General features: G+C 41.5%; 5 protein-coding genes, 1 long non-coding RNA gene and 4 other non-coding genes across 14 annotated transcripts in view; 8 read left to right on the forward strand and 2 right to left on the reverse strand.

Annotated features, from left to right (window-relative positions):
- The first annotated feature begins 4318 nt into the window (after positions 1-4318).
- Positions 4319-10480, forward strand: LOC149321168 (L-amino-acid oxidase-like). Its single transcript, XM_089509099.1, has 6 exons — positions 4319-4510; positions 5285-5391; positions 5776-5977; positions 6875-6928; positions 8019-8152; positions 9718-10480. The coding sequence occupies exons 1-6, from the start codon at positions 4319-4321 to the stop codon at positions 10478-10480; spliced, it is 1452 nt and encodes a 483-aa protein (XP_089365225.1).
- A 10005-nt stretch (positions 10481-20485) lies between these two features.
- TRNAL-CAA (transfer RNA leucine (anticodon CAA)) lies at positions 20486-20597 on the forward strand. The gene is made up of 2 exons: positions 20486-20523; positions 20552-20597. It is a non-coding gene; the product is annotated as a tRNA-Leu (tRNA).
- A 2320-nt stretch (positions 20598-22917) lies between these two features.
- LOC149321170 (L-amino-acid oxidase-like) lies at positions 22918-43904 on the forward strand. Its single transcript, XM_089509234.1, has 7 exons — positions 22918-22930; positions 30174-30388; positions 32814-32926; positions 33943-34144; positions 35418-35486; positions 38384-38520; positions 43097-43904. The coding sequence occupies exons 1-7, from the start codon at positions 22918-22920 to the stop codon at positions 43902-43904; spliced, it is 1557 nt and encodes a 518-aa protein (XP_089365360.1).
- A 6267-nt stretch (positions 43905-50171) lies between these two features.
- On the reverse strand, positions 50172-50243 carry TRNAE-CUC (transfer RNA glutamic acid (anticodon CUC)). The gene has a single exon. It is a non-coding gene; the product is annotated as a tRNA-Glu (tRNA).
- A 739-nt stretch (positions 50244-50982) lies between these two features.
- On the forward strand, positions 50983-51054 carry TRNAE-CUC (transfer RNA glutamic acid (anticodon CUC)). Its single transcript has one exon. It is a non-coding gene; the product is annotated as a tRNA-Glu (tRNA).
- A 10525-nt stretch (positions 51055-61579) lies between these two features.
- LOC149321173 (uncharacterized) lies at positions 61580-85332 on the reverse strand. The gene is made up of 3 exons (XR_016277450.1): positions 85140-85332; positions 83648-83729; positions 61580-62276 (listed from the first exon to the last, which is right to left on the reverse strand). It is a non-coding gene; the product is annotated as an uncharacterized LOC149321173 (long non-coding RNA).
- A 1713-nt stretch (positions 85333-87045) lies between these two features.
- Positions 87046-87157, forward strand: TRNAL-CAA (transfer RNA leucine (anticodon CAA)). The gene is made up of 2 exons: positions 87046-87083; positions 87112-87157. It is a non-coding gene; the product is annotated as a tRNA-Leu (tRNA).
- A 6476-nt stretch (positions 87158-93633) lies between these two features.
- Positions 93634-114357, forward strand: LOC149321175 (zinc finger protein 692-like). Its single transcript, XM_089516784.1, has 12 exons — positions 93634-93816; positions 95240-95445; positions 97317-97348; positions 98239-98769; positions 101228-101282; positions 102360-102527; positions 104445-104570; positions 107561-107623; positions 108475-108553; positions 110369-110483; positions 111448-111547; positions 112771-114357. The coding sequence occupies exons 2-12, from the start codon at positions 95255-95257 to the stop codon at positions 113072-113074; spliced, it is 1764 nt and encodes a 587-aa protein (XP_089372910.1). The 5' UTR covers positions 93634-93816; positions 95240-95254; the 3' UTR covers positions 113075-114357.
- A 6463-nt stretch (positions 114358-120820) lies between these two features.
- Positions 120821-130085, forward strand: LOC149321176 (uncharacterized). Of its 2 annotated transcripts, none has more exons than XM_089516610.1 (3): positions 120821-122347; positions 124121-124247; positions 125467-130085. In XM_089516610.1, exons 1-3 carry the CDS (start codon positions 121502-121504, stop codon positions 127272-127274), a joined length of 2781 nt encoding a protein of 926 aa, XP_089372736.1. In that variant the 5' UTR covers positions 120821-121501; the 3' UTR covers positions 127275-130085. The 2 variants fall into 2 exon arrangements, with proteins under 2 accessions (XP_089372736.1, XP_089372744.1); XM_089516618.1 differs by having other exon boundaries at positions 125470-130085.
- Positions 130086-136304: 6219 nt separating this feature from the next.
- The window catches only part of LOC149321177 (uncharacterized), a 14839-nt gene continuing 7257 nt past the window's right edge, over positions 136305-143886 (forward strand). The window contains exons 1-3 of one of the 4 annotated variants that reach the window (XM_089516742.1): positions 136305-136608; positions 137494-137554; positions 140696-140819. In XM_089516742.1, the coding sequence (XP_089372868.1) occupies positions 140732-140819 (88 nt within the window). In that variant the 5' untranslated portion in view covers positions 136305-136608; positions 137494-137554; positions 140696-140731. Of the gene's footprint in view, positions 136609-136630; positions 137555-140465; positions 140820-143886 lie in introns of those variants that run through there. The other 3 variants (XM_089516771.1, XM_089516762.1, XM_089516751.1) reach the window with 3 other exon arrangements.

Here is a 143886-nt window from a genome sequence, read left to right on the forward strand (position 1 = left end):
ATTCACGGTCATGGGTTGTTATAATTTGAAGTACAAACTTTCTTGAGACTTCTGCGCAAAAATTGCATGTACAAAAATGGCACATGCCATTCTTGCACAAAAAACAGAATTATCTACAGAGAAAATAATACAGAAAGATGTATACAGAACGATGATGTTTTATGTTGTATCCACAAAATGACTATATTTAGATTTTATGTTGAATAAATTCTAAACTGCAGCTGTACATTGTTTGTTCAGAGATGTAGCATGCACCTTTATTTTGTGCGCTTTTTGCAGACAGTTGTGCATTTTCCTGTGACTACATCACTAGCGTAGGTTTTTACTGCAAAGCTGAGCAGTCTCTCAAACCCCTGCACAGTTCTGGAAAAATATTTAGTATATGTTGTACTGGGAACAGAAAGAAGTTCCCCCAAACTTTCAACATTCTGTTTTTCTTGAGGAGTCATGAATTTGGAAATTCACCTTCAGTTGGGAAACCTGAATTTCCATTCCCTCCATAACAGGGGCTCCCTGAGTGATTCCCAAAGAGAAGCTAGGTTGATAGCATTGTAATGAGTCCAACAGATGGAAGCAACTGAAGGGCATTGAAATACAAATTCTTACTTGTAGAATGTTAGATTGAGGATATGAGGGCACAACAGTCTCTTCCCAGCAAAGCAGAAGCAGATGGAGAGTATTGCAATAACTCCAACCAACAGATGACAGCAGAAGGACTTCTGGAGCTCCTTTCAGTTTCCATTCTACAGACCAATAGGACAGACAGAAATAATGCAGTTTGACATGGTTTTAGCTGCCATGACTCTATCTTACGCAATCCTTGGGTTTTGTAGTTTGTTGTGGCATCAGAGCTCTCTGAAAGAGGTGGCTGGATATCCCACAGAACTACAAGTTCCAGAATTCCATAGCATTGAGCACTGGCATCACAAGGGGGGTGCAAAGGGTGCAGACCACACCAGGTGACACCCTAAGGGTAGTGACACTGCTGACCCTCAAGTATCTGTCTCTTGGCAGAAATGGGCCGTGGCATTTGCCTGTATCTGTTTTAAATGCTGAACATATGGTGTGAGTGGGGTGAGGCTAAGTGGGATGAGAAAAGAGAGGCCCCAGTTTTTTTTCTTAAAAATCAAATTTCAAAATTTCAATTTTTTAATTTAAAAATATTTTTAAATTACTATTTTTAAATGTCACATTTTACCAGATTTTCACATGAACCTCATGAAATTATGGATACTGTATATACTCATGTATAACTCTAGAAATTTAGGTCAAGAAATTGACCCCAAAAACCTGAGTCAACTTATCCATGGGTCAATGTAAGTACTGTATCTTAACTCTTATATAAAAGAAGGAACCATCCCCTGGTGAAAAGCAAGAGTATAATCTGTCCTAGAAGCACCGTCCCCCTCTACTTTCTCATCCATCCAGCCTTAAGAGTAAGCCCAGAGAGTTATGTCTGCTGGAATTTTGTAAGTTCTTTGACATTGTTTTGCTTTGCTTCATCTTTTAAAATCCTTTGTTAGATGCCCCTAAATTTTATCTTCGACTTATCCATGGGTCATAGCAAAATCCATAATTTTGGCCCCAAAACTTGCCCTCGATTTATACATGAGATTGACTTATAGTCGAGTATATTTAAACTCTTTTCTTCTGTGCATATGATATTGTAATTTAAAGTAATAATTTTAATTTTGCTAGTTGTTTCTGTCACAACTATTACCATTACGTTCAAGAATACATGGGAATTACCATTTATGGGTAATGCTGATGGGTAATGTTGATACAAAAAACATGACTAAGGATTCAGTATGGTGTGGTTTGGGAGGAGGTCAAAGGGGAGGTGACATCTTGAGTTACTGCACTGTGTGACGCCAACCCTAGTGATGCCACTGATGAGTGCAATATTTCGCCAGGGCAGGTTAGCCCTCAGACACAACCCAGTAGTGATTTCATTCTAAGAAGATGTCCTAATTTATCTGTCATCCATTACTGGAAGGGAAAGTATTAAGGTGACAAAACCAGTTTGCTTGGATTCTGCGTGTCATTTCTTTGGCTCTCAGGAGCATTGGCTCTCTATAAAAAGTGAGGGCTCATCTGCACCCTTTAACAGCCCTGTAAACATGGACCGCTTCAGTAAGTGTTTTCTTTTCCTCTGAGATTTAAGTGATATGGCTTAGAATGCAGAACTGTTTGTCACTTGGCAGCGTGATGGTTGGCTTCCATGCTAGTGGAGTGATGAATCTCCACTAGATGTTGGTCTCAGCTATAAAGCAGTTTATCAATGTGTCAAACCTATTCTGGGGATGAGGCTTAGCACTTTGGATAGTGCTTTTAAAGTTCAGGCAAAAGGTGTAGCCACACTGCTGAATTAAAGCAGTTTGATAGCACTTTAACTGCTGTGGCTGTATCCTACAGAATCCTGGAGTTTGTAATTTGATGATGCACCAGACATCTTTGACAGACCTGGCTGAATATGTTACCAAACTACAAGTCCCAGGATTCTGTAGGATAGAGTCAAGGCACTTAAAGTGGTGCCAAACTGCTTTAATTCTGCAGTGTGCAAACACCCATAAACTTGGGGAGATTCAGCTCCCCACAAACAAGAAAGCCACAAGCTGCCTCTTGAAAGACTAGAACTGAAGTCAAGGATTCAGCTGTATCACAAGGTGTCTAAGGTGTTTTGGACTTAGAAACCCTTGTGCTATTCATGAAACTGTTTCTAAAAGCATTCTGAAAAAAATGTTTTAATGGCCTTTATTTTTAAACTAGTTTTTGCTGTTTTAACTTATGTTTTAATATTAATATGATTACAGTGGGCCCTTGGTATCCACTGGGGTTTGGTTCCAAGACCATCCATCCGTGGATACCAAAATCCGTGGGTGCAATGGCATAGTAAAATAGTGTTCTTTAAATAAAATGACAAAATCAAGGCTTGCTTTTGGGGATTTAGATATTTTTAAATTATTATCAAGCCAAGGAGCCCTGGTGGGCAGTGGTTAAATGCCTGTATTGCAGCCACTCATTCAAAACCATAAGGTTGTGAGTTTAAGACCAGCAAAAAGGCTCAAGGTTGACTGAGGCTTGCATTCTTCTGAGGTAGCTAAAATGAGTATCCAGATTGTTGGGGGCAAATTAGCTTATAGTTGCGGTATATAAATGAAGCTTGTTTGTTTGTTTGTATGGATGTGTGAATCTGTGGATAAAAAAATCCATGGATATGGAGGGCTGGTTATAATTATATATTAACTTTTGTAATTAAAGCTTTACTTTTATCTTTTAAAATTATTGTAAGACACCATGAATTCCATTATGGGAGAAAGGTGGGATGGAAACCCCATAAACAAAACAAACAAACAAATAAATAAAGCAGATTGGAAGTAGTACCTGTTGGTTCAGAATGGAGCTCATAGAATTTTAACTTGTGAACATGACTGGAATCCTCCTGGTGATATACACACGTGTAACTCGGGATTATGCACACACATGTTTTGGATGCTGTGCAAGGTGTAATTCACAAGCCACTTGCACAGCATCCAAAACATTTTCCCCACAGTAGCTATCTAACACTTTGGGGTGCTGCTAGAGCTATTTCAACTGCATCTGTACTGTAAAAATAATGCAGTTTGATACCACTTAAACTGCCATGGCTCAATGCTATGGAATTCTGGGGTGTATAGTTTTGTGAGCTATTTAACCTTCTCTGTCAGGGAGCTCTGGTGCCACAACAAACTATACTGTAAATCTCAGGATTCCATAGCGTAGCAGTAAAAGTGGTGCCACACTGCATTATTTCTGCAGTGCAGATGCAGCCTTAGAGGCCAAGGGAGAGAAGAGGTGGCCAAGGAGTGTGGACTGCCCTCCCAGATGGAAAGTGACCTCATTTTATTCCTCTGGAAATTCTGCCTTTCTGGAGGGGAGAAGATACAGAGACATGCTTGTAGAGCATTATACATCTGAAGAAGGAATCTGGTCCATATTGCATCAGGTCCAAATGCCTGCAAGTCTGATTTTGTGTCCTGTGTAAAGTGCTGCTGCATTTACTCATTCAAAATACCAATAAGGAATGAGAAAACTGAACAGAGAATGGGACAAAATAACTGGAATTATGAATTGAAGCACTCATATTGCAAATTTTTGTTGCAGTGGCCACTTATATTCTGTTATCAACATTTTGAAACTTTTGGAAGTTTCTGATATAGGAAGGCAAGGAGAACAGCACACAAGGGATGCTGAAATGGCTGGAAAATCATGGAGCTGGGAAAACCCATTCATCCCTATTTTTCTTGTATTTCTAGTATTACTTTCGCTTTTACTGGTCATGGCTGAACTGATCTCTGGAAATGGCATTGATGACCTGGAAAAGTGTTTCGAAGATCCTGAATACGAAAAATGGCTGGGTATTGCTAAACATGGACTAGGAAAGACCCTGAAGATGAAGACAGTCGTGATTGTTGGGGCAGGAATAAGTGGACTCACTGCTGCCAGATTGCTAAAAGATGCGGGATATCAGGTAATGGCTGCTTCAGGGAAGCAACTGGCCTTTATTCAGACTGAGCAATGACCCTAACTACTGGAGATCTGATCCAAGTCCCACTGGTTACTTAACAAGAGGTTTCTCTGGCATAAGGACCTTTTCCAATTTTGCCCAAGAAAGTACCTAATAGGAAATATTTCACATTCCTTGTGTAATAGCTTTTCCCTGGCCATACAACAGCAGAGACTTATGAGACTTGAGCCAGAATCCCACTGGTGCACTGTGATGACGTTAAAATAGTACATTTAAAAGTCAGACGGGGTGAACTTCTTTGCTAATAAATTCCCCACCAAAACCTGCATTTCAAGGAATGCACCCCCTGCAACATGACCATCGCCATGTTTCTGGAGAATGGGATGATTGGTGGAGATACAGTCAGCTATTTTCCTGCCACATGTACATCTCCCAATGCAGGATTCCAGCACTACAAAACATCTGGAATCTGCCAGAGGCTCGTTCAAACTATGCGATTATAGCACCATGATTCCACTTTAACTGCGATGGCAACATCCTCTGGAATCCTGGGGTTTGTAGTTCAATGAGTCACTTGACCTCTCTGGCTGAGAATTCCATCTTTCATCTATACTGCTATAAGATGGAATCCTGGCAGTTAAAGTGGAATCATAATGTCATAATTCTGTAGTGTGAAAGGGCCTAGGTTGATTTCCCTTGATATAGATCATAGAACATTAGAGGGAAAGAGAAACTGAATGGACTAAGCAATCATTCATCCATGTGGTTTTTTTCTAGGTTGTGATTCTGGAAGCCAGTCACCGTGTGGGAGGGAGAATAATGACACACCGAGAAGAGGATTGGTATATGGATATGGGGCCTATGCGTTTACCCAAAGCCCACAGGTAGGAATGCCATAAAGAACCCTTCAGTCCCAGTTATCTGCCACACTGTACCTCTTGCACAGAATTTGAGTAAGTTTGCACTGCACCAAATCTTTTAGAATAAAACCCCTATTTCTTTAAGAAGTCATGGCTATGCTGGCTTGGGAGGCCAGGAGTTATAATCTTAAAAGGTAATTTTTACTGCTCCAGGTCTTTGAGTACCAGTTGCTGGGAACCAGAGTAGGAGTGAGCTGCTGCGTCTTGCTCTTCCGTTTCCCAGAAGCATCTCTTTGGCCACCATGGGAAACAGAATACTGGATTTTGGTTGGATCCAGCATGGCTCCTCTTATATTCTTCCTAATGAGTAAATTAAGAAACAATTTGTTGTTATTTTCCCCATTTTAGAATTGTCCGTGAATACATAAGCAAATTCAATCTCAGTCTAAATCGCTTCAGTCAAGTTGATGAGAACGCCTGGTATTTAATTAGAAATGCCAGGCAAAGAGTGGCAGATGTCCATGAAAACCCTGGAATCTTTGGGTACCAAGTTAATTCCAATGAACAAAGGAAATCTGCTGACCAACTTTTTCAGGAGACACTAGACAAGGTATGTGTGGGTGTATGTACACAAACATGTAATGTGAGGAAACTAAACAAGTCTTGAAAATCAGTATGCAAAGGGACCTTGTAGCACCTGAGCAAAAGAAGTTGGTAGTAGCATAAGCTCTACTAAAAACCCACGCAACGAGGTGCTACAAGATCCCTTTGTATGCTGATTGTGATAATGTGCATGTTTCATTTTGAAATCACCACTTAAGAGAAAAAGAGCTAAAGTCAACCTTTCGCATTTGTGGCTCTTTTGCAGATTTGATTATTCACGGATTTCATTAAATGTTCTCTCTGGGATTCTCTAGGTCCTGCAGCATGACCCTGTTGGAGGTTGACCATAGAGTCACACTAGAAGATCTAGAGATTCCTGGAGAAAACACTTCTCTAGGCATTCGCAGGTCCTCCAGCATAATTTTCTGCTCAGCTTCTGGCAGATGTGTGCTGGAGGACCTAGAGATACCTAGAGAGGTGTTTTCTCAGGTTAAAAATAATAGTGTTTTTTAAATTACAATTTGTCCACTTTCGCACCCCTAACCCCAGCAAATGTGAAAATGTACATATAATTCAGTGTCCCAAATACTAAAAGCAGCATCCCTTTCCCCTCTTCCCCATTATAACATGTTGCAATGGAAGCACCTCAAGCTGGATGGGGTGGTTGCCTTCAGCTACCAGCCACATTATTTCATTTAGCTTCATTCATTCTTTTTTGCTTTTCCAATTCCCATTTTATTCTATCAATCACCTTCTTTAGAATGAGCAACATCCTTGGCAAATATTGTGATATTTAGTGTAATTATCTAGGCTTTTCAGCAGTCTTTCTAATTTTTTTCCCCCTGATTCAATTTTTGTGAGGATTGTGTCCTTCTTACCCATCTTTCTGGTTCTTTCTGCACAGGTTACAAAAAACTGTACACTTCTGAAAGAGAAATATGACTCATTTTCTACTAAGGTAAAGCATATGTCTTCACTCATTCTTCAGTCACAGAAACTGTGGTAATTAAGGGAAAATCCTGTATTTCAGCTCTTATTTAAAAAATGGTTCTCAACTCCTCAAGCAATAGCAAAAACAATAAAATATAAATAGTATATATAATAATTAGTATATTCATATCACTAAAAAAAGCAATACTAAAAGCATGTTTAAAAATCCCCATCATCATTTAAAATATATAAATCCTTTAAAATATTACTAACCTGGACAAATAGAAAGGTCTGAGGCCCAAACTAGATATCATGTTAAATGTGACTTTAACTCTTATTCATAATTGTTAAAAATACAAAATGCATCTACTTGAGTGGGCATGACCATCAACAGAACCAGAGAAATCTTGGAGAGGCAGGATCTGGTGAAGACATTTTGCTATCTGGATGCAAAGGACAAGATAATATCCACCTCAGTCCATCTAGAAAAGCTGATTGGACTGGGGTCTGAACCTTACATCAACACTGGCAATAGAGAAGGCAGCAGCAGGCAATCTAGGGGCACAGCTCCACTGTAGAAATAACGCTTTAAGTGCTATAGCAATTTGCCTTGCTGTCCCATCATCTGCTGCCTAAAGAGACCACTTTTCATTGCCTAATGGTAGACTTGGTCCTCTGGAAAGAGAAGCTAACCCTTTATTACCCTTTATTCCTTAGTCCCAAGGGAAACTAGTCTGAAGCTTCCAAATTTGCATTTGGAAGACACATTCTCCCATTAGATCAATGTAAAGTTTGTTGTTGTTATTGTTGTTGTTATTGTTATTGTTGTTGTTGTTTTGTGTGCCTTCAAGTCATTTCTGACTTTTGGCAACCTGAAGGAGCCCCTATCCTGGTGTATTCTTGGCAAGATTTGTTCAGAGGAGGTTTTCCATTGCCTTCCCCTGAGGCTGAGAGCATGGTCACTCAGTGGGTTTCATAGCCGAGCAGAGAATTGAACCCTGGTCTCCAGAATCGTAGTCCAATACTTTATAATGAACTAAATTGTTTTCCTTTTTAAAGAAAGACTTGTACAATTCTTTTCCAACCCACTCCCCATTTTCTCTTTTCTCATACATTAGGAATACTTAATTAAGGAAGGAAATTTGAGCAAAGAAGCAGTTGACATGATTGGTGACCTCCTGAATGAAGACTCTGGGTTTCACCTGTCATTTCTTAACACCATCATGGATTATCTTGCCTACTCTAAAGACAGGTAAAGGTGGTCTGGATGACAGTATGTGAGAAAGAAATGAACGTTTCATTATGAATTTGACTTTTAAAATTCTGTCCACTGGCCATGCTAGTTGGGGGATTTAAAGAGTAGTAGCCCACCAAAGAAACTATTTTCAAGTTCTGGTTCTTTCTAACAAAAAGCTGGTTATAAAATAATTAAAATACGGTGTCTTGGATTCCGAGGTGGTCTCCCATTAACAGAAAGGTGCCTCTTGGAGAAGGCCATAGCAGAGAAAGTATAGGAAGATAATTGTTGCCCCTGGAGATCCCCAGCACCACCAATGCTTAGCCTATTTCATGGGGTCATCTAACTATGCATAACAGGGTCAGATCATACAAAGGGCTAGAAGGGGGAAATGGAGTGAAGTTGCTATGCCCCGCTTCCTCCAGGAGGAAAATTCTGTGCTGAGTTCTAAACCAGTAAAATTTATGAAACTTCAGGCTTGCAGGGCCAAAAAATTACCCCCAAGGGGCCTCCTGTGGTCCAAGGGCTGCACAGATCAGATAAAGGGGGCCCATTCTGGGGACAATTGGGGTGTAAGGAGAGTGACATTTCCACCTGCCAACTTGTGATGTTGTGGCAACCAGAAGCAGAATTCCATCACAACTCCTCATTGCAGTGAGCAGATTGATTGTGTATTCTTTGACAACAGCCACCACTTGTCTGAAGGTGTTGAAAAGACCACCCTTTCCCACCCACTTAGAATTTATAGTTTCTCATATTTTGTATGGTGTGGATAACTGAATTAGGATCATTTCCCTCCCATGAATCTGCAGTATGATAAGCTATATCATTTTTGACTGGAAATGAATTCATGTCTGGTCATCACTTTCAGGATTGTTGGGGTGAATTCTGGAAATTTATTTTTAAAGGAAATCCATTGTGCCTAAAGCCTTCATGATAATTGACTTTTCTCTGATGTTTTTTCTCTTGTAAAATAGGTATCGGAAAGATTGGGGGGGGGGGGGGGCACAGATTCTCTAGCCCATTTTATATACATTATATACGTGACTATAAGTCAACTTCATGAATAAGTCAAGGGCAGGTTTTGGGACCAAAATTATGGATTTTGATATGACCTATGGATAAGTCAAGGATAAAACTTAGGGGCATCTAACAAACAACGTAAAGGACAAAGCAAAGGAAAGCAATGCCAAAGAACTTACAAAATTACAACAGGCATAACTGTTTGTGCTCATACTAAAGGCTGGCTGGATGACAAAATAGAGGGGGTTCAGTGACTCCAGGGCACTCTTGCCTTTCACCAGAGGATGGTTCCTTTTTTAAAAAAAATGAGAGTTAAAGTACAGTACCTGCATTGACCCACGGATAAGTCAACTCAGGGTTTTTTGGATCAATTTTTGACCTAAATTTCTAGACTTATACATGAGTATAAACAGTAGCCTCATTTACAGGTTGGTTGGCTAAATAGCTGTAAGCATTCCCCAAACATTGACCAGCACTTCTCAAACACTGTTGTGTTAATGTATCCTTTTATATTTGTGTGAAATCACACTTTCCTTTCTTCTACTTCCAACTTTCAGTTTTGAAGAAATTTCAGGTGGATTTGATCAGCTTCCTCAACGATTCTTTGACGAAATGCCTGGGATTGTCCATTTTAATTCTACAGTGGAGAAGATACATCGCCTAGGCGAGAAACTGAGAGTGTTTTACAGCTGGCCACCCAAATCTGTACCTTCATCCATAATTGCTGACTATGTTCTCATCACAGCTACCGCCAAAGCCACACAGCGCATCAAATTTGTGCCACCTCTTTCAGTTTCCAAGGCTCGAGCTCTTCGGTCCTTGAATTATGCAAGTGCTACAAAAATTGCCCTGGTTTGCAGGGAGAAATTTTGGGAGGAAGATGGGATTCGAGGTGGTAAAACAATCACAGATCGTCCAACTCGAACAATTTACTACCCAAATCATGACTTCCCCAGTGGGATAGGGATACTTCTGGCTTCCTACACTTGGAATGGTGATGCTGATTTGTATATTCCACTCAGTGAGCAAAAATGTATTGAGATAGTGATGGATGACCTAGCAGAAATCCACCAGGTATCCAAACAATACCTCCAGTCTGTCTGTGACAAACACATAATACAGAGGTGGGCCCTGGACCAATATTCGGGAGGAGCATTCACTGCCCTCACACCATACCAGTTTGCCCACTATGCTAATGCATTGTCCCAGAATGAAGGGAGGATCTACTTTGCAGGAGAACACACAGCTCATCCTCATGCTTGGATAGATGGTGCGATGAAATCAGCTATAAAGGCCGTCAGTGATATCCACCACAGGTGAAGTTTTGCTTCAGAGAGCAGAGATTCAGAGCAGGGAAAGATAATCTGGCTCTGAAAAGAGTCCGGTGACTAGTTAGGAAGCACATAATGCTGCAGCTTTCTTGAAGGTGGAGGTGAAGATCTACTCAGTAGGCTGGAAGAAAAAATTGCCAGAGGTTACCTGCAAACAAATGAACAAAAGTAAAGAAGGAGCTCCTTCAGACAGGACAAATGTCTCAGGTTGCGGTACTTGCTGCTGCCATTCTTGGGTTTGTTTGTTTTTTATGTATCCAAGCAATATTTCTGTTGTCCCAGACTATTTTCTGGCAGTCCCCAGCATGAGCTGCAATATTGTAAGCCTATCCTCAAGTGGGGGTCATTTTAATTCCGAGACATATAGAAACAATATGTTCCCTTCTCTTCCCCTCCTTTCCTCAAAAATAAGTTTTAAGATAGATAGTGCTATAGTGCATCAGCACAAAGGCCCTTTTGCATTGTAACTCTAATTCATTTTTTCTAAGATTAAGAGAGGGGAAAACTCCTAGGACCACCATAGCAAATTACACTCCGGCTTTTAAAAAATATATATTTGGAAGAGTCTTAGTGCAGATCCAAAAAATCATTACTAACAGCCCCTGTAAAGAGTGGGCTCTGGAGGATCCAGTCCTTCCCTCCCTCTGATCCTCCTCCCTCTCCATCCACTCCAGTCTCTTTGCTACTTCTGGCTCTTCTTTTAATCTCCACAGCCTCCACATCTTTTAACAGTTTTATCAACCAATTCCAACAATCCACTGGCCTAAATGAATACTGACTGACTCAATCACAGAGGTTGTGATTTCCAGTGATGTATTCAAGTCTTTTAGTCCAAGTCTCAAGTCAAGTGTCATGTCTGGGAACCAACTTTTAATTTTAAATAAGGAGGTGGTGTGCGGTTTTGGAGGGAACAACAATTGTGTTAAGCAATGGACTTGACGCAGGGGTTGAGGTCTGGCAGCCTGTCCCTGCTACATATCAGAGGAGCCATCTAAAGCTTTTCAAAAGATTTAGGAGGATCCTTCTGCCTCAAGCCCATTGCCTAACGCATTTGCGCCCCACATTTTAAGAACAGGTCTTGCCTGCCCTTCAAAGTGAATGACACCAGCAAGTCAGTAGCTCAAAATATAGAAGTCTCAAGTCAAGTTGAGTCAGTGTGTCATTTTTGCCAATTCAAGACACTGAAGCAACTTGAGTCCAGCTTTAGTCCAAGTCAACTGACTCGAGTCTACATCACTGATGATTTCCAGTCTACTGGTTAATCTTGTGAGAAGTGGAAGGACAAAGCAAAATATATGGCCGCTTTGGACCCTGCATAGGAAGAAAAGGATATAAATCAAATAAAAATAATAAATAAATAAATATGACTTCAGCGAATATCACTGCAATCGTAATTACATTTTGTTTTTTTAAAAAATACAAATGCTTCCAGTCTACTCTTCCTTCCCATGGATCAGTGAGTGCTATGATGTCACAGTCTCTTTTATTTGTAAATGGGAGGCAGGAACAGTTCACAGAAACACATTATGAAGTCCTGTTGACTGTCCAGGTACTATTATTGTATCCCAAGAAGATGTAATTTGAGTGCCTGGCCATTATCCTTCCCAACCAATCAAAGGGCAGAGGGCTGGTCCTTCATTTGAATACCAGACAGTATATGGGGCTGTTTCCACTTGTGATTTACAACGATTTAAAATACACCGTTTTAAATAAAACCGATTCAAAATAACCCTGGTCTTATCCCACTTTTTTTTCCTTCGTTCTCATTTACCAACTAATTCGCTTTAAGTGATCCGCTTGCGTTCCTATTCAAATAAACCAGTGTATATATAAACCGGTTTTAGCCTTATTTCGTTCCCACTCACCATTTTGGGGCTGTCAATCAAAGCAACGTCATCAAAACGTCACTTTTAAATTTCACAGTTTTTTTTATAAAAGAGCCAATGAGGAGGCACTTAAAGTGCGGCGGGAAAGGGAAGGAGGATTAGATGTGAGGAAAGGGAGAATAGCCTTCCTTCTCAAACAAAGAGCAGGCTTGCATTTTTTTTCCCTTCTGTCTCCTGGGGGGAGGACAGGACAGAAGGTTTCGGGTTACTCCTCTGCTCTGCGAGGCTGTGTGTGTTTAGGAGGGAAAGGAGGGGTAGCTTTGCCCACAGCTGGGAGCCTGCGATTGCAGGGTGAATTCTGAAGACAGATTTTTTTCCTTCCTTTTCCTCCCTCTCTGGTCTCTCCCTTCGAAGGAAGGGGAGTCCTGCAATTATCCGTGGGGAAGGATGGTTGAGGGGAGAGAGAAACTGCCTCCCCAAAGCACTTCTGCTTGGCTGCTGCCTTTGAAAAAAGACCCCAGAGAGGCTGGCGGAGGCTGCTTGCTTAGGGAACGCTCCTTCCAGAGGAACTATGATGGGTTTTGCAGGACGGATCCCCGCTTCATGGCTCTATAGACAGCCCAGGGAGGGAGCACTCTTCCCCTCCATTACAAATGGTGTTCATTGATACACACACACACACACACACACAGGGTTTCCTTATCTCCCCCGAGATTGCTGTGCAGCAACCCTCTCCTTGAGTGGCACGGATGCTGAAAAGATTAAGCGCCTGTAAACCATTAAAATAAAATAAAAATCCTTATCTCTTATTGAAAGACCGCAGCAGAAAAAAGGGGTGAGGGAAGCAAAGATGCCGATGGCCACGACGGATGGGGACAGAAAGGGCAACTCCCCCAAGCCGGCCCATCGCGCTCGCTCCTCCCATCCATCTAACCCGATTTCAGAGGCTGATCGTTCCCATTTAAATAACTAGATTCCTATCCCGAATCAAGGAAAAAATAGAAGGTTCAACCCTTCTATTTTTTTAACGCGGGTTATATGCCTTTAACGCGGTTTATAAAAAGAACCAAGATATGAATCGATTTCAAATGGGGACGCATGCGGGGTGATCTAGAACCGTTCTAGGTTTAAATCGGGTTCAAATGGGCACGCTACTTTCTGAATTCGCTTTGTAACCCGCGTTATACCCCAGTGGAAACGGCCTCTATGAGAAGAGAGCAAGTGAGGCTACAGAGGCATTCATCACAAAGTAATTCAGGTGAGCATAGGCACAGAAGATAGAAACCATGGCTGGTGCTCCCAGGCAGAGGAAAAGGCAGACTCAGAAAATAAAGAAACAGAAATGGACGAAGCAACAGCAGCAACGCAAAAAGCAGCAACAGAGGAATGAATCAACAAGGCAGGAGAAATATCCTTCCAAAGAATTTGTGCGTAAGATGCTACAAAACCTATGCGATGTGAAAAGGCCACGCAAAGCCTATGAAAAGGCCATCTTTATACAACGCCGTGTTCTCACAACTCAAGGCAGTCAGCAACAATGCTTCCTCAGTAAATATATGTCCTCAGAAGCCACAGTGGACACCAGCAGTGTGCTTCCAGCCACTGTATGGCCTTACAAGCCACCCATGACAACATGGCCAGTGATGATGCATCCCCAGCAGCAAAGTAGTCTTGCCAACCAACAGTGGCAAGATGGACAACAACGTTGCATCATCAGCAATGCAGTGCCCTCTCCAAGCATTAGTGGCACTATCCATGGCACTACCTCCACCAAGGATGTTCAGCATGAAGTGAACGAGATGGTGCCCAGGTGGATACCATGCTTCTTTACTGGAGACCCAAGTACACCGCCCTTTTAGAAGAACAGCTCTCCTTTTCTCCCCAAGCTGGCTGAAAGTGGTCTCTCAAGGGGAGAAGGAAAAAGAAGAAATGGCCAGTTTGAGAAAAATCCCATCTTTCACCTGACAGAAAACCTTTTGTTGCAATCTGAAAATCCAAGCAACCCAACATTTTTTAAGTAAATGAACTCACCAGCTCATAATAGCCAAGGAATAGAATAGATGTTGGGAAGAGTTTTCAGAAGAAAGTCCATGCAAAAGAAGTTCCTAGTTTTCATTGAGAAGAAAGGTTCCTTTTGCTTCACCAGATGTTGGGTTTTCAAGCATCCCAGATTGCACATGGGAGATTTTTTCTTCAGGGGAAGGCAAATCATCTAGTTATTATCAAACCAATAAAGTGGGATTTTACAATCAGTATGTTTGTTTTAGTGTTATTGTGCTTTACTGTTGATTTGGTATTTAGCCTGTTGTGTACTAAGGCATATCCCCCAACTGTTCAGATTTGGCATGGATAGTTCTGATTGATCTTCTGTTATTCTGCTTTTTCAACTGCTTTTAAAATGTCCCAGTTTTTCTCTTCTCCTTCCACTTTCCCAAAGAACAATGAAATCTGAAATCCATTACAGCAAATTTCACTGTCCACTGTCTAAGTCCTCACATGACCAAACTGAGATTCCTCCAACTGAACTACAGCAGATACACGATCTGTATAAAATGTAGACCTGTGATTCCAATATTGTCATTTGTCTTCCTCCTGTATTATTTTTTAACATTTTCCCCTGAGGAAGCCAGTGGAGCTTCTGCTTTCTACTGAAGAAGCCAGTGGAGCTCTGAAAGCTTCCGCTATGTGTTTTGTGCATTTTGGCTGGCCAACAAAAGTATCACTCCTTTGTGGAGTTCATATTTTGTTTTGTTTTGTTCTCAACACTTTGTCATGGCAGATAACATGGCTGTAGTGTGTGAAAATGTAATCAACCAGAACTTCAGGTTGTTTGCTTCAATTAATACTGAATATACTCATGTATAAGCCTAGAAATTTTAGTCCAAGAATTGACCCAAAAAGCTTCAGTCAACTTATTCACAGTCAATGTTAAGTACTATACCTTATCTCTTATTTTAAAAGGAACTATCCCTGCTGGAAGGCAAGAGTATAATCTGTCTTGCATTGACCCTCCTGCCTACTCTTATCCATCCAGCCTTTATGGTGAACAAAAACAGTTAGGCCTGCAGAAATTTTGTAAGTTCTTTGGCATTGTTTTCCTTTGTTTTATTCTTTAGATCCTTTGTTACACGTCCCTAAGTTTTACCCTTGACTTATCCACGGTTTTGATTCATATCAAAATCAATAGCTCATTTTCTCACCTGTGTGTTAAATCACAGAATGGAGTCAGTGGGTCTAGGGTAGACATGGGTCAGTGGGTCTAGGGTAGGCATGGGTCAGTGGGTCTAGGGTAGACATGGGTAACTGTGACGTTTTTGCTTACCAGGGTTGAAGTTTTAGGTTTCTGAATTCAGTATGAGAACAAGGAATTTCCAAATTAGAGTGGGGCTTTCTCTATTTTTTTTTTAATCACAACACCCGTCTTTGGTCATAGGTAATGGACCATTATCAAGGACCACTCAATATAACTCTGTGATGTATCATACTGAGAGGAATTGGGTTTCCTGTTCTAAAGCCCTTCAATGTGAGAGTTTGGAACAAACCACAAAGACTTTTTTTGGTGGGTTTTTCGGGCTATGTGGCCATGTTCTAGAAGATTTTCTTCTTGACGTTTCACCAGCATCTGTGGCTGGCATCTTCAGAGAAGAAAATCTTCTAGAACATGGCCACCTAGCCCAAAAAAACCCCACAAAAAACTATGAATGCCAGCCATGAAAGCATTCGACTTCACAAACCACAAAGATATTGACCACAGCACAACGAACACATGATTACAACAGCAATCGACAGCAGACTAATAACTAAATTTCTAATCTAACCTACCCTGGGAGCCAAGACAAAGGATCAAAAAATGCATTATGTTGTCATCCTTGAGATAATGCTTCACTGGTGTATATGGCTTTTATGCTTTTATTTACTAAGCTAGTCTGATCAGGAATGTAGACACAGTATTTGTGTGATGTCAACACGTCTAAGGCCATTCAGTGCTGGAGAACTACCTTTCTCCTGGAAGGCACTTCCAGATTCAGAGCTCCCACAGCCAAAGCTGTGATGTTCATCATGGTTTCCATCACCAAACCAAAACAGTTTATTCTTTGCATTTTGGTAGAAATTCCTCCCATCAGCAAGAGTCCCCAAGCCATCTCATTCTCTGAAAAAAACTGCTCACTTTGGTCCCCAATCACTTACTGTAGTTCAAAATTGCAAACTATTTCAGTGCTTGGTATAGCTAACTCCTGGAACCTCCTCGGCCAGGTAGCACCTCCTGAATTCCCCAGGGAGAGCCATGGGAAACTGTGCCTTGCCACAAGCCCATATAGCCCTATTTGGAGTCACCCAATAAATATTGAGGTGCATTTCCTCATCTGTACAGATCCAAGGATTTGAGGAGCAGTTATAGGTTATTTTACAGTTGTGAGTAAAGCTAACAAGTCTACTGAATTGTTTAAAGTGACTCTTGCCATGTGAGTTTTGTTCCCAACAAATACTGATCCAATGGGAAAGCTTTGGTCCTGTTTGGGCCAAATCATCTGATCAAGCATTTGTTCAGTGGTTCCCTGGAACCACGTACAGTAGTTTCATTGGTCTGACATACTACTTTAACCCTTATTAGTTCTAATGTCTTAACATAGTAAAAGGAAATGTCAGCATTTACGTCTTTACAAGGAGCAGGTATCCCTATATTGATTAAAGAATCTTGTAGCCTAACTCCAACCTGTAAGTATTCATAACAGAGAAGAGGTAGGTGGAAGTCAACCAGAAACAGTATGAGAATAGCAAATACAAAGGATAAATCCAGAGGCGTCATTATGGGGGTGTGGACTGCACCGGGTCTCACCCCAGAGGGGTGTGTACACCTGGTGGCACTGGTGCAGCTTCTCTGCTTCTGGGCAGGTGAGAAAGGGTGTCACCTCCCTTTCTTGCTCGCTCAGAAGCCACGCCATGCCCTGAACAGGTGCCCTGGAGGCCTCAGTGCCTCCCTGCTCAGTGACTGCTGCTGTGGGGTGCAGTGCCATCTGTTCAGAGTCCAACGTGACTGTTTAGCAAGCAGCCACACCAGACTATGAATGGGCACTCCAAAGGCTGCAGCACCATCCCCCTCAGAAGTGGTCTCGCTGGGTGGTGAGTGGGAGGATGCAGAATCATAGAATCATAGAGTTGGAAGAGACAAGGGCCATCCAATCTAACCCCATTCTGCCACGCAGGAATTCACAATCCAAGCACCCCCAACAGATGGCCTCACAGTCTCTGTCTAAAGACCTCCATAGAAGGAGACTCCACCACTCTTACAGTCAGGAAATTCCTACTAATGTTTCGGTGGAATCTCTTTTCCTGTAGCTAGCATTCATTGCTTCGGGTCCTGTTCTCTAGAGCAGCAGAAAACAAGCTTGCTCCATCCTCAATGTGACATCCCTTCAAATATTTAAACAATGCTATCATATCACCTCTTAACCTTCTCTTCTGCAGGCTAAACATACTCAGCTCCCGAAGTCTCTCCTCATAAGGCATGGTTTCCAGATCCTTCACCATTTTGGTTGCCCTCCTCTGGAAATGCTCCAGCTTTTCAACATCCTTTTTGAATTGTGATGCCCAGAAATAAAAAGCATAAGCTGTCATAGACATATTCTACTTCCTCAGATAGATAGCATTAACTTTATCACTATGGATGGCACTATTCCACTTTAATGGCTACAGCTCCTCCTGTGGTGTCCTGGGATTTGCAGTTTAGGGATAGGCATTGAGAATTCTCACCCAGAGATCTCTTAGGCCTCACTAAACTACAAAGCCCAAAATTCCATAGGAGGCACCCATAGTCATTAAAGCAGAATAAGAGCACTATAACAGCGTAGTGTGATACTGTCCTTAGACTCAAAACTGCTACAAGATTGTTTTTGCATGCTACTGAAGCAAGCAACAAGAAACTAGTGAAGAGTGTTTTCATCAGTTTTATTTCAAATGTTGCGTGTTGCTTTTGACTTTCCCAATACATGGTTGCAAAGCTACCACTTATGTTCTTAGGATTTTCATGAAGTTTTGCTGGGCAATTGATTTTATTAATTGCATTTCTCCCAAAAACAGAGCTTGGGAATGTTACATTTTGGACTGCTGCTCCCTGCCACCTGCCACTAGCATGACCAGTGGCTGCAGGAAGGGAAGATGTGATCTTCCCTATGTGTCAGCGCCATCATTCACTGGCATAAAGTTCTCCTGTTACCAGGCCTTACTTGAGATCAGCAAGAAGTTGCTGTATAACAATTCTATATACCAATTTTAGTCTTCCTTAGCCAAGGGTGTATCTATACAAGGGCTTGATTGTATAACTGCCCTGCAAGGCAAGGAGACTTTCACTTTTAACCCTCTAGTTTTCCTGTTTCTACTTCCTTTTTTCTTACCACACATAAAAATTCAGAGCCTGGTGGACTGTCTGTCTTTGGAGGTCTTTCAAAAGAGTTTAGGGTATCTTTTAGGATTGCTTTAGTGCTGTATTCCTGCATGGCAGGGGGTTGGAATAGATAGTCCTTGTGGTCCCTTCCAACTTTAAGATGCTACGAAATGCTATAACAAAGATGTTAAACAAGCAAATAGTCATACAGTATCTGTTTTTCAACTTGTGGCGCTTACTACCAATCATCTGGGAACAACTCTGGACTGTCAAGTGAAAATTTTAAAAGGAGAGTTAAGATGTTTTTAAAAGGAACTATTTCATTGCTTGTTATTTTATCCCAATCTGTTCCTATGCAAACTGAAAGTCTTATACTCCTTTCCCAGACTTGGGTCCTTGGAGGGTTTTGGACAACACCTCCATAATCTCCAGCCAACATGAACCATGCTGAAAGTTGTAGTTCCACTCACATCTAGCAACTCAAGATTGAGAAAGCTTTTGACAAAACTCAAATACAGGGATGGAGATAGATAGATAGATAGATAGATAGATAGATAGATAGGTGGGGTTGATAGATATTGTTTATTATAGTTACAGACCAGTAAAGGTTGCTCACGGATGGAGATCTTTTGGCACTCCCCAATTTTTTAGACTACAAACCCCACAATCCCTTATCATTGGCTTTGTAGGCTGGGGACAATAGGAGTTGCGATGCAAAGTATCCAAACATTCCCCATTTTTGCTGCTCTGTTATAATTGAGGTTGGAATCCTATGCCAGCTTAATTTGAGTTAAGAGTACGTTTGAATGAATTCAACATGCTTATTCCAATTAAACATGTACAGGTTAATATTAAACTTTATCTCTCTAAATCCACTATCTGACAAGCACCCGAAACAGTTTTAAAAACCTCAAATAGTGGTGTTTTTCAAATTGCTTTCAGAACATTCACCAAAACCCTGATCAAGTACAGAGCAGTGTGATAAAGACTGCATCTACATTGTAGAAATAATGCAGTTTGACACGACGTTTACGGTAAGTGCTGTAGGTCCATCCTATGGAATCCTGGGATTCGTAGTTTTACAAGGTCTTTTGCCTCCTCTGCCAAAGAGTACTGGTGCCTCACCAAACTACAAATCCCAGGATTCTGTAGGATGGAGCCATAGCCGTTCAGGTAGAGACAAACTGCATTATTTCTACAGTGTAGAGTGGCTTTGAGTGTTGGACTATGATTCCAGAGACCTGGGTTCAAATTCTTACTCTGCTATGTAAACCCACTGGATGACCTTGGACAAGTCACATTCTCTCAGCCTCAAAGGATGGTCATGGCAAACCCCCTTGGAAGGAATTTGCCAAGAAAAGCCCATGAAAGGCTTGCCTTAAAGTTTCCAACAACAACAACAGATGCACCCGTAATGATCCTTCACAAGCCATAGGTTTGAGTGTTAGTCTATGGAGACAAGAGTCAATATTCATTTTGAGGCTCTTCAGTATGCTGTTGGTTTTTTTACCAATGATTGCCTGTGTGGTTTAAAGTGATGCAGCTCCTTTACTTGTCTCAATCGCCATCTAGCGGCAGCAGACAGAAGAACAGCCAGGCCTGGGGGGCGGATACAATTTTTGTGGGCGTGGCTTGTCCACTTTGGAGAAAGCTGGTGGCCCTCATACGCAAAGAGCCCGGCCGCGTTCTGTAAAACGAAAGGGAAATACAAAATGGAAGAGGGCGCGCATGCGTCTATTAGCCTATGCTTAATAAGGTAACTAGCGGGAAGGCCCTTCCCGGCAGTGTCAGGATGGCCGAGTGGTCTAAGGCGCCAGACTCAAGGCTTATCTCCTTCCCAGCCAATTGGGTGTTCTGGTCTCCGAATGGAGGCGTGGGTTCAAATCCCACTTCTGACACATCCCTTTTTAAAAGTGGTTTAAGTGCTAACTCTCTCTAGTAATTAAGGAAAGGAAACTTTGTAAGCCATTAACCTTTCCAGACAGCCCTGAACTCAGAAATTAACCCGCGATGAAAGCATAGGAGGTGTTTCAGTGTGGAAGAGCTCTTTTTCCTCCTTTTCTGGAAGTGGCTGCAAAGGCTTAAGGCTTGAAAGTTTCCTTTCCCAACAACTAGAGAGAGAACTAGTAATTCGTAGATTTCCCCCCTGCTTTCTATTGTATTTCACTTATTATTACTTTTTGGGGGGGATTTATTTGCTTTTTTGGATTTTTTTTATCTGGTGTCTGGTGATGAATAATAAAATAAAATCAGAATTTCATTTCATTTCATTTCATTTAAAAAAATCGTATTTTATTTTTATTTTATTATTCATCACCAGATAAAGAAAATCCAAAAAAGAGCAAATAATTTTTTTTAAAAAATCCCTTTTCATATCAAAAAAGAAATAAAATAAAATTCTGATTGGATTGAACAAATCAATAAAATCAGCATTTTATTTTATTTCAGTTTTTAAAAATTCAACACCAGACAATACAACGCAATAAAGTAGGCCCTTGATATGAAAAAGGGGCTTGCTTTTTTGGAATTTATTTGGATTTCTTTTTTTAATCTGTCCAGAAGGAAGGACAACAGGACTTTGAATTTTACTGACGATAGGGATATTCTCCCCCCCCCCCCAATTGTTGTGAATTAAGCTCATGTTCAAGTGGGAGTCCCGCCTCAAGATACCAGCCTATGCCTATCATATTGGAAGGAAGGTGTTGGCCCCTGGGAACTTCTTAGGTGGGAGTTATTGGGCTAGAAAACTAAAGAACAGCCCTAGATAATTTGGAAGAGGAAGTTGACCAAATTAAGGACAAGTCAGGAACTGCGACACAACAGTTTTCTTGTTGGGTTTAATGTCAGAGAATTAAAGTTGTGCAGTTTTTTGTTGGACAAAGTTATGGAACCCGGTAAGGAAGCAGCAGCTGCGGGTGGACCTTGCGGCCCTGCTATAGTGGCTTACCATACAAATTAAAACATCTGGTTATCCTGGGGAAGGTATGGTAACCAAGCCTTAGGAGAGGCATTTCAACATTTTAGCATTGTGAGGAAGCATACAAAAACTGGGAAGCCATATCACAATGGCATCATGGGTAAGAGGGCATAGTCATCTAGAGGAGCCCCAAAGTCTAGCCTGGGACTGCAGATGGACAAAATTTGGTCCTAGTTTTCCTCCCACCATGATATACATGTTTGCTCAACCATTGGCATAAATCCTATTTTAGCCCTGACTAGAGGTGATCCATTGAATCAATTGGATTTACCTATGAAAGATGCATCTTTCAGCAATTGGTTCAATAGGTCTACTCTCCAACAGTGTCTCAGTTATTAGAGAGGTTTGAGTGCTGGACTATAACTCTGGAGAGCAGGGTTTGATTCCCAGCTATGTTGTGAACCCATTGGGTGATGTTGGGCAAGCCACACACCCTCCGCCTCAGAGGATGTCCATGGCAAATCTCTGAACAAATCTTGCCAAGAAAACCTCTGATAGGTTCACCTTAGAGTCACCATAAGTCGGAAAACACTTGAAGGCACACAACAACAACCACATGCTGAAAAACTGAAGTATGGTTCTTCTCCAAAATCCCTGTGGCTGAAGCAGGACTGGTTCAAGAGTCAAGGCCACGGCCATGGTCTCTTGCATTCTAAGGGAGAATCATATTTCTAGAGAAGATTTTCTGAAACTGGTTCGCCTTAAGGTCACCATAAGTCAGAAACAACTTGAAGGAACACAACAACAACAATAACAACAATTCCAGTTACACGACTCATGAAAGCTTACTCCCAGGTAAGTGACTTTTCTGCCTCAACATATAATGGCAGTCAGTGGCTTTTGTGATTTTTTTAAAGCAAAATTTGGTAGTCTTTTCAAATGTGGTTTATAACCAAATGCATTAAGAAATAGTGGACCTGTGAGTGGCAGGTGCTGAGGAAGAACATCTGGGCAGCAGTGTAACCTTCACGCCTTCATTATGGGCTTCTAAGAAGAGGATGTGCCAGCAGTAGAGACAAGTCTTGGGCAAATTCCATTTCCTTCTTTCTTACTTAATGTGTAATTAGCATGGGAGGAGAAGATGAAAGAGTAGGAGAGAAGATTATGAATTTAAAGGATTCTTCATTGCCTTTCCTGTTTTATTTGTACATGGATTCTTTTTAAAGCATTCTGTTTCCAACACATGGTTGAAAGTAAAGCTTCTTCCAAACGGTAGCATCCACGCTTCTAAGGGAAACACTATGGACATCTTCCGTAAGTAATACTCTGCCTGGCAAAGCATCCATGAGTTTGCTGCTTGATTATTATTATTATTATTATTATTATTATTATTATTATTTCTTAAATGCTATTGTTCAGTCTTCAAAAATAGTTAGATCTTTTTCACAATAAATAAATGAATAAATCCCAGAGGGCATCATTGTTAGTTTGTTGCAATAAAACTAATATAGTCATGGAGTATCTCAAAAACTTTAGTTGTTCAACCCAACTAAACCTGACCCATTGAATCAATGGAAGACACATAAGTGTTGACTTACCTTTTTCTTATTGATTCAATAGGCCAACTCTAGCTGGGAAGGCCATCGTTTTTGAGGCGCTCCAGCACTTTGTTCCTTTTTGCTAGCTGTTTTATTTTAATTAGAACTAACACTTGGATTTTAGGCCTACAAATGTATTATAGCATGTTCTTTCATGAGCCATAACCTATATATAGCCTTTGATGAAACTGGCCATGCTATAATTAATTTGCTATTCTTTATGGTGCCATAGGACTGTTCATACTTTCAAACTTAGGTTGTTGTTGTTATATTTATTTATATCCCACCCTTTCCCCACAACTAGGATACAAAGCAGCTTACAAAATTAAAACAGTACAAATAAAAACATAGGACTTTATCACATGGGGAAAATCAGGGGTTTAAACAGTCATTTTCCTGGAAAAATCACGTGATCATGGTGAAGATTATCACACAACATCGCGATTAAAGAGGATTTATCCTGGGAATAACCAGGGAATAACCAGCAACAAATCCTGTTCAAAGGCAAGTTCTAACCACAAGGATATGAATTCTAGAGAAGCTGAAGGGAAAAAAAGGGATCCACAGAAAAACTGGCAGTAAAGTAATAAGAGAGAACAAACAAAGTTTCAAATGTGCACACACCACTGCACATAGTTTGGGAAACAAACAAGATGAGCTTGAATCGCTAGTGCAGGAAGGTAAATATAGTGATAAATGCAGCCCAGATTTCAGATCTTCAGTATTCTAGAGAAGAATGGCCTCCTTGCCAAAGAAAACCCTATGAAATTCATGGAATCACCATAAGTCAACAGGCGGCTTAAAGACACATATACATGTACATGCACAATCCATAAGAAGAAAGGTTTCCAAGATCTGATATTCTGAACAGTTTGTGTTTTGCTATGTTCAGATATTCTTAAGTGGCCTTTGAGCGAAGTTATAATGCACAGTGTATGCCACAAGCCCATTGTTGCTACTTTCCATTAGCTGTAAGACAATTGTTGTCTATAAGACAACACTGGCTGTAAGACATAATAGTATGTCTTCTTATGTTACTGACAGTGCCTCAGTCAGTGCAGCAGAAATTAAAAGCTTCAGGATCAAGTGAAACCAAATATCATATGCTTCATGGTTATGTACCATCTAACTGACCTGAGTTTGCAGGGGCAGTCCCAATTAGTTCTCTGGGGTCCTACTTTTTCATCTGCATTTAAAATGCCCCAGTTTGTGTTCCAACACACACATACACACTTCCCCCCTCAGTTCACTTCATTTGCTGAAAACTGAGGTCAAAATGCAAAAGTAGTTTGCACATTTATTTTTTTATTTATTTAGGTATTTATATCCCGCGCTTCAGCCCTAATGGCTATCAGGGCAGCTTACATTTATTATTATTTTTAACCAGACAGTTCCCTGCCCGCAGGCTTACAATCTAAAAGACACAACACAAAAGGAGAAGGGAATGGTGAGGGGGGAGGGGATCAGGTCCAGCATTCTTCTCTCCCTCTGAGGCCTGGACCAAGGCAGATGGACCGGAGGGAGGGCTCTGCTTCTTTCAGGCAGGCCTGGTGGAGCTCACCTGCCTCTCTCCCCTTCAAGATGGTGGCTGAAGGGAGGGCTGGTCCTCATTTGCCTGAGTCTACTGGGAAGAGCAAGATTCTACCTCTTTCTGTGCTCTCTCCCATGTTGAATTAATAAACAGGGAAGCAAGGACAGCAAGGGTTAGAATCCTGCCCTTCCCAGTAGACTCAGGCAAAAGCAAACAGCTGCTGCCTCTTTTACCCTGATTTATTAATAGCTACATATGTTCCTGTTTTCATCTATGAAATATTAGGGGGTATGCAGTTGCGTCACTAGGGAGTGCAGGGGGTGTGAGTTGCACCAGGTGACACCCTAAGAGGGCTGACATCACTGGTCCCTAGACATCTGCCTTTTGGCTATGGTGTTTACCTGCATCCCTTTAAGATGCTGAAAAGATGGTGTGAATGAGGAAAGGCTCAGTGGAAAAAGAAAGAAAAAGCCTCAGTGTGTGTGTGTGTGTGTGTGTGTGTGTGTATATATATAAAATTTTACTTTAAAAAATTAAACTTATAACTTTTCTTTTAAAGTTTAAAATTATTCTTTTAAATTTTTCTTCAAAAACATCACACTTTACCACACTTTCACATTAACCACATGGAACTATGTACATGTAAATACATTTAAGCTGTGTGTATGATATTGTAATTTAAAGGTATAATTTTGATTTTGCTAGTTTATATCACAACTGTTGCCATTATTCAGTGATATATGGGAATTACAATGTATGAGTAACATTAATACAAAAAACATTCTGTATGGTGTGATATGGGAGGAGGTCAAGGTGAGGTGTGACACCATGAGGTAGCGCACCAGGTGACGCCAACCCGAGTGATGCCACTGAGGGTATGTAGTTGTCTCAAACATAGGCTTTAAGTTTCAAAGTAGAAAAAATTAACTTATAGTTAGTTACACTGTGAGTTTAGCTTCAACCAAGAAAGTAGAGTCACTTTTGTTCCTTTATAAATTTGTAAAAATCCAAAGCCATGCACTGGCATTTACCAGCAAGATGGCTGTCACTTCTACCTGCTGCTGAATGCATACTACAGTGTTGTCCTCTGTTGAGGGCATACTTTTTCAAGAAGAGAAGAAGATTATCTGAATATTGTGTGGGAAGCTTTGAAGAACACAGGTCTCTCATTCTTTACTTTGTTTTCTTTTTGCACAATCTGATGGTAATCTTTGAAGATGATGTGAAGAAACTGAAATGCAACAGTGTTGGCTTTACAGAACTCCGTGGTGCCACGGAAGACATCAATTCAAAACTGCAGAGAAGAGAAGACAAATTCTATGGAAGACCAGTCCAAAGTGATTTTGGACAACGTGTCTCCACTTCACAGCAGAACACACAGAGATGAAACCCTTGCAGAGTGTCATAGTATCTTTACATTGTTGCACCAGTCTGGAATGGTGCTGCAGCTGAGAGTGGAGTAGTCAGAAGTAGTCTGTGGATTCCCAGCACAAATCTCCTGGGAAAGGAACTAGCTGGTCACACATTCCCCAGCCTACCCAGATCCCTCCCAGAAATTGAGTTATCACAGAAGGAAGCATAATTGGAGTTCTGCAGCAAAAAAGCTACTTTTTTCATGGCACAAATAGTGGTCATAAACAGGTTATTTCCAGCATGCAAAAATGCACACTTAAAATGGTGCTATGATGGGATGATGCCAGAACACCAATGACATGGTAGGGCATGATTGCTTGCAGTGTTGCAGCATCATTCTGTGCTCATAGCACCATGGTGCTATAAGGCTCTGTGTGTGGACAAAAGGACATTGCAGCCTCACTTGCTGGCAGGACAGTCTGTCATGTCATCCTGCCACAACCTGTCACAGCACAGACATTGGTCACTCCAGGTAGCCCAGCTTTTATGGCGGATATCAGGAGTTAGATGGAGAGTTCAGACATAACTAAGATATCATGGCTGTGTGCTTTATGCAGGAGCTCAGCTATGATTTTCCAGATTTGGTTTAAACAGTAGAAGCAAACTAAAGAATTAAAATTGAGTCAGTGAATTTAAACAGGTAAAACAAGATGTAGAAATTGGCTCATTATTTGAAAACAAAAACATTTCCAGGATTTTCCAGAGTAGGCAGCCCTTGGGGATACTTAATCACTGTTGAGCTGGAGAGGAATGGGAGACCAGTGCTAACACAGATTAGATTATCACATTACTAATAAACCTGATTTACCTCTTCTGAGTTACAATTCAAATTCAGGATGCAGCTAGGTATTATCACATGGATTTTGCTGCCATTGCCTCCTGACTGCATGCAGGCAAAATTCCAACTAAAATCTACCCTCAGCTGGCCAATTTGCAAAGCCGGGAAGCTCCTGAAAGTGAAAAGTGGCCGGGTGAGGATAGATTTTAAACAGATTTTTGCCTAGATGCAGTCAGGAGGCGGCAACGGCAGCAAAATCCATGCGATAATTCCTGGCTGTAACCCGAATTCGAATGTAGCATGGAAGAGGTAAATCGGGTTTATTAGTAATGGAATAACTTCCAGAGAGATGGTAACTGAAGAAAGGGAGCTGAGTACTGGTAAAGGAAGAGGTTAGTCTGGGAGCAGGGGAGGGGGGCCCTCTTTGATGAGAAGACAAGGGAATCCAAAGCTGGTGGCTGCAGGGACCAGGAAGCAGCAAACCAAACTGTGAGACTGTGAGATTATCAAATGGTGGGAAAAGCTGGGAGTAAAAGGAGTAATACTGGCAGCATAGCCACGTGATTGTATTGAAGATTTTCAGATGCTGTCGCACTCATCCAAGTCCTATCCCGTGAAGATCCAGGAATGCTCCAGCAACAAACCATTCACAGAGAAGTCCCGGTGCAGCTTCAAGCAGGCAGCAGAACTCAAAGGTTTCAGGAAGATAGCTGAGAAGGGCTTTTTTTAAAAAAAAAAACAACATGTAGTCCTTGAAAAAGAAGCATCTTAGAAGCCAGAGGCAACAAGAAGAACTGGAGGGTGGGAGGAGGCACAATCTGTTCCTAGTTGTGAAGAACTGGTTAGGCTGATGGCATTTAAGGAAAACTGGTCTATGAAAAAAGTTATTGAGAGCTTATTAACTGTGGAAGATACCCTGCCTTATTAGAACAGAAGAACAAGCAAATATATTTAATCTGAGCAATCTCAATTTACTATTTAAGAAGCAGCATGTTCACTTTTTGTACATTATTTCCATATTAAACATATAAGTTTGTACATTTTGTTAGTGGTAGTGTATGAATTGCATGTATGTATCACAGGAACCAGGCTAATATGTTCTGCAAGGTTAGAATTTGGTTTGGTGACAACGGATAAAAGTTGTTGTTCTTTAGTTAAGAATAGACAGGTTTTGTGGTAGTGAATTCCATAGACGACCCATGTGAGGTCTTAAAGTTTCAATACAGGAAACAGACATAACAATCTTTCTCTTTCTCTCCCTCTCTCTCTGTGTGTTTTGCAAACACCCAGATACAGCAAATAGTGTCACATAGATTGGTTTGGGGAAATGATGAAGTCAAAGATGATTGCATTATATAAAAGACAGCTTACCAGGAAAAAGCCCATGAGGTGGTGTAAGAAACACTGTCACGTAGAAGCATCCCACGTTAGGTTTAGCAGTGCTGTTGGAGTGCCCTGAATAGGCTTTTAAACACTATTTCAAAAGTTTTGAAATAAAATGGGGCAGCATTCTCAGAATGCTGTCAAGAGAGGTGGAGCAGCGTTTAATTTCGTGAATTAGGGATGTGGCAGGGCTCAGGCTTTATGGCTTTATCCTGTGTAGGTTGCTCAAAAGGCATTACAGAACCATTCAGGAACATTGATAGGTAATAAATGGAATTCTATCACAGGATTACTAGTGCCAAATAAAGTGACACGCCTTATATGCTATGGAATTCTTGGATTTGTAGTTTGTTGTGGCACCAAATCTCTCTGATGGAGAAGACTAAATATCTCGCAAAGCTTCGATCTTCTGAAGAAGTGAGATGTTATTATTATTATTATTATTACTATCATCATCATCATCATCACCCTGAGACTGAAAGTATGCAACTTGTACAAGGTCACCCAGTGGGTTTCATGGCTGAGCTGAGCTTGACGCTGCTTTAACTGTCATGGCTCCATGCTATGGAATCCTTGGATTTGTAGTTTGTTGTGGCACCAAAGCTCTCTGATGGAGAAGGCTGAATATCGCGCAAAGCTATAAATCCCAGACTTCCATAGCATTGAGCCATGGCAGCTAAAACAGCGTCAAACGGCATTAATTATGTAGTGCAGATGCAGCCACAGAAACAAGGAATACCTGGAAAAAAATTAAAACAATATACTCTACAGAGACATGACTAGGCAAACAGCAGAGAACTAGGTAAACCTGACAGAAGAGTAAACTGCCACAATTCATAAAAATTAATTCAGAAGAGAGGATTCAGAAGCAATGCCAGTTGAAATATTTCCAGTAAACCTCTTGTGTCTGTCACTAAAGCCACCGCTTGTGAGAGACAGCAGTCAGAGGCCCAATGTATTCTGCTTTTTCATGAGCTGCCAAGAGTCCCAAACTGGGATATAAATAAAGGGATAGATGGATGGATCGATATGAGGAAACATTGCTCTCTAAGGCCATGCTTGTCAAAATGGTGGTCCCTGGATCAATGTTGTTCCATAAATTTTGGCTGTTGGTCTATGGATTGACAATTTTAAAGGAAAGAAAGAGCAGTAGTCAATGGACACAAATATGGTGCTAGTACCTGGCACACTGAAGGGAAAATCCACCCTGGTCCCCCACATCAAACAACTTCAGAAGCATTGCTCTAGGAAAACACTATCTGGTTGCCCTGTCAGCCATTTCCAGATCATACCGTTTTCGATGAGGTCTGCTGTGGACCAGAGGTTCACCTTCAGTTCACATTGGCACTGGTAATATCTGTGGAATGAGAGAAACATTTTTATACCTCTCTTTCCTGCCCTCCCCCATAACTACAATTTTGGACAACTGTCATTTTTACCTTCTCCTGCATACTTTTTTGTAAAAGTCTCCAAGTTTGTTCCATGTTGCATATGCAAAAACTTACAGAGACTGATAAATTCTTCAAAAAAGCAGACTTAAGAGTTCAAAGCCTGGGTGAATGAACCTATCAATTACATTTGCTCAGAGATAGATAAAATTTCATGCTATTTCTTTCCCAAATATGAAGCATTTTCCAAATTTGGGTAAATGTTTTGAATAAGAAAGAACATAAGCTAAATTTTCATGCTTGTTTATTTTATTGCATTTTAAATATTTTGTAACATCCCTCTATAGTTTGAGCAAGGATGCCAGACAAATCATCCTCCAGATATATAAATGATTAAGTGTCACACAAACATATCAAAAAGAAACAGAACTAATATATATTTTTCCTTTGTATATGTTCTGACCAGTACTCTCCTCATTGCTATTCTTTGCTACACTGCAAAGTTGTGCTGGTGAGTCTAATCCACTAGAAGAATGTTTCAGGGAGGCTGACTACGATGAATTCCTAGAGATAGCCAGAAATGGTCTAGAGAAGACATCACGTCCAAGACATGTGGTGATCGTGGGTGCAGGGGTGTCAGGTCTCAGTGCTGCCTACACACTCAAGGAGGCTGGACACCATGTAAGTTTCTCCTATCTGTCTCTAACCATTTTTCTTGCAGAAAATCATTTCCTTTTGAAATGGATTGGGTCCAAGGGGGCTGGTGGCTCCAGCGTTAGATGGGAGTGCACATCCACTCCTCATGCTTTTAAGCAGAATCTTGAAGGAACTATCCAAGTTACTGAACTCAACAACAACATCAACAACAACAACAACCCAGTAGTCTTGAACCTTAGATGATGCCTTTAAAAACCAGACTGAAATCCAGAATGGATTCACCACCCCACTGACAAACGAACCTTGGAGCACTTGAAGCATCTGAGGAAGAAGGCCCAAGTCTACAAAAGCTCAGGCTACCAGCTTCTTTCTTTCATTTTGTCTCAAAGGTGCTTCAAGATCCCTTTGCACCCACTTGATAATATATCAGTTACATTAACTGGAACTCTCAGAGTCCCCCAGCAAGTATGGCCACTTTTTGGACATTGTAGTATTTAAAAAGTAGCATTTCCAAGATCTGTGCTTAAGATGTCAGTCACATCAGCCAGAATCCTGTTTGTGATTTGTGCTGGTGCTTTGTAGGCATTGTGCAAGGAGTAATATCCAGCAGGTACCTAGCAATGCCTTTGCCCAGGTGCTCAAGAGCAACTAGAGGGTTCCAAGTCTTGATGTCCGAGTCTTGGTTGGCTGTTGGGGTGCATTTGGACATTGTCCTGTTGTCCTTTTGCATCTGAGGAGAAAGGAACAGTCTTCACCACACAAACAGCTCTTGCATAGTAACTACACTGGGAGAGGTTTATGTTCCAACAGTGGTCCAATAGGATTTTGGGCAATGTCCTCAACATTTATGAAAAGCATTGTATTCTAGATGTTCAGAAATCTGAATGCAGCTGGAAAGTGCCTAAGTCATGGAGAAAATAAGATTCAGAATATCAATCGCAATATTATTTAGAGAACCAAGCCAAAGTCGAAGTTTTGAGGAATAAACAAGCTATGGAAAGTACAGTACTACTAAGGAATCAGTCCATATAAATATATGAAACCATTTTGAGGAAAGGATTCTTGGTCATTATGTAGATAAGATTGAGAACATATAGTGAGCTATAAAGGGAACTCAGCCCAAGTGAAAGTCACACATTGTTAAGAAGAGAAAGGAAGTAATTTTAAATGAAATGATTGAAGAATGGATCTGCATGACTATTTGAAATCATTTAGCCTAAGGACATCACACCTAGGATAAGCACGTACGTACATATATTTCTTGGTTTCTCAACACTTGGATTACTGTACACCTGCTACTGGTTCACACCCATCTCATCTTCATTTGATGATGGTAACTTTAATGATGGCTTGGACAGGTTAATGAAGGGCCAACCCAGACAGAACTGTTCTTTGTGTGTTCTCAGAAAAAGCTGTGCCGCAGAATCAGTTCACACATTATGCTTCCGTGATCAAGGGTGCAACAAGGAAATGCACATAAATGAAGTAATGTAGCTGTATGTGAGAATCAGGACTGCAAGACTGACAGATGCATGCCAAGTAGTATCTTTGAAGAATATTCTGCAGAGCTGCTGTTGTTGTTGTTGTTGTTGTTGTTGTGTGCCTTCAAGTCATTTCCAACTTATGACACCCCTAAGACGAATCTATTATGTGCTTTTCTGGGGCTGAGAGTGTGTGACTTGCCCATGGTCACTCACTGGGTCTCCATGGCCAAGTGGGAACTCAAACTCTGGTCTCCATAGTCATAGCCCAAGGCTCAAATCACACACCAGGCTGGCTCTCAGAGCTGCCATAAGGCAATATAAAATATTCCACACCAATGGGCTATTAAAACTGGGCAAAAACATGATGCAAGATAGAAGAAAGCTGGAATCAAGGTTAAAAGATTAATGCAAATTTTACATCTAAAAGAAGGGGGTTAATTTGGCTTGTTCTCCCAGGCAGCAATGATGAGCCTGGATAATACCACTTCAAGTTTCAGGCTACAACTGAAGCTATGACTGAATTCATGTTTCAGTAATGCTGTTCCTTGCATGTAACAATAAGAGTGTCAGGGAGATAGCTAAGCTAGAAACCTTTCCCCGACAAGTTTTGAGGTACAAGGAATATTTTTGCCAAGATGAACATTCAATTTTGTGTGTCCCCTCCTTCAGTTTCACAATTATTTTTTATGAAAATTAGGCCTACGAAGGTGGGAAGGGTAGGCACTAAGGGCAGCAGATGCAGTACAAAAACATGAATGGTTTATAGATATGCCTTGAGGAAGGGAAGAACCTACACAGCCAAACTGCCAAACATACAGCCAGAGTATGCCAAACAAAACAGTTTCCCAAAAAAAAAGCACAACTATCCTCCCACCAGCTGTCAGGTTATGATGTTCAACTAGGAAACTGCAAGGAATTTTGGTTATCTTTCAGAATGAAGCAACAGTTGCCCTGTTTGCCTCTAGGTGACAGTTCTGGAAGCCAGCAATCGTGTGGGAGGACGAGTACAAACATATCGAGATGAGAGAGAAAGCTGGTTTGCAAATCTTGGGCCCATGCGTTTACCTGAATCACACAGGTATGATGGGTGGCAGTATCTGATCTGTTTGTATGCATAAAACATCACTAACCCATGTACTGCTGTTCCTTAACATTGCTGTAGTGTGTTAGCAGTGTGAATGACCAGAGAGTTTTGCTCTCTTGCTTATACTTTGAATTACACGTTGTTATCAACAAGAAAGTACAAGCCAAGCAGATTTTGTACATGATCTCCCACTATTCCAATTTGATAGGGACAGTCCTGGTTAATTCTCTGTCATTCCACTTTTTCTGCTGCTTTTAAAATGTCCCATTTTCTCCCTTCTTCTCTCACTAAACCCTCTTTATCCTCACTTTACTTCAGTTACTGCAAACTGAGCTCAAAGTTCAGAAGTCTTTTGCCCTCATTAACTCAACAGAGGGTTGAGAAAAGAGGGGCCAGAGTCTTGCCCTTCGGTACATTCGGGCAAAAGCAGCCCCTCCTATTTTTCCCCCTTTTTCCTCTGGCCATCCATCTTTTAAGATGTTTATGACTTTTTGTGTATTTTCATCCCTATTTATTTCCACTCTAATATGGCCAGGAACATTGTACCCTTTTTTAATGCAAAAAACACCATTCCAGGATAATTCCAGTTCTAGGAGCAGAAAAAGAGAGTACTGGGGGGATTAAAAGGGTACACCAAGGGATGAAAAAATAGCTTTGGAAGATGAACTATCTGTAGTTTGTCTGTTCCTGCTCTTCTATATGTAAAAATTATGGACTTGTACCACAGAGATGAATAGAGTAATACTCCCATCACATCTGCAGAATGGTCTTCCTCCATACACTACAATGCAAGTTTTAAGTTTTTTGGTTCAGGTCCAAAGCTTGGAAAAAGGACTGTTTTGAGCTACAACAATTTTCAGAAATACTTCATACTGGCCATATTGGCTGGGGCACTCTAGGAGCTCTGATACAAAAAAAGTATTTTTTCCAAGTTTTGTTTTAGGTTTTGCATCATTCTAATCTCTCTTTTTTATGCTTAAGCTTATGATTTCCCTTTCATTTTTCTCCAGGATTGTCCGTGAATATGTTAAAAAGTTTGGCTTGAGTCTGTCAGAATTCATTCAGGTGGATGATAATGCCTGGTATTTGCTTAACAACATCAGGAGAAGAATTTGGGAAGTCAAGAAGGACCCCAGCCTTTTGGAGTATGATGTGTATCCCTCAGAAAAAGGCAAAGATGCTGAGCAGCTGTATCGAGACGCCCTTAAAAAGGTTCATTAGCCTTCTACAGATATTTTGTTAGGAATTCTTCTGTGTCCTGTTCCTAATATGGAACTGTATTGCTGAACAGAGGCAAAAGCCAATTTAGTTTAAGCACTTACAAAAGACAAAACTCTTTATGGTTCTCTAAAAACTAGCTCCTAAAAAGATCAACCAGTAGAGTTCCCAAATCTCAGAGCTTGGCCCTTCTTCTCCAGTCTTCTGGAAGGAAAGAAGGAATCTAAAGACAAGACTATTGCCTAGAAAAGTATGTGTCTATTTATATACAGCTTTAGTCTCCCTTCTCCAAAATGCCTGGGATCTGAAGTGTCTGAGATATCAGAACTTTTTGGATTTTGGCATATTTGCATATACATAATGAGATATCTTGGAGATGAGACAAAAGTCTAAAGATGAAATTCATTTATGTTTCATATACACCTTATACACATTGACTGAAGATAATTTTAGTAATAATATTTTAATAGCTTTTTATCTGAAACAAAGTATGTGTACACTGAACCATCAGAAAGCCAATTTCTCAGTCACCCATGAGAAAGGTTTTGGATTTTGGAATAATTTGGATTTTGGAATTCCAGATCAGGGAGACTCAACCTGTATTCTCCTTCTTTAGATTTTTTTTTTTTGGGGGGGGGGGGTGTTATGGTGCCACAATAAGCTACAATTCCCAGGATTCCCTAGCACATCTTCTAAGTGGACTATGTTTGCAGTGTCATTATGCATCTTTGCAATTCACTACCAGGTTTTCATAGTGCCTCTGCTATGTAGCTAAATATGCCTAAAGTAATTTAATGTTCACTGTGACTAAGGATTCTGGCCAACAATAATAACAACTACAGTGAATAATGAAATGCAGTATTTTTGAGGCATCAAAAGCAGTTGACCAGTTGGGTCCCCAAACCTTGCTATTTTCTTCATTTTGGTTCCATTAAGTAACAGAGCATGTTTGAAGACGCTATGGTTAAACAAGTGGATTTGCATTGTGTAATTGTCTTATATTTTTCTTTTAGTGTGTTGGACAGTCTTTAGTTACTGTTTGGCATTTAAATTTTGCTTGTTTGTACTGTAACTGTATCTGCATCTGTAACATTTCTGTCTTGGTCTGTAGACTATAGTAATGAATATTCTATTAGCATCTTTTCTTTACAGTTTTTAATATTATGTATTTTATCTAAGTGTTTGCCTGTTCCTCACGACAACATACACACAAGTTAACTTTTTTGCTACTGTTGTTGTCCTGATTTCTTCTTGGTTGTCATTATAGGTTGTTGAAGAGTTGAATCAGACAAACTGTAGCTACATACTGAATAAATATGACGCTTTCTCAACTAAGGTAATAGGATATTTTTTAATCCTACAGTTTCTGAAATATTTTACTATTTAAACTTAGTGTTGACTTGCTTTTGTTACTAGTATATAATCTAATAGGTCTAAATGCCCTAAGGGCACATCATCCTATCTGATCCTGGAAAATAAACAGGGTCAGCCCTGGTTAGTACTTGGATGGGAGACCACCAAAAAACACCAGGTGATGTAAGCTATATTTCAGAGGGAGGAACTTGCAAAACCATCCCTGCGTACTCCTTGCCTAAGAAAACCCTATGAAATTATTTGGTCACTATAGGTCTACAGGTGACTTCATCTTGATAAAGAGAAGGAAAGATAAAGAAAGTGGCAAACCTTACAGATTTCCACAAAAGAAAACCCTAGGAGAGAATGGCTTTAGGCCTCAATGACCACTGTTAAAGACTTTGTTGTTGTGTGCCTTCAAGTCATTTCTGATTTATGGTGACCCTAAGGCGAATCTATTGTGGGTTTTTCTTGGCAGGATTTGTTCAGAGAGGGTTTGCCATTGCCTTCTCCTGAGGCTGAGAGAGTGTGACTTGCCCAAGGTCATCCAGTGGGTTTCATGGTTGAGCTGAGAATTGAATTCTGGTCTCAAGGAGATGTGATCCAACATTCAAACCACTTTCCCACTATGGCTCTTATCCATCTTCAATCCATACAGATAATTTCCCTGCTATTGTTATGTGCCTTCAAGTCAACTGCAATTTAACAGTGACCCTAGGGGTTGCTTGGTAAGATTTATTCAGAAGAGATTTGCTATTGCCTTGGAAAATATAACTCATTCAATGTCACTCAGTGGATTTCCATAAAGAAAAGGTGAAGCTACAGTGACCAAACAAAAGTACATAAAACTATACCCAGATGATATCAGTAGGTTCAGGGGTGGTTACAAGAAGTACTTTTTCACAGAGAACATAATACAGTTGTCAAATCAACTGGTACAATAATTGTTGACGCCCAGAGGGCTTTTCTTTAACATAGAACAGAATAGATGTACACGAATAAGGCTAGAAAATCTGGGCAGCCATTGATAAGAAGAAACTACTGAATCCAGTTAGGATGAGCAGTTAAATACTGCCAAAAAAGAGGGCCCAAGAGAGCACAGAATTGCATACAATGTGCATATTCTAATTTGCATACAGTCAGCCCTTCTTATACACAGATTTTTTAATACACGGATTCAAGCATCCACAGTTTGAAAATGTTCAAAAAAAGTATAAATTTCAAATATCAAACCTTGATTTTCCATTTTTTATAAGGGACACCATTTTGCTTTGTCATTATATTTAATGGGACTTGAGCATACACGGATTTTGTTATACATGGGGGTCCTGGAACCAAACCCCAGCATATAACAAGGGTCCACTGTATATAAATGAAAAATGAAAAATATTTCCTATAATTTAAATAGAAATATATGATACATTTACCATAGCAATGAACCATAGGCTAATGTGACCTATGCTTCTACTCAATTTACTGTCTGTTAAGGGGAAACTTTAACATCCTCTTGCCCTCCCTTGTAATAGCTCCAAAGAGAGCAAGTGTGGAGTAATATAATAGCTTGAGTGTTGGATTATAGCTCTGGAGATCAGAGTTTAAATCCCCAATTGGCCATGAAAACCCAATAGATGACTGTGAGCAAATCACATTACACTCTCTCAGCCTCGGAGGAAGGCAAAGGCAAGCTTTCTCTAAACAAATCTTGCCAAGAACCCCCTGGGATAGGTTCACCTTAAAGGTAAAAGTAAAGGTAGTCCTTTGACATGAATGTCTAGTTGTAACCGACTGTAAGGGGCGGTGCTCATCTCCATTTCTAAACCAAAGAGCCAGTGTTGTCTGAGGACTGCTCTGGTGGTCATGTGGCACGCATGACTGCACCGAATGCTGTTATCTTCCCACTGAGAAGTGGTACCTATTTATCTACTTGCATTTGCATGATTTCGAACTGCTAGGTTGGCAGAACCTGGGACTAGTAACAGGAGCTCACTCCATCATGCAGCACTCACTTAACCAATAAGCTACCGCATCCCCACCTTAGACTTACATAAATCAGAAATAACTTGAATGCACACAACAACAGCAGTGTTTAAACTGAAGAGCCCTTCAAATGGAGGAGTGACTTGTAATATTAGGATCCTGTACACCTTGCCACAAGTTCTGATTTTTTTTTTCAGAACGATAAATGAAAGAATGTTATGCCCAAGATCTATTTAAAATACATGGGACGTGAGGTTAAGTCTTGATTAACTTCTTCCATGTATTTTAGTGGTACTAATCTGGGTAGTGGCTGAGAGATTCTGGAAGCAGTAATTGAAACAAACAAACAAACAGCTTCATTTATATACCACTTCTGAGATCCTCTTCATTTACAAACCAAGAAAACCCCATGAGCCTTAGGGTTGCCATAATTTGGAAACAACTTGAAGGCGCATGCACAACACACACATACAGCATAAAAGTATGCCAGCACAGATAAGCTGGAATTCCTCCACCACATCATTGGTCAATTGATCACACAATGAGCCATATGGCTATGCTTTTTTCCTCCCCTCAATCCAAGTTCCTTTGCTTTGCTTTTCAAAACACACTGAAAACCAAGACTCTTGTAATGCTATACTGTGAACTAGATACAAAATTCTTGGCTTGCTTGGCAAAAATCACTGATGGGCTTCACTTGTATGTGCTCAAGTGTGCAGAAATGTGTGGCCCTCCAGGTACTGTTGAGCTGCAACTCCTATCAATCCCTGCCAGCATAGCAAATGCTGACAAGATGCTGAGAATTGCAGTCCAACAGCCCATCCCTGCTCTATCACCCAAATGCCATACCTACTTGCACTGCAATTGGCTCATGTGCCCTGGAATTCTTTTCCTCCCCAACAGCAATATTTAATCAAGGTGGCAAATCTGAGTCGCGGAGCTGTCCAGATGATTGGGGACATATTAAATGAAGATTCTGGGTATTACCTCTCTTTCATTGAGAGTATGAGAGGCGATAATATATTTTCGCACACTAAAAGGTAAGAAAAAATGAGAACACGAAGAAGAATTGGAATCTCCAGAGTAGCTGCCTGTTGGGTGTCTTGCTCTGATGAGCCTCTTTAGGGTGAGACATCAGGCAGTGTCTCCCAAAGTCTTTCTCTGATCACTCATCTCTCCATAGAGCAGCGAGGTTCAGATCAACTAATATGAGGAATTCAAGAAGCACTGAGGACAATGGGAATTGGGAAGGAAAGGTAGTTAATAAGGATGAAGCAGCAGCGGCAACAGCAAGTGCCTCTCATCCTGTTTCTAGGACATTTTGCACCACTCTTTGAGCAGCAACTGCTCTACAGGGGGACATTGTAGAAAAGTGGGGTCCAACATTTCCCTTACAGCTTAGAGTTACACACACACACACACACCAATCATAAAAATCTAGAAACATAAAATAAAATTAGATATCATTACATATAATGGTTACTGGTGTCATTCTTTGCATATTCACAGCTTATACCTGAGGTCAACTTGTAACTTAGTATATATGGTACTTTCCTTCTAGATTTTAACAGCTTCTATATTTAATGTAGTTTCCCCTTTTCATTGCTGAGCACTATACAATCAGACATTGCCAGATCTTATTCAAATAATTAAGTACCGGAAACCATTGTTTTTCAGCGTCAGTTAAAGATTTATTGTTTATACAAGTTAGCTTGTCTAATTCAAGCATATCTATCAGTTTGACTGATCATTCTTCAATTGAGGGTATTTTCTTTTCTTTCCAATATTTAGCAAACAGAATGCATGCAGCTGTAACCATATATAAAATTATTTTCTAACTGTAGTCTTAAAATCATATCATAAATTTTCTCAAATAGTTTTTTGGTGTCTGAAGTTAGTAAATCTCCTGATTTATTGTCTTCCAAATCAAACTCTTCTAATTTTCGATTCATCAAGAACCTTTCTTGTAATTGTTTGTAAGTGAACCAATGACAAATGAAGCCTTTTTGCTCCATTTGATCTCTTGATCTGATTCCAACAGTGGATTGATAGTCTGTGTTCAGTAGATCTTTATAGGTGACCATTTTCTCATTTTTGTTCTTCCATTGGCCCATGAATGCTTCTTCAGATGAAATCCATAATGGAATTTTCCTGTAGAATTTCAATTTATATTTTGTCCAGATTTGTAATAAAGATTTTCAGATTGTATAATCTGTGAATTCCTTATTGGCCTTCAATTTGCCACACCAAATGTAAGCATGCCAACTGAATTTATTATTAAATCCTTCCAAATTCAATAGTTTTTCATTTTTCAATTCCAGCCATTCAGGCATCCAATTTAGCCATCCTCATGGCTAGCGGCTCAGGGGGGACCGGCTGTAACCTTGTTGTTGCACCGGATTATAAATACATCACTGAGGGATGGGCAATTTCCAACCAGCTTGAAATTGGCCACCATAAAACCGCTGCTAAAAAAGCCCTCCCTCGACCCCCTGGTACATAGTAATTATCGGCCAGTCTCGCTGCTGCCATTTTTGGGGAAGGTGATCGAGAGGGCAGTTGCAATCCAGCTTCGATCGATCTTGGATGAAACGGATTATCTGGACCCATTTCAAACTGGCTTTCGGGCGGGCTATGGGGTTGAGACGGCCATGGTCGCCTTGGTCGATGATCTCCGTCTGGGCATCGACAGGGGAAGCGTGTCCCTGTTGGTGCTCTTGGACATCTCAGCGGCTTTCGATACCATAGACCATGGTATCCTTCTGGAGCGCCTGGCAGAGGTGGGAATCGGGGGCACTGCGCTCCAGTGGTTCCGCTCCTACCTCTCTGGGAGGTTCCAGATGGTGCAGCTGGGAGACGTGTGCTCCGATAAGAGGGCCCTCACAACTGGGGTCCCTCAAGGAGCCATTCTGTCTCCCATGCTATTTAACATTTACATGAAACCGCTGGGAGAGATCATCCGGAGACATGGGGCGCGGGGTTATCAGTACGCTGATGACACCCAAATAGTTTTCTCTATGTCTCCGACTGATGCAGTGACTGAGGATGGCGTCTCTCCTCTTGTGGCCTGTCTGGAGTCGGTAATGGGCTGGATGAGGGAAAACCGACTCAAGCTGAATCCAGAGAAAACGGAGGTACTTGTGATAGGTTCCCCTGGCCCAGGAATGGCGGTGGTTCCACCTGTCCTGAACGGGATTACGCTTCCTGTGAAGGACTCCGTGCGCAGTCTGGGGGTGCTTCTTGATTCGTCGCTTCACCTTACAGCTCAGGTGAATGCGACGGTCAAGAGCACCTGTTATCAGCTTCGGCTTATTCGCCAGCTGCGCCCATACCTGACCCAGAGAGACCTTGAAACGGTGGTACATGCTCTGGTAACCTCTCGATTGGATTTCTGCAATGCGCTCTACATGGGGCAACCCTTATACCATACCCGGAAGCTACAGATGGTACAGAATATGGCAGCCAGACTGGTCACTGGTACTTCCAGGGCCAGTCATATTACACCTATACTCAAAGATCTGCATTGGCTGCCCATCCGCTTCCGGGCACAGTACAAGGTGTTGGTGATAACCTATAAAGCCCTATATGGCTTGGGCCCAGGATACCTGAAGGACCGCCTCTCTCCATACATTCCGTCCCGCACCCTCAGAACTTCTGGGCAGCAACTACTGAGGGTCCCAGGGGCTAGACTAACCTCCACAACGAGGAGGTCATATTCCATCGTCGCCCCGGCCCTCTGGAATACACTGCCCATAGAGCTCCGCTCGGGCACCTCCCTGGCCCAGTTTAAGAAGGAACTAAAAACCTTCTTATTTCAATCTGCATTCCCCGAATGAAGTTCCAGCTGGTCTTCCCCCCCCCCCCCCCCGATGACAATGGTGATCGGCTGATGGTGTTTTAATTTTGTTTTTAATATGACTGTATTGTATTTTTATGGTGTTTCTGTATTGTTATTGTGTTGTTCACCGCCCTGATCAATGGAAGGGCGGTATACAAATAAAATTTTTATTTTATTTATTATTATTTATTAAACTGTTTGCTTTATAATACAATTGTAAATCAGGCAACCCTAATCCCTCTTTCTATTTCTTTTCTATTAATGCTAAGTTTTTTATTCTTGGCTTTTTGACTCCGTAATCATCTTTTTAGATGCTCTGCCTAATTTGAGATCAAAGACACCATTCCAATTGCCCAGTATTAATATCACATCATAATCATATTTCTGAATTTCTTGATGCAATGTTTTGTAGTATTTGGCTTTATTTGTTGTGTGTGCACATATACCCACTACTAGTATTTTTTTTCTCTTCTAGTTTGACTTCTGCTACAACATATATTCCTTCCTTGTCACAAAAGATTCCCTTGGCTTGAATGTTACTGCTAACATAGAGAGCTATCCCTTTTTTCTTTTTTTCACCTGCAGAGATAAAGCATTGTCCAAATTTCAGATTCCATAGATATTTTGTTTCTTCTAATTTAGTTCTTTTTTCAGTTAAATAAATGATATCTAATTTTCTTTTTCTAATAAATGAAAAAAATTGCTTCTCTTGAAATTAGAGTTTAATCCTTTCATGTCCCATGCTAATATCTTGAAATCTATAATCAAAAAGTTATATTATTAAATAATATCTGATTTGTCTTGTATTACTTCTCCTTCCTCTTTTTCTTCCTCTATTTCCTCTTCTTCTTCTCTTCCTTTTTCTGATGTTTCCTCTCCCAATTTTGGTTTTCTTTTCAAATGTAGCATTCTACATTCTGCATCCTCGGTTGAGGTATTCACCTCTTCTCTCTTTTTTTTCCTTTTTCTCTTGTAACTTGTCTCATCCCCTTTATGCTCTTGCTCTGTGTGTTCTTCTGTATCATTTTCCAGTCTTCTGCAGAAAAGCCAGTTTGCAACAGCCCTCACCTTTATTGCGCTACAGGGCTTTCAACTCCGAGTTCTGTATTCCCGACGCTTTTTTAATATTTGTTCAGGAATGTCCTTATAAATCTTCACTACTCTGTAATCTATGAAAAGATTTTCTTTATGACTTTATTGGAGCACTAGATCACACATCTGTGTTCTCATCCAACAAATAATAACATCTCTGGGTAAATTCCATTCTTTCGCAATCTTTGAATTAAGGCCACATAGGATGCGAAGAGCCACTGAACATAACATGGGCAGTACCTCTCCCCTTCTCCACCTAGTATAGGTAGAAAATATAAAAAGGGAATTCTTGGTAGCTTTATCTGATCTTTTTGGCTACTCTGTGTAAAAGGGAAAAGATAGCGCTGTTGGAACTGCAGGCTGTCTGATAGTCTTGGAGGCCTGACACTCTTGTCTCTCTTGGGAGCTGGCTCTGACAATGGGTAGTTGCCATTTTCAATTTCTTAGAATTTCCCAGATTATTACTACATCACGACACTGTGGGAAATCTAATGGCAGGCCATTCACAACCACCAACTTGCCAACACCAAACAGTAAGTCTGCTGAAGTGGCTTCCTGATAGTGATGATAGTTGTGGTGGATGAGGTGCTCGCAGTAGGTGTCAAGGATGTTCACCGTGCGCAGATGTGGACTCTGTGCATTCCAATATTTCCACCATTCATTTGAGCTTTTTTGTTGCCTTGCAGATTTGATGAAATTGTTGGAGGCTTTGATCAGCTGCCAAGAGCCATTTATAAAACCATTCCAGAAACAGTTCACTTCAATGCCAGAGTGGTCAGGATGGAACAGAGGGGCCCCACTGTCACTGTGATTTATCGGACACCAGCTAAAACACTGTCAAGTGTGACAGCTGACTATGCCATGGTCACCTCAACAGCCAGGGCCACCCGCCGCATCTATTTTGATCCACCCCTCTCACCAAATAAAACAGATGCTTTGCGATCTACTCACTACAGGAGTGCCACCAAGATCTTCCTTGCCTGCAAAAAGAAGTTCTGGGAAGATGATGGCATTCAAGGTGGGAAGTCCACAACTGACCGCCCATCTCGATTCATCTACTACCTTGCCCAAAACTTCTCTGGCGGTTCAGGGGTTGTCTTGGCTTCCTACGTCCAAGGCGATGACTCCCGTTTTTTTCTGTCCCTCAGTGATGAGGACATTATTAACATCATCATGGATGACCTCTCAGCCATCCATCAGCTGCCCAAAAGTGAGATCCAGACTCTCTGTCACTCCTCAGTGATAAAGCGATGGAGTCTGGATGGGTATTCTATGTGTGCTTATGCTTCTTTTGTCCCCTACCAGTTTGTAGATTATAGTGAGGTTCTCAAGATGCCAGAAGGTAGAATACATTTTGCAGGGGAGCATACCTCCAAGCTCCATGGCTGGCTGGACACTACAATAAAGTCAGGCCTGAGGGCAGCAAAGGAAATAAACATTGCATCTGAGAAAGAACATTCAGGAAGGAAAGCAAATGAGAAAGGAGAACTTTAAAAGGGATCTCTAAAAAAGAAGAACAGTAATTTGAAGATATACTTTTTGGTGATGGGAGATCCAACCATATGCTTTTTCAGAATCCTGCAATTGCTGCTAGAACTGGTGATCACACACACAGAGAGAGAGAGAGAGAGAGAGAGAGATAGTGGGGTTTTAAGCCTGGGCAAATAAAATCTAACACCACTGCACTGGACTGGTAGCAATATCTTTCTCTCAGAGCTGGGAGAAAGTTACACTTGTCCCTTCACGTTTGCAGCTTTGAGTTTTACAGCTTTGATTATTCACTGATTTTATTAATATGTTCTCTCAAGGAATATCTAGGTCCTCCAGAGCAACTCTATAGTCAACTTTAACCAAAAGTTGCACTGAAGAATCTAGAGATTCCTAGAGAGAACACTCCACTAGGCATTTGTAGCTCCCCCAGGACAATTCTATGGTCAATGTCTGTGTATTTTTATGGACCATAACTCACAGAAACCCCCAAAAATTCTGGGAGCGGTAGCCCAAAAAGTAGCATTTGCATTTCCAGATTCCTTTATAGCTTAAAGGTAAAGTGACAAGCATCTAGGCCACTAGGAAACTTGGGTGTTTTTCATCTACAGGTGCTGGAAGGAGGACTTTGTAATATGCAATTGCTTTATTAGAATTTGCTTTGTCACTTGTTCTTTTTCCATCATTGTCTCATGAGTTGGGATTCATTTTCCCTGATGTTTCTGTACAATTATTAAGGGCTAATTATAAATTCTCTACTGTTCCTGTATTGAGGCCTGTGCATCAATAAAAAGTTTCAGCTGTAATCTTGAATGTCTTGGTTCAGTTATTCTAGTTTCAGCTTTGCTCTCTATAGTAAAATTCATATTCAGATTAAGGATTCCGAGTTCCTTATTTCACACAGAAGCCTGAATAAAGAACATGGGCCCAATACAGACTGGCGCAAAGCACCATCCTGGAGCCAATTTTAGAACTCGGGATAGTGGTGCGTCCGCACGCTCCCAAACCCTACTGTACCATAATGACTCGCACCCATCCACATGGGGGCCGCCTTGATGACGTGTGCACAGCACCGCATCCAAATGGCATGATGCCACACGGGCATCATCATTGCATGCGAGGGTGCTAATGGCACTGGGAGCGGGTTCTTTTAGGGCTCCCGTTTGGTTGCTGTGGCCTCTGTGTGGGGCAGGAAGGAGTGGCGTCTTGGCACTCCTTTTTCCCCATTTGTATCCTCCCATGCTTTTAAAATATATATATATCAAGTTTTTTCAGCTCAGATTTATGAACCAGAAGGGGACTTCTGGACAGGGACAGCATTAGGGGGCTGCAGGAGGTTCAGACTGCACCGGATGACACCCAGAGACACCACTGCTCCCCCAAACATCTGCCTTTGGGCAGAAACAGGCTGTGAGGTTTGCTTGCATCCTTTTAAAATGCTGAAGACATTATGTGATTGAGGCAAGGCTTAGAGGGAGGAGAAAGGAGAGGCCCTAGGGTTATTTATTAAAAAAATAATCAATGTTTATTTTTAAAATATTTTTTCAATTTAAAAACATTAAAAAAATTAAAATATATATTATTTTAAATTTTCTTTAAAAACATCACATTTTACCAAATTTTCATTTTAAACACATGAAACTATGTCTATGTAAATATATTTAGATTGTGTTTGTGATATTGTAATTCAAAGGTATATTTTTAATTTTGCTAGTTGTTTATCTCACAACTATTGCCATTACATTCGTCGATATATGGGAATTACAATTTATGTGTAACATTAGTACAAAAAATATTACTAAAGATTCTATATGGTGTGGTATGGAAAAGGTCAATGGGGGAGAGTGACGCCATGAGTTACCACAGTCGGCGATGTCAACCTTAGCAATGTCATTGCTTCTGGCCATTTCTGGAGGGGGGGGTGGTTTTCACGTTTTGACAGTTAGCATACTCTTTGGCAGGAACAGTCTCAATTAATCCTCTGTCATCCCATTTATTCAGCTGCATTTAAAATGGCCCAATTACTCTCTCCTCCTCTCACTTTTCCCCTTTGCCCTCATTTTACTTCAGTTGCTGCAAAAAAGTACAAAACTAGTTTGCAGTCATCTCACCAAGAAGAGGAGAAAATGAGAAGCAGAAACTTGTCTTTCCCAGCAGGCTCAGGTAAAAGCAAACTGCTGCAGCATCTCCCAGCTTGTCTTTTCTTCCTTATTCATAACTTTTACCCTCCTGACCACATTCTAAGGTTGCTTGGCCACATATTATTTGAATTATTTAGATTATTTTTACCCCACTCTTCAACCTCAAGGCTGTCAGAGTGATTTACAGATTGTTAATTTAACAGTTCCCTGCCCTCAAGCTTACCATTTGAAAGACATCCCAGTTTTATCTGTGAAATGTTGGAGGGTATGAGTCAGTGCCATAAACAGACGCATTCCCCAGGATGCCAGGAGCAAAGGTTTCCACCTCTCACCGGCTATATTTGTCCACCATTGTCCTAAAGCCAATGCTTTGGCTGGCTGATGTTGTAACATGCGCTTTCTTTCTTGTTGTGGTTGTTATCATTGTTCATGCCTTCTTGCTTTTATTTGATCTGATATGTTGGAGAGTATGCTCTTAGGAGGCCAGAAAAAAGATAGTTTTGCTCAGCAAGTTCACAACAGCCAGATTTTGCATTTGAAGTTCTCTGAAACTTTTTAAAAGGTCTTTGAAGGGCCTTACCTAGTCTTTTCCCACTTTCACCATATGTTTTACAGCTGCTGCCATTGATAAATTAATTGCTTATCTGAATTGCAGATTGCTTATATGAATAAATGTATTACTTACTGCTGATGATAAGGGCATGATATACAACAGACTCACCTTTTTTACTGTGGTGTTTTTTGAATATCTCTAAACTGCACATGGAAAGACGTCTTGTGTTTCCTCTCTGAAAATATCTGAAATCACCATGCTTATATAAAAATTAGAAGCAAAGTCGACATAAAATAACATTTCACATAAATCAAATGATGCAAAATATATTTTAAAAAACCAAGAAAGGAATGCGGAGTAAAATTGGAATCAAAGGCCTATTACAGACAGCCAAAATAAAGCTGCTTCGAGTCACTTTGGAGGTATGGTATTTCAATGATACATGCGTCCTAAGAATCCAAAGGCCGCACCAAAGCCACACTCCAGTCCTAAGGACTGGAGTGCAGCTTTGGTGAAGCTTCCAGACTGTTAGGACTCATGCATCATTGAAATACCATACCTCCAAAGTGACTTGAAGCAGCTTTATTTTGGCTGTCTGTAACAGGCCAAAGACATGGAGATGGAAAGGTTAAATGGAAGGGGAAGGTATGCGTGTGGAGAGCCAGTGTGACGTAGTGGACTGAGCGTTGGACTACAGCTCTGGAGGTGAGAATTCAAGTACCTGCTTGGCTGTAGAAACCCACTGAGTGACTTTGAGCGAGTCACACTTTCTCAGCCCCAGAAAATCCCGTGATAGGTTCACCTTAGAATCACCATAAGTCAGGAACAACTTAAAGGCACACAACAACAATGAGGTATGTATGAGTGCTAAATTTTACTTTCAGTCTGCCATGGGTGTATCTTTAGTAACACTCCAGTCAATGAGTGACTAAGGATGTCACCATGCACAGCAAAGACAGTAAGGTCCAAATGTAACACTAAGTGCCTCCATGTCCTCCCATTACTTCTTCTTTTTTCTTACCAAAGAAAGTCCAGTAAAGAAGGAAAGTTGGAATAGCTGCACAATGTATTTGGATCAGTAGCAATCTGAAACCCCTCCCTGTCACTTTGGATCAGTAGCAAGAGAAACCACCAAGAGCACCTAACAGCTGATGGTAAATCCACCCAAACACTGAACCCCATCCTAGAAATCCACTCTGGATTTTAAACTGAACTTTTAAGGAGCTACCCAAGGTGCTGCATTGTATCCCTCAAATGGTTTCAGGACCCTAGATGGATCATTTAAAGTTCAAACTAAAATCCAGATAAGACAGGCCAGCCTGCAGGCCCTCAGCTACCACTGCTTTTGATAAAAGAAGCAAAACGCAGAACTAAAATATGTATCCTCTCTCTCTCTCTCTCTCTCTCTCTCTCTGTATATATATATATATATATATATATGTGTGTGTGTGTGTGTGTGTATATATATATATATATAGAGAGAGAGAGAAATATATATCATATATATGTATATATATAGGAAAAAATATGGGAGTGTGTGTGTGTGTGTGTGTGTGTGTGTGTGTGTGTATATATATATATATATATATATATATATATGGGAGTATGTTGAAGCATATGTATGTTACATTTGTTAGTTACCCAGTGATTCTAGAAGTTTTCTGAGCAGCACTCTTCAGGCTCAGTACAACCCATTTGTATGATTCACAGAGACCACAAAGAAGAAATATATATATACTGTATACCAGGGGTCGGCAACCTCCGGCCCGCGGGCCGGATGCGGCCCGCGGAGGCCGTTGGAGTGGCCCCCGACTGCGGCTGCCGCCGCCACCGCCACCAGCTGCGGTCGCGGCTTTTTGCCGCTCTGGACGCCGCCATTTTTTTGTCCAAAATGGCGGCGAAGTCTCGCGTGACCTTCTCTGAGGTCGCGCGAGACTTCGCCGCCATTTTGGACGAAAAAATGGCAGCGCCCAGGGGCGAAGTCTCGCGCGACCACAGAAGAGGGCGCGCGAGACTTCGGCCTCCAGGAGGCCCGCTGCAGCCGCAGGAGCTCTCAAATTGGGCTCAGACGGCGGCAGCGGGCCTCTGTGAGGCTGGGGCCGTCACTGGCGCCGGCGGGCGGGCTGCCAGAGCCAAGGAGGCTTCGCTGTAGCGAGGCCTCCTTGGCTCTGGCCGGCTCTCCCCGCCGGCGGGAGGGCTTCCAGAGCCAAGGAGGCTTCACTGTAGCGAGGCCTCCTTGGCTCTGGCCGGCTCTCCCCGCCGGCGGAAAGGCTTCCAAAGCCAAGGAGGCTTCGCTGTAGCGAGGCCTCCTTGGCTCTGGCCGGCTCTCCCCGCCGGCGGAAGGGCTGCCAGAGCCAAGGAGCCCCTCTGCAGCAAGGTCTCCCTTGGCCCTGGCCGGCTCTTTCCAGGCAGGGAAGGAAGGCGCGGGGGGGGGGAGGAGGAGGAGGGAGGAAGGAAAGAGGAAGAGGAGGAAGGAAGGAGGAAAAGGAGGGAGGAGGAGGAAGGAAAGAAGTAGGAGGAAGAGAAGCAGGGAGGAAGAAGAGGAGGAGGGAGAAAGAAGAAGAGGAGGGAGAAAGAAGAGGAGGAAGGAGGAAGAAAGGGGAGGAAGGAAGGAGGAGCAGTGCATTTCTGTGTAGTTTCAGTGCATTTAATGCTAAAAGGTCTGCTGTAACAATGATAGTGGTGGTCGTGGTGATGGTGATGATGATGAGTGAGCTTGAGATTCATGCAACTACTGTTTCTGAAGCTGAGAAAGTGTCACCTTCCAAAGCGTGTTTTGTGTGCTTTTAATGCTAACAAGTCTCCCTTGCTTTGACAATGATAGTGTGATGATGGTGATGATGATGAGTGAGCTTGAGAGCCATGCAACTACTGTTTCTGAAGCTGAGAAAGTGTCACCTTCCAAAGCGTGTTTTGTGTGCTTTTAATGCTAACAAGTCTCCCTTGCTTTGACAATGATAGTGTGATGATGGTGATGATGATGAGTGAGCTTGAGAGGCAGGCAACTACTGTTTCTGAAGCCGAGAGAGTGTCACCTTCCAAAGTGTGAAATGCACAAATGTGCTGTTGTGTGTGTTTTGGAATGCAGGTTGGGGGTGTTTGTCCAGAAAGGGACCGAGGAGGAGAGGGCGGGCACACGCCTCCTCCTCCTTGCAGGGCTTCAGTGGAGGCTCCGCCCCTGGAGGGTGGCTCCACCCCTGGAGGGTGGAAGCTCCGCCCCCAGCATGCAGCCCCGCCCCCGGAGGGTGGAAGCTCCACCCCTCGGCTTCGGCCCCCCAACTTGTCTGAGGGACAGCAACCCGGCCCCCGGCTCCAAAAGGTTGCCTACCCCTGCTGTATACGGTATACACACACACACACACACACATATATATATATATTCCCATATTCAATTTTGCTTCTTTTATACCATTTTTAGTGCAATTTATCTTCTGAAGTGTAAAGGCAGCTTGAAAGTGCACAGTTCAGAAAACCAAAAGGCTGTGCAGGATATCGTCAGATGCAAAGGAAAGGAAGAACTGTTGTGGAGCTGGACTGAAGTTATTTTGAAGCTCCAAATCTTCAAAACAAAAAGCCTTTTTCCCTGACCGGGAATCGAACCCGGGCCGCGGCGGTGAGAGCGCCGAATCCTAACCACTAGACCACCAGGGAAGCTGCTGCAGCCTTTCTCTGCAGCCTTTCTGTAGCCTTTTGAAGGAAGAGTCTTTCTTGCAGTTCATGCTAGACAAAAAATCCAGAGCAAACGGCTCTGAAAAGGCTGACACTCTGCAATCTCATTTACAAAGCATAAATGGTCCTCAAACTAAGGCTATTGAAATCAATGAAAGGCCCAGATAGATGTGTGCTTGGGACTGCCTTCCTATACTGCAAAGGATGTGTTGTGTTTGGTTTTTAAAGTTGCTTTATTGCTATAAAACACAACAAAATCTTCCCATAATTTTGGCACATAATATCTGCATATAGTACAATTAGCTTCCTTTTACAGGAAATCAGAATTCCCTTTTTCTTATTGTTCTAAGTAATTCCCCAAAGCTGTGCCCTTTAACTGTGCTTTTGGACTTCAGTTCCCAGAATCCCAGGCTATTGTGCCAACATAGCCGAGGCTTCTGGGAATTGAAGTCCAAAAAAATGTCTTAAAGGGCCACAGTATATTCTAAATGGTATTGTAAAGCCCAAAACACACTGCAGAAACAATCCAGTCTGAGAGGGTTTTAAACTGCCCTGGCTCAGTGCTAGGGAATCCTGGGAACTGTAGTTTTATTGTGGCACCAGACTAGCTAAAGCAGTATAAGAGTTATATTGAGTTAAGCTGTATTGAAATATTTTATCAAGAAGCGGAGAGTAGCAATGACTGGGCTGTACAGAAAACATGGCCAGCCTTGCTGCAGCTTCCCTGGTGGTCTAGTGGTTAGGATTCGGCGCTCTCACCGCCGCGGCCCGGGTTCGATTCCCGGTCAGGGAACACCTTTTAAAAACAAAAGACCCAAAGGGTTTATTAAAAATAATTCCATCTCTGTCTGAGAGATGTAGTATTCTTTGGGCAAAATATGTTATGCTCATGCAAATAACCGCTCTTTTTTTTCTTGCAGCAATTGAGCATTTGAGTACAGTTGGCCCTTCTTATACACGGATTTTTTATACATGGATTCAAGCTTACACGGTTTGAAGATGTTCCAAAAAAGTATAAATTTCCAATATCAAACCTTGATTTTCCATTTTTTATAAGAGACACCATTTTGCTATACCATTATATTTAATGGGACTTGAACATACACGGATTTTGTTATACACCGGGGAACTTGGAACCAAACCCCAGCGTATAACAAGGGTCCACTGTACTACAACCCAGAAGGAAATTCTGCATAACATTAAACTGCAAGACAAAATATGTTTCCTGAGAAGAGTAGGTTTATATGAAGCTTTTACTGAAACTCATTTGAGTTTTAATGTTATTTTTTTTGGAGTTTCTCTGATTTTTCCCCCTTAGTACAGATTTGTTTTTATGCCTGCCAAACAACTCTTTTCTCCAGTATAGTATATACTATATATACTATATACTATAGTCTATTGTTCACTTGTTACTCTTACTGAAACTTCTGAGAGCTCCCTTAGGAGTATCTTATACAGGATATCACCAGGTAACATAATAATACAAAATAAAATAAATGATGAATAAGAAGTAAAAGATGGGTGGAAACATCTTTTTTCTTAAATTCCCAGAATTTCCAATAACATATACTTATTTATGTGTTAAATCCAAATATTTATTTCTCTCATAACATAATGGGGAAATTGTATTTTTAAAGATCTGTATTTTCTAAAACACTCAGGGGTAGCTGTGTCGGCTGTTTAACAAATACAAACAAAAACCCATCCGCGACACCTTTATTGGCCAACCAAAATGCACAATATACTATAATATACTAATGTATCTGAGAAAGTATACTGAAGTCTACGAAAGCTCATGCTGCCAATTTCTTTCTTTCAGTTAGTCTCAAAGGTGCTACAAGATCTTTCAATATATTATAGTACTGTAATAAAGAATTGTGACAACAATTATCAATACGGTATTGTATAAAACAGCTCCAATTAAAAACAATGCAGACATTTTGTGTCACCTTTGAGGAGAGCAGGTTTTATTTGTTTGTTTTTGTTTTTGTTTTTAATATATGCTTTCACGGATTGCAATTTTGCCTCTGAAGAAGTAGTGTGCAGTTTGTAAATGCCTAAGCCAAACTACCACCTGGATCCTATATGACCTGCTAACTTTATGTATATCTAGCTATGTAGCAAAGGCATTAAGACACCTCTTTATTGAACTGCAAAGATACGTAATGGGAGGCCAGGAAGACTGCCCAATGTGTATTGATGCTCAATGTGCATTTGGACCAATACAGTGTGCATTGGGATCAATGTACATCAATTTCATTGTGCATCGGTTCCATTATGCATTGGGTATCAATGCTTATTGGGCACTTTGTTGGATGTGCTACACAGTAGCATAATAGCATCTTATTTTGGGATGTGGATGTTACACAACAGTGCAATTTCTAATTCCCACAGACATTAAGTCCATTTTGTTGTTGTTGTTGTTAGCTGCCCTCAAGTCGATTCTGACTCATGGTGACCCAGTGGATGAGACATCTCCAAGAATCCCTATCCTCCATTGCAATCTTTCCCAGATCCTGCAAGCCCATGCCCATAACCCCCCAGATTGAGTCTATCAATCTGGTTTGTGGTTTTCCTCTCTTTCTTCTACCTTTCCTAGCATTATTGTTTTCTCTAGTGATCCATACCTTCCCATTATGTGGCCAAAGTATGATAGTCTCAACTTGATCATCTTTGCTTCCCAGGAGAGCCCTGGTCTGATCTGTTCAAGAACCCATTTGTTTGTCTTCTTGGCTGTCCATGGTGTCCTAAGTACTCTTCCCCAGCACCACATTTCAAATGAGTTGATTTTCTTTCTGTCTGCTTCCTTCACTGTCCAGCTCTCGCATCTGTACATGGTAATTGGGAATACAGTGGCCTGAACGATTCTGACTTTAGTGCTCAGTTATATGTCTTTGCTCTTGTTAAAATGTATTTCTAATTTGAATTGAAAATGTTCAGATGTGTCAATGGTTAACTAAGGTTTAACATGGTTCCTGTTGAAGGCCAGAAAGTCTAGGCCTGGAAGAGCAAGTCTTCAAGGACATTGCCTGAGACATAATATACACAAAATGTATTATTGTTATGGTCTTGTGTAGTATGGTGACTTCATGGAAAAGAGGTGTGTCCACTTGGTGCGAAGGTTGATCTTTTGAGAGAACAAAGACTGATGTCACATTCAAGCTTCTAGCATGGACTCTGAAAGAGTGTAGATGTATAGTAGCCTGCTGTAAAGTGTAAATAGCAACAAAGTCAATAAACCCTCATTTGAGTGAAAATCTGTGTTGAAGTTACTTTGTTCCTGAGTAGCTAAGAAGACTGCATCTGGTACCAGTCCAGAACCACCGGCAGAACGAGACATCACCCATCCCAAAGAGTTTTTTCTCTAACAGTTCTTCAGTATCTTTTCTAGTTCTTTCATAGCTGCCCTTCCCATTCCTAGTCTTCTTCTTATTTCTTGACTGCAATCTCCATTCTGGTCAATGTTTGATCCTAGATATGGGAATTCTTTAACTATTGCAATTTCCTTGTTGTCTAGATTGAATTTGTGTATTTCTTCTGTGGTCATTATTTTTGTTTTTTTTATGTTCAGCATCAACCTGCCTTTGCACATTCATCTTTGACCTTCCTTATTAACTGTTACAATTCCTGAATGCCTTCTGCGAATATTATGGTGTCATCTGCATATCTTAGGTTGTTAATGTTGTTTCCCCCACTCCTCCTTTTTCTGATTCTAATTCTGCTTTTCTTATGATGTTTTCAGCAAATTTGTAAGTCCACTTACAAGGTCATAAATCTCCAACAAGATTCTGGCCAAGATTTCTTCATCTTGAAGGTGCCCTAATTCTGTTGTTTTATTTTATTATATTTTACAGCTGTTATTTTATGTTACTATTATTCATTTTTTATGTTGCAACAAACTAGCAATAGATTCAAAATTTCTGTTGGCCAATTAGTTGTCTTGCTTATGTGTTTGTCTCTTTTTCTCTGTCTAGACAATCACATCTTAATTTCCTTCCTTCTCAGACTAGAAGTTTCAAAATGTTGGGAATCTTCATTCAACTAAAACCAAACCAACGTTCATGGTGAATGTACTTCCACATATTACTCCCCTTTCTTGCCCTGATCCTCAGTGTCTCCTTCATTGTCAAAATGTAGGTTCTTTGCACACAAGTAAAATGACAAACACATGGTTCTGTTACAGTTCTTGCCAGTATGGTTCTGTTGTTTTTCATACATTTTCCCACTTCTTTCTGATGCCTGTCTGTTGCTGTCCTCCTCCTCCAACTCCTTTTCCTCTTCTATGTTCTTGCTTAGGTCCAGAACTGGATTCTCCCATATAAACATGTCCAGGTTTTGAAACCTTCTGGAGAGGCCCTTCTCTCTGTCCCGCCACCTTCACTGCTACATCTACAACATGGGAAACATGGCCTTCTTGGTGGCTGCCACCAGGTGCTGGCACTCCTTTTCTAGAAGGTTAGACTGGCACCTTCCTTGTTATCTTTGTATATGATTTATTGTACCTTTGTTGAAATAAATGTCTAATAGAAGAACTTGCTTTAGCAAGCATGCACATTATTTGCAATTACTGATCCTCAGGTAAACAATCAGTGGCTTTATTTGCTATTGTTGTCACTAAGATTACAGCAAGTGTTAAAAGCGATTGGTGTGACTTGTGCATATGTTATGCAGAGATAGGCAACTGCACTGCGAGAAAATTTTTGCCCCCCAGGGGTCATAGCAGTGCATCTGGAGGAGCCACAAGTGAAATCACATTGTGTGTTAGTTGTTGTGATGGTGGTGTGTCTTCAAGTCATTTCTGACTTTTGGTGACCCTAAGGCAAATCTACCATGGGGTTTTCTTGGCAAGTTTCTTCAGACTTGGCCATTTCTTCCTTTATTTCTTGCCATTTTTAATGTAGTTATTCTTGAATCTACATTCTTTGTTGTTAATGCAATTCCCAAATATTTAACATTTTTTTTCAATTTGACAATTAGAATTTCTTTTAATTCTTCTTTCTCTTCTTCAGACAAATTCATGGTCAGTATCTTTGTCAAGAATGAGATGATTTTGTTAAAGTCTCTGGTTTATTGTTAAACAGAGACTTTACCAAAATCATCTCATTTCGACAGCTTATGTCGTACATTTTCTACCGGATTTGATAATGTGACCAAAAGGTCATCCGTAAATGTTCTTACTTTATTCTCCATTCCTTTTATCTTTATTCCTTTTATATCAGTATCAACCTTTATAGAGTTCATTAACACTTCCAAGACAATAATAAAAAATAGAGGAGAGCGCAGGCATCCTTGTCTAGTACCTTTAGAGAGTTGTACTGGTCTAGTTTTTTCTCCATTAACCAAAATCTTTGCTTTTTGATTTTGATATATATAATCATTCCATTTTTGGAACCTTTCTCCTACCAGAATTCTATTTATATCAACTGATTTAAATACAGTATATTATATTAACTGATTTAAATACAGTATTGCACTCTATCAGTTTGCAGGACAGTATGCACATTCTTCCCGTGTCTACATGTGTGATTCTATTCCATTTCTCACAGTTTTACATTTACAGCTGGATCAGATGAAGGTGGTCTGACTGCTTTTCAATCAGATTCTCCTGTGGATATCTTAAAGTGGTTGCCCCACATTTTCCCATCAGCAGGGAAATTTTTACCCCCTTGGGATGTAATTGTATATAAAGCAGTTGCTGAAAGTACACTAGTAGGTGAAGATTAATTGAAAACAGTCAACCCTTCTAGTGGCCCAGCCTAAGGAAGGAGGTCAAATCTACAAAAGCTATGTAAACTTATGCTGCAACTTCTTTTGTGCTGTTAGTTTCAAAGGTGGTGCAAGATCCCTTTGCATACTGATATCCAGATATGTCTCTGAATTCTACCACCATTTGTCCAGAACATTGTTGTCAATCAGTTGTGTATTCTTGGGAACTAGAGTGTGTCTGAAACTCTCTGAAGATGCCAGCGAAACATCAGGAATAAACTCTTCTCAAACATGGCCACATAGCCTGAAAAACCCACAAAAAACTTAGGAAAGTTACTTTTTTAGACTATATAGTAGGAACATACTAGCTAGGATATACTAGCTAATATATCTAATACAAATATATCTAAGTTCTACCCATCCATATATAGCAGTGATTTCCAAATTTTGGTCCTTCAGATGTTTTTGGACCACAGCTCCCAGAATTCCTGACGGTTGGCCAAGCTGGCTGAGGCTTCAGGGGGTTGAAGTCCAATACTAAAGAAAGGAACAAAGTTGGGGAATCACTGATATATAGCTTCAGAACAAGTTTTCATGTAAGAAATCACATTTGGAACATGATATTTAAGTTCCACAGTAGATGAGGAAAATGTATTTTCACAAAATTACTCATTGTGACATCGGCTTCTGAATGATGAGATTTATTTAAAAAAAATAAAAATAAAAACGCCACCACCCAAACTTCAAGATACCATCATGATCTGCCAGGACAGGAGTTAGGAAACTGTGGTGCTGTCAGACCTCATAAATGGTTTGTAGCAGGTCATCAATGGGCTGAGTAAGTCATAGTCACTTTTCATGTGTAAGAAAGGGGGCTGGCCTATAGGAGCAACCAATCAGCACTCTTCCTGCAGCCCCCTCATTTGCATATGATTTTCTATAACTACCTCTGCTGGCCAAGATGGGACAGCATTTGAAGGCTGGGGCTTGACAAGAACGGAACGAAACAGAACCATGGCTGCCAAATATCAAAGGAGAAGAAAAGCCGAGGCTGGGAAGAGAAAGAAGCTCCAGAGGAGATACAAGCGAGAGCAAAAAAGATTCCGCAAACAGAAGAAGCTCCTGTCTTGCCCTGAGCACAGGATCCGAGCCTCCAATACTGTCAGCAGCAAGGTAGTGAGAATTGGTTCCCCCAAGCTATTTGCCTCCAAGATGGTCCGAGAGGTGCTGAAGACCTACATCGAGGTCAAAGCCAAGGGCCTTGTCAAAGCTTTGCTCACGGATGTGTACAACCACGTGACAACTGAAGTGGAGACCTTGAACCAGAAGAGTCAGCCTTCTCCTATCAGCAGCAGGGATGTGCAGAGAGCCTTACAAGATGCCCTGGCAAAGGAGTTGGCTGCCCATGCAGCCGAGCCCATCAGCAGCGAATGTGCTTAGAGAGAAAAGTCCCCTTCCCCTTTAGTGGACTCCAACAGGGACAAGAAGGGAGAGGATCAACTGTTACCATGAGAAACATCCTAATAACTAAGAGACTTCAACATATTTTGCTGCCATAATTTGCCTGATTGATCCTGTACTCTACTACTTTCTCAGAGATACCACCTTCACCTCTAACCATCTTAACTGCAAAAGCCAATTCTGCCGCTTGTGAAATGTACTGAAAAAACATCACCCATGAACTGAGAGAGAACTATCTGCCAATGTAACAAAGGAAATAAACCACGAACTCTAAATTCTAGACATTTTCCGTCATCATGTATCCAAATTGGCAGAGGTTGAGCATGCAGAAGAGCCAAAATGAAGAAGATATGAACTTGTTTTTAGAGGTGGTTTTCAGAAGGAAAAAGAAACATCATGTATAATATTGTTCTTTCAATAAATCAGGATTTTAGCAGCTTTATTACTGATGTATGTGTTGTTTTTCTAATCTTAGGAATAGTGCTTGAGTGAGTGGTTAGTGACTATAGGTACTATAATTTCAACTGTTATTAAATAGGAATCAGATTCATATATCTGAAATTTAAACCCTGTCTTGAAATTTTATTGCCCCAAAGAAATTTTCCAGATCTTAAAAAAAACTGGGGCTTCAGTTCTCAAAAAGCTTCAGCCAGGATGGTTTCCAGGAGGCTGTGGTCATAAAAACCTAACTTTTCAGACTGTATGCAGCCTTTTTGCTTTTTGCTTTTGGCAAAGTAAAGGAGAAATTCAAGATAGTCTTAGCTGTCATTGTCATAAACAGCAGGTGCTATACAGAAAATAAAATGTAGTCACTACAAACCAGAAAATTTAATAGCGCTTAGAACTTTATTTTGTAAAGATGGACATATATGAACTCAAGAGAAAGACCCTATTGATTAGATCATTCCAAGGTTTCCTGGGCAAAGTGGAATGTTTGATGCTTAACAGAATGCTTAATAATCAGCTCTTTTATGATGCAGTCACCTGGAGCTTTGCTCTAGTTGTGGGAAAGCTGCAAATCCGAATGGCTGCACTATCCCTTCACTGCCTCTGCTGGCACAGGGTGAAGATCTGGTGTCCCAGTATTGTTAGATTTCAATCCTCACTAGCTGAAGAAAACACAGACAGTATTCTGGCTGGAGCTGATGGATGCTGACATCTAACAACAACACTTGGATGGGCATTGTGGCCCACTAATATCTGGAAGGCCTTAGATTCCCCCCAGCCTAGTCTAAGCTACAGTATTAAGAGAGGTTTAGGATGGATCTTCAAAAGAGACTTTGTTGAGCACAGTTATGTAACAGTTCCTCCCTTGAAGAGGAGGAGGTGGCAAGCAGGGAATAAACTTATTATGAAAGACATGACTTCCTCTCTTGTCCTCACTATATTTATATTTATCTCTCTCTCCATATATATATATAGACAGGTAGATACTGAATCTGTCATACACAAAGAGAGTTATCTTGGAAGTATCAGAAGCACCATGAGCTTTTCCTCTTAGCTCTTGGCTTCGGTTCCTCGTCAAACATCATACAAGGAAAGCTGCATTCAGTGAATTCACCCCAGCTCTTATATTGATTCTATTGAGGGATTCCAGTTTGTTACCCAGACTTTACGCAGTCTGCAGATGGGGAGCCACACACATATTCTCCAAGCAGTAGCTGTGTTAGTCTCTTGCAGCATGAAAAGAAGGAAGGGAGGGGAATGGGAAAATAAAAAATAAAAATATACAGCAGCACCTTTAAGTCTACCTGGTTTTTATTTTAGTTTGAGCTTTCATGGATAAACCCACTTCCTCTAAACTACCTCTGAGGAAGTGGATTTATACCCATGGAAGTTCATGTTAAAATAAAAACCTGTTAGTCTTAAGGTGTTGCCGCATTTCTTCTCTCCCCTCCTCTCCTTTTACATATGTTCTCATTTTCCTTTTGGAAATAATATGCCTTTTGAACGTAGAACTTAAATTTTTAACCCCTTGCACTTTGGAGGATTAAAAAACTCATGGACTTCACTGATCAAAAAAGATTGTTGTACCACTTATTATTTTATTAATAATGCCTTGGGTTCCCTGGTGGTTGAAGAGGTGACCAGCAAGTGGCTGAAATAAATATTTATTTACAGGCACGTATAAATGGTCACATCATTAAAGCTTACAATAGTTAAAATATAATAAAACCGTAAAAAGGATTAAAAGAGATTTAAAAGCATACCCATTAAACAACAACAAAAATCACAGACAATTAAACGCTTTATTAAAAGACAGTTCCCCTTGAGCAGGTAGTCCCCTTGGGCTGTATCTGAACTGTAGAATTAATACAGTTTGACATCACTTTAACTGTCATGGTGCCATGCTATGGAATCTTGGGATTTGTAGTTTCTTGTGGCACCAGAGCAGTCTGGAAGAGGAGACTAAATATCTCACAAAACTAAAAATCCCTTGATTCTACAGTACTGAGCCATAGCAGTTAAAGTGGTGTCAAACTGAATGAGTTCTGCATTACAGATTCAGCCAAAGACCGAATGAGAAAAACAGGGCTTTGCCAGCTGCTCAAAGGACTCCATGGAAAGTGCCAGTCAAGTCTTTCTAGAGAGTGGACTCCAGAGCCTGAGAGCAGCTACAGAAAAAGCCCTTTCACATATTCCCCTTAGATGCAGCTGTGGGGTGCTGGAAGGGAGAGAAGGGCCTTCCCAGAAGATTTCAAGAAGACATCAGCAATTCATGGGGAGAACATGGCCCTTTAGATAACGTTCAGATTGCAACTTGTTAGTACAGTTGGCCCTCCTTATCCACATATTTTTTTATTCATGGATTCAGGCACCCATGGCTTGAAGATATTTTTTAAAAAGTATGAATTCTGAATACCAAACCTTGATTTTCCATTTTATATTAAATACACCATTTTCCTTTCCCATTATATTTAATGGGACTTGAGCATCCACGGATTTTGTTATCCACAGGGGGTCCTGAAACCAAACGCCAGCAGATAACAAGGGCCCACTGTCTATCATGTGTTAGTCTGGATTTCAGAAAGCTGTGTTTTCAGGAGGGGGAAGGATGTCACTAAATGACACCAAGAATCTCCTTGGATTATTTTTGGTGGAAAACAGCTGGGATTACATAAAGAGGAAAATAGAACAGCAACATTGTGGCAAAGGTCTCCCTCCTTGTCAATGCAACCTGCACCAGAGAACAGGGCCCCGGAACAATGGATGCAAGCTGCCGGAAAAGAGATTCCACTTCAACATTAGCAGGAACTTCCTGACAGTAAGGGCTGTTTGACAGTGGAACACACTCTTCCCTCGGAGTGTAGTGGAGTCTCCTTCTTTGGAGGTCTTTAAGCAGAGGCTGGATGGCCATCTGTTGGGTATGCTTTGATTGAGATTTCCTGCATGGCAGAATGGGGTTGGACTGGATGGCCCTTGTGGTCTCTTCCAACTCTACGATTCTATGGAGTTTATCAGACGCGAGTTTTTGGCAATTTTTTCTGCCTATCGTGCAATGTTTGCGCCACCAAAATTGCGCAATAACGTGATAGCGTGATGTTCTTCCAGACGCCATTCATTTCTATGAGAGCCCGTTGCGCAACGCTCCCGTAGTTTTAGCGTCATTCCTCCCCTTTTTGTACACTACAGGGGAAAAAGGGAAATCAGGCCTTTGTCTCCCGTTACCCTTGCGAACGCGTTGCGAAATGGTTTGGTGTGGTAGGCAGCAACGCAAAGCGATGCAAATGTTACTGATTGCAAAGTTCCCATGATGCTGAGCTGCTTTTTCACCCCATTCCCTTCCGGTGGCCTTCCTTTTTCAGGACAACCCCAGGGGAGTGGGAGTGGGAGTGGGGGGTACGTACAACTAAAGTATGCAAGGGATTCCCCAAAGGGTCATCCATTCCAGCCCCTTTCCTCTGCCCTGCAAGAACACCTAGGAGGCTAGAAATTGAAGGGACCCCAAGGGTCATCCATTCCAGCCCCTTATTATGTCCTGAGGGAAAACGTTGGAGGCTAGAAATTAAAGGGACCCTAAAAGGTCATCCATTCCAGCCCCGTTCCTCTGCCCTTCAAGAACACCTAGGAGGCTAGAAATTGAAGGGACCCCAAAGGGTCATCCATTCCAGCCCCTTATTATGTCCTGAGGGAAAACGTTGGAGGCTAGAAATTAAAGGGACCCCAAAGGGTCATCCATTCCAGCCCAATTCCTCTGCCCTGCATGAACACCTAGCAGGCTAGAAATTGAAGGAGCCCCAAAGAGCCTTCCACTCCTGCCCCGTACTCTGTCCTGAAGGAATACATAGGAGGCTAGAAACTGAAAGGGGCTTCTCCCCTCTCCCCTCTCTCCCCCGGAAGCACAAAGGTCAGGATGCCACCAAAACCTCCAAGGAGCATGCGCAAATATGTTGATGCGAAATGTTCAAGACAAAAGGAAGGCGCTGGTGTAGTAAAGAGTTCCGCTATGCATGGTTTTGCATCACACAAATCGCAACTTTTGCGCAATTATAGCGCTAACATAATGTTACGGGGGAATGACAGAAAAGCAAGCAATGTGGTAGAACATCTTGTTATAAGGTCATTGCGCAACGTTTGTTTCACTTCCTTAGCGGAATTGAGGGTCCAAAACCTCGCGTCTGATAAACTCCTATGATTCTATGACTTATGTGAAAAAGTCCAAAGAGTCAACTAATAGAGGTTACTATTAAGTCAATGCATTTCTTCCCTTTGATGGGAACTTGGCTCCACCAGTCCATTGGCATGTGTAGTTAAACTTTTCTTCCTACTTTTCCCCTTTGTCCTCATCTTACATCAGTTGCTGTAAATGGAGTTCAGAATCCCAAAGTAGTTTGTGCTCAGTTAACTCTGCAGGGAGAGAAGAGAGGAGAAGGTGAAATCTTACCCTTCTCTGTACGCTCATGCAAAAGCAAACAGCTGAACCTTTTTTAGCTTGTCCCTTCTTCCTCATTGGAGGATATCACACGACTGAAATTGGAAGTATAATCCAGTGTCATCCTGAACACAATAATGTACATTCACGTTATTGTGTGAAAGGTTACCACACGCAATCGCCGGCAGTCTGAAAGCGCTCCGAAAGCAATCACAAATCAATCCACAGTAAATTCGGTGAACTAGCGAAGTCACAAACCCTGTTCCTAGGCAATTTCGCACTCAGTGCGTTGTTGTTTGGTGTGATGTACATGTCTCCTTTGGTCCTGCCCCCTCTAATCTGGAAGGGGGGGGTTCCCATGAAGCCACACTGCAATTCTGCTTTAATTTTGCTTCCACTTGTCCTTCAGCATTGCTGAGGGGGGGCTGCTGCCTGCTAATTAAGAAGCATGGACCGGGAGCTATTGGATAACCATTATATTCACATTTTCACATGACAAGAGTGAATATATGCTCATTTTAATGTGAATAGCGCATGTTCTTTCACCCATTCTCCCTCCCCCCCTTTTTGTAAATTGTGGGGTTCCTTGGTTCCTCTCTCTCACTCGCCTAAATATGCTATGCTCCAGTCATCTGGAGTCTCACTGAGCATGCACAAGGGTGCCAATTCACAATTAAGAACCCACCGATGTGATGGCTTACTTTGCACAGAATCTGGGTCATGTTCGGGGAGGCCATTACAGCGAATTTAAGGTGTGATAAGTAATCACGTAATTGCTTGAATTTTCAAATTGATCTCACTATCTTCTATTTCGAAATTGAGAGCCTCCCATCCCGTTTGATAGACTCCTCTAATAAACATAGCCAGAGCAGCTAAAAAGGCCAGACGTGCCTCTTTATACAATTATGCACTGCCATTACTGGGAATGCTTCTAAACTAGGGATGGAAATCATGTGATCCTCCAAAAGTCATTGAACTGCAGCTCCCAGCATCATTCACTATTGCCAATGCTGGCAAGGGCTACTGGGCATTGCAGTATTTCGGCATTTGAAGGGCCACATGAGTTCTCCCCATTTCTTAGGTTTTAGTGTTGCTAAATGATGACAATAAGGATTGTTTGGAAAATGAACATTCTCCAGAGATGCAATTGCTCCCATACTCCAGTGTCAACAGTGGTGAACTAGGTGTTGGTTTTAACCTTTAAAGCCCTACATGGCTTGGGTCCTGACTACTTGCGGGAGTGCCTACTTCCATATAATTCTCCCTGCACACTTCAGTCCTCTGGGAAGAACCTGCTACATCCTAAAAAGACCAGACTTTCAGTGGTGACCCAGAGGACCTTCTCATCAGCCGCTCCCAGGCTCTGGAACGACCTGCTGGATGAGATTCGCCATAACACCACCTTGGAGGCCTTTAAAAAGGCTATTAAGACAGATCTCTTCCGTCAGGTCTTTGCAGACTAGACCAGATCCATTAGACTGCCTCCCCCCTCTATCAATACCAATACCGGAATCTGAGTGACATCCTCGTCCCTGTCCCCACCCCCACCCCTCACCTAGAGGAAGACTCATTTCATGCATTAATCTGCCCACAATTTTAGTTTATTCGCATTGGAATGTTTTAACTTTCTTGTTTAATCTTTTTTTTATGGGTTGATTAAGTTTTTATGATTGGGGGAGGGTTTGGGGGGTTTTAAATTGTAATTTTTTTAACTGTATTATGTTTCAATTTTATATTGTTGTAATCTGCTTTGATTCCTTTGCAAAAAAGTGGAATATAAATAAATACTATTATTATCATTATAGTTGTTATTATTATCATTTACTAATCCAGCAAGGACTGCACATAGTTTCAAAACATAACTGGATGTAGAAAATCAAGTCTGGAGAATGAGGACAGATAGTTTTGGCATTGGAGGAATTCACTTATTTTCTCATTATGGTGATTGTTCAAAATGGACTTTCATTGCAAAATTAATGCAAGGTGCAACACCAAGAGGCTACAGGCACATAGTCCAGTGATGACTATTGCAAGGATTAGGTTATAATGCCACCCGTGTAACAAAGCCTCCATGACTACAGTGAAGGTAGAGACACCCAATCAGCAGCCACCATACAGAGCTTCATATATGTGGTATTATCTGTAACTCACTGTCCCAGGCCTAAGCCATTGACATTTGAGGCAGGGACTTGAGGAGAAAGGCAGAGCAATGGCTGTCAAACAGCAAGGCAAGAAGAAAACCAAGGATGTAAAGAGAAAGAAGTCTGAGAAGAAGCACCAATCAGTCAAGCAGAAGCAGAAGAAGCTTCGGTTTCAGAAACTGAAGAAGCGCCAGTCTCAAGTTAAGCGCCAAGCCAAGCGGCCCAAGGCTGGGACCAGTGAGCAGGAAAAGAAGATCTGCTCCCCCAGTCTCTTTGCCTCCAGGATCCTGCGACAGATGCCCAAGGTGCGGATGGAGGCCAAGGCCAGAGGCCTGGTGAAGACCATGATGATGGACATGTACAAGCACGTGGCCATGCAGGTGGAGACTTCCCTGAGCGAGAAAAACGATCCCTCTGCCATCAGCGCCACCGATGTGCAGACCGCTCTGAAGGAGGCCATGACCAAGGAGCTGGCCAAGCACACGGCCGAGCAGCCCCCCACAGCCCCCAGTGAATGCGCTTAGAGGACGGAGCCTCCCCTCCTGCGGCTGAGACAAGCAGGAGGAGGACCAAGCCTAGACCTCAGAAAAAAGACCCGAAGAATACACCAGAGACTTTAACCTATTTTGCTGCCTTCCTAAGTCCTTGAAATCCTGTGATCAATCACTGTTTTTCCACCTCTAATCACCACTGTCAGCATAAAATATTCTACATACTGGATGCACTGAAGGACCTTCCCCCTTAGACTGCTTCTGTGTGAGATACTATCCCACAGTGGGACATAAAAACCCATGAAGAAAACAAACCAGATAACAGCAACGTGAATGTGAACACCAAGTGCATTTCAGATGGCTTTTGAAAATAGAAGAGGAGATGGATATTCTTCCTCTAGGAAAACAGGATTTCAGCAGCATTATTGACTTCTTTCAATAAATCTGGATTTTACCAGCATTATTCTAAATTTGTTTTTCTTTAATTCAGGGAATTTGTGAAGAGCGAACATAAATGTCATTATGCCAAATGCTGATTAACCACTGCACAGTGGGCCCTCTCATTAAGTGAGGGATCCATTCCGGATCCCCCCGCTTAAGGGAAAATCCGCCTATGCTTGAGCCCCATAGGAAATAATGGGGTGCATGTATGTGGCAGTGTGCCACAGGCATGCACACCATTGTTTTTCTCCCTGCGTGGCTTCCGCGTAAGTTGAAAGCCATGTAAATTGCATCCACGCATGGCACGGGTGCACTATACTAGCCACATGGTATTAAATAGCAACAAGGCAAAGTTTTTTTCAAAACAAGATTTATAATGCAGAATATTCATCTGTAATATACCCTTCATAACAAGTTGGATTCAGCAACTAACTGATAGGTTTGATAGGTTGAGGTATCAATCATAGTGTCCTGGGATTTCAGTGGGATTAATCAAGCCAAATTAAAAAAAAAAACATAGGCCAATTGTTAAACCCAAATAATATTAAACCTATTGGATTTAGGCCTTTGTTCTTTTAAAAAACTTACAATATTCAAATGCCTGAAACCAACAGAAAATTAGTCTTGATTAATCCAACTGAAATCACAGAATACTATGACTGATACCTCATCCTATCTAATAAATCAAACCTATGGAATCAAGAGAAATTCAGTTCGTCACCACATAAATTCCAATGATATATTCAATCTGCAATAGCTCAGTACTGAATTTAGGCCAAGGAAACTTATGGCATCTTAAAAGACTAACCAATATTACTTGATATCAGATTTATGTGGATTGCAGTCCCACTTTATCAGATGGAAGTCAGCCATCATCCACAAAAGTGTATGCGAAATAGGACTAATTAGTCATTAAGGTACTGCAGAAGACTTTAATTTTTGCTAACAAGGATTTCCCCAAAGTTTTAAGTCATCCATATAAACTAAAATAGGGAATTTCTCCCACAAATCTAACTCCACAGTGACCAATTTCACTTGCTCTATGTACTAGTGACTTTCCAGTCTGGTGCCTTCTACAGGTGTAGGACTAAAACACCCATTGACATATACTGGTGTTAGCCAAAGTGCATTTGTCTGAATTTTGGTGTGTGTGTGTGTGTGTGTGTGTGTGTGTGGTATTCCACAGGACCCCAGAAGCACCCCGTAAATGATCTCAGTATCACCTAGTCGATCACAGGCAGGTCACACGAAGGCTACCTGGAAGATGCCACCCCAAGGCAGGAAGGCAGTTTGGGAGTCGCAAATGGAATCATCATCACCTCCATAATAAGAAGAATGGGCCTAGATATCTCACCTGATGGGCCTGCTAACAACTTAATCCCCCTCCCATTCACTTCAGAAATTACTGGACCAGGTTACCTCCCCCCCCCCCCCATACAGTCTAACACCTTTACCCTGCAGCTAGTTTTAGCCATTATAAATCCTTGAAAATCTCCCCTTAGTGGACTACTTTGGATTTCATGGGGACACTATGTCACTGTGATCTCTAGTCTAGTTCCAGCACTTTCGTTCACCCAACGCTCTCAGAACGGCTGTGCCCCACACCACTTTACCCTATTGGACTCCGGAAGCAAGCCCCATCTGTAGCATACAGTTATAGATACTGTATACAGTTTATTCCTGACAAACAAATACAGATTATAGTGATCAAATTACAAAAATAATTAAAACCTATTAAAAATTTTACAGTCAGCTCTAAAACATATAATGCAATATGTTTACAATAAAATTACAAAAATGTTTCATACTAAAACATATCATAGTTTTCCATAATCCATTCAAATTAGTATGATCTATTTATTGCAGAATCCCATGCAGGACTTTATCCTCAAACTCTAAGGTCTATCCTCCAACTACACTCTCCGGAACCCTAGCACATGACGGCGGTGGCATCATGGCAGTGTCCCGTCCACACGGAGGCTGCCATCTTGATGTAAGCAACGTGCAGCGTATAGATGTTGCTGTGCATCGCTTACATCACGAGTGCACCAATGGCGTTTTTTCCGGGTTCTTTTTGGGGCAGAGGGACGCGGGGCAGTTTGGCTGCTGCCTCCACAGGCAAACAGGCCATCCTCAGCCAGCCCTTTTGGGGTGGTTTGTGCCAGGCCTAAGTTTAAATGCTTTCACAGCGAATCTGGCAGTGATGAACATAACAGACTTAGCTCCTATCTATAGTAAGTATCGCCCTTAGTTTTGCCTCAAAATCTATTCCAAGCTAACCCCTGATTTCCTGAGCCTTGAATGAATGAGTGTATGATAGTGAATTTCTGTGTGATTTCCCCCTTAATAAAAATAATTCTGCCTCTGCATCATTTCTTAGATCCACTGCCCTTTTGATATACAGGTGGGAGATGCGGTATTGCAGGGTCCTTGTAGCTGATCCCCCTCTCAATTTTAGCTAAGTAAATTTTCCCCATACCAAACTTTTGGCTACACTGGGCATAGAGTTAGCAGATTCAAAATGGTAGAGGGGAGGTTGTGTAAAAGACAACTTATTATGCAAACACATATTTTATATATATCTATAGAGAGCCAGCATGGCGCAGTGGCTTGAGTGTTGGACTGAGTCTCTGGAGACCAGGGTTCGATTCCCAGCTTGGCCATGAAATCTAATGGGTGACCTTGGTAGTGTCACACTCTCTCAGCCTCAGGTGGAATCATTGGCAAACCTTCTCTAAACAACTTATGCCAAGAATACCCCATGATAGAGTCACCTTATTGTCCCCATAAGTCAGGAGCGACTTGAAGGCACAGAACATACGAGAATATATATATATATATATATATATATATATATATATATAATGTTATGATTATCCTTATTATTGCATTTTATGCAGTTGGACTGGTCCAAGAAATGCATCGGTTTTGTGGATTCTGAATGCTATATGGCAAACATTGCTACCCCTGGTTATGTTTCCTGAAGATCCAGTGATTCCAGTGGGTTTACCCAACCTGTTATGAACCACAACATTGACAAAATGATACCTAAATAGGCATTGAATAATGATGCTAAATTTTCAAATGAACAATAAGGGGCACTTGAAATGCATAAACAGGATAGACAATTAAGGAGTAGTTTTAAAAACTTTGGTTCAAAACACACTATAGAAATAATCCAGTTTGAGACTGTTTTAACTGCCATGGCTCAATGCTAGGAATTGTGGGAACTGTAGTTCTGAGAGACATTTAACCTTCTCTCTGTCAGAGCTCTGGTGTCCCAATAAACTACAATTCCCAGGATTTGTAGCACTGGGCCAAGGCAGTTAAAGTGGTCTCAAACTGGATTATTTCTGTAGTATGTTTTGGACCTAATTTACAGGCACATCATTAAAATTTACAATAGTTAATATATAATAAAATTGTAAATAGGATTAAAAGTGATTTAAAAGTATACTCCCTAAAGAACAACAAAAAATCATAGACAATCAAAGATATTATTAAAGTACTGCTCCCCTTGAGCAGGTAGTCCCTTTGGGCTGTATCTGCACTGAAGAATTAATGCGGTTTGACAATGCTTTAACTGTCATGATGCCATGCTATGGAATCTTGGGATTTATAGTTTCTTGTGTCACCTGAGCAGTGTGACAGAAAAACCTAAATATCTCACAAAACTACACATCCCAGAATCCCATAGCATTAAGCCATGGCAGCTATGGTGGTGTCAAACTGAATGAGTTCTGCATTTGCTGATTTAGTCAGAGACCTGTTGCAACAAATAGGGCTTTGCGAGCTGCTCAAAGGACTCCATGGAAAGTGCCAATCAAGTCTTTCTAGAGAGTGGACTCCAGAGCCTGACAGCAGCTCCAGAAAAAGCCCTTTTGCATATTCCCCCTAGATGCAGCTGTGGGATGCTGGAAGAAAGAGAAGGGCCTTCCCGGAAGATTTCAAGACGACATGGGCAGTTCATAGGGAGAACATGGCCCTTTAGATAAAGTTCACATTATAACTTGTTAATATATCATGTGTTAGTCTGGATCTCAGAAAACTCTGTTTTCAGGAGGAGGAATGATATTGCTAAATGGCAAATGAAGGATGACACTAAATGACACGGAACTAGACTTCTACATAGAATGTTTCCGCTGCCGTACCCAGGAGAAATAATCAACAGTCAGGAGACACAACTTACAACAGAATATCAGTTGCAAGGAACAAGATGCCAAACACAGTCTCAAGAACAACCATAATATTGTCATCAAAGAGGCTAACAAAGGAGGAGTGGTACTCATCATGGACAGATCTGCCTACATACAGGAGGCTGAGAGGCAACTGTCCAACACCACATTTTACAGAGTCCTATCTATAGTGAGACTATCTACCTTCTGGTATTCCTCCACAGAGGAATACCAGAAGGAATTACACAGGTTCCTTGGGGAATGCAAAGTCGAAGGCTTTCATGGCCGGCATCCATAGTTTTTTGTGGGTTTTTCGGGCTATGTGGCCATATTCTAGAAGAGTTTCTTCCTGACATTTCGCCAGCATCCGTGGCTGGCATCTTCAGAGAATGCTTGCTTGGAAAGGATTTGGGTATATATATTGTGTGACCTGGAAAGGCAGGAGTGATTTGCATGTGTATTGTTTAATTGCTAATGGCAGGCCTCAAGGTGGGAGAGTCTGCAAAAGAGGATTAGTGTCTGCTTGTTAGTGCTCATTGTCTGCTGGGAGATTTCTCATTTGCATTTGTTGAGTCTTTATCTTGCTATTCTTCAGGACTGGTAGCCAAACCTTGTTTACTTTAAGGGTTTCCTCTTTTCTGTTGAAATTGTCCAGGTGTTTGTGGATTTCAATTCCTCAGGGAATTTCCCATGGAGGTGCAAAACCAAATGCTTCTTGACACAACCCAGGAGCCTTGACCAGGCACATTCTACCTATGTATCCAAAATACATAAACAGGGCAAACCTGGACAACCTATCGTCTCCAGCATTGGAACACTTACAGTCGGTGCCTCCAAATATATGGACAATATCCTCAAACCATATGCCACCAACACTTCCAGCTATGTGAAGCACACCACAGACTTCCTACAGAAGATACAATCCATCCACACCATCTCAGCCACTATGGATGTGGAATCCCTGTACACCAACATCCTGCACAAAGATGTAATACAAGCCGTCGGAAACATCATTCCAGATGGGAACTTATCAGACATAGCCAGCAAGATCTGTCAGTTTGTTCTCACAAACAATTACTTCACTTTTGATAACAACATATATCTTCAAGTTAATAGCACTGCCATGGGCACAGGCATAGCACCACAATATGCCAATATCTTCATGGCCAACCTAGAACAACGCTTCCTTAACACCTGCACTCAGAAAGCACTCCTTTATTGGTGATATCTTCATAATTTGGACTCATGGAGAGGAGTCACTCAAGACATTCCACCAGAGTTTCAACAACTTCCACCCCACCATCTACCTCAGCCTGGAACTACAATGCACCTACATTGTATGCGGGCACACCTTACACGGCTTCCAGCATATGCTGGTAGCCGCGCAATTAAAATCCTTGGCGCACCCCAGAAGAATTAATGGGATGTGCACCCACGGCATGTGCCCTGCATCACCCCACAGCACCCCATAGCAACGAGCCCGATTACTTCTAATGGGGGCTCAAGCATACATGTTTTTTTCTCTAATGCAGGGGGTAGGTCCGGAACAGATCCCCGCATAAGAGAAGGGTGCACTGTATCTACAAAACAAGTTCATTTTCTGGACACCACAGTACAGCTACAAAATGGACATCTAAGCACCAAATTATATTGCAAACCCACGGACCACTGCACGTTCTTGCTACTTCATTTCCATAGCCAAAGGGTTTTGAATTCGAATTGACACTCTCACATACCAAGGGGATATATATGTCTGTCCCTGGCTTCCGCTTCACCAAAAACATCCGAGGAAGTAAAACCTCATGCTGCCAACTTCTTCCTTTCAGTTACTCTCTAACCGTTAGAGAGTTAGTAATTTAGAGACTCTAAGGTGTGACAAAATCTCTCTACGTATTGCCACCAAGAATCTCCTTGGATTAATTTTAAAGGGGAAACAGCTGGGATTACACAAGGAGGAAAATGGAACAGCAACATTGTAGCAAAGGGCTCCATCCTTGTCAATTCAACCTAAATACTAGTGATTCCATTCTAAAATCTTTATGTGAAAAAGCCCTAAGAGTCAACAATTAATAGAGGTTATCATTAAACCAACTGATTTCTTCCCTTTGATGGGAACTTGGCTTTATCAGTCTTCCTTCTCATGTGTAGCTAAACATTTCAGCTTTGGTGGCTGTGCTGTAGGGGATCCCATAAATGCGTCTTTCAAGAGCTATGCTTAAGTAGCACTTATTTTAGCATTCCCACTTTTTCAGATGCATTTACAATGTCCCAACTTCTCTCTCCTCCTACTTTTCCTCTTTGTCCTCATCTTACATCAGTTGCGGTAAATGGAGTTCAGACTCCCCAACTAGTTTGTGCTCAGTTAACCCTGCAGGGGAGAGGAGAGAGGAGAGGGTGAATCTTGCCCTTCTCACTACACTCATAGAAAAGTAAACTGCTGAACCTTTTTTAGCTTGTCTCTTTTTCCCCATTAATAAACCTGGCCAGTTTTTGCCAGAGAAATGTTGGAGGGTATGCAGTGCAGCTAAAAAGGCCAGACGTGCCTCTTTATAAAATTGTGCACTGTGATTACTGGGAATGCTTCTACACCAGGGATGGAAATCATGAGATCCTCCAGATGTCATTGAACTGCAGCTCCCAGCATCATTCACTATTGCCAGTGCTGGCTAGGGCTGCTTGGCAATGCAGTTTGTCAGTATTTGGAGGACCGCCTGAGTTCCACCCACTTCTTAGGTTTTAGTGTTGCTAAATGGTGATAATAAGGATTGTTTGGGAAATGAACATTCTCCAGAGATACAGTTCCTCCTATACTCCAGTGTCAACAGTGGTGAACTAGAGATGGTCAATTACTAATCCAGCAAGGACTGCACATGGTTTCATAACACAACTGGCTGTAGAAAATCAATTCTGGAGAATGAGGACAGATAGTTTTGGTGTTGGTGGAACTCATTTATTTTCTCAATATGGTGATTATTGGAGACTGATTTTCATTGCAAAATTAATGCAAAGTGCAACACCAAGAGGCTACATGTCATAGTCCAGTGATGACTATTGCAAGGATTAGGTTATAATGCCACCCGTGTAACAAAGCCTCCATGACTACAGTGAAGGTAGAGACACCCAATCAGCAGCCACCATACAGAGCTTCATATATGTGCTATTATCTGTAAGTCACTGTCCCAGGCCTAAGCCATTGACATTTGAGGCAGGGGCTTGAGGAGAAAGGCAGAACAATGGCTGTCAAACAGCAAGGCAAGAAGAAAACCAAAGATGTAAAGAGAAAGAAGTCTGAGAAGAAGCACCAATCAGTCAAGCAGAAGCAGAAGAAGCTTCGGTTTCAGAAACTGAAGAAGTGCCAGTCTCAAGTTAAGCGCCAAGCCAAGCGGCCCAAGGCCGGGACCAGTGAGCAGGAGAAGAAGATCTGCTCCCCCAGTCTCTTTGCCTCCAGGATCCTGCGACAGATGCCCAAGGTGCGGATGGAGGCCAAGGCCAGAGGCCTGGTGAAGACCATGATGACGGACATGTACAAGCACGTGGCCATGCAGGTGGAGACTTCCCTGAGCGAGAAAAACGATCCCTCTGCCATCAGCGCCACCGATGTGCAGACCGCTCTGAAGGAGGCCATGACCAAGGAGCTGGCCAAGCACACGGCCGAGCAGCCCCCCACAGCCCCCAGTGAATGCGCTTAGAGGACGGAGCCTCCCCTCCTGCGGCTGAGACAAGCAGGAGGAGGACCAAGCCTAGACCTCAGAAAAAAGACCCGAAGAATACACCAGAGACTTTAACCTATTTTGCTGCCTTCCTAAGTCCTTGAAATCCTGTGATCAATCACTGTTTTTCCACCTCTAATCACCACTGTCAGCATAAAATATTCTACATACTGGATGCACTGAAGGACCTTCCCCCTTAGACTGCTTCTGTGTGAGATACTATCCCACAGTGGGACATAAAAACCCATGAAGAAAACAAACCAGATAACAGCAACGTGAATGTCAACACCAAGTGCATTTCAGATGGCTTTTGAAAATAGAAGAGGAGATGGATATTCTTCCTCTAGGAAAACAGGATTTCAGCAGCATTATTGACTTCTTTCAATAAATCTGGATTTTACCAGCATTATTCTAAATTTGTTTTTCTTTAATTCAGGGAATTTGTGAAGAGCGAACATAAATGTCATTATGCCAAACACTGATTAACCATTGTAGTAGCTGCATGACAGTACACAGGAATGAGGCAAAGTTTTTTTCAAAATAAGATTTATATTATTATTATTATTATTATCTTTATTTATAGCCCACCCTTCTCCCAAGACTGGAACTCAGGGTGGCTTACAACATTAAAAACGCCATACAGTTAAAAACATACAAAAATTGTACATGAAAATAGGGTTAAATTACTACAACAATTAAAACAAATTTAATGCTAAAATAGAAAATACTTTTAAAAGATAAAAATACTTAAAATACATTAAAACAACATAGTACCCCAGGCCATTCTTTAAAAGCATTCTGTTTTGAATGCCTGTCTGAAGAAGAAGGTTTTCACCTGTAGGTGGAAGGCCATCAAAGTAGGGCCATTCTGGTCTCCCTGGGAAGGGAGTTCCAGAGTCAAGGAGCAGCCACAGAAAAGGCCCTTTCTCATGTCCCCACCAACCGTGCTTGAGATGGTGGTGGGATGGAGAGAAGGACCTCCCCTGCAGATCCCAGACTGGCTCATATAGGAAGATACGGTCTACCAAATAGCCTGGACCTGAGCCATATAGGGCTTTATAGGTCATCACCAGCACTTTGAATTGTGCCCGGAAACAGACTGGCAGCTCATGGAGCTGTTTCAACAGGGGCATTGTGTGCTCTCTATAACCTGCCCCTGTTAGCAACCTGGCTGCAGCTCTTTGGACCAGCTGAATTTTCTGAACACTCTTCAAAGGCAGCCGCATGTAATAATAATAATAATAATAATAATAATAATAATTTTTATTTATATTTCCCTGCCTTTCGCTGCGGATCGAGGCGGGGTTACAACCTGATAGAAATATAGAAATACAATCAATAAAATCCAATCCAGTACATCATCTCATAATAATATTAGATAAAACTAATTTATCATAATACAACAGTTTTATAACAGTAGAATTGTACAGAATCATCGTTAAGGGTTAAAGGATGGATCCTAAACAGGGTCGGATGGATAGACCCACTGGAAGATCTCCATCTTAACTGCCTTCTTAAAAGCATCCAAGGTGGTGATAAGATGGATGTCTTCCAGCAGGCCATTCCACAATTTAGGGGCAGCGGCAATAAAAGTTCTTTGGGAAGTCATAATCAGTCTAGTCGTTTGTATGTCCAATAGATTCTTCCCAGATGTTCTGAGAGTGCAGGGCGGATTATGTAGGGAGAGGTGTTCCCACAAGTAACTCGGGCCCAAGCCACATAGGGCTTTAAAGGTACTAACCAACACCTTGTACTGTGCCCAGAAGCTGATCAGCAGCCAGTGAAGTGATTTTAATACAGGTGTTATGTGGTCAGACCTGGAAGTACCAGTGACCAATCTGGCTGCCATATTTTGGACCAATTGAAGCTTCCAAACTTGACACAAGGATAGCCCCATGTAGAGCGCATTACAGAAATTGAGACAAGAGGTTACCAGTGCATGTACCACTGTTTCAGGGTCCCTTCGGTCCAGGCAGGGGCACAGCTGGCGTATCAACCGAAGTTGATAGCAAGCACTCCTGGCCGTCACATCAACTTGAGATGATAACCGTAAGGATGAGTCCAGGAATACTCCCAAGCTGCGAACTTTGTCTTTTAGGGGAAGTGTGACCCCATCCAAGACAGGCTGGCAAATTCCCCTGCCTGGGTCTGGGGTTCTTATCACTAGTACCTCCATTTTCTCTGGATTCAGCCTGAGTTTGTTTTCCCTCATCCAGCCCATTACCAACCCAAGGCAGGCATTCAGAGGAGAAATGCCATCCTTAGTCACTGCAACTGTCGGAGACACAGAGATCCATATTTGGGTGTCATCAGTGTACTGATAACACTGCGCTCCATGTCTCAGGATGATTTTGCTCAGTGGCTTCATGTAAATGTTAAACAGCATTGGAGTCATGATGGCGCCTTGAGGGATGCCAGATGTCAGCTCTCTTTTAAAGGAGAAGCTGTCCCCCAGCATCACCATCTGGAATCTGCCCAAGAGGTAGGAATGGAGCCACTGGGATGCAGTGCCTCCAGTTCCCAACACCCTCAGACATTCCAGTAGGATACCAAGGTCGATGCTATCGAAGGTCACTGAGATGTCCAAAAGCACCAACAGGGTCACACTTCCCCTGTTGATGCCCAGGGGAATTACAGTACAGCGCATTGCAGTAGTCCAAACATGATGTAACCAAGGCATGTACCCCTGAGGCCAGATCTGGTGTCTCAAGCACTACCAAATGCAAGGTTCTTCAAAGTTTCCTAAGTAAACCATTTGTATCCCACACAATATTTTACATTATAATAAATGTAAAAAGCATACGAAGATGACAGGATAATGTGTTAGCTTAGTACAAGTTGGAGCCAGACAGGATTGTATGAAGCACAATTAAGTCAAGATAGCTGACCAAATCAGACACTTTGGGATAAGAGTATAAAAGATCTATCAGGACATAATGCCTAAATATTTTGTGTTGTGGATCTAGCACTTCCTCCTATTTTAATATTTTGAAAACTTCTCTGCACTGACAGAATGCTTGAACTGATTACATAATGTCCTAATATAATCTGATGACAAATTTACACTGGATGTATTGTAGATAGTCAGAAAAAGAGAATTGCATGTTAGCAGTGTAATATTCTATCTCTTAAAAATGATTAGGAAGCCATCACTGATAAGAGCACCAAACATTAAATACTCATTCCCTCCCCTATATTTCTTAATTCTGTTTGAAAATCAAAACTGTATGGGATGTAAACATGATCATGGTCATGTACCTGTTTGATGGACAGATTTCAGTTAGAACCCTAGATAGTTCTGTTTACAGAATATTCTTCTGTACTGTACAGGGACTGCACATGGTTTCATGACATAACTGGATGTAGAAAATCAAGTCTGGATAATTAGGATAGATAGTTTTGGCATTGGAGGAATTCACTTATTTTCTCAATATGGTGATTGTTTGAGACTGATTTTCATTGTAAAATTAATGCAAGGTGCAACACCAAGAGGCTACAGGCACATAGTCCAGTGATGACTATTGCAAGGATTAGGTTATAATGCCACCCGTGTAACAAAGCCTCCATGACTACAGTGAAGGTAGAGACACCCAATCAGCAGCCACCATACAGAGCTTCATATATGTGGTATTATCTGTAACTCACTGTCCCAGGCCTAAGCCATTGACATTTGAGGCAGGGACTTGAGGAGAAAGGCAGAGCAATGGCTGTCAAACAGCAAGGCAAGAAGAAAACCAAGGATGTAAAGAGAAAGAAGTCTGAGAAGAAGCACCAATCAGTCAAGCAGAAGCAGAAGAAGCTTCGGTTTCAGAAACTGAAGAAGCGCCAGTCTCAAGTTAAGCGCCAAGCCAAGCGGCCCAAGGCCGGGACCAGTGAGCAGGAGAACAAGATCTGCTCCCCCAGTCTCTTTGCCTCCAGGATCCTGCGACAGATGCCCAAGGTGCGGATGGAGGCCAAGGCCAGAGGCCTGGTGAAGACCATGATGATGGACATGTACAAGCACGTGGCCATGCAGGTGGAGACTTCCCTGAGCGAGAAAAACGATCCCTCTGCCATCAGCGCCACCGATGTGCAGACCGCTCTGAAGGAGGCCATGACCAAGGAGCTGGCCAAGCACACGGCCGAGCAGCCCCCCACAGCCCCCAGTGAATGCGCTTAGAGGACGGAGCCTCCCCTCCTGCGGCTGAGACAAGCAGGAGGAGGACCAAGCCTAGACCTCAGAAAAAAGACCCGAAGAATACACCAGAGACTTTAACCTATTTTGCTGCCTTCCTAAGTCCTTGAAATCCTGTGATCAATCACTGTTTTTCCACCTCTAATCACCACTGTCAGCATAAAATATTCTACATACTGGATGCACTGAAGGACCTTCCCCCTTAGACTGCTTCTGTGTGAGATACTATCCCACAGTGGGACATAAAAACCCATGAAGAAAACAAACCAGATAACAGCAACGTGAATGTCAACACCAAGTGCATTTCAGATGGCTTTTGAAAATAGAAGAGGAGATGGATATTCTTCCTCTAGGAAAACAGGATTTCAGCAGCATTATTGACTTCTTTCAATAAATCTGGATTTTACCAGCATTATTCTAAATTTGTTTTTCTTTAATTCAGGGAATTTGTGAAGAGTGAACATAAATGTCATTATGCCAAATGCTGATTAACCATTATAGTAGCTGCATGATAGTAAATAGGAGCAAGGCATTGGGGGTTTTTTTCAAAACAATATTTATAATACAGAATATTCTTCTGTAATGTACCCTTCATAACAAGCTGAATTCAGTAGCTAAATGACAGGTTTGATTTATTAGAAAGGATGAGGTATCAATCATAGTGTCCTGGGATTTCAGTGGGATTAATCAAACCAAATTTTAAAAAACAAAAAAGGCCTAAATCCAATTGTTAGACTCAAGTAATATTAGGCCTGCTGAATGTAGGCCTTTGTTCTTTTAAAAGAAAACTTACAATATTCAATGGCCTGAATCCAAGAGAAAATTTGGCATGACACTATGATTGATACCTCATCCTTTCTAATAAATCAAACCTACGGAATCAAGAGAAATTTGGTAAATCACCACATAAATTCCAATGATGCACTCCATCTGTAATATAACTCAATATTGAATTTAGGCCATGGAAACTTCTGGTATCTTAAAAGACTAACCAATGTTACTTGATATCATATTTAGGTGGATTTCTCCCACAAATCTACCTTCACAGTGAACATCTTCACTTGCACTATGTACTAGTGATTTTCCAGTCTGGTGCCTTCTATGGGTGTAAAACTAAAACACCCATTGACATATGCTGGGTATAGAGTTACCAGATTGAAAATGGTAGAGGGAAGGTTGTTAGAAGATAATTTATTATGCAAACACATATTTTATATATATATGTATAGAGAGCCAGCATGGCGTAGTGGCTTGAGTGTTGGACTGAGTCTCTGGAGACTGAGGTTTGATTCCCAGATTGGCTGTGAAACCCACTGGGTGACCTTAGTTGAGTCACACTCTCTCAGCCTCAGGTGAAACCAATGGCAAACCTTCTCTAAACAAATCTTGCCTAGAAAACCCTATGATAACAGTCGCCTTAGAGTCATCATAAGTCAGGAAAGACTTCAAGGCACACAACACTCAAATATATATAACACATATTATGATTATGATTATTATTGCAACCGACCTGCTAAAATTTACCATCCTACACAACTGTCAAAGGTAAAGGAGCCCTCTCCACACTGTAGGAAAAAAAATGAGTTTGAGACCGCTTGAAATGCCCTTGCTCAGTGTAGAGAATTCTGGGAAATGTAGTTTTGTGAGACATTGAGCTGTCAGATTGCTCTTGGGTTACAACAAACTACAATTCCCAGAATCCCATAGCATTAAATCATGGCAGTTAAAGGTGTGTCAAACCAGATTATTCCTGCAGTGCGAGTGTAGCCCAGCCAGTCAATTTTGCAATCTAATCCCTATATATAAACCTATATATAAACCTATAAGAAGAATCAAAGGCACGGATGTGGAAATTAATACAGCAAAGATGCAGCTTTGGGCGGGTGGGGGGGGCAAAAAAACACTTGGGCCCTTTCATTGCTTTGTGCACATTTCCATAAATGGCAGAAGATGTGGGCATGGTGGCCTGTATCTTAGGTGAAAAGGCCTACAAGTCAAATAGTTACCACTAGCGATCACTATGGCTTCCAGCCAGTGGATATTCAACAACCAACAGAACCAATGCTTTGTAGGTGGAACCAAACTGGAAGTCCCATTTAACATTGAATCATTGGGTTCAGTGGGTCCTTGAAGGTCCCAAATTTACAAAACTGGTGATACTTTTATTGGTATAACATACATTTTATGTATTTGGGTAGGTCTAATAAAGACATCAGTTTTGTGGATTCTGAATGCTATTGGACTTTGCTATATGGCAAACACGGCTACTCCTGGGTATGTTTCCTGAGGGTCCAGTGATTCCAGTGGGTTTACTTGATCTGTTATGATGCACAATATTGACAAAATTATACCTCAATAGGCAGTGAATAATGATGCTAAAGTTTCAAACAAACAATAAGGGGCACTTGAAGTTCATAAGTAGACAATCAAGGAGTGTTTTGAAAACTTTGGAAATGATTCCTGCCTACCCAGGGTCACATAGAGAGAGAGAGAGAGAGAGAGAGAGAGAGAGTGTATCCAGCTCTCTTCTATGCCAACATTCTCTGAAGATGTCAGTCACAGATGCTGGCAAAACGTCAGGAATAAACTCTTCAAGAACATGGCCACATAGCCCACAAACCCACAAAAAACTATAATTTTTTGTTACAATATTGATGGAGAGATTAAAGAACATTTTGAAAATTTGGATTAATGAAAATCAGATAGGTTTTTTACTGAGAAGACATATGAAAGCTAATGTAAGAATGGTATTGGCTATATTAGAACACTATGAAAAGCATAATGAAAAAAAGCTAGGGATGATCTTCCTCGATGCAGAAAATGCATTTGATAGGGTAAATCAGACTTTTATGTTTAAATTAATGGAAAAGATGGAATTAGGAAATAATTTTATAAAGTGGATAAAATGATCTGTTATGAACAGTCATCACAAATTTGAATTAATGGGGAGAGAACTAAACCTTTCAAAATAAGAAAAGGAACAAGACAAGGATGCTCCCTGTCTCCCTTATAATTAATAATTGTGTAGGAAATCCTAATTAAAAAGATAAGGGATAGATGGACCAATTAACAGTCCAATTACATTGATACAACTATTAGAAGAATTCGGGAAAATAGCAGGGTTTCAAATGAACGAAGAAAAAATAGCTATATTAACAAAAATATATCGACCCAAGAACAGTTAGAATTAGAAAGAAATCCAAGTTTAAAATACAGAAAAAAGTGAAATATTTAGGTATCATAATAACAAATAGGAACTCAGGTTTATTTCAAAATAATTACGGTAAAATATGGAACCACATAAAAACAGACTTAAGAAAAATGGAATAAACTAGGATTATCCCTACCTAAAAATTTACCAATAATAACTAATACCTATGGTATAATAAAAGTAAAATACATAAAGATTTGAATGACCATTATATTAGAAAATCGCTATTAAAAAATCTGGTTAAAATAAAATATACCATAGGATGCCATTCTGGAACTCACCTCATGAGGCTTTTCAGAGGAAGGAGATGATACAAAAAGGAAACTGGATAAGATATAAAGACCTATTGAAAAATATTTAAGATTAAACAATTAAAACAAGAGAAGAACCACAAATGGCAGGAATCATCTGTCATTGGTTTCCTTATCGCCTTTTTGTTGAATATATACAATTTACATGTGGTTATAAATTAAGGGAGATCTATTACTCAATCTTTTACAAGTGGTACTTAACCCCAGGGGAAATTAGCAAAAATGTCAAAAACAAGACGAAATCTTTGTTGAAAATGTGAAGAGAATAAAGGTTCTTTATATCATACATGGTGGCAGTGTAAAAAAGCAACAAAAAAAAAACCTGGAAGGAAATACATAAATGAATAACCAAGATGTTAAAAATTGATTACCCAATGCTTCTGGAGGTCTATCTTCTAAATATGATTAGCCTGCTAGATAAACAAATTGAAAACAAATACTGGAAACTGTTGTTGAATATCATAACAGCAGCTAAATTAACATACATGCAAGATGGAAAGAAGCAGATAGCCCAACGAAGGAAGACTACTTAATGAAATTATATGAGATGGCAGAGATGGATATTCTGACCAACTGGTTAAAGGACAAATCTAGTAAAGCATCTAAAATTGAATGGAGGGTAATCCTCCATTTGTTGGAGAGTACCTAGGGAAAAGAAGAAATCATATACTTTGAGGACTAGAAGAGATAAATATAAGTCAGAAAGATAAAATATTGAATAGATAAGATTAATTGTAATGGATTCCAGTTACAATAGCTACAAGAGGTATAAGAATTACAAGAGTTATAATAGTAATACAGGAAAAGATTAAAGATAGTTTGCAGAAATGGTTTGCATCTGATACAGTAAAGACTAAATAAGAGAATTTAAAGGATTATATAGAAAATAGATAAAAGAAGAATATACAGTAATTTAGGCATATAATTTAGTCAATTGAGTCATATAATTTTTTTAAAAAAGATTTACATTATAAAGAATGGAAAAATTAAGTGATGATGTAAGGGTAATACATGAGAAAAGTTTGAAGAAAGGAGAGAATAAGTAAGAAAAAGTTTAGAGCTAAACATCCAATATACATTGTCAAATGATTTCTCTGTGTCTATAAAAACCAGTGCAATCTTTTTTTCATTGGATAAAAAGACAGAAATAAAATATTACATAGTGATACTGTACATGGTAACAGCAGCACAATTATTGTATGCTCAGATGTGGAAGAAGGAACAAATACTGACTGTAGAAGAGTGGACTGAAAAACTATATGTGAAAGGGATCTAGGAGTCTTAGTAGACTACAAGTTGAACAGTGTGATGTGGTAGCTAACAAGGCCAATGCAATTTTAGGCTGCATCAATAGAAGTATACTGTAAGGGAAGTAATAGTGCCACTCTATTCTGCTTTGGTCAGGCCCCATCTGGAATATTGTGTCCAGTTCTGGGCACCACAATTCAAAAAGGACATTGAGAAACTGGAGCGTGTCCAAAGGAGGGTGACTAAAATGGTGAAGGGTCTGGAAACCATGAAGCCCTACGAGGAACGACTTAGGGAGCTTGGAATGTTTAGCTTGGAGAGAAGGGAAGGTTGAGGTGATATGATAGCCCTGTTTAAATAGTTGAAGGGATGTCATATTGAGAGAGCAAGCTTGTTTTCTGCTGCTCCAGAGACTAGAACCCGGAACAATGGATGCAAACTATAGCAAAAGAGATTCCACCTCAACATTAGGAGGAACTTCCTGACAGTAAGGGCTGTTCGACAGTGGAACACACTCCCTTGGAGAGTGGTGGAGTCTCCTTCCTTGGAGGTCTTTAAGCAGAGGCTGGATGGCCATCTGTCAGGGATGCTTTGATTGAGAGTTCCTGCATGGCAAAATGGGGTTAGACTGGATGGTCCTTGGGGTCTCTTCCAACTCTATGATTCTATGATTCTATTACATTTACGAGATATGGATAAACATTCAAGAAGAATGAAAGAAGGAATTGAAACTGGAATAGAAGACAACTGGGTCCCAACTGTAACATTCTGGAAAGAAAAACATCTGTTAATTGATTATAGATTAAAGGCGGATAATTAAACAATGAAAGGTAGGAAAATAGGAAGAACTTAAAAAAGAAATAAGATAGGAGACAAGGGGAAAATTCAAATAGATTTGTGCATGGAGATTATAGAAAATTAGTTCATTAGAAAGTAGTGGAAGAGGAAGAAGATGTAAATGAAAAAGAGATAGAAGAAGAATAAACAGATGGAAGATAAGGATGAAAGGAGAAAGACAGACAACTGTGTATGACCGAATGATAGTATGATTGAATATATATGTATGATTGAATATATATGTATGGGGGTTTAGAGATTTTTGTAAGTAGGGGTAATGGGGTTTATTATTAAGGAGGTGTAGGGTTCACTAGTTCACAAGTAGAGGTGCATTTACGCAAGTATAGGTAGGAAGATATTTATATATATTTGTATGTATTTGTATATATGATAAATGAGAGAGTGGGAATGAGATAATGAATGTATAAGATGTTTTATACTTTGAATGATTTTTTAATGGAAATAAAAATTATTTTAAAAAATTACCACACCTTCATGGATGGAGCCATACTGCAGAAATAATAATAATAATAATAATAATAATAATAATAATAATAAAGCACTTTATATAATAATAATAATAATAATAATAATAATAATAATGCACCTTTTCGACTGCCATGGCTCGGCCCTGTGGATTCCTGAGATTTGTAGTTTGTTGAGGCATCCAGCCTGGTCTGTGATATAAGCTGGAAAGAGAAAAAGAGACAAACCTCATAAGGATGAAAATGTTAAATCTATTTAAATTATTTTTAATATAAAATAGCCTGTGGAATCCTGGGAATTGTAGTTTAATATGATGTTGGCTAGATTGAGAAAGAGAGACAAAACAACAGAAGCAAGAAAACTTTAAATCTATTAAGGTTATTTTAATGTAAAACAAATAGTCTGTAGGCTAGAGTCAGGGCAGTAAATGTGGTGTCAAACTGCTTTATTTTTGCAGTGTGGATATGCAATAAAGAGTTTAATTGCAATGCATAATATTTTTCACACGAGAAGAGTTCAAAACTGTACATCTTAAAGGCTTTGGGACTAACTGAACTAGATTTCCTAGACTTGAGCCTACTTCCTCAAGTGGCACTTGGGCTTCCTCCGCACTGCAGAAATCATCCAGTTTGACACCGCTTTTACTACCACGATCAATGCTGTACAATTCTGGGAACTGCATTTTTTGTGAGACATTTAGCCTTTTCTGTCAGAGTCAGAGAGAGCTTTGGGGCTACTGCCACCACAACAAACTACAAATTCCAGAATCCCAAGGCGGTTAAAGCGGTCTCAAACTGAATTATTTCTACAGTGTGTTTTGGGCCTTGGTTTTCTACCAAAATATCCAATGAAGTATTGTTATCAGTGAACTTACTCCTCTGTAAAATGTACCTATTGTCCACAGTCATAAATTACATCATGTACACATTTCTGTCTTTATGAAGGGCCCACACCCCAAAACCAAGGTATTTTTTGGTATCGTGTTCAGTCTTTATAAAAGGAAGACCTCAAATAAATATATCAGGGCAACCGCAGAAGTAGGTAGATTATTATATATAATCTATTTCAGGTCTATATCTATATATATTTCAGGTCAGCACTGATCTCAACTTTTTTCTGCCTGATTTTCGGGGGGGGGGGGGAGGAATTAATCTGGGAAATTATAAAAGCCAGTGAGAAACGGATGTTGTTTTCCACAGCTTCTAGGGCTGTGTTCACACTGCAAAATTAAAGCAGCTTTGACATCACTTTAACTGCCATGACTCTCTCCTACAGAAGTCTTGGTATTTAGTTTGTGTTTTTTTTTAAATTATTTTATTAAAATGCTTTTTTAAAATACACATCTTCTTTATCACTAAATTAACTACGTAACATTACAAAACATTCAAAAAAGACTGTAATAAGAGAACACTAGAGAACAAGGCATTTATTAAGCAGGAACTAATGGAAAGTGTGTTTAACGTCTTGGGATTTGTAGTTTGATGAGGCACCAGAGCTCTCTGACAGACCAGGCTGAGGACCGCGCCAAACTACAAATCCCCAGGTCTCTGTAAGAGTGAGTTATGGCAGTTAAAGTGGTGTGAGACTGCTTTAATTCTGCAATGTGGACGCACCCTGTGTGAATTATGCTTAGAATAACTTGTTATTGAAGAAAACGAAGGGTGTTCACACTGCACTGTCTGGTTGCAACTGTCAAACGCAAACAGTTGAATTTGTTGGCTCTGATTGGCTAAAAAGGAAAAAGAGCAGCACCAGTCGCCAATCAAAATCTTTCGTTTGGATTGACAGTTAACTGCCTTTCGTGGTAAAAAGGAAATGGCAGTCAGCCTAGAGAAGTTAATGGGGAGAAACAGTGGCCTCATGAGGAAAAAAGCTGTTTGGGCTCTTACTGACCTTCCTCAGGGATATTTACATTAAAATTTGATTTTACCACACCTTCATGGATGGAGCCACACCGCAGAATAATAATAATAATAATAATAATAATAATAATAATAATAATAATAGAAGCACTTTGACACCTCTTTAATTGTCATAATAATAATAATTTATTATTAATAATAAGTTAATAGGCGAAAACCCCACAAAAACTATAATAATAAGTTATTTATATCCCGCCTCTCCTAAAAGGATTGATTCGAGGCGGGTTACAAAACAAACATACATCATAAAATACAAAATATATACATGCTTAAAATGTACTCAATCCCCTTATTAATAATAATAAACCCCCTTATTAATAAGCCATCCTGTGGATTCCTGGGGTTTCTAGTTTCGTGAGGTATGCAGCCTGGCCTGTGTTATGGGCTGGAAAGAGAAAAAGAGACGAACTCATCATAAGCAAGAAAACTTTAAATCTATTAAGATTATTTTTAATATAAAATAAATTGTGGAATCCTGGGATTTGTAGTTTGGTGAGGGATCCAGCCTGGTCTTTCGGGGAGCTCTGGTGCCTCACCAAGCTACAGATCGCAGGAGTTTGTAGGCTAGAGTCAGGGCAGTTAATGTGGTCTCAAACTGCTTTATTTTTGCAGTGTGGATACATCCCAAACATGGATGCACAAATGCAATAAAGAGTTTAATTGCAATGCATAATATTATTTTTTTCACACACTCTGGTGCCACAACAAACCACAATTCCCAGAATCCCATGGCAGTTAAAGCGGTCTCATACTGGATTATTTCTGCATTGTGTTGGGCCTTTGAATTCTGCCTCAAAGGGTTAGGAAATATTCCTGCACCTCAATGCAGGAGAAATGAGGGATAAGATGCCTTATGGGGTTAATTTGATTAAAACAATAATAATAATAAATTCTATGATACTTTATTGCTCAGATTTTGTCTGAAGGAAGGCAGCAAAACTGTCATTTTCTCCTAATTTACTGAAATTTTTTACCAAAAAAATTGGTCACATTATAATGCAGAAAATCTTTTATTTGAATATTTATAATTATAATATTTTATATTATTACAATATAATACAATACAAAATAAAACCATTATCCCTCCCACCAATACAACAATTAAAATTCCCTTCTAACAATAAAATGACATTCAGATTATTAGTTTTTTAATATTTTTTTATTAAAACAATAAAATGTAAGGGCAAGAAAAGGAAAATATAACGGTGAAATAAATGAAACGATCTAGTGGGGAAAAATGGGGTTGATGGATTGAGAAAGTTAAAGCTGAAAAGGGGGTGCACATTATGGGTACTGGGCACTAATTTACTTGGTCATAGCCATTGTAGCGGGAGGGCGGCGAAAAAGTATGCGATCGAATAATGATAATATTTTGCAAAGCTTTATTATATACGTTGCATTATGGACCATAAAACCAATTTTGGAAAAAAAATGGGGGGGAAATGTTTTTATTGATTTATGTATGTATTTGCAGGGGAAGGAAGAACCCTGTGTGCAACCTTGGTCAATTACTTCCTTTGATGTATGGAAGTGTGCCTTTAAGGCTGTCATCCGGCGAGCATTAAGAGCCTTTTGTTGGAAACTGCGCCATGCGAGTGTCAGGATGGCCGAGTGGTCTAAGGCGCCAGACTCAAGGCTTATCTCCTTCCCAGCCAATTGGGTGTTCTGGTCTCCGAATGGAGGCGTGGGTTCAAATCCCACTTCTGACACATCTCTTTTTCCCCCCACCAGACACCCTCTGTTTTAGAAAACAAACCGACCTTAAAGACTAAAAGAGCTAGCAGATAAAAATTCAAAGAAAAAGTTTGCTCTTCTAGTAGTATGTTTCTTGCTTCCCCCCTTCCCCCCCCCCCCTGCCTTGTCTTTATGCTTTTAGGACTAATCTAACATAGAGGTAGAATTCTAGCTGTGTTAATCTGGCCCATAGCTAGGCCTTTAGAGGCCCTGGGGCAGAAAGTACATTCAGGGGGCCCTACATTTTTCTAATGTTCGAACATACTTGCACGGTTACGTGTGTGTTTTACCATACATTAGCAATTAGTGATGATGAAGGGAAAAGCGATAACATTACTAGTTATTAATCTGCTACTACAACCGAGGAGCAGATTAATTTGTCTAAGCCTCACTGGTGGTTAACTCATTAAACTCAAGAAGATTTAAATACTTTTTTAACAGATGTTTTTGTGGAGAAGGAAATTAGTTGAGCCTGGGGCCAATTCTAGGGCTTGGTAGGGCGGAGCGTTCACATGCTTCAGAGTCCTACTGCACGCCATGGGCACCATATAATCCGCCCCGCACTCTTTGAACATCCGGGACAAATTTGTTGGAGGTCCCTAGGTCACATTTTGTGAAGACCTCACAGAGGGCTTTTGCCATCGCTGCCCCTTCTCTTTGGAATAAGCTCCCTGTAGAGCTCCGCTCCGCTGCTTCATTAGCTTCTTTTAAGAAAAATTTAAAAACGCATTTATTTCGGTTGGCCTTCCCACCTTAGTTAATTGTTCTTTCTCTGCCCCTTGTCTTTTTCCTTTTGACACCGGACCATCGTAAATTGATTTTTCCCTTTTCTTGCCCTTGACATGTGTATTTTATTGATTCCTGTTCCCATTCCTCGTAGCAATGTTTTTAACCCTATATTGTAATTGTTTTATCTTGTATTGTAATCTTTTTAACCTTTGTAAGCCGCCTTGATCATCTCCATGGAAAGGCGGGGTAAAAATAAAAATTATTATTATTATTATTATCTTGGCACACCGCTGTTTACACGGGATGCGCGTCGATGACGTGGCTCATGCACCGCATCCAAATGCCTCTGTTGCGGCAGACAAAGGAGCCGCATCTCTTTGGGGGCCCCAGGACGGTGCCCAGATTGCCCCAGCCTGGTGTTAATCTGGAATATCAGTACCACCTGGGGCAAGTTGTTGTTATTGTTATTATTATTGCGTTTATTTTCTAGAGCACCATAGGCTCTACACAGTGCTTTACAAAGCAAAACAATTAAAAAAACAGATCAAAGCTTGTCTCCGGCATACAATCTAACTGACAACGAGGAGATATAAATTAATAAAATAAGACCATACTAAAATTACACAATAGGATAAAATCGTGCAAATTAATACAAATAATTGATGATAAAATCATAAAATCATGAAGTTAAGACAAGAGTTGACAGGCTGAACAGAGTTGTCTTTAATTTGGACTTAAAAGTCCAAAACATACTGTGGAAATAATCCAGTTTGAGACTGCTTTAATTGCTCTGGCTCAGTATTAGGGTATCCTGTGAACTGCAGTGGGTCAGTGCTATGGAAATCTGGGATCTGATGTCCTGTGAGATAATTAGCCTTCTCTGTCAGAGAGCTCTGGTGCCACAACAAATGCAGTTCCCAGGATTCCCTAGCACTGGCACAGGACTATTAAAGCAGTCTCAAAAAAGATTATTTCTTTCTGCAGTGTGTTTTGGACCAAAGCTCCTTTAAAGTTAAGACTAAACCCCAGAGGGGATTCACAACCCTAGTAATATGGAAGCCACCCAGTGTTATGACTGGAGCGTAGTTTAGGATGTTTCCAAATTCTAATATTAGCGATCAAAATACATTGTACATTTATTTAGTTATTTATTCATTCTCATAGCAGAGTTTTTGGAGGGAAGGAAAAAATAAAAAGAGGCAGTGAGAAAACAAAGAAGTGTTACAAATTGAATCTGATATCTGGATCACTTGATCCATGAACAAGACAAGAGAGGGCATTTACACAATAAAAACCTTGGTTGGAAGCACAGATCCCATGCCAAACCCACCATGCCGGTTTTATAGCCATGAGAGCCCTTTCTTAACAATAGAAAGTGAAATGAAATTTCCTATTTACTTCCTGTTACCAAAAAAAAAAAAAAAAAAGGGGGGGGGGCTCTCCAGGCCCTAAATTGGTCCAAGGGAGCAAAAATGTGGTGGAAATGTACCCTTGTGTCCTCAGGTGGACATTTTGGAGCAAAAGATTTATTGTATTTAAAAGAAAGGAAAAGACATTCAAAGCAAAGGACCAGGCAGAACCCCATTTTATTATTTTCATTAGAATTAGATGTTTCTTTTCCCAGAGTTTTCCAATGATGTTAGGATTCTTTTCGGTTCAGATCTCTTCACAGTTCAAAGATGGAGAGTTGTTGGGTCACTGTGCTTGTGTGAAATGTTGTTCTTAGTGAAGAGTTTGTTTAGCGTTGGGACATTTCATCAGGTGGAAGCTGCTCTTGGGTTTTGTAGGTTTCTTTTAAAGGCTGGCTTGTTCTTCCCTTCTCGTCTTCCCTGGAGATTTCACTAGCGCCGGCCAAAGGAGAGCCTTCTAGTGGTGGCGTGACACTCTTTTGATGGTCTGAACCAATTCCAGGGCTTGGTTGTTGTGCATCACTCGCTTCAGCGCATTCTGTAACTCCTTGGTGCCAATAGTACTGGTACGCTTCACCCTCTTGCTGGCCTTGGCCTTGTCGGACACGTTGTTGTAGAACTTCCGTATGAAGGAAATCATCTTGCCCTTGGCCTTGGTCGAGATGGGTATCCTATCCCGGTGCAGTTGGCGCAAAACTTTGGACACAAACTCATCACAGGTGCGCCTTGCACTCTGCCTTCGAGGTTGATTTTGCTGGCCACCCAGCTTGCTTCCCTGCACCCTGCGCACCACCTGTTGTTTTCTCTTCCTTGGCTGGAGCTTCCTGGCCACCCTTCTCCTGCGTGTTGTCTGCTTCCTTCTTCTGGGGTGTTGGCTTCTCCTCCTTCTTTTTCGGGCAGCAGCCATTGTTCCAATTCTCTCCTAGTTATTCAAGTTCTTACTCTCCACCTGAGAATGCAGCTGCTGGTCTAATTGCTGCTATCATGGAGCTGATGCTCATAGGTGTTGGGCTCCTGGGCTTGGTCTTCATCCCACTGATGGTCTGGCTGGTGGACAAAGAAGTTGTGAGTTGTGTGTCCAATCAGACGTTTCCACCTCATAATGTACATCTCTGACCCTTCCCTTTCCCATATGCTGACTGAGGAGACTGTGACATAACAGTTACTCACTGATATTGATGTTACCCATTGGCCACATTTCACAACTGCTGTAATTTTTCTCCAATTGCTTCAGTAACTGCTTGTATTATATAGTGGCTTTCAGAACAACTATTGCCATTTATATTTTCACTTTTAAAGTGCATTTAACTGCTTTCCCTATTTTATTTGCTTGTTTATTTCAGAGTTTCATTTTTGATCATGCATGGTAATTTTGTACACCATTTTTATGTAAGAATATTCACTTAACAAAAGCCACAAAAGGCAGGAGAAAATGAGAACACAGGATACATGATACAAAAGCGAGACTTTCATATTAGAAACAAAAGATAACAATAGGGGCACTGGCTTTATTGCATTTAGCCAAGTTAGCAGACCAACGTGGGCAATTTAGTAAGTGAACATAATCCAAAGTAAGAAAAAACAATTGGCTTTTAAACACTAACAGACTGTCCATGCAGCTAATATAGCCAGAGTAAGAGTGAGCTTTTAAATTTATAATAAAGTTAAGAAAGTTGGTACAGTGAATGATTTCACCCTATCAGTAACATGATAAAATTGCACTGCTTAAACCTAAGTACACAATATACTTCTAATGTATAAGATATTAAACCTTATTATAACTAAAGATACATCCCATGCTATAATGTCATGTCATTCCCAACTTATGGCAACCCTACGATGAACCTACCTAGAGGTGAAAGTGTGTGACTCATCCAAGGTCAGCCACTGGGCTCCTATGGCCGAGTGGGGAATTGAACCCAGGTTGAGCATCAAAACCCACTTGGTGAATAGGTTTTTTTTGGGGGGGGGGTGTTCGGGCTATATGGCCATGTTCTAGAAGAGTTTATTCCTGACGTTTCACCAACATCTGTGGCTGGCATCTTCAGAGAATGCTGGAATGGAAGAGAGTGGTGTGTGAGAGAGAGTGATTTCCTTGTTAATCTGTGTATTGTTCTGTTGTTGATGGCTTGGTGAACTTGGGCAAGTCACACACTCTCATCTCATTTTTGTTTTTTGTTTTTTATTAATCTATGATGGATTAAACTAAAAATGTACATTTCTTGCATTTTCTCAGAATAATAAACTTCCTAACTAATACATAGTCTCAACCTGACTCATGGGGTCTTTTCTGTTTGTAATTCCTTCTTAATGAGTATTGTTCTTATAAATCCATTCCTGTTCGTCCATATCTTCTTTATATCTGTTTGTTGTTTAATTCCCTTTTTCTTTTTGTCATTGGAAGTATTTCTTCTTTGTATAGTCTTTGGATTCTTCCAGTATCTTCTTTTCGCCACCTCTAGTTGTTTCCCCCTTCATTTATATCTAAAAAACCCTAACTTCTCAATCACCTAAGACAAGAATATATGCAAACAAACCAATGGAATATCCCTAATGATATCAAAAGATTAATACATTTTATATTGATGAAGAACCAGGACATATAAGGTGTGAAAAACCAGCCCTCTAAATCCTCGGTTGAAACAGAAAATGGTTAAAGTAATCCAGAATTAATGGAGTGCTGTCAGATACTAGCCTTAAGGTGATATGTAGAGATTGGTTTCTATTTTTTATTTGTTTTTCATTTGTTTCCTCATTTTCTTTACATATATGTCCACTTCCTTAACATCTCATAAAGGGTGCCAATGGCAACCTCCTCCCTCTGAACAAATCGTACCATGGAGACCCCATGATAGTTTCATGGCCTTAGAGTCACCGTAAATCAGAAAAGACTTGAAGGCACACATACACATACACACACACACAAGGAAAACCTATCCTGGGATTTCCTTGGCAATGGATTTTGTCATAGAAAGTCACACTCTCTCAGCCTCAGGGGAAAGCCAGGGCAACCCTCCCACAAACAAATCTTGCCAAAAAACCCCAGGAAAGGTTAATCAGAAGCAACTTGAGAATACACACACACATTGTGAACCTATCCTGGGGTTTTCTTGGCAAGGGATTTGTTCAAGGCAAGTCACTCTCTCTCAGCCTCAGGGGAAGGCCATGGCAAAACAATAACCACAACAATCTCTGAAGACACCTTGCCAAGTAAACCCCAGGGTAGATCCACCTTAGGGCTGCCATAAATTAGAAAGGACTTGAGGGCACACACACAAGGCAGACCTATCCTAGGGTTTTCTTGGCAAGCAATTTTGCCAAGGCATGTCACGCTCTCTCAGCCTCAGGGGTGCCAATGACAAAAACTCCTCTGAACAAATCTTGCCAAGAAAACCCCAGGATAGGTTCATGGCCATAAATCAGAAAAGACTTGAAGGCACACACAAGGCGAACCTATCCTGGGCTTTTCCTGGCAGGGGATTTGCTTGAGGCAAGTCACATTCTCTCAGCCTCAGAGGATGACAATGGCACACACACACACCCCGAACAAACCTTGTCAAGAAAACCCCAGGATAAATTCACCTTAGGGTTGCCATAAACCAGAAACAACTTGAAGGTACACACACACACACACACACACGGTGATCCTATTCTGTCGAGGCAAATCACACTCGGGGCAAAAACAACAACAACACAAGGTGAACCTGTCCAGGGAAGCCTCCCCAGGCGTTGCATGATTGTTATCTGATGTTGTTTTAAATTGTTGTCTGCCCTATTTTATTGAATGTTAACACGAATCAATATGTATTGTTTAATTATTTGTGTGGAATGTACGCCATAGGCAGATTTATTTTATCTGTTTTAATTGTATGGCCAGCACTGTGTACATTTGCTATATAAATAAAGCATAATAGTAATAATAATGCTCAAGGCAAGTCACACTCTCTCAGCCTCAGGGGTGCCTATGGCAAACCCCCCTCTGAACCAACCTTGCCAAGAAAACCCCATGATAGAGTCACCTTAGGGCTGCCAGAAATCAGAAAAGAGTTGGACTGCACCTTGTGGACTTCATCTCCCAGAAGCCTCCGCCACGTTGGCCAACAGCCTGGGACTCTGGGAGCTGAAGTCCAAAAGCCCTTAAAGGGCACAGGATTTAGGGACCACTAGGAGGCACACAGCCACAGACCATGCAGGAAGGGCCTGCAGCGCTGCTGTGTTCCTCTCTTTTCCCCGCCCCCGATCCCTCCCCTTCCTGTGTAGCTTTCCTTTTGGAGCCGGGCTGCAAGCATCCTTCCTGGAGGAGCATCCTCAAAGGAGCCAGGGTCTCCCTTCTTCCCCAGGAGCCTCCTTCGCAGCAAGGCATGGCCAGGGCCAGAGGATGAGGCAGCCGGCAGGGGGCGCTGCTGCGCAGGAGGGCTCCTCCTTCCTCGGAATACCCGTGTCACGGGCCTCGTGGGAATCCCCTGACACGTGTCTCCCCCGCCGCCTCGGCTCCTGTAAGGACCTCCGCCTCCCTGCATTTATTATTATTATTATTATTATTATTATTATTATTATTATTATTATTATGGGGCTTCTTTGGCAAGAGCTACAACATTATAATAGTTTATATAGCGTTGCAATTCAGTGGGGCACCCAAGGCATACAACTGATTTCCTGAGCCACTCCTTACTTACTTACTCTGGATGGCCCCTTGCAAATAGACGCATTATTGGGCTGCTACAACAGCTCACTTTTCCCCACTGAGGAAGACGCGTAGTCGAAATGTGTTTGGTTTTATTTGGTTTTATTGTCTTTTTTGTATATACAGTATATATACTACTATATGTCCCCTGGAAGTGCTTATATTTTGTATGCCCTCTGGGATTGACAGTTTTCAGCCTGCTATGCATATGGGCAGAATCTTTATTTTATACTTTGTATGTAAGCAGACATTATATATACAGTATTGCTTGTTGTTTTCATCCTCTGGCAAAGCACATTGCCTTGAACACACACACTTTGCCTGGATGTTAGAGCATCAACGTTACTACACTTATAGTATACTTAAGACAATAAAAGCTTTCCATGCTTTTTTTGTACTTTCCCCCTAGACTTTTTTTATTTGCCACAAAATTTCTAGACAGCAATTCCCAGGTTCTCCCAGTCAACGTTGGCTACTAGTCATGCTGGCTTGGGAGTTCTGGAAGTTGTAGTCAGAAATAAAGGACCTTCCCAAGTTTTGCTTTGAGGCTCACAGAAGGGCCTCAGCAGCTGGAACGTGTTCAGTGCTTGCTGGAGACAGCCAGTCCTCCCTTACTGGTTCCTACTGGGTAGGAGGACCTTGTGAAGACCCCCTGATCTGAGGGATTGGCTCAGCGCTTGGTGGACTCAGGTCTTCTCTTGTTAGTATATCTTATAAGTATATTTTATAAGTGCTGATTATGGCCTCTAAAGCCCTGTATGGCTAACTGAAACACCATGCCATCCTATATCAGCCCATTTAAGCCTTCACAGGCTGATTTGGTAAGAATGCAGGAAAGGGACTTCTCCATGGCTGCTCCTAGACTTTGGATTGCTCTCCCAAGGGAATTTGGGGTGGCTCCTTCTTTGCAGTCTTTCTGGTGGCAAGGGAAGACCTTTCTGCACCAGCAAGTCTTTGAGAAATTATTGTTTACAAGAAAAAGGCTTTTTCTGGTGCTGTACTGCTTTCAGTCTTTATTTTAATATAGTATTTTAAATAGGCTTCGTCCAGTTGTTAGTTAAAACTATTTATTGTAATGTTCTGTCTTTTGTAAGCCACCTTAAGTCCCAATCTGGGAAGAGGGCAAGGTATAAATGAAGAGATGGATGGATGGGTGAATGGATAGATAGATAACTTGCTTGTGGTGCAATAGGAATTAAAATGTTATTCTAACTCGGTTGCCTGTCTTTCCTCAGTGTAGTGCATTTGAGATGATGGAGCATGTGCGCCAGGGCCGCCAACGGGCCTCGGAAACTATTCGCAAGCAGAAACGCAAGGAGTTGGATGCCAGGCGCGGCAAATGCCGGATTCGTATCGGCAGCCATCTGGATCAGTGGTGTCAGCTTAAAGAGCAGCTGGGTTTCTCCTTGCACTCCCAGCTGGCCAAGTACTTGCTTGACAGGTGAGGACCTGTGGCATGTGAGCAGGGAATTGCTACCTTTGCTACCTTTGTCTAAATCGAGCATGGCCTGTTCAAGTCCCATCCTAGAACTAACCAACATAGTGAATGCTGAGGAATGTTACGAGTTGTAATCCAGCAACGTCTGCAGGGCTATGTGATTCCCACTCATGATTTAAATGTCTTCTTCTAAGGAGAAAGGGGGATTCATGTAGCCCCTTCCCGTGGTTGTTGTTGTTTTAATGTCTGTTCATTAATTTAATGCTGACAGTCTAATTTTTAATCAAAACTAAGATAATAGATATTCAAAAAATAGATTCAAAATAAAAAGAGATAAAATAAAAGAGAGAGAAGAAGAGGGGGGAAATGGGGGAAACCATGTAAAACCATAATAGGACTCTGACACCACCCAAACTGTAATGAAAAGGTAAATAAGCAGGCATAATTCTGCAATTACAGATTCAATTAAATAATCCTGCTAAAATTACTAATAACAATAACCACAGATTATTACATTGTTGGGCTTGCTCAAAAAGTCCATAAACAGTTTTCACTATTTTAAATAAATCTTCAGTTGGCTTCTCCTTTAGTTTAGCCATTTGGCCCCCAGTTCTTGTTGTGTTATGTTAGATTATTTAAACTCTGCCTTTTTTCTAAACCTGGAATTCAATACAATTTTCATAGTTGTTGGACTGCAATTTCCAGCATTCTCACTACTGTCTGTGCTGGCCAGCATTTCTGGGAATTTGTAGCCCAACATTATCTAAATACCCAATTGTGTTCTAGGAAACGTGGCAACACTACAGAAGAGGAGACAGGCAAGTTTTGGGGCAATAGATAGTAGTGGCTAATTGCTATTTTGCTGTCCTTTCTCCCATGGGCCTTCAGCCCCAAAGTATCCATTTTACATGACAGGGGAAGTTGAAGACAGACTTGCCTTCACATAAAGCAGAGTGGTTTGTGAATATGGACACCATCTTACCGCTCACAGAATGGTAAAAAGGAATTTCCCCCATCAGCAGGCATGGTAACTTTGGAGTTTGCCTCTTTTCCTCCTCAAACTCCACTGTCTCTCAGTCCTGTAGGTGCATGTATTTAATTATCTGCAAGAGCTTTTAGATATGGGGAAGCTGCAGACTACCAGATTTTGCTTGAGTGCAGCTTCCATCTTCCCTTATCATTGGCTGCCTACCTTTACCTTACCATAAAAAAGCCATCCAGGAAGCTGTGGAAGAATGCAAACCTAATTTGTTTGTAAGTAGCCAAATCACTAAATGCCTTACTAAACTACAAATTCTAGGATTCTTTAGGATGGAGCATGGCAGTTTTAAACAGCTATAACTATGTAGTATACATACTTAAGACCCCTAGCATCCAATTTACACTGAACCTGGGGAAACTATGTGAAGTTAGCACAATTCTCTAGAGCAGTTCTTCTCAAGCTATCTGATATAGGGGAACAACAGGATTTTTTTTCTCCGAATATTCCTGCATCAAGTACCATATTTGTGACTTGGTTAAAGTTTTATTCCCTTGTTTTCCTGGAAGCTTGCCATGGTCCAGCAACCAATGGCTTTGGGCCAGTATCAGTCCACCAACCACCAAGTTGGGTAGTACTGCTGTAAAATGGGATAGGAATCTTGTAGTCCTTCAGATGTTGCTGGGCTGCAGCTCCCAGCAACCCTTGCCAGTGGTGAGGGATGCTGGGAGTTTCAATTTGATAATATGTGGAGGGCCTTGCTCTGAAATGCCATTGTTGGGGGTGTTAATTTTGTGTGCTGAAAGCAGTTATAGATATTATTAACCAAGAGCACATCTAACCGAGTGTTCTGTCTTTTCACCCTCCTTCCCCACCTCTGTCGTTTCTCATGTAGGTACAATTCATCTAGCTCAGTGGTGAAAACAGGTAAGTGTCCTTTCAGAATTTCTGGAAATCAGAAGTGACTTCTGTTAGTATTAATTTGTTTAATTTTATATAGTTCTCAGAGAGAGGGCATTCAATCTCTGACCTCAGGACAAAAAGTACTACAAAGAGAGAATAGAAAGAGAAACAGCTGAATTGTAGTCACAAACTCCAATCCTTCAACAATGGGTTGTACAAAGACTATAGCTTCCTGGCACACTACACACATTATAACACTGGACACTTTTAGCCAGTTTAACATACCTCCTTTCTAGTTCCCAGCCTGCCCACACTACATTCCAAAACTTCCTTCACCGGTTATATGGCCATCCACCTACCCTGGCAACATCTGTCCTCCTGCAGATAAGCGCAACAAGGATTATGTTTTTATCCCAAATCGTGTACTTGCTTGCTTCTGCCATGGAGGAATATTTCATTAGTTTTTGAGGATGGGCAGGTGTGAGCAGTATGCTAGAACGCTTTATCTTCTTTTTGAAGTGCTCCATTTCCTGGAAGATCTTTTTTTGGATATATAAATCAGTCCTCTGCTTCCAGTAGTAATTGGTAATATACATATTATACAGTAAGGACAGCCACTGCTGCTGTGTAACATCATAAGAAGCTATTTTATACCAGATCAGACAGTTGATTCACTGAGTTCAGTAGTGACCCTCCATAGTGACACAAAGAATCTCCACATACTTTAACTCAGCCAGTTAGTACAGCCCGTTCCTTAGGGTTTCCTCACCCCCTCAGCCAAAACAATACTCACAGGGGTTACAAAAGCAAGTAGATGCAAGAGAAACTCATTTATGGGAATGTTGCTTTCTGTTGAAGCTTTTGTTGATTTTATTCTCCCCACCCCCACTCTCTCTCTCTTTTTCTTGTCCCAGGACAGGATGGCTCCAACACCACCCCTCATCCTTTTCCTTCCAATGCACTGCAGCACCTTGTTGTCCTTTCCCACAATCACAGCCAAGAGTGTGGCTTCATCCCTAACATGAAGTCCACTTTGTTGGACCAAAAAAGAGTTTCAGACAGCATGGTGTGGGAGTGCCTGGCTGGCCACACCTTCTCCTGGAAACCTTCCACCCCACAGACCTGCACGCCACCCCTCTGCAAAGTCGCCTCTGGAGGCCAAGACAAGGAAAAGGAGGGAAAAGCCGTGAGTTCCAAGCCCAGTCCCCCACCCTCCCCCACCATCCGACGCCGGCGTTCCCTCCGCCGGGCTGCAGCTGCCCATGCCTTTTCCTTAGCGCTTGCTTCCAACTCACCATGTCCAGTGGATGAGGCAGAGCCATCTTCCAGAGAGGATGGGGAGGGCAGTGCGGACAGAGAGAGGACAGGATGCATATCTCCTGGCAGCGGAACAGACTTGGGCAAGGAGACAGTATTGCTGCGTGGCCACAGCACTGAGGAGACAGGTGAGGGAGCTGGCAGGCTGCAAGAGGAGGCGGGTGGCAACGTTCTTGGCCAAAGGATTGATTAGGGATTGGCAAGGCCTCCCCTGGGTTGAGGAAGCATTTTGTGGAGTGTTGCGTTGTAATGTGAAGTGCACCAGTGTGGCATACCTTTGAGTAAAAGAGAGCTGGAAAAAAGAGTTGGCTCCTTAAGTGAAGCCTTAAGCTCAGCTAATTTAAAAATGGAGTATGCAAAAGTTCTTTTTTTGGATTGCTACCTCCAGGTCCTTTCACACTATACAGTTACAGCACTGTGACTACACATTAACAGCCATGGCTGCAATCTGTGGAATCCTTGGGTTTGTCATTTGATGAAACCCTAAAGCACTCTGGCTGGGAAGTCTACATTTACCTCCCTAAACTACAAATTCCAGGATACCATAGGATGCAGCCATGCCAGTTAATGTTGAATCACAGTGCTATAATTGTGAGGTGTGAATGGGCTCCCATAAGCTCCCAGTTGTTATATTATATAATAAAATAAAATAAAAACCTTAACCCACCACTTTCCATTTTCTGCTAAAGAAGCATGTATCGTAGAAATCATAGCAGGTTATGGTTATTCCTTATTCTAGAATATTATTATTATTATTATTATTATTATTATTATTTTCTATCCCACCTTTCTTCCCAACATAGGGACTCGAGGCAGCAAACAGCAAATCTAAAACAACACAATTGAAAAACCGTACATCATTAAAATGTATAAATATAAAATTTAAAAAACAATTAAACCATTTTAAAAGTTAAAACAGTTATGATTTAAAATCACATGTTACAAATGTTACACAACATTCCCAGACCTTATCAATTTGCAAAGGCTTGCCAACACAAGAATGTCTTTACCTGCCGCCGGAAGCACAGCAGAGATGGGGCCTTCCTGGCTTCTCTAAGGAGGGAGTCCCAAAGCTTGGGAGCAGTCACTGAGAAGGCCCTCTCTCTTATTCCCACCAAACACACCTGAGAGGTCTGTGAAATATGGTTTATGAAACACAGCTTTTTAGCTCTTACCATTTATTAGCAACCGGAAGAGATCTTCTCATTTAAAGATCAGAAACCACAAAGAATTGACACATTTTTTCCTGTTCTTTGTCTCCTCTCTTTCTTTTTCTTTGTCATGTGTCCATAAGTTTAGATTGTTGGTAGGATCTGGCATTAATAATTTTATTATACGCTATACTGCACAACTTTTTTAGCTGCGGAAGAATTATTGAAAAGTAATAGCAATAACAGTAACAGTTATAATAATAGCTTCTGTTCTCCTGTCAATTGGGATGCAGAAAACTGACATTTTCACCCTTTTCCTGCAAGCAATCTCCTGCAAGGAGGAACTGCAACAGGGATCTAGCTTCTGATTATCACACCAGAAGTCGTTGGCGGGGGGAGAGGTGAAAATGGCAAACTTCTGCACCACAATTTACAGGAGAACAGACCTCCATTGCTCACAGTGGTTGCTGTCTGGTAAGGCAAGATGTGTATGTGGAGGAGTCTGGCCAGAAGATACTACTTGTTTAATTGTGCTTAACAAAGGCCTGTTACAGACTGCCAAAATAAAGCTGCTTCGGGTCTCTTTGGAGGTATGCTGTTTAAATGACGCATGCATCCAAAGAATCCGGAAGCTGCACCAAAGCTGCACTCCAGTGCTTAGGAATGGAGTGTGGCTTTGGTGCGACCTCTGGACTCTTAGGACTCATGCATCATTTAAATAGCATACCTCCAAAGAGACTCGAAGCAGCTTTATTTTGGCAGTCTGTAACAGGCCAAAGTAGCTGATCTAGAATCACAGCCATCGTTTTTTTTACATATACAACAGTGAGAACTGATTCAGATGGAGAAGAATTAAAATGGAAACTGGAATAGGCGAGAGTTGAAGGGTGTTAGGAGGTGTATACAAAATCCAGGACAAGGGTGGAGAACATCTTTCATCCTGTTTCATAGAAGCTGATAAGGGTTGCACGCCAGTGACAGGTGCGCCAACACTAAATGTGTGAGACCAAAAATACAAGCATAGTTTCAGATGTTCTTCCTCCTGGTACCTAAGCAAAGGGAGTATGGCCATTGGAAGTAATCTAAAAGGCTGGTTTCTCTCTAAGGCCAAGGAGTAGGAAGCAATGAAGAGGTTCCCTTACCCACAAAATCTTTTAAGAGTTTTTCATGCCTTTGGTGCATTTTGTACATTGCTTAAATTAACATTACTATTTTAAACAAAGGAACAAATACCTCTGTTTAATAAATAAAAAGTTTAAAATGTTACTTAGATGTGCATGATTTCTCAGCATTGGAGCTCTTTATAGCATGTTCATTTTGCTTTATGAGCTGGTCATCTTTTAATTTGCAAGGTTATAAAATGTATAGTCTTGTTGATCACAGTATGTGGCTTTTCACCCTCGTCATCCTGATTGTTGCATGTTTTCCCTCTCAGCCATTCCATCCGAAGAAATAATTCCAGGTGGAACAAAACTCCCAACGCCTGAAAAGTAAGTTTCTTCAGTTGCTTTTTGGCTTTTCAAATACTGTGTACAGATATGGTTAGCAAGCTAGTTTTCTCTATAGTGTCTAGTGATTTTAAGTTTACGTTTTGCGTCAGGAACAAACTCTTCTCGAACATGGCCACATAACCCGAAAAACCCACAAAAAACTATGGATGTCAGTCATGAAAGCCTTCAACTTCACAACAATTAAATGATTCTTAAAGTTAAAACATTAAACATTAAAATCGATTTAAAGACTACATTTGTTGTTGTGTGCCTTCAACACATTACCAAGTTATGGCAACCCTGAGGACTTCCCATCATGGGTTTTTTTAGGCAAAATTTGTTCAGAGGAGGTTTGCTATTGCCTTCTCCTGAAGCTGAGAGCCTGTGACTTGCCCAAGCTCTCCCAGTGGAAATTGAACCTCTGCTGAGGTAAAAATACTTTTTTAAAAATAATACTTTAATTTTATTAAACAGCCTGGTCAGTTTTTTTTAAAAAACCCTTTATTTTAATTTGCTGAGAGAAGGTCAGCAAGATGTTCAGCACATCCTGACCTCCCTATTGAAGGAGTTCTAAAGTCTGAGAGCAGCCACTGAGAGTGACCTTGTTCCCACCAAATGAGCCTGAGAAGGTGGTGCAACAGAGAAAGAAGTCACTCCTGAAGATCCTAGAACTCTAATAGGCACATAAGACTGCTCCTTTTCCCCAGATGCTCAAGGGCAGCTGGAATGAACCTGGGCACACTCCTTGCAGCCAGTGAACAGCTGGATGGGTGGAGCTGCACACAGGAGGCCCTGGCCCCCACCTGTTGCTGTTGCATACTTAGAGCAAGATGTGTTGTGGAAAGAGATATTGGACATCTCCTTCCACAACAGTACTAAAAGTACATACACTGACATAACTAGGGATTACCTCAGCATATGTAACCAACAAGATGCTAATTGATGTGTTAGTGATGAGAAATTCTTCTGCCTTTGAGATAGGATGTGGCTGACCTAGATGAACTGAGATCTGTTCTGAACTGAAGGACATTTTGAGTTCTGCATCCCTTCCTCTCACTTTTTGGGGACTTTCTTCAGCACTTTGGCTCCACTGGATGGGACGCCTGAATCATTGCCAGACCAACAAGAGGAAGAAGAAAAAGCAGGAGGAGATGAAGAAGGAGATGAAGATGATTTGGCAGAGGAAGACAACCTGGCCTATGCAGATGACTTGCGAGATGAGAATTATCATCCTTCTCTAGAGAGGTAAAGAGCTTAGAGAAAAACTTGGAAAGTTGGGAAATTTCCTTTTCTGGAATACAACTCCAGTGGGGGAGTCAGGAGTAAATTCCCATTGAGTGCAGATGCATGAGAAGCAGGAAAATAAGCTTATTTTTTCCATTCATTCATTACAGTCAGCCCTTCTCATAGGCGGACTTGCCTCACGGCTTTAAGCTTACATGGAAGGCAAGCCCCACAGAAGTAATGAGGCCCCACTAGAAGTAATGAGGTGCACGTGCCTAATTCTTTCCTATGGGGCTTGAGCATACGCTGTTTTTCCCATACACGGAGGAGTCCAGAACGGATCCCCTGCATATAGAGAAGGCGGACTCTATATGATTACTATACTGCCTTTTAGGACAGTCTTCACAAGATGTAAAGCATCCTAAAATGTGACAACATACACCACATGATTTAAAAACTGAAATCAAAACAATTATGCAGTTGCAACGCCCTGTGAATTAAAAATACATCCCAGCTAAAATAAGATATTCCTAAACCAGGGCAAAGACATTAAAACTAATTTTGACTGGAAGGCGCCTTGCCTTTCAGAGATATTCTTTCTATGCAAACTTAAAAGCTTGCAAATGGTCTGACAGTTGCCATTCGTACAGTGAGACAGGCTGAGAGAGACAATTAACATCATCATTCATAATCCTCTTCTTTATACCCTGACCTTTTCACAAAATTGGGACTCAAGGCACTTACAATTTAAAACAAGTGCGATATAGCTAAAAGTACACACAAAAACAACATTAAAATAGAAATAAACTACACTCATCCCTCTGTATCCATGGATTTCAGCAACCACAGCTTGATTTTTAAAAAAATATATATAAATTCCAAAAAGCAAACACTGTTTTTGCCATTTTATATAAGGGACACCATTTTACAATGCCATTGTAATTCATGGGTCTTGAGCATCCATGGATTTTCTTATCCATGAGGGGTCCTGAAACCAAACCTTAGCATATACCAAGGGTCCACTGTATTCAATGTTTACAATATTCACATAAACTGTTCAAAATGTCACATTTTTTTCAATAGTTGCATTTTTTTTCCAAGTTGGCTTCTATAAAATAACATGTTCACGAGTAGCTAAAGCAATGAGATTTTTCTGAACACTGAACAATAGATGTAGGACAGGGGTAGGCAACCGTTTTGAGCCGGGGGCCGGGTTACTGTCCCTCAGACAACTGGGGGGCCGAACCCAAAACATAAATAATTTAATAATTTAAATAAATAAATAAATAAATAAACCGGGACAAATGTAGGACAACATTTTCAAATGGTGGACACTTTTTTTTAAAAAAAAGGGGAGGACACGCAAAAAAATTTGCTGATTTTTTAAAAAAATGTTAATATAAATGCATGTTTCTGAGGCATCTATAGACAATTGTCCTCCTTGCCCCTGCGCGCGAGAGGCCCCAGCGGCAATCGGCGGCAGAACCGGGCTGGGGCCAGTCCCAAGGCCTCACCGGGCCGCATCTGGCCCGCGGGCCACAGGTTGCCTACCCTTGATGTAGGATCTTTTCAAGCCTTGGAGTACAGGTCTTTTGGCAACAGTAAGGGTATGCGGGATCCAACCACATTGATCATTAGTTAAATTCCTTGTTTGAGGGATATAATTTAAATGAAATCTACAGGGATACTCATGAAAACATAATGACTGTGGGAATGAAGTCTTACACCTAAGTCAGGGCTGGAAATCATGGGGCTCTTCAGCTGTTGGACAAGTGTTTCTACCTCATGCCCCCACCTCTCCATTTAAAGCATATGGTGATGTCTTCTCTGTCAGTCTGTAAAAACTAATCAATTTAGTTTTAGTTAATGTAGCTCTTGCTCTAGGTGGACCAGGCCTTATAGGTAAATACTTGTCTCCCATCTTGCTTTTTCATGTAGGGACTCCAAGCAACGACACCACAACCTGATAAAGGGGAGTAAGGTCCCTCCAGAAGAAGAGCAGCCCACTGGTGAAACGTGTCTCACTAGCCAGGACCCTTCTGAGGAAAAGAGTGGCAAAGTGAGGTGAGGGGGACAAGGCGGGTGTAAATAAGTGAGACAGGAGGTGGTGATCCTGAAAAACAAGTGGGCAGGGACAGATGCCAAATCTTCTCAAACTGATTGGGGGACCAACCAAGGCTGGTTCCACACTGCAGAAGTAATCCAGTTTGATACCACTTTTAACTGTCATTGTTCAGTGCTATGGAATTATGGGAACTGTTGTTTTGTGAGCTATTTAGACTGTTCTACTAGACAGCTCTAGTGCCACAACAAACTCCAGGTCCCAGGATTCCATAGGATGGAGCCATTACATTTAAAGCAATGTCAAACTGAATTATTTCTACAGTGCAGATGCAGCCTCAGATCCAGTTTAAAAATGAAAACCCAAAAGAGGACCAAACCATTTTATAACATGGAAAATATCAGAATTAACATGGAAAATATCTGGCCCTTGAGAAATACTTCCATTATTTTAGTAAAGGGTTTGGCAATTCTTTTTTTCCCTGTTAAAGGCCTCAGTCCTTCTGGGAGGGTGGGAAGCTGAATCCCTGCAGTAGCAGCTGGTGGCTTTCATATCACTGAGACAGTGAATCCATTCTTGGTTTTAGTGTTTACTTTAAAAGAGATATCCAAGGTACTTAACCTATTTTGAAGAGTTATTAAAGATTTAAACAAGAACCTTTACTGAATTCACTGCCCCACTGACATGGAAATTGCCACTGCATGCCAGCAATAGAAAGGGCCTTTGTCAGAAATAAAGAAACCCACTCCATTCTTTCTCTCACTGCTTGGAAAGTTCTTCTATTTTTTTCCTTAAGTAACTTATTTTCTTAAGTAAAGATGTACTGTCTTAAGTAATTTGTTGGTTTTAAATGTTGTCATATTGGAAGGCTGGTAAACTCTTGCGTTACTTTATTATGTTACTTTTCTGTTGTTTTGGGGCAGGTGAGGGGAGACTCAAAAAATTCCCATTAAAATGTCCTTAAAAATTAGCTTTCAAAAGAACATAGCAACATCTCTCATTCTGTCGGAGGTATAACTTCATCCCTGCTCATTACATTACCTTTGGAGTGTACATTACATCCTTATTATCTTTTAAAAAAACATATCTAAGGATGTTGGCCATACAGCAAAATAAACAACGTCCAAAATCCACAAAATAATGATAATCAAAAGTGCAAAAAAAATGCATCATGCAAATTTTTGAAGCTCCACTGGCTGGATTTTATGACTCGACCAAGGAAAACCAAGGGTGGTCTTAAGCATATCCATCTCTCTGAGCCTCAGAGGACAGCAATGCCAAACCCCCTCTGAATAATTCTTACCAAGAACAACCCATGATAGGGTGGCCTTTGGGTCATCATAATGTGGAAACGACATGAAAGACACGGCAACAAGTCTTGATTTATATCATCAACTATGTTTTAGAAGAACAGGTAGTTTGCAAAGCTAATGCATCTCAGTTGTTCATTAAAGACCAGGACATCTATTGAAGTATTTTGTACTGCAACAGATACAGCTCACTGTATTGTTAATAAACCATCCCTTCACTGTCTTCTATGACTGAGGATTGCAGCTAAGAGGGAACAAGAAAGCAGGAGAGAGCTGACAGGTGACATAATTGTCAGTGATTCTCAAAATGTTCCAGCTCTTAAAGCCTGCAAGCCCAGCTCCACTGCAACATTGAACAGACAGCAACAAGACAGGGCACTGCAATGTAAAAGCAAATGGTCTGTCTGATCAGAAATGGTTGTGTGAACCGGCCCAGAGTTATAGGCCTCCTTGGTCAATGTTGAAAATCCAGTCTCCTTGACAATTGGCTCACATGCAGATGGCATACATAGGGAGCTTGTGTCCGATTGCTTATAGCAGTGGTGGGCAAAGTGGGCTATGATGACCCTAAAGTCTTTTTTGCAGCTCAAGACCCATCCAGATTCTCCAGACTACCCTTTGGCCAACAAAAAAGGATAAATTGCAATTTTCCTTGTAAACAAGGTCCCCGCTGCAGTATATAATATTAAAAATACTGTTTTTTCAAAACCAGAACTACGTTTTAGCCACTTTGGAGTCCACACACATACACCCACCCACTTTTTGGTACTTTTGCTAGTCAATACAGTCCATGAGGGTCGCAGGGCAGAAAACTGGTCCTACTGCCATTGCCCACCCCTGCTTTACAGATCCACTAGCATTAGGTTAGAATTATATTCTAGGTTTTACCAGAAATTGGCTTTGTGTTCCTGGATTGCTAGAATTCTAGGCCCAGTGCTAACCAGAACCCTCCCATTACACAGCCACTGCCACCATTGCTTCCCTTGCCCAGGTGTAAAATTTTTACTTTTTTGGACCAAAACTCCCCAAATCCTTGAGTCAGAATGACCATACTAGCAGGAGGTTATGGGAGTTATAATAAAAGGAAAGTTATGTGCCTTCAAGTCACTTGTTGATATAAGGTGATCCGATGTATTTCATAGGGTTAAGGCAAGGAAAATTTATATTACCATAGAATCTTAGAATTAGAAGGGACCACAAGTGACATTTAGTCCACAATTCAGGGAATACACAACTACAGCACTCCTGAAAGATGCCCATCTAAACTATTTAAAGACCTCCAAAGAAGGAACGGAGAGTTCATGACCCTTCAAGGTAGCAAATAGTTCTCACAGTCAAGATGTTTCGTCCTGATGTTTGGGTGGAATCTTTTTCTTATAATTTGAATCCACTGGTTTGTGTTTTGGAGCAGCAGAAATAAGCTTGCTTGCCATTGCCTTCCTCTGAAATTTTTACAGCACCATGTATTCCTTGGTGATCCCCATCCAAGTACTAACCAGACCTGACCCTCTTTAGCTTCCAATATCAGACAGGATTTTGTACCTTTAGGGTTTTTAAGCCCTGGGAATTACAGTCCACAAAATAACATCTCCAAGCTCTACTCCCATTTTTGTCACAATAGCAGATGGAGGGCTTTTCTGGAGGAAACATTTTCTTTGTTATACTCTTTTCTTCCTGTACAGCTGTAAGAAGTGGACACAGCCTAGTGATGAAGATGTGGCCCAGATTGGTCCAAAGCGAATCAGGTGGGCACCACTCATTGGTTTTTCAACTCTACAAGGCATTTTCATAACCTACTTGGCTAAAAAAGCAAAGGTAACAAAGATAGAAGGTCTAAGCACCATGGAACAAGACCTCTGACTCAGTGCCTAACTAGAACTAGACACTAACCAGTTGATTGTGTATTATTTAACAATATGTGTGTATTAATTTGTGTATAACAGATTTATATTTCACCTCTCCTATGCTGAAAAAAGGAGGATTGCTCAAAATGACTACCAGTGTTTTTTTTTAAATTTCTTTAACAGACACAAAGATAAAGATGACTAAGATAAAATAACTGTAGCAAGCTATTGTGAAATATTCTGTGTTTCAGTGAAGAACTGGTCTGTTGCCGCCTTAGGCACTCTTGTCTTTAAAATGGACTTCAGTACTGTGTTTTTCATTTTGGTCTTGTTTTTAATTGCATTTTCTTAAAATGCTGTAATTGTAGACTGACCCTGATGTTCCAGGGTAAAAGATAAAGAGAAGGTTGTATAGACTGTTACACAAACCATTCACATTTATAGAAAGCTCATCTGACATTGTTAAAAGTAATAATAATTCATTGCAGTTATTTTCTATTGGCTGCAGAATTCATATTTAAAGTGATATTTTTGCTTTGGTAATAAATGCTTTAAAAGCTGGTGACCAGCCTTAGACATCTTTCCACAGTTCCGCAAACACAATTCTGTATACTGGAAGTACTGTTGCATTGTTTTGCAATTCTGTTGTAATAATGTTCAGTGCTGGAAGTTTTAAGGGATTCTTCCTTCCTTCCTTCCTTCCTTCCTTCCTTCCTTCCTTCCTTCCTTTTTTTCTTTTTCTTTTTTTGTAGGAAGGCAGCCAAGCGAGAGATCCTCCTTTGTGACTATGACGGCTGTGGGAAGATTTTCTCCAACCGGCAATACTTGAATGTAAGTTACAGATTAGTGGCAAAAGCCCTGTACTGTCTCTCATTCCAGCCAGCATGGCATAATGGCTAAAGTTTTGGACTAGGATCAAAGAGACCCAAGTTCAAATCCCCACTCTGCCATGGAGCTCACTGGGTCATCTTGGGCTAGCTGTTGATTTCTTAACCTAACCTACCTCACAGGGTTGTAGTGAGGATATAGATGGGGACTGTGTTTACCTCTTTGAACTCCTTAAAGGGAAGGTGAAATGGACATCTACAGGACCAGAAAGACTTTGGTCTGATTCCTCTGTACACCGTTTGAACTTCCAAGGCATTATTCCTAAAGTGCACAATGGAATGGTGTACTTATTTCAGAGCTGGGGAAAGTTATTTCTATGGATTTAAACTCCCAGAATCCCCTAGCCCTAGTAGTCACAATGGCTGGGAGATTCTGCGAGTTATAATCCCAAAAAGTAACTTCTCCATGGGCTGTTTCCTTGATGTCCTGCTTGTAGGCACCCAGATGAATCGAGTGCTGAAGCTGATAAGCATGCATAGTCTCTGGGGTTTGTAATATCACAAAAAAGTGCCTTCTTGATTTGCAGTGTCCACAAAAAGTGGCAGTGGATGCAGATCACACTATTGATTCATGAAGGTCCCGCCCCCTCTTTATTTTTGTAAATTAAGATTATCACAGAAAAAATATATTATGATAGTACAGGCATAACTCATTTAACAAAGCCTCTGACAAATCTCTCCTTTTTACAAAGTTTTTTTAATAATCACCCAGCTCCTTTTTCCATCTAATCTGTATAGTTTGACGTTTTTAGTAGCATCGGTATTGGGAAGTTGGTTGACGAGGACTAGCAGAACAGACTTTCAGTGTCAAGTTGCAGCAGTATATCTGCAGTAAACAATGCAGCTTGAGCTGGGAAAGAGCAGGATTCTGTTCTAGACAATTGTAGTCTAGCTATGTGTGCCTGCCTACAACAGGCAAGGTAAAGAACAGAATCCTTTACTGAGCATGCCTGAAGAGCAAAACAGAGAGAAAAGGGCAAAGTGGATAAGCATGCCTCATCAGCTACCCCTTCTTGTTGTTGTTGTGTGCCTCCAAGTCATTTTTGGCTTGTAGTGACTCTAAAGTGAAGCTATCTTGAGGGTTTTTTGGCACATTTCTTCACAGGGGGTTTGCCATTGCCATGATCTGAGGCTGAGAGAATGTGACTTGCCCAAAGTTACCCAGTGGGTTTTTATGCTCAAGCAGGGAATCGAGCCCTGATCTCCAGAGTTGTATTCCTGTGCTCAACCTACTACAACACTGGCATATTAGAAAAGCGTAGATTTGTAAGGCTGGCTGCCAAAATGGAAATCATAAGAAAAGTTATTTTGTGCAGACATTGTCCGGGTGTTGTAGTAGTTTCTGGTTGCACCTAGCCTTCCTTGCGGGGTCACTGAAAATAAAAATGGAAGAAAGGATAGTATACACTCCCTTGTTTCCCTTGTGTCCCTTAACCCTGTACAGCTTAAGAAACAGAACATTAAAAATAATTAAATAAAAAACAGTATGTAACTCTCCCTAGATTTGCTGGGAGAAGGGAATAAATACTGGCTAATTCTCCATTTTTATTTTTGTTTTAATGTAAATTCCAACTGTTACTCAGAACTTTATCCATCCTTTGGCTGTTCTCCAATCTTTAGCTTTCTTGGGGAAAAATAGCAGGAACAAGATCATTTTTATATTAACAAAGCTGGTAATCATTTTAGGTAGTTTATAGTAGTGAGTACTTAGAAGAATTTAGTGTAGTTTATTCAGCTTGGACTCTTTTTCCTTCCCCAGCATCACAAGAAATACCAGCATGTTCACCAAAAAACCTTTACCTGTTCAGATCCCAGTTGTGGCAAGTCCTTCAATTTCAAGAAACACCTCAAGGAACATGAGAAACTGCATAGTGGTGAGTATTCCACATCTACAAACTCACTTGAGGGACAGGGGTGGGGAACCTCAGGCCCTGGAGTCAAATCCAGCCTTTCTGGGTCTTCCCACTTTGCTATGATCCCTTCCCTGGGATGCCTTTTCCAGCTTTCATACAGCTTTTCTCCCATTCTCAAATTTTGATGTGTCCTGAGGCCTAGTTATTGGCAATGAGAGCTTTAAGGTAAAATAAGTCCATGTTTGTAGTCCAAACCATCTGCTGTTGGCCCTGCCGACCACTGGAATAGTGTTGCCTGATTGCACAGTGCATACCGTGGGTCATCCCAATTAACCCAACTTTTTCCCAGAGTTGGCAAAGTTGTAGGAAGCCCCCAGTATTTTCATGAAACCCTGGAGTTAGCATAGGGTTTTGTGACATACAAACAACTGGATTGTGCTTATTAGGCCAGCCCACTGTTCACATGCCAGGTACCGCCTTGAGTCCCTATACCGGGAGAAAGGCAGGATATTAATTAATTAATTAATAATCCCCACACTGAGCAGCACTGGGAAAAGGGACGGCCTGTCCTCAGAGCTGCAGCCGTCACTGCCATACCTGCAGGAGCTCCATGGTCAGGCCACTCAGTGTGCCACTGCTTCTGAGGGTGAGCTTGTCTGTACAACCAATAAGAAGAAAGAGCAGAGTGTAGAGATACCAGTTCCACTTCTTGCATCTGAAGAAGCAGACTGCAATGCACAAAAAGTTACACTGAAATAAATTGGTTAAGTCTTAAAGGTACTACAAAACTCCATTTTTCCTTCGTTGTCTTTTTTTAAAATTAGTAAGATAAGAACACAGGTGTCTCTTTAAGGATTATTAAAGGCACAGGAGGTCTGTTCTGATCTGAATATTTTGAGGGGAAAAATATTGCTAAATTTTGCCATGCAACTTGTTACCTCAAAATAACCAGTGACGTGCCTTTTCCTGCTCCCCGAACTTGCAGATAAACGTGACTACATCTGTGAGTTTTGTGCCCGCTCCTTCCGGACAAGCAGCAACTTGATCATCCATAGACGAATCCACACTGGAGAAAAACCTTTACAGTGAGTATTCTCCATGTGGCTCTTTCCAGTCTCAGTCATGCCATAAGAACAGCAGAAGAGACCCCCCAGGATAGTTGGATGAAGGGCCCATCTAGCCATGCTTACCATAAAGTCTATCAGAGATTTCTCCAGGAAACCTTTGCCAGCAAAGCTCTGATAGCCTTTAGGGCTGAAGGGCGGGTTAAAAAAAACCATTAATAATAATAATAATAAAGAACAAAGCTGGTAACCTTCTCTATCTTGCTGTTGCCCACCAGCATCTTGTGGTCGGTGACACACTCTGAAGATCTTTCAGATTTAGGGTTTCCATGGTGAAAAGTGGAGAGGACTCCTATACCTTTATGGGTTGTGTTGAAGAGGGAATTTCAGCAGAGGTTTCTTATCACACAACCAGATAATAAGCAACATCTGCTGAAATTCAATTTGCTATACTTCCATTGAAGGTACAGGAGCCATATCCACTTTTCACTCTAGCAACCTTATTCAGGTTTCATATACAAATCATGATGACTAGTCATGTATTATATTATTAGTTCTGTTAGGATCATAGAATTGGGAAGGATAACAAGGGCCATCTACTCAAACTCCCTGCCATGCAGACTATGTACTTAAAATTCTCCTGAGAGCTGGTCATCCAACCTCTGTTTGAACACCTGCAGAAGAGGAGAGCCCACCACTTTCCTAGGCTGTGTATTCAACTCTCAAACAGCTCTTGCAATCAAGAAATCCTTCCCAGTCTTTAGCCAGAATTTCTTTTCTTGCAATTTGGCTCCAGGCTCCCTCCATCTCCTACATGACATCCCTTCAGGTATTTAAATAGGACTATCATGTCACCTCTTGGTCTTCTCTAACTTAAACATACGCGGCTGCTTAAGTCATTCTTCATAGGTTATTCAATCTATATCCGTCCATTCTAGATTTTTTAAATATTAATCATTGTATCTTCAAATCTTTATTCACACCCTCTAGTGCTAATCCATTCAATCGCTTTCTCTTTAAACAATTTTCATTTTTGTTACTTAACCTCTCCAGTTCCCCAAATATTCAGTTGTTGAATATTTCATTTGTTCAAAATGACCAACCAAAGAAGCCCCTGTTCTGTGGCCATATGCAGAACGGGAAGGCCAAACCATGGATCTCCCAAAGGCTGTTCATTTCATGCCTCAGACACATACAGTATATTGAAGCCCTTCCCTCTTTCCTTTTTCTCCTCTCCTCCACAGATGTGAGATTTGTGGGTTCACCTGCCGCCAGAAGGCCTCCTTGAATTGGCACATGAAGAAGCACGATGCCGACTCCTTTTACCAGTTTTCCTGTGACCTCTGTGGCAAGAAATTTGAGAAGAAGGATAACGTCACAGCCCACAAGAGCAAGAGTCATCCGGAAACGGTCACTGGGCCTCCCCAGTCTGTCCTTGGCCCACCACTGGCTGTGGAGCAGCTGGAAAACTCTGGGCATGTCCAGCCTAGTAACACACAGGAGAAGACAGGGCACTCTCCCCTTGCCATCAGAGTCATTATAGAGTAAAGGACTGTGTAAAGTGAGAGGCAGGGAATGGCACAAAGGATTCCTGACAAATCTCCTTAGCAGAGAAGGGCTCTAGGGTTTCATGCCCGGCTACAGAGTACCCATGAGATGAAGGCTCCCCCCCCGGGTGGAGGGGATGAAGAAGGCCATGAGCCCCTAAAGCACAGATCCACCAACCAGATTCCACCTGCTCAGCTCAGCCAGTTCCTGCATCAGACAGAGAGTCCTATGCTCAGCACTGTCTCATTTCTGGAGGGCCAGCCATTATCCAATAGGAATCACCCCCAAATCTTTCCTTTTGTGATGGATGGCCGACACGCTTTTGTTCAGACTCCCAAGTGACTAAGGAGCTGATTCTAAGGCAGGCACCCGGGTCTTAGTTCTCCCTGCTCTGGATTTACCTTATTTGGATGGACAATGATGGAAGATATGAAGTGCCCAGTGGTTGTTTTTTAAACCATCCCAGCTGAGAACCTGACAAGATCCTGCAGCTCAACATGGCCAGGCTTTCTTCTTTTCCATTTGTTACCCTGATCCATTTGGTTTGCATCTGTTCCTGGACATGATGGGGAAAACCAGCCCCATTCCTGTAGAGCACACTTGCTGAATGCAGAGAAATTGACGGAAGGCCTTTGCCTGTTCAAAGCATGTGTGCCGTTAAAGAGCTGTGATCAGGGATTGAAGGTACTTTAGACTAAGGATTCTGTGCCATGAATGACTGAATTTTACATTTTAGTATAAGTTACCTAATTTTTCTAGGTACTTATTTTACAAAATTACATTTTACTAGACGTGGAAAGCTGGCTGACTAGTTCTAGAGAGGAAGCTGTACTGGGCACTTTAGTCCCATCCCTTGGCAATCTTAGGCATTGGCTTTTGAGATCTGCCAAGTTTTCAAGCCTAAAATAAGTAGCAAATACCTAGTCCTTATGTCTCCAAAAAGACTAGCTTTGGGGGGTGTGTGTGTGTGTTTATTTTTAATCAAAGGTGAGATTCTCAGGTAACAACATTTTGCAGCCAGTCCTACACCCTGGATTTATTTCTGCATTAAGTAAACCCTGATCTGGTTGTTAGTTGTTTTCCATTCCCACTGATTAGCTTAACACAGCTTTTAAATTACGTGGGCCATTAATAAGTATAGCCTTCACCACTGTGCTCCTCACAGCTCCTGAGACCTTTCATGTCAAACAGTGTGAAGATGCAATTTTTTTACTTTTGCCAACCAGAAACCATTTGTGGTCTCTCATACAGTGTGCTAAGCCAAATAAAGAGTTCACAGGAGAGTATCTGGGTGAACGTATATGGAAAAATGAAACCACTATTTAGATACCAATGAATCTCAGTGCCACTCTCGATCTTTCATTCCCAGAGGAGTTTTATTTCGGGTAAGTTCTGCCTGATCCTACTTTGAATGCTCATGTTCTTGAACAAGAGTGAGGCACCATGGGCCCCAGGGCTAAATTTAGCCCTCTGGGTTTCCTCCTGCTCTTTGACTGCCTTTTGTTGGTAGCATCCCAGCTTTTCTACAGGTTTCTCCACCATTCTAATCAGTTGAATTGCTTCTCCTAAGGCTTCATTACTGGCAGGAAGAGTTTCAGATTAAAGTATGATGGTATATTTGGTTGCACCCTTTTGCCTTTCATCCCACCCATTGCTGGAATGTACCGTCCCCCCCAAAAAAACCCCTCTGAAACTGAATTCACCTTTCAGGTTGAAAGAAATTCCCCATTCCTGCCTTACAGCTTGGGAGGAATAGCAGCTTCAGTCAAACACTGAACTTTAGTTGTTAAATCAGTTCTTTTCCCTCTCTTGGGAAATGGCCATGGCTTACATGAGCCAAAGCATCAAACCTATCATGTGAAGAACATGGAAGTCCATCCTTTTGAGGAACCCCAAACTGTGCATGATCTTGATTTCAGAATGCTTATTTTTCTTGCGGAATCACTTCTAGTTTGACTCGGAAGAATTAAATTTCACAGTCATAGTGTTGGAGGGGACCATAAAGGCCATCTAGAGGAGTTCTGGAAGGTACCCATCTAACTTCTGTTTAAAGGCTTCCAAAGAAAGAATCCACTGCCCAGTCCATTCCACTGAACAGCTTTTATGGTAAAGAATTTCTTTGTGATATTCAGGTGGAATCTTTGAGAGGGAGAAGCATAATTTGAATCAATTGGTATATGTTCTAGTCTCTGGAGCTCCAGAAAATAAGCTTACTCCATCTTCTACATGACATCTCTTCTGATAATTTAATTTCTGAACTCTGCTACACATGCCTTCTTTGAAGACATGCAACTTTTCTGTCTCTGGTAGCTCTGATAATGGCTCATTCAGGCATATATTCTGCAGGACATTTACAGATTGTTTACCCTTACTCAGAATTGTTTGCCCAGAGGTTACTCTGTATGAGTTGCTATTCTAGACATGCCTCCTTTCAGTTTTAAATTTGAAAAGTGTAGAACAGCAACTCATACTGAGTGACCTCTGGGCAAACAATTTGGGAGTCTTCTATTCAGGAAAAAACAGTCTTAAGCTCCAAAATCTTGGAAACACTGGCACATAACTATCTTCCTCACATTTTAGAGCACTCTTGTTTGCCATTTAATGGGGAATATAGGAAAAAAAAATTATGGGCTGGTTGGCAAGCTATGGTAAACCAAGGATCTTCAGGAATTGTAGCTTACCATAGAACAGCTGCAGGTGCATGTTTCTTGAATTTACCTATATCCCAGCAGAAATACCTAAACTGATGCTCTGGCTTGTTTCTTCCCCAATAATTACCAAGAGGAAGCTCAGTACAAACCCAGAATTTTCTCTTGTTTGCTCAGCATCCCAACTGCATCTGAGTTTACGTATCAGGATAATCGCATTGTGCACTAAAATCTTCACTTTGTTTTACTGCTCCCATTGCTAGCAGGAGCCATAGGGCACTGGAAGCCAACATGCTGGCTTGTCCATGCTAACCTCGTCTCTCACGAAAACCTGGCTACCATGACATGTAAATACACCCAATGTCCCACCCATAGTTACTAAAGGATAGTTAAGCACATATTTTTGTAAGTCAGAGAGAGAGAAAACAGGAGAAAATGGGAAAAGACCAAATTCTGCATTCTGCAAAATTTATTCTGTTTCTGCTAATTGTAGGAAAGAAGAAAGGGTTATGCTGAGCAGTAAAATTTCTGTTCGCTGGCCAATTTACTAAGAGCTGCTAGTTTTGCAGACTTAACCAGGCAGTGTGGTGTAGTAGTTTGAGTGTTGGTCTACAACTCTGGAAACCAGGGTTTGAATCCCAGTTTAGCCTTGAAACGCACTGGGTGACCTTGGGCAAGTCACACTTTCTCAGCTTCAGGATTATGCAATGGCAAACCTCCTCTTAACAACTCTTGCCAAGAAAACGCCATGATAGGATATCTTTAGGGTTGCCATAAATCAGAAACTATTTGAAGGCACACAACAAGAACAATGTATAGCCACCACAGCTAATAGTCACTGATAAACTCATCCTCCACAAATCTGATCCTCTTTTAAAGCCATCCAAGTTGCCCATCATCACTACATCTTGTGACAATGATTTCTATAATCTGTTCTGAATCTCCCATCAACCTTTTACTTCAGTGATGATCCTAGATTCTAGTTACATGAGAAATGCGGGTGGGGGGTAGGGAAGAGTTTCTCCACATCCACTTTGTGTGTGCGTACATCTACACTGTAGAAACAACACAGTTTGACACCATTTTAAGTTCAGCAGTTCGATCCTGTGGAATCCTGGTATTCCCAACCAAGGGGGATTGCCCCAAAATCCATTCATCAAGGGGAACCAAGAACCAATATATGAGCCATTCTTTTGAAGCCATGCAAATCCTATTCCTGGGATTTAGTTTTACGAGGTCTTTGGCCAGGTGCTGGTGCCTTGTAAAACTACAGATTCTGGAATTCTGTAAGATAGAGCCATAACAATTAAACAGTTGTCAGTAAGTTAGATGAAAGAACAGAGGGCATGCTTATCAAATTTGCAGATGACACCAAATTAGGATGAGTAGCTAATACCCCAAAGGAGAGGATCAAAATTCAAAATGACCTGAATAGATTAGAAAACTGGGCCAAAGCTAACAAAATGAAATTCAACAGAGAAATGTAAGGTATTGCATTTAGACAGAAAAAATGAAATGCACTGATATAGGATGGGGGACTTAACAAGATGACATTGAAAGGGATCTAGGAGTCCTAGTATACCACAAGTTGAACATGATGCAGCAGCTAAAAAGGCTAATGTGATTCTAGGCTGCATCAACAGAAGTATAGTGTCTAGATCAAGGGAAGTAACAGTGCCACTCTGTTCTGCTTTGGTTATGCCTCAACTGAAATACTGTGTACAGTTCTGGGCACCACAATTTAAAAAGGACATTGAGAAACTGGAGCGTGTCCAGAGGAGGGCAAACAAAATGGTGAAGGGTCTGGAAACCATGCCTTATGGGGAGAGACTTAGGGAGCTGGGTATGTTTAGCCTGGAGAATAGATGGTTAACAGGGGACATGATAGCCCTGTTTAAGTATTTGAAGGGGTGTCCTATTGAGGATGGAGCAAACCTGTTTTCTGCTGCTCCAGAGAATAGGACACCAAACAATGGATGCAAGCTGCAGGAAAAGAGATTCCACCTTTCCTGACACTAAGAGCTGTTCAGCAGTGGAGTCTCCTACTTTGGAGGTCTTTAAGCAGAGGCTGGATGGCCATCTGTCGGAGGTGCTTTGATTGTGAGTTCCTGCATGGAAGGGGGGTTGGACTGGATGGCCCTTTTGGTCTCTTCCAACTCTAGGATTCCATGATTCTATGAAAGTGGTGTCAAACTGCATTATTTCTGCAGTGTATACACCCTGTATCTCACAGTGATTCTTTGGATTTGAACAACATGGAAAAGATATCATTTTTGGGTTTAGGTAGCAGCCAAGAGGTTTAATTGTGCAGATCATCTTCATCACATGAATGATATGTGTAACCCACAGCAGTCTTGTGAAACACAACTGATTTGTGCTCTATGAGACATTAACGTTACAGTCTGTTGAAAACAAAATCTGTTCCATTTTACTAACTGAGATTATATTTGGTAATGTCAAAACTGTTTCTGCTGTTGTTTGGAACTCCTCAATGAGGCTGACACATTGTGAAAATTCTCTAGTTTTTTGGAAGAATGGAAACTGGTATTTCCTCCCTCTCCATGAGAACTGCAACTTTTGACAATATTTGCTAATAAACTAATGGTGAACCCATATGTTTGTATTTCCTTTGTTTCTTGCTTTTGTCTAATAATGTGTGGATCTGTCTCATTTGGGGGAGTGGCAATCAGCCCTCCTCAATCATTGGGAACTACAAGGCACATATGGAAGTTGCCTTCTACTAGGTGCGGCCTTTGTTGTTGAGTTTAGGAAAGGTATCTTTTGGGTAGGACTCTCCCAACTCTCAGACTTTCCTTCCACCAAGCATGACTGCTAAGTCCAACGTACAGCCTGCAGAAGTTACTTTTTTGGACTACAATTCCAAGAATTCCAGCAGACTCCCAGCCACTGACCATTCTAGTAAAGGAATCGGGAAGCAGTAATTTAGACCCATCAATTTTCCACGACTTCCCATGATCTGGTCCATCTTTTGGTCCATCCACCGCAGTGATGTCCGCTCCGTCTGGCGATAGTTCTTCCATGTCTGAGGCTCGGCTTTTACCAGCATCTGCTTCACTGATCCATTCACTGGGGAAAACAAAAACATGGGATTAAAGCTGCTGCCTGAAGCCTTGGAGAGCCACTGTTACTCAGAGCAGACAATACTGGACATATTGTATTGCAAAAGAAGAGTTCCTGTTGAGATACAAATGGATTTTAAATTTCCTGGACTTTGAAAATATCCCTATTGCCGCATGGCCAGGAGCAGGATCCTGTCTGCCAAAGATATCCTCCCCATTTTAACATCTTTATTAAGGACTGAAACAACATGCAGGCATCTGACTAATATCTTCAATTATTTTTCCCCTCCTGTTTGGTTTGTGAAGAAGCCCATGGAGCTTCGAAAGCTTGCAAACATGTATATTGTGCATTTCGGTTGGCCAATAAAGATATCACTGATGGATGGTTTTTAATACTGTACTAGGTGGAACTACAGTATGCCTCAGTGTTGAAATCAGCCTTAACTAGTGGCAGAGAACATGCCTTCTGCATCCAACAGCTCTGTTGGTTGCCAATCTGTTTACGGGCACAATTCAAAGTGCTGGTTTTGACCTATAAAATCCTATATGGCTTGGGTCCAGGTTATTTGAAGGACCATGAGCCCAAACAGACAGGCCAAACTAAAGCTGCTTCGGGTCACTTTGGAGGTATGTTGTTTAAATGATGCCTGCATCCTAAGAGGCTGGAAGCTGCGCCAAAGCCATGCTCCAGCCCTAAGGACTGGAGTGCAGCTTTGGTGCAGCTTCTGGCCTCATAAGATGAGTGTGTCATTTAAACAGCATACCTCCAAAGTGACCTAAAGCAGCTTTATTTTGGCCTGTCTGTTTGGGCCCCATATCTCCCTTTACAAGCCATTAGAGCACTGAGATCATCAGGAGAGGCCCTTCTTCCTGCCCCACTACCACCATCTCATTTGGTGGAAACAAGAGAAAGGGCCTTCTTGGTGGCTGCTCCCAGGCTCTGCAGCTCCCTCCCTGGAGAGGCCAGGATGGCTCCATCCCTGCTCTTCTTCCTGCAGCAGGCCTTTACAAACTGTTGAGGTTGGTCTCTTTGTGCCACGTGGTGCTGGGGTTTAAGTTTTTTAAGGGTCTGTACATAGTTTTTGCAGAGCCAGTGTGGCATAAGGGTTTGCGCTACGACTCTGGAGAATCCCGGCTCAGCCACGAAACCCACTGGGTGCACACTCTCACAGCCTCAAGGGAAGGCAATGGCAAACCCCCCTCTGAACAAACCTTGAAAGTAAAACTCCCATGATATCTTGAAAGGCACGATGCCTTTGGGTCACCATGAGTCAGAAATGACTGGAAGATCCCCAACAACAAACAATATACTTTTCTTTCTTTTAATTTGTATTGCTTGGATGCATTTTAGTATTTTCATTGCTTTAATATATGATCGTTTAATTGTATATTTTATACTTTTACATAACTTTTGTTGGGTTCTTAACCTCTATTGTTTAAAATGTTGTTATCCCTCGGGAGTCCCATTACAGCAAGAAAGGCGGGATATACATTATTATTATTATTATTATTATTATTCCTGTAATGCATTTTAGAATTTTCATTGCTTTAATATATGATTGTTTAATTCTGTATTTATACTTTTATATAACTTTTGTAGGGTTTTTAAACTGTATTGTTTAGCCCCCTTGAGTCCCATTACTGCAAAAAAGACAGGATATTATTAGTAGTAGTATTTTAATGAATATTAATATTATTATTATTTAATGCTTATTATTACTATTATCCAATGCTTATTATTAGTGCTTATTATTATTATTATAGAACCTGGCTTGGCTCGGTCTTGCCACCAGAGGGCGCTCTAAGTATTGCTGGGCGAAATCAACCCAGTCCTCCTCGCCGTTTCGCCTGCGAAGGTTCTACTTCCCTCAGCGTCCCCTCAGCCCCTCGCAATCGACGCCCGAGCTGATCCGACGCTGACTCCTCCCCCAAATCAGAGGAGGCGTGGCTAATCAATCGTCGGCTGCTGGTGCTCGCCGGATACGTGCTGTTTTTGTGGGCAATCACGTGGGCACACACTGTCTCCGACCGGAGTGAGAACTGCCAGGGTGAGGTCCGCCGGAGGCTGCTTTCATCGCTGCTGCTGCTTCTCCAGTCTCCCGGGAAGGGCGGCCTGGGCGCTGGCGTTTCCAAAGGCTGAGTAACGTCTGGGGGGGCACGAAAGGGAAAGGAATTAAGGTTTTCGTTACAGAGCGGGGGGGAAAAGGAAATAAATTAACTCAAGCTCCCCGTCAGAGAGGAACAAAGGGAAAGGAATCGAGTTAAACTCCCTGTTATAGAAGGAAAAAAGGAACGGAATTGATTCACATTCCCTGTTAGGGAAAAAGAAAAGAGATTAAGTCACATTCCCTGTTAGAGAGGGAAAGAAGGAAAGGAATAGGATGTAACGAGGAACTAAGTCAAGCTCCCTCTTGGCCACTGAATTGCTGGTTGGGCTGAGAAGATTGTGGAGAACATGGGTTTAGTTTGGTTTGCGAATCCCGCCAGTGTCAGATCCGACTAAGAGCTGGGCTGGAAGGGGGCCTGGTCATCTTTTAGGGGTGGAGGGGGCCCCTTTGGACTTTGCCAGCAACAGCAAGGAAAATCCGTTTGCCTCTTGAGAGGGGCTTGTATTTTCTTCCTTTGTCCCCTTTTGATTTATTTACTGCGCTTGGATCTGCCAGATCCCTTCCCTCCAGCCTCTGCAAGACGAGGGGAGGATGTCCCTGCAGTACGTCAAGAGCCAGAAAGGCCGAGACCAGCTCCTCTACAAAGGATACCTCCATCGGAAAGAGCGGGCGAGTGCGGGCAAGGTTTTATGGAAGTGTGCCGACCACCAGAAGCTCCCCTGCACAGGGAGGGTCCATACGCGCGGAGGCCAGGTGGTCAAGTACTTCCCGCATCGCCATCCTCCCGACGAGACGGCGGGGAAAACGAAAAGGAGGGCCTGTGGCCCCAAAGAAACTGCCGCCAGCCAAGAATCAGTAGCAGTTACTCCGAACTGCGAGACATCACTAGGAGCCGTGGCTAAGAAGAAGCCCTGTACCCAGAACAATCCCAAACAGACAATCCAGCGCTTGAGAGCGTGTCTGAACGCCCTCCGGCAAAGTACGTCTGATCTACGGACTCCCACCCCTGCAAAAGAGCCATCTTCAGCCCTTCCTCAGCCATCTCCTGGTTGGACTGAGAGTCCCAGGGAGGGAACTGTGGAGGAGATTTGCAAAGCCACCCCTGTTCCCCATGAGGAGACAAGCACATGCCATTCATCTTTGTCTTGGGCCCATCAGGAAGCCGGCCGGCTGAGGTTCCGCACAAGCCCTGTCCCACCTGGAAAAGCTCCCCAGGAGGTCCTCTCCAGGCTGAGCGAGGCAGCTCAGCAATGGCTGTGTCCCCAAGAGCACAGCAAGGAGCAGATTGTGGACATGGTCATCCTGGAACAGTTCCTGGATATGCTCCCGGTGGACATGCGGACGTGGGTGAGAGCCCAGGAGCCAGGTAGCAGCAAGGAGGCAGCTCAGCTGGCTGAGGGCTATTTCAAGGAGCGCCCAACAGACCACACTGTTCAGGTGCTGGGCATTAAATGTGCTAAGGGGGCAATGAGCAGAGCTCATTTTAAAATGCAGAAATTGTGATGTACTATCAGCCCTCCACATTTGCGGCTTTGACTTTTGTGGATTTGATTATTTCCACACTTGATTAATATTTATTTATATATGGGATTTGTATCCTGATTTTCTCCCCAAATGGGATTCAGGCTGTGTTCTCTCTAGGAATCTCTAGGTCCTCCAGTATGATTCTGTCAGAAACTGACCATAGAGTCATGCTGGAGGACCTAAAGATTCCTAGAGAAAACATTTCTCTAGGCTTTTTGTGTTTTTTTTTTTGGCTATGTGGCCATGTTCTGGAAGAGTGTGACATTTTGCAAGCATCTGTGGCTGGCATCTTCAGAGAATGCTGACATGCTCACTTCCATGCCAACATTCTCTGAAGATGCCAGCCACAGATGCTGGTGAAATGTGCAGAATAAACTCTTCCAGAACATGGCCACATGTCCCAAAAACCCCACAAGAATCTATGGATGCCAGCCATGAAAGCCTTTGACTTTATGTTTCTCTAGGCATTTGTAGGTCCTCCAGTGTAATTCTGTAGTCACTTTCTACCTGATAATGACCATAAAGTTGTGCTAGAACATAGTGGTTTTTTATTTGTGAATTTCCTACTTCCCTAGGTAGCTCCTGTGAATGTGGAGGGCACACTGTACTTGTTGATTCTAAAGTTAGACTGGGAAATACAGTATTGGTTGGTATTGTCCATGAGTGCTTATGAACCAGAAATAAGCAGTGCAGACAGCCCTGCTGTAAGGAAGAATTAATTATGTCTTCCTGGCCAGAAATGGTTGTCTGTTGTGATTTTTTTTGCCTGGGATTGTGAGATAAGTAGTACTAGCAGTGGTGACTGGTTGTTCCCATGACAGTGAGGCATAAAGTTTGGACTAAAACCCAGAGCAGATCCACCATGACACTGACATGGAAACCACCAGCCACTCCTGAATCTTACAGATTCATGGGCCTGGGTCGAACAGAAAACTTCATCTGGATTCAATTGCATATACTTTGCACACACATGTAAAGTACACTCCTGTCTGACAGGGGTAGTTGTTTTTCCTGGCAGATTTTCTGTGCTTTCCTCTTTTAAAGCTCTGCAAAGTGCAGGCCAAGCTGCCTCTAGTAGGCAGACATTTTGAGGGAAGTACTTCCAGGCGTGCCATGGATCTTTGACAGAAGAAAATTTTTCCTGCCCCTCCTTGCTTTTTTTTCCTGTTGGTCTCATCTCCCCTGGCTCTTGGTATCTGACTGGCTGCTGAACCAGAAGGTCCAAGCACAGATAGCAAATTCATATTCACAGTCTGATTGCATGTCCAGTCTGAATGCTGATTCCTGACTGATACATGTGAGCACATATGTCTTTTATCAAACAAGTGCTTTGGAATTTATTCTTAATCCTCAGCTCTTCAGTAAGTGTGAAGCCTGATACTGATCATTCCTTTCCTTGGTGATCATAGAGTAAACAGAGAAATGGGTGGTGGGAACCAGGAGTTGCAAAGGGTAATAATATGGAATAGGATAGAAACAAATGATAAGAAATTGTCTTGAGACTCATATGAACATTATAGCTAAGCAAAATGAGGTAGAAACAACTCTAGTTGCTATGGTGTCTAGCTACAATAAGGACTTGTTTGAGACCATGTAGGAAGTCTCTGGTGGAGCTGGGGATGGCTCAGTAATTTTGCCTCCAAGCATTTGCAAAATATTAATCCAATATCCCTCTTCTTGTTTTAGGATCAAATAACCTTTGAAGATGTATCTGTGGGCTTCACTGCAGATGAATGGGATCTGTTGAGCCATAGAGAAAAAAACCTTTACTGGAATGTCATGCATCAGAATTATGACAATGTGGCATGCCTAGGTAAGGACTCTGAAGAAAATCCAAGTGATGGACTATTAAGTTTTTAAAAATAACATGTATATAGCTTTTGAGTAGCTATGATGTAATACAGGGATGGACATTGTTCAGGTTCTCAGGGTCTTCTTCATTTTATACTGAAACTCAAATACCTACCACCAAAGCCCCAAGTTCAAAATAGTAACACAGGAAGAATAGGGGTAAACCAATAAGAAAGTAGTAAGATGGTTCTCATTAGGGTTGCCATTAGTCAAAAATGACTTGAGGGGCATACGATACACACACATGTCTTTGAGCATATATTCAGCCCAGGAATTTGGAATAGGTACCACAACAAAGGCTACAAGTCATCTACCCCATCCTCCCTCAGTTTCTCAATCTCTCTCTCTCTCTCTCTCTCTCTCTCTCACACACACACACACACACACACAAAACTCTCAGATTTCCTTTACTTATTCTTTTCCAACAACCTAATTTGGAGAGGGGTTTTTATTTTTGTTATTACTATTGGTGTTCTGTAATTCAGCTCCAATTTATGGGAACCTCATCATGGGTTTTTTTGTTGGTAAGGTTTTTTCAGAAGGTGTTTGTCATTGCTTTCTTCATAGGCCTAGAGAGAGTGGTTTCATTTACCCAAGGTCACTCGGTAGCTTTCCGTGGCTGAGCAGAGATTCGCAACCTGGTCTGCTGGAGTTGTATACCAACACTGAGACCACTACAGCACACTGGCTCTTTTGCTGTCATTGTCACCCTCTTTATTATTGGCCCACCTTTTTCCCCCATAACTAGGACCCAAGGAAACTTAAGGAGCGGGTGGCATTCCTATCTCTCCAGATGTCATTTATTTCTGTTTACAGGTACTGTACAGCCTCCATATCTATGGATTTTGTATCCACAGATTCACCCATCTGCAGCTTGAAAAATATTTCCCCAAAAAACAATATCAAAAAGAAAAGCTAGATTTTGCCATTTTATACTGTACAAGGGACGCTATTTTACTATGCAGTTGTATATAATTGGACTTCAGCATCCATGGATTTTGGTATCCGTGGGGCGTCCTGGAACCAAACCCCAGTGGATACCAAAGGCCCACTACAGTGTCCTAACCACTTTATGAATAATATTACTTTAATAATATTTAATTTTCTGAAAACTTCGGAATAGCAGCAGAGGTTCTGCTGTAGACATATTTTTAATGACTTGTTTCATTTCTTTGCTTCAGCAGGAAGTGGGCCAAATGGCAAAAGTGAAGAGATGGACTCTTGGCAGCAAATGGCTGAACCTGTAGTGGAGATGTCAGAAAAACATGGGGCGCTTTCGCCGAATCCCAAACAGGACTTAATCAGGGAGAACTGTATGGAAACCCAACAGAAAAACAGCTCAGGAAAAGAGGGACAGTTTGTTTATTTTAGAGAGGCTTTGAGGAAACTAGTTAGAGGCACAGTTCATCCAGATACTGAACTGAGACAGGAGTCCTGGTGCCTCTATACTGACTGTGAGAAACAGAGTGAATCCACAGCGTTTCTTGATACTCAGAAAGGTCCCATTGAGGAAGATCCTGAACTGATACTACCTGGAGAATTACATGAACTATCAGAACAGAAGAATCTCCAGAATCTTGAGCACAACTCAGTCAGAGAGGGCCAAAACAGTACGGAGAGGCAGAACTCAAACCACTCGGAAATGAAAGAAGACAAATCTGTTGTTTTAAAAAAATGGTTATGGGACCCATTTCTTCAAGATGTGAGACCAGGCGATGAGGTTCTGCACATAGTTATTGATGATGCACAACAAAATAAATCATTAAATCATGTCAGTAATGAGAAAATCCATAATGGGGGACAAGCTGACTGTGCAGTTCTGCCTGAGGAATCATTGGAAATGTCAGAGGAGGAGATTTTCCAGAATCCTGAGCAAGACTTGCTGCCTGATCCTGTACACATTAGCTCAAAATATAGTCCCACTGAATTGAATGAAATTGCAGGTTTAACCACTGAGAACCAGAAGGAAAATAGTGTGAAGAGCCATCAGGCCAGCAGTTCAGGAAGGGAAAAACATCAGGAGAAACCCATTCTTTTTGGAAATACCTCAGAGGAACATGCAAAAGAGATGTTCCACCCTGTTGGTCAACTAGGTCCAGAGGTCCAGCATACATGCATTGATTGTGGAGATCAAGAGGAAATCTCAGAGCACGTTGATAATCAGAAAACCAGCTGTGGGAAAGATCTGAATACATATCTGAAGTGTGAAAAGCTATTGTCACAGAATTTAGAAGAGCTCAGCTGGTCTGAATCTGGGGGAAACTCCAGTGGCCTCTCCATTTCTACAAAATGCAAAAAAAATGGGGGAAAGGAGAAATATTTTAATAGGAGAAGCACATGTGTCAAATCTCTCCTTGGAACACATGAGAGAATTCATGCAAGACGGAAATCTCAGAAACTTTTGAATTGGGAAAACCAGAGCTGTTACAGACCATGTAGTTGCAGGCTTCCTGAGGGAGAAAAAGGCCTAATGGAAACCTCACAGTACTATTCCTTAAAACCCTACATCCAAACTTGTGAAGCATTGCATCTGCCAATAGAGAGAGTCAAAATATCCTCGGAGGTTAACTGTTCCATGCCAGACCCCAAAGGACTGGCATGTCAACAGAGATCTTCTTCCCCGCCACTTCTAAACAAAGTGGACACTGAGCCTTCTCTGGCCCAGCTGATTGGTGTACTGCAGCAAGTGGCTGCAGACACTGCAGAAATTAAGTCTGCAGTCTCCAGCTTGCACACTACAATAACTGGCATCCAGAATGCCCTGGGAAGCCTCTCTGGGTGCACTGATGAAGCTGAACATCGGATTTCCAATTTAGAAGATACCTCTCGAAACACCAAGGCTCAGCTTGTACAGCACTGTAATGATATTAAAGCGATTGAGGCCAAATTAGGTGGGAAATTTGCTCAAACCAATGTTATAGCAGGGCTGTGGTCATCACTGAAGATCACTAGAGGGGCGAGTCCCCTGAATCTGTCTCCTAACTCGTGAGAAAGAAGCTCTCCAAATGGTTCAGAGAGAAGTCTAAGGCTGCTCCTTTGAGGAGGGGGGGGTTAAATAGGTCTAGACCCATGCTACTCCAAGTGGTATTCCATGGACCAGTGCTGGCCCCTGAGCCATTGGCTGCCACTCCCTGAGAATTTTTCAGGAAAGAGAGAAATGGTTGTAAGCCCAGCGGCACAAATAGGGCACCAGCCCCAACATATTAGGCAAATATACCTTGAGATGATCTATGTCAGTTGCAAGACATAGCTGTGTTAGTTTGGAATATCAGTGAGCAGAGGGATCTTGTGGCACTTTTGAGACTGAGTGAAAGAAGTTGTGGCATAAGCTTTCATAGACTTAGTCAAAGATGTAAACCCATTCTATGACAGTCTGTGCTACACATTCTTTTGCTCAGTCTTAAAAGTGCTACAAGATCCCTTTGCATACTAAATTCAGTTGGTAGTATTAAATAGAGTAGACCCATGGAAATGATGGAAACCGATAGAAATGATGGGAACCCACGGAAATGATGGGAGCAAGGCAAAGCGCTAATGTATGTTTCATTGATTCAAGGGATCTGTTGTAGTTCGGAGTAGCAGTCGATTTAGGCCAATGAATCCACCGCCATTGAAAACAGCACTCCTGGGGTGCATCTGCACCTTAGAAATAATCAGTTTGACACTGCGTTAAGTGCTGTAGCTCCATTCTATGGTATCCTGGGATCTGTAGTTTTACAAAGTCTTTCTGCCGAAGTGTGTTTGTACCTCACAGAACTACAAGTCCCACAAGCCTATAGGATGGGAGCTGCGGCAGTTAAAGTGTTGCCAAATTGCATCATTTCTAGAGTGTAGATGCACCTCTGTTTGCCCTCTTGGAAAAACTTCGCAAGCTTTCAGACCTGTATTTGTTCAAATAAACCTTGACTGGTGATCATTAACAAGAAAACATTCTTGTGTCCAGTGGCAGCTGTTGGCTTCTCTGTCAGTGGGGTAGTGAGTCTGTTCCAATGTTTCCTCTGGAATTTCAAGGGGCTATTTGACCTGCAAAATCTCTTTTAGATGTAGATGTAGGATTCAGCACCGTAGGTATATCCTAACGTTTGGACTGAAACACAGAACAGTTTCTCCATCCCACTGATTGAGTACAGCCCATGACTGATTGTGTCTGTGCAGATGACTACCAGGATGGTACAGAGACCAAGTGAAGTGCCAGTTTGATTGCTCCCTTCAGTAGCACACTAGAATTGCAAGAGTATCAACTACCTTTCTCTTCTCCAGGCTAAACATACCCAGCGCCCTAAGCCTTTCCTCATAGGGCATAGTTTCTAGACCCTTCACCATTTTGGTTGCCCTCCTTTGGACATGCTCCAGCCCATCAATATCTTTTTTGAATTGGCTGCATTAGCAGTTTAAACTGCTGTACATCCAATTTACATGGCAGAGGATTGGACTGGATGGTCCTTGTGGTCTCTTCCAATTCTATGATACACCATTTTAAATCACGTTTTCCCTCATTGCAGAGGTTAGAATTCTCTACTGAGCTTGTGCCATGACCCAAATCCCCCCAATCCCACCTTTTATTTGTAGTGGTGGAGAAACAGCCACAGATATTTCATGACTGGTGGAAAGTAGGAGAAATCAGGGAAGCATCTGACTATGTTCCTTAACTCAGTTGTTCCCAAACTAGGGTCTTTCAAGTATTTTGGACTTCAGCTCCCAGAAGCCCCAGCCAGCTTGGCCAGTTGTCAGGAATTCTGACAGCTGAAGCCAAAAACATCTGGAAGACTGAAGTTTGGGAACGACTGCATCTAGCCAGATGCAGAACAGTAACATTGTCTGCTGAGACCAGTGGCCCATTCACACTCCAGAATTATGGTTTTATAGTTCCTGGGATTGGCAGTTAACTGTCATGGTTCCACTTTATGGAATCCTGGGATTGGCAGTTAACTGTTTGCTTCTGTTTTATGGAATCCTGGGATTGGTAGTTAATGCTCATGCTTCCTTCTTGTGGAATATTGGGAGTGGCATTTAACTGTCACGGTGTCATCTTGTGGAATCCTGGGATTGGCAGTTAACTCTCAAGGTTCCATCTTGTGGAAATCTGGTATTGGCACTTACCTGTCACGGTTCCATCTGTGGAAACCTGGGATTGGCAGTTAACTGTCATGCTTCCATCTTGTGGAATCCTGGGATTGTTTGTTAACTGTCATGCTTCCATTTTATGGAATCCTGGGATTAACAATTAACTGTCATGGTTCCATCTTGTGGAATCCTGGGACTGGCAGTTAACTGTCATGCTTTCATTTTATGGAAACCTGGGATTGGCAGTTTGGGAAGCAGCATTTAAATTTTTCAGCCATAAGGCTCTACTGCCACACCAAACTAGAAATCCTCAGATTCCATAGGATGGAGGCATAGCAGTTAAAGGTGGATCATAGTTTATCAGGATTGGGTGGAAAAGAAGAGAATATTCCTGTTGGAACTACAAAGAATTAAAAGAAACAAAGCTGAGAACTTGTGGGGAAAAAAGTGAAAAGTTTACCTGCGATGGAGATCTCTAGTTTGGCAGTTCTCTGCTGCACTTGGTGCCAGACTTTGATTATTATTGCCGCTGCGATCGCTGTTGTGATTGGAGTCTATCTGTGGGCCACAAGACCTCAGCGAGATATTAATCTGAATATCTTTCTCAATGGACGTCGTCGCAGACATGGAGGAGACGATGATGATTCACCTTAATGTCATGTGGTGTCCTGGCATGTAGCTGCCATGATAAATCAAGTGAAATAATAAATGCAGCTACAGAAAAAAAAAAAAAAAACTGTCATCTCGGCCTCAGAGGGAGCCATCAGGCAGACCAGCAACATCAGGGACTGCCTGAAGGAAGAGGCCCCTCCCTCCTCAACTGTCATCTCGGCCTCAGAGGGAGCCATCAGGCAGACCCAGCAACATCTTGGACTGCCTGAAGGATGAGACTTCTCCCTCCTTTAACTGTATTTTTATTGTATTAACGATTTTACTGTACACCGCTATGATCATCGCGGAATAGCGGTCTATAAATAAAACATATTATTATTATTATTATAGTGCTCTAAGTCAATAATATGAATGCGTCCCGGACATAGCGAGATGTTTTTCTGATGTCCCCTGTTCTCCACTGGTCACTAAATGGCTGTTGGGAGGGGAGGCAGGGCTCCTTCAGCTAAACTGTTAGGTTTGGTACCAGTTCTGCATATGAAACTTTTTTCTCAGTCACAATGTCAGTTTACATTAGACATGGCACTCATGTGCTCGTCCAGATATTATTGGACTGCAATTCCAATTAGCACCTAACTAGCATAGCTAATGGTGAGGCATTCTGGGAGCTGCAGTCAACACTGTCTGAAGGCCTATATGATTTTTATCCTTGATTTATGTATGTTTTGGCTGTGCAGTCCCAGACTTTTATTATTATTATTCCAGCCCACTTTTCGTAATTAGGATTGCCACAGAAGGATTCTGTTTTTTTATTGTTTTTAATTTGTCTCCTGTAGTCATCTCTTCTGTGTTTTAATGGGCCCTGCTTTATTTGATGTTATTATTTGGCACCGTGAGTCCCAAAATGCAACAGCAAACTAGGTTTAATAAGCTTAAAGAAGTCTACCCATCCTTTTCTGGCACTGACCCAAGAAACTTTTACTACTATTTCTTTCCTGGTTCTGTGTTGTTAGGTATCAATAAACCATTTAATGCATTTCAGTTCCAGTCTTGAGTATGTGAATGTTAACTCCGTCATGCTTTAGCCACTAGGTTTTGTAAATGTGCAAACTGAACAAATATCCACAAGGAAATAATAGTGGAAATACAAAAATATTTTTCTGGCCTTGTATTTTTATATTCTGGCTACAGTCTTCGAAGAAATTTTGCCTGGCATGGAAGAATTCTGTCTAGTTGGAAACTCTGCAGTAAGGCCTGAGCTCAGCTCTCGATTTGAATGCCATACAGGAGAAGAACATTGAATGTCATACAGGAGAAGAGCATTAAGCAAACACTAAGCAACCAACACTCAAGTTTCTTTATCCATCTGGGTCTGCATAGCCTTTCCAGACTGAAAACTGAAGAGGGCTGTTTTGACCTTTAATGGTTCTGTAGATGAGAGAATTTTAATAGGTGTTGTCCAGTGACCAGGTATCAAGTAGCACCTGATGAAACTCCCTCTTAGAATCATAGAGTTGGAAGAGACTAGAAGGGCCATCCAGTCCAACCCCCTGTCATGCAAGAACTCATGGCCATCCAGCCTCTGTTTAAAGGCCTCCAAAAAGGAGAGCACCATTCTCTTAGGCGGGATATTTCTCTGTCAAACAGCTCTTGCAGACAAGAAGTTCCTCCTACTGTTGAGGTGGGTTCTCTTTTCCTGTAGCTTGCATCCATTGCTCCACAGTTTTCTTTTCCTGTAGCTTGCATCCATTGCTCCACGTCGTAGTCTGGAGCAGTGGAAAATAAGCTTGCTCCATCCTCAATATGGCATCCCTTCAAATATTTAAACGGCCATATTATCATCTCTTAGCCATCTCTTCTCCAGGCTAAACATACCCAGCTCCCAAAGTCACTCGTCATAGGGCATGGTTTCAAGATCTTTCACCATTTTGATCGCCCTCTGGACATGATCCAGCTTTTCAATATCCTTCTTGAATTTTGGTGCCCAGAACTGGACATTATTCCAGGTGAAAGCAGAAGAGAGTGACAATATTACTTCCCTCAATCTAGACACTACACTCCTATTGATGCAGCCCAGGATCATATTGGCTTTTTTAGCTGCCGCATCACGCTGTTGACTCACGTTCAGCCTGTGCTCTACTAAGACTTTCACGTGTGCTGTTGTCATGCCAGCTGTCACCAATACTATGTGCAGTTTATTTATTTTTTCTGTCTAAATATAGTAGTGTACCTTGCATTTCTCCCTGCCTGAAATTCATTTTGTTAGTTCTGGCCTAGCTCTCTAATGTATTAAAAGTCATTTTGAATTCTGATCCTGTCTTCTGGGGTATTGGCTATCCCTCCTAATTTGGTGTCATCTGCAGATTTGATAAGCATGCCCTGTTCCTTCATCCAAGTCATTGATAAAGATGTTGAATAGCACTGGACCCAGACCAGAACCCTTTGAAACCCCACTGGTCACTTCTCCAGGATGAAGGGGCGCCATTGCTGAGCACCCCCTTTGGGTTTGGCCAGTCAACCCACTACAGATCCACCTAACATTTGCAGTATTGTGAAGTCAAAAGCTTTCATGGCCAACATCAATATTTTTTTGTGGGTTTTTCAGGCTCTGTGTTTATTCCTGAGGTTTCGCCAATAGTTGCAGTATTATCAGTTATGGTATCCTGAAGAAGCTGCTGAAATTCAGTGTGGATCTGACTGGCTTTATGGCATTTGCACTCTTATGGCAAAATATGTTTTCAGGAGATGGGCCTTCAAGATTTCTGCTTACTTCCATGGCATCTTTCATGGAGGGTGCAGTTGCTCCACATGCTTCTCTCTGGCTCCCCTATACTTCTTAATGTCTACACACAAAAACTAAATTTGGGTCAATTGTGAAGAGCAGGCGGAAGCTGGTGACTCCCATGTCTGCTAGGCAGTGAATCTGTCCTGCTTTTTTCTTCATTTTATACAAGGTATTTAACCTGAGTTGAGCATGGGGTTTAGCACCTTGGAGATCTCCTTTACAGTTTGGACTATAATATGGTACAGAACTACTGCCCCATAGATGTGGAAGCCACCAGCCCAGCCACCATTGGATGGAATAGCGTACATTGTTATCAATATCTGAGTGGCCAGCAGCTCTCGTGTTTCACTTTCTCTTTGGAACCAGCTGAACTTGTAGGAGTGTTAAAACAGTTCTTGGCAGAACTGAGAAAAGTTACTCTTGGATGACACACTCCAGGATCATGGCTGCTGGACATTTTCATCACAAACAACAGTTTTTATAGAATCCTAGAGTTGGAAGAGACAATCAAAGCCGCACTGACAGATTGCCTTCCAGTCTCTGTTTAAAAACCTCCAAAGAAGGAGATTCCACGATACTGAGGGAGTGTATTCCACTATCGAACGGCTCTTGCTGTCAGGAAGTTCCTCCTAATGTTGAGGTGGAATCTCTTTTCCTGGAGCTTGCATCCACTGTTCTCAGTTTTTATCCTCAATATGACATCCCTTCAAATATTTAAACAGGGCTGTCATATTACCTCTTAACCATCTCTTCTCCAGGCCAAATATACCCAGCTTCCTAAGTCTCTCATAGTTTCCAGGCCTTTCACTATTTTGGTGGCACTCCTCTAGACACTCCATCTTGTCAACAACCTTTTTGAATTGTAGGTGCCCAGGACTGGATGCAGTATTCCAGGTGAGGCCTGACCAAAGCAGAATACAGTGGCACTATTGCTTGCCTTGATCAAGGCACTATACTTCTATTGATACAGCCTAGAATTGCATTTGCCTTTTTAGCTGTCGCATCACTATCTTGACTCATGTTCAACTTGTGGTCTACTAAGACTCCTAGATACCTTTCGCATGTAGTCGTGTTAAGCCAGGAATCCCCTATCTATATCAGTGCATTTCATTATTTTTTTCACATTCAGAGTCATATGAAGATGAACCCCAAATTCTAAAAAGTGAGGTGGAAGCTGCAATAAGAGAAATGGCAAAAAAACAAATAACCAGGAACAGTGTATATTCCAATTGAACTGCTGCAATCAACATTGACAGAGTCAACTCTGGTGCTAACCAACATATGTCAACAGATACGGAAAACAAACGATGTCCAACAGATTGGAAATAATCAATATATATCCCCATAAAAAAAAAAAAGGAGACACAAAGGACTGTAACAACTATAGGACCATAGCACTAATTTCCCATGCAAGCAAAATTGTGCTCAAAATTCTGCAATATATACTCCAAGAGAGAAATCCCAGAGGTCCAAGCAGGGTTCAGGAAAGGAAGAGGCACTAGAGACCACATTGCAAACATATGATGGCTAATGGAGAGCACCAGGGAATTCCAAAAGAAAATCAGCATATGCTTTATAGACTATAGCAAAGCCTTCAACTTCAGAGATCATGGAAGTCTATGGAACACATTTAAGGATATGGGAATGCTAACACATCTGATAGTCCTGATGAGGAATCTATACTCAGGACCAGAGGCTACTGTCAGAACAGAACACAGAGAAACAGAATGGTTCCCAGTTGGCAAAGGGGTCAGACAAGGCTGCATCTTTTCACCCTACCTGTTCAACTTATATGCAGAACATATTGTATATAACAAGACTGAGAAGAAATAAAAAGACGTTGGTTGCAATACACAAAAGATCTATATAGAGACGAAACAATGAATGAAACCTGGACGGATGAAGGATAATAGGTGAACCCCAAATTCTAGAAGGTGAGCTGCAATAGGAGAAATTAGGAAATCACCAGGAAGAGATGATATTCCAGTTGAACTGCTACGAACCACAGACGGTATCAACTCCAGTGTTAACCAAAATATGGCCCTGGACAGACGGGCCCTTTAGCACGTCCTGGCGATGTACTAGGGTTGCCCTGGGGCGCCGTTTCTAGACACCCCACAACCCTAGGAGGTCACCAGGACATCATAGCTGTGTGGCGCCATATACACAGTGTGCACAGCTGTGACATCACTGCCGCAGACCTTCCAGACATGCATGCGTGACAGCGATGTCCTCACGCCACCGCAGGCAGTTTCCACGTAGCCGCGCCACGCAATTTGGATGTGGTGGTGTGGTTATGTGGTCTGTACCCTGCCTATGTCTATGTGTAAATTTACAGCGCTTTATAAATAAAGGTTAATAATAATAATAATAATAATAATAGGTCAACAAACACGGAAAACTAAAACAGATAGGAAACGATCAATAGACACCCCTATCCACACAAAAAAGGGGACACAAAAGGACTGCAGCAGCTCTAGCGCCATAGCACTGATCTTCCATGCAAGTGAAACCATGCTCAGACTTTGCAATGTTGACTCCATCCATACATAGAGAGAGACATCCCAGACAGTATCAACTCGGGTGTTAATACAATCTGCAGCGTAGATGCAGCCTTATAAACCGGCTAGGATGGAAAGAGCTGCCTGCAGAAGGAAGGCATGCTGAAAAGAAAGGAAAGTTTGGTTTTTAATGGGAGCCAGACCACCAGAGGGCCCTGGCTGTGGCTGAGGGATGGGAGGCCCTCCTTTGCCTCTCTCAGCATCCCTTCCTTCCACTCAGGAGATCAGGAGGCTGAGCTTCCTAGGTCGTCCTCCTCCTCTGGAAGCCTGAGAGGAGAAGAGTGTATCTATGTGGGTCTGTGTGAGACAGTGTGCAAGTGTGCTTGTGTGTTTCCTTGGCACTGCGGCCTTAAACCCCTCAGCAGCTAGAGAGCCCAGGTAACTGAGGAAAGGGGTTCTTTCTTCCAGCCCTTCAGCAGCAGCAGCAACAGGAGGAATTGCTTCTGTAAAGATTACATTTTATTAGCTTTCTCTCTTTTTTGTGCTCAGGTTTTACACAAGAGAGGTTTTCTTTCCCATTGGCATGACTGCAAGGGGGGTGGAAATGAATCTCTTGGTAACCATGACCGGGGAATTTGGACAACCCACACAAACAGGTTGAATCTCCCTTATCCAGAATGCTTGGGACCAGAAGGGATTTGGGATTGTTTCCCCCCTAGATTTTGGAATATTTGCATATACATAAAGAGATATCTTGGAGATGGGTTGTTATTGTGTGCCTTCAAGTCACTTCTGAATGAGCTGTCACAGACCCATAGAGTGGATTACATTTTCAACATCAGTTTATTTTAGCATTTGAGTGGATTTCATTTGCCAGCATCAATTTCTTTTAGCATTTGTTTTTGCTTATACATTGATTGTGTCCCTAAAATGGGATGGCTTTCTTGTGGGTTATTAATAAACCAAGCATTACCAGAAAAGCTGTTGATGCATTGCATTTAGTTGCTAACAATACCGTAACATTCTGCAGACCAAATGCATATAGTACAGTAGTATTTATTTCTGGTGGAGGGATGCTAACTCCTTTTTCTTACAGGTGCTTTTGACAGCTTCTAGAAAGGGTTACTGGGTCTTTTAATGGCAGTACTCTGGTGCTTTTCTTACCTTAACAGAAAGCAGACATTCAGCAGGTCTTCCTCAATGTTGAGCTTCTGTCTCGCAGGGAAGGTTTGTGGAATTTCTTGCCACACTGCAGCTGTTAAAACAAGAGACTGATACAAATTGTGGCAAAGTGTTCAACAGATGTGGCTTTCTGAGTCCTAGCACTAAAGAGAGGAAAAACCCGTATTCTTGAGGCATAAGTATGGGAACATTTGAATACCTTATATATACTCGAGTATAAGTTGACCTAATGTATAAGTCAAGGGCAAATTTGGGGGCCAAAATTATGGATTTTGCTATGACCCATAATACGTCAAGGGTAAAATTTAGGGGCATATAGCAAAGGATTTAAAGGATGAAGCCAAGCAAATGCCAAAGAACTTACAAAATTCCAGCAGACATAACTCTTTGTGTTTACTGTTAAGGCTGGATGGGTGAGAGAGTAGAAGGGTCAGTGCTTCACGTACTATACTCTTGCTTTTCACCAGGAGATGGTTCCTTCTTTTTAAAAAAGAGTTAAGATGCAGTACTTACTCTGCCCCAAGGATAAGTCGAGTCAGTTTTTTGGGGTCAATTTTTTTGACCTAAATTTCTAAACTTATACATGGGTATATAGAGTAACTATTTGTTTATATGAGTAACTGTTTTCCAGGCACAATTCAAAGTGCTATCTGAAATATTGTATATCACTATATGAGTCGGCCTGATTTTCAGTCTTTGGGGAATGGCATTCTCTCAATCCCACCACTATCACAGAGACATTTGATAAGGACACCAGGGAAAGCCTTCTTGCAGGCAGTGGGATTTCCTCCAAAGAGAGACCTGGATGATTCCCTCTCTGCTCTTTTCTATTAGCAGGAAAATACCTTTTTGTATACCAGGACCTTTGATCTTAAGTGGTCATTGCAGAAAGTCTTTTGACAAGAATCATAAAAAGACAGCGTGTGCTGTATTTATTTCTACTTTTTCATTGTCATTATTATATTTTAACTGCTTCTTACATTGTTGTGAAGTTATGTTTTTCATATAGATCTGTTTTTTAAGCATTATATTATGTATCATTTTAACTCTGTTCTATTTATTAGCATCAACACTCCACTTAAACACTCTTAAGTATTGGAATCTCGGGATATTTGGTATGGGACAGTGAGTAGGCTTTCTGTTTCTTTTAGGTTGTTTATTATATACAGTCATAGATATACAAATATATACACCCATCAGGGAGAAACAGATTTTTCATTGTCTAGGCATATTACATTCGTAACATTACATTGCAGGTTGGGCATCATAAGGACTAAGCTTTAGTATTTTGCTTTTCTATAGTAGTCATCCTCTATAGAGGAAATATTTTCTGATTTTTACCAGCAAGCATCTCTGTACTTAACACATAGAAGAAATTACACATAACATCTGTGGAGGAAACACAAAAACATACAAAAAAGATAATGTCTTCTGTGGGCATTGCAACCTATATACAGTGCGCCCTTGATATCCACTGTGGTTTGATTCCAGGACCCTCCGTGGATACCAAAATTTGTGGATGCTCAAGTCCCATTAAATACAATGGCATAGTAAAATGGTGTCCCTTATACAAAATGTCAAAATCAAGGTTTGCTTTTTGGAATTTATATATACTTTAAAGATATTTTGAAGCCGTGGATGCTTGAATCTGTGGATACAGAGGAGGCTGACTGTGTGTAGCTAGTTAGATAAGAATTACATCTAGCCTATTTGAGATCAGAGGTTTTCTCTTACCAAAATAATCTGGGTCTTATCAGTTAGAAACAGTGTTATCAGCATCTGAGCTGTATACCCATCCATATCCATGTGGGAACCTGAAGCTGACACTCAGTCAACCTAGCTTCTGCCTCTTCCAAACCAGTTTTATACCGATCTCAGCATTGAATCATCCAATCCGATTAACAAACTTTACCGATTAGCAATCTTTTACTCTGTGACATAACATTTGGAGATTGATAGTTCTTGGCTGCTTTTCATCTGATTGAATCAACAATCGGATACTAGTCATTTATTTGTTTATATTTCCTCACTGTTTTAAATTTATGATTAGATAAACTTCTTGCCTGGAATCAGTCAGTGCCTATGCCTTTGGGTTTACAAAAACATTTCACAATATATAAAGTTTTATACATTACTACCTTTATATTTTATACTTCATAAACATGCTTGTTACACTGATATTATTTGTCTGTTTATTTATTTTATTCATTTTTATTCCTCCTTTCTCCCAATAATGGGACTCAAGGTGGCTAACAACATTTCAAAACAATATAGATTAAAAACACTTCAAAAGTTAAATGAAAGTAAAACAATTTAAAATATTAAATGCATTAAAACAATTTAAAAAATTAAAGATCCTTAAAAGCTTCAAAACCTGCACCACACAGCATTAAGAGTCCAACCTCAACAGTCTGTAAAGGTCTGGCAGCAGAAAAATGTTTTAACCTGGTGCCAGAAGGAGAGCAAGGACGAGGCCATCTTGACCTCTCGAGGGAGGGAGGTCCAAAGTCAGGGAGCAGCCATCAAGAAGGCCTTCTCCCTTGTTCCCATCAAACAAGCCTGAGAAGGGCCTCCCATGATGATCTTAAAATGCACTCGTATAGGGAAATATGGTCCTTCAAATAGCCTGGATCAAAGCCATATATGGCTTTATGGGTCAAAACCAGCACTTTGAATTGTGCTCGGAAGCAGGCTAAGCTGTGGCAACAAGAGACTTGTATGTCCCAGTTAACAATCTCCCTGCAGTTGTTTGCCAACTGAAGTTTCTGAGCACTTTTCAAAGGAAGCACCATGTAGAGCGCATTAGAGAAATCCAAACGGGATGTAACCAAGGAATGTACAACTGTGGGCAGATCCAACTTCTCCAGGAACAGGCTGTGGCATCACTGGGGGTGGGGTGGGGTGTGGATGAACTGCACCAGGTAAAACCTTCTGGGGACCACACAACCGGGTCCCATGCAGTCATGGCCATATGGGACTCAAAAGACCAGGGGGTTCTGAGAGGGCTGAGTGCACCCCCCACCTCGCTGCTGCGATGCCATTCTATGCACTGTGGCAGCAAGTTGGGGGAGTGCTCTTTTGGCCCCGTCCGGAAATCCCCACTGCACCTCTTCACATTGGGGGTCACCCCAGGCAGGGATGCCACTGAGAACAGGTACAGTTGGTGCACTAGCTTTATCTGTGCAATAGCACTTCATTCAAGCTTCAGTGATTTAAATTTTGCAAAATATACCAAAATCAGCACTCAGCCCATAACATCTGTCCTCTAGCCAATCTCCTGCCAAGAAAGCTAGCAATCAAATCAAGTAACCCATCAAAAAATCTTGCATGCACACGTACATGGATTTTGTTGCTGTTGCATGCCTTCACATCTACTCAAACTTATGGCAATCTCCTTGTAGAGTTTTCTTGTCAGGATTCATTAAGAGAAGGTTTGCCATTGCCTTTCTCTAAGGCTCTAACTTGACCAAGGTCATACAGTTGCTATTTGGAGATTCAAACCTTGGGGCTCATTCACACTGCCCAGTTAAAGCACTATTATTCTAAGCCAGAGCACTCCAGTATCTCACTAGACTACAAATCCCACGTTTCTATAGGATTGAACCAAGATAGTTAAATAGAATAATAGTACTATAATCATGTACTGTGAATGGACCCCTGGTCTCACAAAATCCTAGATGACTGGTGCCCAACCTCTTCTATGCCCCACACCCCTAGGAAATATTTGTTTAATGTTTGCACCCCTGGAAAAGTAATATCACTTCTGAAGATGAAGAAATCTAATTTATAATTTTTCAACCACAAATTGAACTACATACAACATTGTTGGGGAACAAACTGAGCCTTTTAAAAATAAGCTTTTTACTCAGTGTATAAAAAGAAAATCCAGTTTGAGCAATTCGATTCAAATTTATTTAGAAAAAAAATGTAAACAGTAAATTCAGTCCCAACTGTGAACATAAAATTCAATGATTTCTTTGCTTCTGCGTCTCATTAATGTTTTTGTCAAAGTGTGGAACTTACTTTTTGACTGCAGTCTGCAGGTCTGCCTCTGGATGGCTGATGACACAATCTACTTTTTGCTGCACCTCCTGAAATTCCATCTTGCACCCCTTGGGGATGTGGGAACCCTAGGGTGGGAACCCCTGTCGTAGACCAACACTCAAACCATTACACACCATGCTGGTCTCCACACATTGGTTTACTACTGGGAACATATCAAGTCTCTTTCTTTACCTGAGATTTGACTGTTGCTTGCTGTTCCAGAGGTTGTGATCTACAGACCACTGGCTGCCAGTTGTAATGGAGCAATTTGTGCTAATGGATCCACGGCAGAGGGCCTTGTATCGTGATGTCATGCAGGAGAGCTACGAGACACTGATGGCACTTGGTAGGCTCCATTTATTTTCTTTAATTGGGAGTCAGGGAAACCTACCTTCAATTCATCTCTGCAGTATTCATTTAATCCTTTAAATGTCTGGGGAGGGGTTGCTATCTAGCTTCATAGTGTCTGTTCCCAAGGGAGTGATGACTCTCTTTATGCTGTCTTAGGGGAAAAAAACTCCGTTTTTCTGGTTATATTTGGTTATACATTTTGCGTACACGACTTTGTGGCCAGAATCCTTTTGGTGACACATAAAGGCATAAGTTGTGCTATGGATGTGGAGTGGCTTTTTTTTTTTTTTTTTTTGGGGGGGGGGACACTGTAGAACAGAGATAATGTAGAATCTTGCCCTTTATATATATGTGTGCATGCCAAAAATTATAATAGAGGCTGTCTCTCCCATATCCAAAATGTTTGGGACCAGAAGTGTTTTGGATTTCAGATTTTTTTTTTGATTATGAAATATTTGCATATACATAATGAGGTATCTTGGAGATGTAACCCAAATCTAAACATGACATTCATCTGTCATTTGTATATACCTTATGCACATAGCCTGAAGATAATTTTATACATAATATTTTTTATAATTTTGTACATGGAACAAAGTTTGTGTAAACTGAACCACCAGAAAGCAAAAGTGACCATAGACCATGGTATCCTTCTGGAGCGCCTGGCAGAGGTGGGAATCGGGGGCACTGCGCTCCAGTGGTTCCAGTCCTACCTCTCTGGGAGGTTCCAGATGGTGCAGCTGGGAGACGTGTGCTCCGATAAGAGGGCCCTTACAACTGGGGTCCCTCAAGGAGCCATTCTGTCCCCCATGCTTTTTAACATTTACATGAAACCGCTGGGAAAGATCATCCGGAGACATGGGGCGCGGGGTTATCAGTACGCTGATGACACCCAAATAGTCTTCTCTATGTCTCCGACTGATGCAGTGACTGGGGATGGCATCTCTCCTCTCGTGGCATGCCTGGAGTCAGTAATGGGCTGGATGAGGGAAAACCGACTCAGTCTGAATCCAGAGAAAACGGAGGTGCTCGTGATAGGTTCCCCTGGCCCGGGGATGGCGGTGGTTCCACCTGCCCTGAACGGGATCACGCTTCCCGTGAAGGATTCAGTACGCAGTCTGGGGGTGCTCCTTGATTCGTCCCTCCACCTTACAGCTCAGGTGGATGTGACGGTCAGGAGCACCTGTTTTCAGCTTCGGCTGATTCGCCAGCTGCGTCCCTTCCTGGACCGGGGGCACCTTGAAACAGTAGTACATGCTCTGGTAACCTCTCGTTTGGACTTCTGCAATGTGCTCTACATGGGGCAGCCCTTGTACCAAACCCGGAAGCTACAATTAGTGCAGAATATGGCAGCTAGGCTGGTTACTGGCATACCCAGAGCCAGCCACATAACACCAGTGCTTAAGGATCTGCACTGGCTGCCGATTCGCTTCCGGGCGCAATACAAGGTGCTGGTTATCACCTATAAAGCCCTAAATGGCTTGGGCCCAGGATACCTTGAGGACCGCCTCTCCCCATACAATCCGCCCCGCGCTCTCAGAACATCTGGGCAGCAGTTATTGAGGGTCCCAGGGGCCAGACTAGTCTCCACGTCTAGAAGAGCTTTCTCCATCTCGGCCCCGACCCTCTGGAATTCTCTGCCCATCGAGCTCCGCTCGGCCACCTCCCTGGCCCAGTTTAAAAAGGGGCTTAAAACTTTTTTGTTTAAATCGGCATTCCCCGACACAAGCCCCAATTAGCTCCTCCCCCCCCCCCCCACCTAGGTCAGCAGTGGCAAGCTGGCTCGATTGTTTAATATGTTGTAATTTTAATGTAATTGTAATTTGATGTATTGTTTTTATGTTTTTATGATGTTGTACACCGCCCTGATTGTATAGAAGGGCAGTATAGAAATTTATTTATTTATTATTAAAGTGTCGCTATCTCAGCCACCTATGTGGACAATTTTGGATTTTGGAGTATTTCAGATTTCAGAATTACAAATATGGGACACTTAACCTGTAGTCTGTATTTGCCCAGAAAATAAAAAGGGCTTAATTGATAAGGGATCATCTTGCATCACATAACTTGTTGTTTGTGTGGAAGCTTTCATTTTATGCATAATCCTTCACTCAGCAGCTCTTTTCACCTTGTGAACTAGATCCAGGTGAAGGAGAAAGACAGAGAGAAAACACATTAAGAGAGGGGTGGGAACCATGCAGCCATCCAGATGTTGTTGGTCTGCAAGTTCCAGCAGCTATAGCTAATATAGCCATGGTAAGAAATGTTGAAAGTTTCTACCCTTGCATTAAGACTTTTGGAATGTCAAATTCCATTCTTAGCCTCAAAACTTAAGTTTGTATAATGATCACACATGGATGGATACATAACCAGTCTTTATGTAAGTAACAGCTCTGCCTGTCTAGATTCCTTATTAGCAGGACATCTTGAGTTTTCCTATGGTACACTGAATAAATAATTAAACATTGAAGGAGTCTGAAGAATTAGAAATAAGAAACAGAATTCAATTTAGGCCATAGTGGATAAGGGACCATCAGTTCTCACCACCCAGAAACAAACAGATTAGCATAGGGAGAGGTGTTCCCAAACATGTTCAGAGTACGGTTTCCTGACTACCAAGTAAAACAAAGATGATATCCATACATCAAGAGGAGTGCTTCCAGATAAAAGCAGATAGGAACAGTGTTTTTTTTTTTTTAAAAAAAACAAACCTATTTAATGACAGCTTCCAGAACACATACACCCATTTAGTATGGCCATGGGGCAGGGAAAGTGGTACACATATGCCCAAAAATTAAGAACAGTGTGTCTCTGTTCAGCACATAGTTAATTTTTGTACCAGAATGATTTTACTGCCCTTTCACAGTGACATCCACTCTTGAGTTATTTCCAGATTGCTTGGGGGGTGGGGGGTTAGTTCCTTCCTTCTGTTGTTAAACAATTGGATCTTAGCTTAGCAGATCTTAGTTAATTTATCAAGTCATTCAGATCTAAAGTCTGCCTACCTATTGTATCTCTAGAAATGCAGATACTTGCTTTTGTTTGTTTTAGCTTACATACTT

Source organism: Sceloporus occidentalis, unplaced genomic scaffold, assembly GCF_023333645.1.
Source record: "Sceloporus occidentalis isolate IW3139 unplaced genomic scaffold, rSceOcc1.0.p SCAF_1, whole genome shotgun sequence".
NCBI classification, from domain to species: domain Eukaryota; kingdom Metazoa; phylum Chordata; class Lepidosauria; order Squamata; family Phrynosomatidae; genus Sceloporus; species Sceloporus occidentalis.

Bases quoted from the DNA above. Each gene is read 5' to 3' on its own strand.
- LOC149321175 (XM_089516784.1), top strand. From the start codon at position 95,255: ATGATGGAGCATGTGCGCCAGGGCCGCCAACGGGCCTCGGAAACTATT. The intron at 98,770-101,227 runs GTGAGGGAGCTG...TTTCCCTCTCAG, and splicing joins CCACAGCACTGAGGAGACAG to CCATTCCATCCGAAGAAATA. The intron at 110,484-111,447 runs GTGAGTATTCCA...CCGAACTTGCAG, and splicing joins ACATGAGAAACTGCATAGTG to ATAAACGTGACTACATCTGT.
- LOC149321170 (XM_089509234.1), top strand. The intron at 34,145-35,417 runs GTTCATTAGCCT...TTGTCATTATAG, and splicing joins ATCGAGACGCCCTTAAAAAG to GTTGTTGAAGAGTTGAATCA. The intron at 35,487-38,383 runs GTAATAGGATAT...CCTCCCCAACAG, and splicing joins ATGACGCTTTCTCAACTAAG to CAATATTTAATCAAGGTGGC.
- LOC149321168 (XM_089509099.1), top strand. From the start codon at position 4,319: ATGGCTGAACTGATCTCTGGAAATGGCATTGATGACCTGGAAAAGTGT. The intron at 4,511-5,284 runs GTAATGGCTGCT...GTTTTTTTCTAG, and splicing joins TAAAAGATGCGGGATATCAG to GTTGTGATTCTGGAAGCCAG. The intron at 5,978-6,874 runs GTATGTGTGGGT...CTTTCTGCACAG, and splicing joins TTCAGGAGACACTAGACAAG to GTTACAAAAAACTGTACACT.
- LOC149321176 (XM_089516610.1), top strand. From the start codon at position 121,502: ATGTCCCTGCAGTACGTCAAGAGCCAGAAAGGCCGAGACCAGCTCCTC. The intron at 122,348-124,120 runs GTGCTGGGCATT...TTCTTGTTTTAG, and splicing joins CAACAGACCACACTGTTCAG to GATCAAATAACCTTTGAAGA. The intron at 124,248-125,466 runs GTAAGGACTCTG...TCTTTGCTTCAG, and splicing joins TGACAATGTGGCATGCCTAG to CAGGAAGTGGGCCAAATGGC.